The 121,896-nt window shown below is 42.1% G+C and overlaps 3 protein-coding genes across 7 annotated transcripts; 2 read left to right on the top strand and 1 right to left on the bottom strand.

The window, feature by feature from the left end:
• Positions 1-56,070: 56,070 nt before the first annotated feature.
• Positions 56,071-82,279, top strand: CCDC80 (coiled-coil domain containing 80). Its single transcript, XM_076349251.1, has 8 exons — positions 56,071-56,730; positions 57,104-59,010; positions 62,960-63,116; positions 68,019-68,155; positions 68,743-68,891; positions 72,122-72,225; positions 74,840-74,920; positions 77,721-82,279. The coding sequence occupies exons 2-8, from the start codon at positions 57,115-57,117 to the stop codon at positions 78,065-78,067; spliced, it is 2,871 nt and encodes a 956-aa protein (XP_076205366.1). The 5' UTR covers positions 56,071-56,730; positions 57,104-57,114; the 3' UTR covers positions 78,068-82,279.
• A 1,056-nt stretch (positions 82,280-83,335) lies between these two features.
• Positions 83,336-95,306, bottom strand: SLC35A5 (solute carrier family 35 member A5). 4 transcript variants are annotated; one of them, XM_076349266.1, is made up of 7 exons: positions 95,276-95,306; positions 93,628-93,780; positions 92,738-92,836; positions 90,918-91,051; positions 87,689-87,756; positions 85,577-86,372; positions 83,336-84,417 (listed from the first exon to the last, which is right to left on the bottom strand). In XM_076349266.1, exons 1-7 carry the CDS (start codon positions 95,301-95,303, stop codon positions 84,349-84,351), a joined length of 1,347 nt encoding a protein of 448 aa, XP_076205381.1. In that variant the 5' UTR covers positions 95,304-95,306; the 3' UTR covers positions 83,336-84,348. The 4 variants fall into 4 exon arrangements, with proteins under 4 accessions (XP_076205381.1, XP_076205406.1, XP_076205390.1 ...); XM_076349291.1 differs by lacking the exon at positions 95,276-95,306 and adding an exon at positions 95,032-95,071; XM_076349275.1 differs by lacking the exon at positions 95,276-95,306 and adding an exon at positions 94,588-94,786.
• A 306-nt stretch (positions 95,307-95,612) lies between these two features.
• ATG3 (autophagy related 3) lies at positions 95,613-120,976 on the top strand. Of its 2 annotated transcripts, XM_076349303.1 has the most exons (12): positions 95,613-95,754; positions 99,375-99,416; positions 102,723-102,772; positions 104,013-104,083; positions 105,867-105,974; positions 109,097-109,146; positions 111,160-111,241; positions 111,761-111,795; positions 112,569-112,724; positions 113,392-113,519; positions 119,955-120,023; positions 120,698-120,976. In XM_076349303.1, the coding sequence occupies exons 1-12, from the start codon at positions 95,683-95,685 to the stop codon at positions 120,777-120,779; spliced, it is 945 nt and encodes a 314-aa protein (XP_076205418.1). In that variant the 5' UTR covers positions 95,613-95,682; the 3' UTR covers positions 120,780-120,976. The 2 variants fall into 2 exon arrangements, with proteins under 2 accessions (XP_076205418.1, XP_076205428.1); XM_076349313.1 differs by lacking the exons at positions 95,613-95,754; positions 99,375-99,416 and adding an exon at positions 102,335-102,448.
• The last annotated feature ends 920 nt before the right edge of the window (positions 120,977-121,896 follow it).

The following is a 121,896-nucleotide window of genomic DNA, read 5'->3' on the forward strand; positions in this document are numbered from 1 at the left end:
CAAATAGGACCCTGGCTGTGTAGCGGCCCTTGGGTCCCACTCTGCTGGTTTGTTTGGGGGCAGAAGAGGGGAGTCAGTAGAGGAATTTGTGAGTAAAAGCAAGGGGCAGTGGTGGGATGGAGGCAGAGAAGAGGAAGGAACCCACAGCGGGGAATATCAAAATGAGTGCAAGGGAGCTGCAGCAGCTGAAACAAAAGACCAGACAAACAGAGAGCACAAGCTCTCTCCCACCTTCAGGAGAGCTCGAGGGAGCCATGGCCACCGGCTCCTAACTAAGCAGGGGCTGCGCAGAGTCCAGTCCCCCTCGTTGCTCCTCAGGAGCAGCCCCCCTAAGACCTTGCTTGTGCCTCCCCTCACGCAGCTGCTCCCCACGCCCCGCCCAGGGGGTGCCCCTCCCTTCCCAGCTGCGGTGCCGGAATGTTCAATGTCCAACTGCCAGCGGCCAACTGCCAACAACCAACGGCCAACTGCCAACCACCAGCCCCTCACCTCCCTACTGCAGCACCTCTCCACCAGGGCTTTTCCAGCCTTCCCCTACCTCTTCCCCAGGGCAGGCCCTGGCCCCGGCAGGGCAAACAGCAGCCTCCCGGCAGCAGGCTTGCAACACTCAGGCACCTTCTGCAGCCCTCCCAGGAGTAACCCACATGTCCTAAGCTGCGGGCTGAAACCTCGTGCGGCGGCATCATTGCCCTGGGGTAGGGCAGAATGGCCTCTTCTGCAGAATAGGAGGGTCAAGGCAGGGTTTAGTGCAATGTGAAGTGGCGGTTTTGCAACAGAAACTCGAGAGCGCTTGGAAACAGCTCTGTTTTCTTCACTGCCCAGCTCAGTGCAGTGCACTGCCAGCTCCAGCGTCTGGTATATTGCTAGCAACACCACCCTACCCAGACTGACAAAAATAGCCAAGGACAGAGTCATGTTTTTCTTTTTTTAACTGCTTTTTGTCTCAAATAAAATCAGGGTGAAACACCTGGTATTTCAGGGTGTCCTTTGTAGGGCGGAGTAGGGTAAAATTGCTAACCATGAGAGTGAGTTATGGTGGCTTAGTGAGAAGCTTGCTTCACACCCACCAGCGGGCCTATTTCTCTGGGTGGCCTGCAGGGCTGTACTCATGCCCTTGCTCGGCCCCTCCTCCTCCGGTGCATACAACTCACCGCCTTGGGAGGGATCCCTCTTACTGTGCATCCACACATTTTAGGATGAAAAAAAGGCTGAACCAGACTTGATAGAGATTTGGGTTTTCACAGTTTCAAGCTATTTAATGAAAAAGCAAAAACTTGCAAGGTTTCATTTGGGTTTGTTGACCACTTTTTTAGCTTCCTCCCTTTTTTCCTCCTTTTTCCTTTAAAGGACAGGCAAGTATTTTTTAAAACAACAGCTCACTTAGTTGGAAAATAAAGGAAGAGGCAGTGAGAAATTTCGAGTTAAATGGAAAAAATATTTTTGGCAAATTTTAAGGAAAACACTTCCAAATGTTGACCACTCTTTAAAGTGAATTCCTTTAGCTAATTTCCTTAATTCTTTTCCTGAGTTATGAGACAAGCTGCAGAAACAGATGGACTGAGGATTATACTTGACTGTATCTAGCATCTCTCTGTAAATTCTTAACCCTCTGTTCCTGCTCCTCCTTCCTTTCCCTCAGTTAAAACAGTGCTGAAGTGGATGTCAGCCTAAATTCAGGGCTCTGCTGAGAAAGTGGCCACAGCCTATGCAGGAACAGTGTGGCGCATAACCAGCAGCTCTCTTACGCAGTTCTTAGCATAAGTTAGCGAGGCAGGGCAAGACGAAGCAGATCACGGCTGGGAGAGAGATACAGTACAGATGCTAGTCCTCCCAAACTCCAGAGTAGTCCATGAACAGATATGTAACCTTGCTGCAATCTGGAGCAGCCCCTTGGGTATCCGTATATTGAGGGCCACATAAACTTTGAGGTACTTAAGTTGATGATAGAGTAATCATAGTGGCACAAATCCAGCTTTTATTCCTATCTATCAGGCTGTTCCTTCTTTGCAGTTTTCTAGGAGGCACAGCAGAGAGCCAGCCCCGGTATCCCTGTCTTCCGAAGTGACTGTAGAGATATTCCACTACCCCAGTAAGCTCTATCCTCCTTAGCGTCCCAAGAAACAACAAATAAATGCTATGATGGGCTGATGCAGGCTCACTCCAGACATCTTTGTTTAAGAAGGAAATAGGCTGGGTTCTCTTGTATGACTTTCCCTGTCCCCCAGTTGTCTCACCACATGTTTGTTCTTCCTGACAGAAGAAAACCACTGACCTGTCTGTCAATGCCATCTCTGCTTCAGTGAGCTGCTTTACGCGTTTGTTCATGGAGGGCTGAATAATGGACCAGTGCCAAGGTCCTAATCAAGAGAAAAGCTACTAGTAGTTACAGCTCCTCAGCATTATGCATGTTTCTGACTGGGACTGATTAAGACTGTTGTTTGGAACAGGGGAACTGTGTCAGAGGTGCCACATCCCATAAATTAGTTTAAGCTGAGGTAATGTATGTGCCAACATACAGCAATATGTTTGCTAGTTCAACAAATCTGGTAAGCAAATGTCTGGGAGCACCAAGACCCATCAACGTTCTCGGGCATTTAATCCAACTAAGACAGAGTTGCACAACTGAGGGGACCCTTACAGAAGTCCCAGTTTATACACAGTTTAGTAAAACACAAAAAACTTTGCATTTTCTTTATTTATTAAGGGAAAATAATCTGAGAAAAAAATTTGGCATCCAGACTGTTTAGCTAGATAGTTCTCAACGGTCTAGTTCTCAAAGTATGGCATTTGCCAATAGGGACTCCTGAGTTTCAATCCACCCCCTCTGCAACCTCTGTAGCACTCTATAGAAAAGTCATTTAATTCTAGTCCAGACGGTGAACTTGGTATGCTGCTGAGCAGATTAGTCATACAAGTGTGTTCCTTTCTGTGGGACTACTCATGTGAGTAAGTTATCAATGGGGAGGGGGGGAGCAAATCTGGCCCTCTGTATGGAGTCACACAGAGGGAGAAAAAGCTACCACAAATTTTAATTGGTCTGGCCTCCTTTGAGGAAGAATTATCTACAGTGATGCTAGAAGAAACAGTAAGAAAATTAAAAGACCTTCCTGACAGGAAAATCTGTTAATCAGAACAGTAGTCTCTTAAGTAACAGAAGCTTTATTGACTATTTCAAGTACAATTAAATTGGACTAAGGAATCACAAATGCAGGGAATCAAATAGACTCATCTCATCAGGGACACTGCGTAAATGAGTCAGTAGGGCTCTTCTGTTTGTAGCACCCGTCACATTTTACAGCAGGTGACTAAGACACCTGAGAGAAGAGCATGCTTGCTGGCAATGCAACCAGAGAAATGAACCCAACCAAAAGTCACTTAGAAATGTCATTTCTCTTTTTAACCAGAACTGGAGTGTTGTTTTGGACCCTTTTGGAACCTCAACTGGAACTAGACCCTCTCAAAATTTACTTCAGTTAATTAGCAAGGGGAGGTAAATATTTTCTGTGCCTGAAGGTCTGTCCCGCTGGATCTCTTCCAGCAACTGACTGTTGTGAGCCAGTTCCAAGTTACCAACGTGGTTAACAAACCATTAGTGGCCTGAATTGAAACTGAGCAGGAACAATTTCAGTTCCAGATAAACCTGAACTGGAACGGAGGTAAAAAAACAACTTGCTTGACCCCCTGATGTGACACATCCTTGCTGACACTGCAATTACCTAATCACATGGATTTAACTGAGGGGAAATCTGATGTGAAGCAATCTTTCTTTAGAAAACTTTGTTTTATTCACCACATTACCCTTCTGTTACTGTCAGTAGATTATCTGTGTCTTCACTACTTGCCTTTCTCCCACAGGATGCCAAAATACTAATCAAACTTTCCGAGTCCAGGGAGATACTGGTTTCTTCTTCTGTAAGAAAACTAAGATGCCATACAGAGAATGCAAACCAGGGCTGGAAGCAGGATGTGGGAATTCTGGTGCCAATCCAGTTCCCTGCCCTACTCTACCTATGCAGTTCAGTAAGGTGCTGGTGCTCTAAGTACTTGCAAAAGACCTACTTTGCTCTATAAAGAGCACAACAGGCAAGTTCTGAGTAATTCAGCCCTCAAGAGCACCATCTTCAAGAGCACATCTTCCTGAGACGGGCAACAGCTGTATTTTGTGCCAATGGCCATGTCCAAGTAAGGTTCGATTCTTTCTTCTTTTTTTTCCCCCCCAAAATTAGGAATATTAAGTAGATTTTCTGGATTGTGACTTACAGTAGTCTAGACCTGAGCTGGGCTGGAAAAATGTATTTAGACAGGAAAGTGTATGACTGAAACACTGCATGGCTCAGCATCCCAGTGGGACTTACAGCTTGCATGAGACTCTGATACTGTGTGGTATTAGTAGGCCTTGATTACGACACTTGGATGACTCATAACCAGAATATTTTCTAAAAATCTTCTTATCCTCATACAGAGATTGGGGAGAAGAACATGTGAAGGTGAACCCAGTGAATGAATACATTGCCTTGTGCTGCAGAGAATATAGCTTTTAGCTCGCTTGGAATTTACTAAAGTTACAGTATACTGGATGACATGTATCATAGTTTACTCATTCTTTCCATACCAGAGAGGCCTCCCTCTGAGCAGAGCTTAGTCCATTTTCCATCTGGAAATATTCCCCTTTCAGAAGCCCGTGACCTGGGAGGGTGGTTGTTCTCATTTTGGGGGAAAGAAAAGAAAACCTCCATGAATTCCAAGGACTTAGTGTCACTGATCGTGTTGTATTATCCAGAATCAAAGAGCTTAATCACCATTTACACTAAAGCTTTTAGCACTGCTCAGGCAGAAAATTACACTGTCTCCTGCTCTCATATTCCCACCCTTTTACATTGTCAAGAGCTTGAAAGTGCCTTAGAGTTAATAAAGATGAAGCTTGCAGTTTTTACAAGCATGTATATGAAGGATGGCAGAGAAGTCTGCAGCCCAGGTTCAGGCCTTGTCTCTAGAGAGTTATGTTTGCACTGTCCAGATACCAAAACTAGTTCAGAAACAGTTTAGCATGGAAATCCACTTGGGCTAACTGACCTCGCTGAGAAGATGAGACTCCTTCATACACAGGACTGAGGTTGCTTACAGCTGGCTCATGTCTCTCTCCAACATACTACCCTTAAGGCCTGCTTGTACATTATATGGCAGAAATTATATCGCATTATGCAGTCCAAACTCAGATGGGGCATGAGGGAGCTAATACGCTGTAAATACTAAGTCATAGAAAGTTCACACAGTCATCCAGCACATTCAGATACGCAGCATGTAATTAACAAGTTACAGGAGAGTGAGAGCTGTAACTGGAACAGCTGGACAGCCTGAAGAACAGGTCTGTGCTTAACACTCAGAAGTGTTAGGCCTGCGTGGAATTTGTAGAGGAAAACGAATTAAAGAAGAGGGCAACAATTGTATGTTTTGTGCAGCACTTGGCTGCACTGCCAGTGAAAGGAAAAACAGACCCAAGTTCATAAGCACTTCACTGATCCTTCACTTTGTTTTCCCTTACCTCACCCTAACACCTTTCAAATTACCTTATTAACATAAACCACTAGGTGCATTACACAGACGTTTAGTGTTTGCAGCAGTTTTAGGGAGGAGTGATAGTCACACAATGGCATCTGCAGCTGATTTACATTTATTTATCCAACAGTGTTTTCAAGTCTCTTGCACAAAATCAAAACAGCTGCCCTCTCAGGGAAAGCAGTGTCAAACGAATGCACACATGCAAGGCTGTCTGAAATTTTAATTGCAGAAAGGTCAGGAAGTTCAGACTGAAGGTTCCCAGAGCAGCTCTAACCCCTTTCCCCTGTGTGTACCACGTTGTTACAATAGGGTCTTTCATTACATAATCAGGCAGCATGGGCAATTCAGCCTGCTGTTCAACACGTAAAACCATCTCATACGCTGCAAAGGATTCCCACTCCTTTTCTGTCATCTCAAGAGAACTTCTCTACTACCTCTTTGGATCCTTAGGAGTGCTAATCATGTTCTGAAAAACCTTACTGAACTAGTTACAAGGGAGCCTGCATGTCTAAGTAAGGACATAAATTCAACAAGGTGCGAAGTACATTCACATCTTGAAGAACACTGCTGGACTCACTGATTAATGCACTCACTTCGATTTAGGTACATCTTTAAACAGTGCCCAGGTGAGTTACAGAACCCTGAACATAGAGAGGGGATTGATTCCAAGTTCTCCTAATTGTTGCTGTGATATACAGAAGTCGATAAAGTAGGTTGTAGTGAATCACTTTTCATGATGACAAAAACCCCTAAACAACTGTTTTAAGATGGATTTGATGAGTTCATGAACAGTGTTAGAAAAACTAGGGGATAATGACAGCAAAAGACTAGATCTAGAGAGTCTGCAAATCTTACCCAGCCCTGTGGTCTTCTTTTCCTCTGCGCTAATTTGGTTTACACATCAGTGGCTCAGTTCTGTATCAGCAGTTCAGGTGTTACTGCCATCTCCCAGCAATTCTGGATCAGCTGCCAGAGCTGATGCTCTGCTGGAGATTTCAAAAGCTCTCAGAAAAGATGTGAATCATTTTATGTGGGCAACCAACCAAGGCAAGCCTCTGCCTCTAGAGACAGCTTCAGTGGGTCTGACTCCTTCACCTGGCATGTATGGAAGGCACAGGATGGAAGGCCTGGGTGTGAAAAAGATGCTTCCTTTTTCCATATGGTTTATGTATGTACTTATTTGGGAAAGAAGAGAATTAAGAGGTTGTCCTCTGTACCAGCTTAAAATATTCCTAAAAGGCCAGGACACAAAAAAAAACCCCAAACAACAAACCAACAAAAAAACAAACCAAAACCACAAAAAAGAACAGATACTCTCCACATCAGTAAGCCTTTTTAAATGGTGATAATGTACAAAAGTAAAATGTGAAATGTCTTCTTTTCTTATTACAGTTATCAATTCTATTATAGCAGAGCCTGCAAGCTGCAACTAAGCTGTCTTACTGTGCTAAATTCTCTACACAGACAAGGAAAGGGAGAGTCCTCATTAGCGGTTCTAACATTACATTGATAAGACAAATGTCAGAAGTTTTATAGATGGGAAACACGTGAGGAGGGTTAAGTGATTTCTTTCAGGTCATACACAAAGCCTATGGCTGAGCTGGAACTGACACACAGGTTTCCCAAGAGTGTGCCTTCACTGTCAGGTAACTTCCTTCCCAGCCAATCTGGGAATGCCTGTCCATCCGTGCTGCATATAGGTCAGGTTACACCTCATGTTCTTTCAGGAGTGAGTCAAATGGGTCTCTGCAAGAGGAAACCCAGGTACTATTAACAGGATAGTTCCTTCTATGGTCCACTCCAGACAGCAGGTATAGATATAAACTGTAGGTACAAACCACACCAAACCCGAGTCCACCTTTACAGCATGATCTCAACATGCTTTGCACTCTCAGGCATTCTGACAAACCTTCATGCTACATGCACTGCGTGTAATTTATACCACTGAATTCATCTGATGAAAACATCATCGCTGTGAGCCGCAATACAGTCCTTGTTGTTGCAGGCATTTTGAATGGGAAGAAAAGATATTTTAAAGCATTGATTATATCTAGGGCTAAATATGTGAGGTCTAGGGGCGGTGAAACGGTATTCAGTGTGCACATTGCCAGCCTTTTCTAGAGCAGGTTAGCCTTGAGGAGTATGGCTATAAGCCACACTACACCACTTGGTCTGGGAAAGGTGCATTTAGCAATGTAGGTGTATTGACATGACCAAGTGGAAGACTGAAAAAGCAGAAGAAAACCAAATAATTTATTTTCAGTAAATTGATTAGGACTGCATGTTAAAACTAATTTTGAGCCATTGTAGAGACATGAATTGAGAGATAAGCTACCTCACCCAAACGTAGGTAAACCACCAGCTTTGATAAAAGCAAATCTCCACTGATGTTAAGTGTGACTTACAGTTTGGATACAGATTCAGATTTTGAACCTCCTCTTCTACATACAAATGTAATAGTGCTTTGATCAAGCGTGAAGTGTGAATGCAATACAATAGATATCAAAGTCAGATAGGATCTGATTACAAACACCCCCACTTCCTCTCCAAGCTGTGGGGTATTCGGATACTAGCTTTACCTCCTCTTGTTCCCCATCTCTGAATGTTAAAACGTCTTGTCCTCAGAGACATCCCTGCACAAATGGAAATAAGACATGCTGAGTCAGAAGTAGAGTTAGTGTCCTAGGGAGTCATGTGCTAATTCTACAATACACTATAGCTCAAGCACTAAAGCAGGATTAACTTACAATATCTGCTGATTAAAAAAGGGAAAAAGACCAGACCTTACATTACACAAAACAAATGACTGGATACCAGCCAGGTGTTTGAGCAAGTGTCTACCTCCTCCATTAACATGTGCTGCCTCTGACTCTCCAGGAAACCTTCCCTAATGGCACTGCTGTGGCAAAACAAATGCTTGGTTTATTCAGTCTTTCCGACCTAGTCACTGACACCATGCTCCCAAGAACTGTGGGGCACATCCCTTATCTTCAGAATTCCTTGCAACGTTTTCAGCACCTAAGCACTGCTTCATAAAGAATTTGTAGGCAGATCTCAGGAAGATTCAAGATTCATGGTTTGCATGTAACAAGGTGCTTCTGCCCAAAACAGCATGTGCATAATCCCAGCCCAGCAGCTTCATGAGATCTCATTACTAGAAATCAATGCTGAGGCAAATTCAGGTTAAACATAATACGGAAAAAATGAATATGAGGGATATCAACCTTTTGAATAGTGATGTCAACCTTTTGAATAGTGACTGGATGTATAATAAGCTCTCCTTTGCTTGAAGACAGACAGGAAGTCTTTCCTGAAGGTAGGTGCTAGCTGAGAGAGGTACGGATTTGAAGAAGAGATTATTGTGAAATCTTAGGCCATGTAGAATGGAAGACAAGTAATGATCATAGCTTTTTCTCTGCATAACGTCAATTTACTTATATAGCACTGGTTGTGCAGAATCTTAAGAAATGCTGTCTGTAAAGGTCTACACAAATGCAGATTCCCCCACAAAAATACTGTATATAACAGTGAGAGCTATTCATGAAGCAGGGGATTGGGGAAAAAATTGATCAAACATCATCCTTCTGACTACAGTGCTGTGATTAATTTTTATTCATCTAATGATATTTTATTCCCTGTCTCACTTAGGCCAACAGGTCATTTGGGCACTCCAGGAAAGCCATAATATGTGATTAGCACCTGTTATAATAGAAATCAGCTTTCTTCCCGAGAGAAGAGGGAGAAAAAGAGAAATTCAGTGAGTGCTGGTAGAACTGCCTCTTGGTGAATTATTAACATATGATGTAATGCACCTTGGCTCTCCCTTCCAGCTTGAGAGCAGTTCAGACTGCCGTTCCAGCCTGCAAATAGAGCAGGCACCATACAGACATACATGAGCTCATACCCAGGGAGAGGTTGTGGCTGAGGTCAGGGCAATGTTACAGACTCCACTACAGTGTCCCCTTGTTAATCATGGTAAACCGGTGGTGTTGATCAGAGCTGTGGAACAGCAATCAGGTCCAGATTGTAATTCAGATAAAGTGCAACCCCGTCTGCTTCTTCCTGACTTTCCCCTCCCAAACAACTTAATTATATATTAGATATATACCAAAAGTCAAAACTTCAGCTGAAAAACCTGTCTAACAGCCACTTTGCAAGGCAGGGGCCCATATCACCTTGGCCAGGGGCCTTCTGTAACAGGTCCCATGTTTATGCACATGAATCTGCCAGGGGCCTGTGGCTAAATCCAGAAGAATTCGGGGGAGTTTTTCCAGTGTTTACATGAGGACAAGAATTCACACCTGAATAACTAAGCGATCAGTAAATGCATTCCTTTAAAGTTTTGTTTAGCACTAGTTTGACAGCTTGCCATACGCTTCTTCCCCATTATGAAAGCTGTACAGGAGCAGTGTAACTCTATCTCAACGCTACTTTTAAAACTAGCTTTAGGGTTCAGTTGTCCATAGGTCGCACAGTCTGCCCCTTGCTGCAGAATGTGCTGCAGTTGGAGCTGTTAGTGCTTGTTATTATACAGCTGCCTGCTAGAACTGGAGGGAGCACGAAACAACCAAAGAGACTAAGGACTAACCAAGTTTTGTTTATCACAGATTTGAACTACTGACTTGCAGGTGAAAGGCTCCATATGTTAGTACTAATCCCTCTCATCACTCCTCCCCTTTGACAAAATGCTCCAGTAACCTATTTTTTCATGGTGTTTCTGAAAACAGCTGGATGGACCCCATGTGTATCGAATGCAGCGCAGTAAAGGGATTTTGCTGCAGAAAACCTTCATCACCTTGGCCTTTGGCAAAATGAACAGTGCTGAGAAGTCTACTCTGGAGTTAGTCTCTTCAGACAATAAAGATAATATACTGTCAGAAACTAGAAGCTCTGAATGAACAAATAAAAGAGCCACTGAGGCTGGATAACAGACACACTAAAAAGTCCTGATGGGACCAAAGAACAGAATGGATGAACTGCAAATGGAAAAATGGGCTTCTCTTATGCATGACAATTTCTGTGATGGATGACTAGAAGATAGTAAGTGTTGCATTACCTGCTCATTTCCAAAGACTTAAAAAAGATTGCTTATTATGTCAGAATGAGAAATAATGCATTGAACATTATAGAAGCGTTATATGAACCAATGGCACACACTTGCCTGTAATACTCTATTCACCTCCAAAAGAGCCACAGAGGACATTCCAGAGTTAAGTAGTGAATGTGTCTAGGGGAAGAAAGTTTCTGTACAGAGGGAGACTGAGGCTATTGAGGTCAGAATGAAAATGCTTAAGAAAAATCAGGAAATGATCCAAAAACGTTGCACCATTACTGAATATTGGATGACTGCCACAGAGGCTGTGTAAATCTGTAGCATCGGCTTTGCGTACCATGGACCTAATCCTCTTGCTGTCACATACGTGCAATGATTTTGAGGAATGTTAATGTTGGCCCAGGTTAAAATCAAACTGAAAAGGTAAGTACTATTCTGAAGAGGTAAACTCCAGTTCACATCTCGGAGAGAAGAAAAGAAGAAGCCAGGCAGTCACTGAGGCAGTCGCTGAGGCCAGGAATTCGGTGTCATACAGGAAGGAAGTTTCATAAGGGAAAAAAACCACACAGGGGCAGAGGGTGTGACTGACAGAAAATGCTATGAAGCATATTGTGCTGGGCATAACCCATTTCTCACCAATGGAGGGAAAGGTGGAAGGACATAATTTCAATCAATAGCCAGTTACTTAGTATTGACTACTGAGACTGTAGCAGCTTTCCTGAAGCAATTAATAGTGGTAATATATGGTTAATAAATACCAGAATAGGTTTAACTAATCCTGTGTGGCAATTCTTATATTTTAGGAAATAAAAAATAGCTTACAAAAGACCAGATGAAGTATAACAAGTGATGAAAGAAATGCACTTGTCAAGTGGACTGCCTATGATTTCACAGGTTATTCTTCAAGAATTAAAATAAGCTAAAATTTAAGACATTATAATAATTGCTGAAATCAGATAAGTCAAATTCTGTGCTCAGTTAGACCAGTTATTATTTTATTGTTCTCTTCTTGTTGCTTTCTCCTGAGGTACAGGTATCACTGAATAGAAAATAAACCCATCCAGCGAAACTTGCATCTTGTCACACTTCTCAGTAAATGTTTTACAAACTTTACCAGCAAAAGAAAAAGGAAGAGTCACTGCAGGATGCATTTTACGAGGGAAAATAAAGTCGCTTTTGGAACAGTTCACTGACAGCAGTGGAACCAATTCAGCTATAGTTCAAACGGGAATCCTTATTATAAAATAAAAAAGCATTCTACCGCCCAAACGCAGCTGAAAGGAACTGTTATATAGTACATTGCATCATACCAGACAGCCTGTGTAACCCTATCTATAGCAACAGCCCTGAATATTGTGGTCCAAATTCTCTCATTTGTTAGGTGTGTGCAAGGATTTTTAGGGCTTTCAGTTGGGGAGATTTGGCCCAAAATAAGATAAAACTGATGACTCAATCATTTTGCCTCCTTCTGCACAGAACAAATTTGCTCACTGCAAAGCAGCTGCCTTTCAAATGCCTACACAGCTTAGGAGACCATACAGTAGTATAATTCCTCGCCAGTGAAGTCAGGCTGTAACCATGGCAGCTGTGGGTGTAGATCTCCCCTGTATGAAAAGGTCCCGGCAGATAAAGCAGATTGTTGTACAAGTACATATGCGCCTGTGTCTGTGTATACATAAAGTAAGAAAGCGTATGGCTTAGGGTGGGAGTGAGGGAGAGCAGAATAGCCCACTGAAACCTTTTACCAGAGCAACTCTGGGTAAGTTGCCAACTGGATCCCAGCACTGCAGGCGCCCTGAAAGACACTGCTGAGGGTAGGCTGGGAGGGTCACAGGACGAGGAGGCAGACAGCATGGGGAGGGATAATCCGGTAAAGGAACTTCGCCCAGTGCAGGCTGGTTCTGGCATAATACAGTGATGTTGTCCCTCAGGGGGAAAAACACTAATTCCAGCCTGACCTTGGTCTAAACATTACATTTGTTGCACAGAGAAGAGCACAGAAGACAGCTCTTTTGCTCCAGTGACTGGAGTGACTGAGGCCCAGGACCTGGCAGCATACATTTCTATGGAGATGGGGAAGGGGAGAGTCTCCCTTTAATCATCCTAAGTCTGGTATTAGGTCAAGCTTTTCTTCATCCTTTTCCAGGGAAACTGGAGCCTTCATTCCTTCCTTTCATTAAAATAAATGAATGTATGATTGATGATCCTGGAGCCGGATATCTCCCACGTATTCAAAGATTAGCTATAGCAGTGGCTACTGCCAACACAGCGCATGCTGATGTGTCACAACCCTAATCTCCAGGCTCCTTTTTAAGGGCGAGAAGCCCATTTCCATGGCCTAGTCAGCCACTGGCCTCTTAACTGCTGCGAAGGCATAAACACAGTGGTGATTTTGTAAAGAAAGAGGGGTCTTTACCTACTAGGAATCAAGCTGTGGCCCACCTGCTCATCCCAGTGAGGCTGCTGAGTGACTAGGGAGCAGCGATACAGTGATTTACACAATGGCAGGTGCAACCAAGCACAGGCAAAATTGAGGTCAAAATCAACTGAGTAATTAAACCCCTTCCTCTTATCATCCAGGCACACTGGTACACATTGAGAATGGGCAGTTCCTCCTGAGATTAAGTCCATTTTGGAGAGGGTGCTGAACTGAATCCTAACAGAAAACCATTTTGAGCTGACATTTTTTCATCTCAGACCACACAGGAACTGTTATTATGATGATTTTGCTGAAGCTGAGCCAGGATGAGCAAATATTCATTTTTCTGGTTCAGAATAACGGATCAGGATTTGACATCTTCACCAGGGACCTTCCTGCATGGGAACAGCTTGTTTCTAGCAGGGTCTGAACATCACAACTTTAGCCATTCATCAGCTTTCCCAGCTGTCCCAGGACATACGACTTGCCCAAATGTGCACTGTGATGCTGCTTTGCTCTGCAGACCTTTGCAGCAGGCTGTTCACCACAGCAACTTTTTCACCTGCTTAAATTGATGCTCCTTGCCAGAGAAACTTGCCAATTTTTTTATTCCTCTGTGTGATATGTCCCGTGAGACTGCTGACACCCCTCTGTGTCTGCTCCTTCCAACCGAAGCACCTGGATACACCCTAGAGTGCAGCTTAGATCCCGAATGCACATGTCTATGTTCATGCCCTGTACGGGCACAGGTTAATCAGGGAAGGCAAAGAACCCTCTAGTCCTTCACCACTGGTGAGCCTGATTTTCCCTTCCCTGCCAAAATACTGTAACTATCCACTGTTGTGCTGCAGCTTCACTCCAGTTTTTCTGCTCAACAAGGCAGATTTAGGGAGGTAGAGAGAAACAGTCATACAGTAGTGCCAGAAATGTAAGCAGTACTGCAGCCCTAGCAGATAAGCAGATCAACAAATTCTTCCCTATCTTGAGGCTCAGCATGTAAAGCCATTCTCACTGCAACTGCTCACTGAAAGCTCCTGATAACATCAGTGCCAGATGACATCTCTGTGATCATACTATTTTGCCACATACGGCGTCGTCCTCGTCCTGAGGCCCAGAGCTGCCCCAGTGTGGCCACACACCTTCCTGAGCTTGCCTTCGTCCATCCGCATAGACTTAACTTCGAAGGATGAAGAGGACACTGTGAAAACTAGAGGACCACAGTAAAGCGGAGGATCGAATCCGCCTAGTTGCCCCAAACCAGAATTATCTTTATACTGCTTATGCACTCAGACCTGTGCCTTCTGTGTGGCACGAGATGCTGCAGTGACCAGTGGGCCATCACTGTGAGGTCACCAGAAACCCTAGAGTTTTACACTGACATGAACAATAGCTCATAGGATTTGTGAGAGCTGAAAGTTCTGGAAATGAAGCAACATATTAAATCTAAATGACTCAGTCCCAGACGCATCTCCCAGTTAATCACTTCTGGGGTATTTCTTTCCTGTTTCCCTACACACACAGGTTTTCTTTTAAGAAATCCCCTCCTCTTCGGGTCAACTTTATTTTACAATGAGAATGAAACAGGAGCACAAAGCTGGAGACTGTGTGTAACTGGAAAGATCAAACTAGGAGATTTGTTTTAAAAGTTATTTGATATATAATGAATTGCAAATTCAGTAGAGTACCAGCTGGAAACAGCTAAGCCCTTTGCCAGCAAGAGATGGGAAAGAACAATGACGAAATGAGTCAACAAGGCAGATCTCCTGGAGAGAAGGCTTCTGGCACAGCAGGGCAACATAAACAAGCATGCTATATATAGAACTGGTCCTTGGGTGAATACACAGATCTTAAAGGTGACCCCAAACAGAACCCCAGTTCAGATACACAGAGAAATACATAGGATGGCTGTGTGGTTTGAAGCCTGGGCTGGAAGCCAGGAGTTTCCAGTTTCCCTTTTTCCCAGTTCAGTTTGTCTACTTATACCAACAGCCCCCAGCCTTTGTTGACACACAGGCAATGATACTGAGGAAGTTATGATCCGCAGGCAAATCTTGCACAGCTCTTGTTGTCAGCCAGCCATGCCAGAGGCCCTGGGGATCCTTGTCTCAGACTGCGTGCTCTCCACAGCAGTGGCTGTGTCTTGCTTTGGGCACATGCCCCTCAGTGCAATTGGCCTTCCAAAGAGCGCAGCCACGAAACATTACTGCACTCCCCTGTAGTGTGCTCTCCTGCCCTGTACTAAACATTAATGTACTCCCCAACAAGGATGAGTGTCAGAATTCAAGGTATTAACCTTTTGGACTGAAAAGGACATGAGGGGGTTTTAATACCTCAGCTATAGGCCTTTAGTTATGGACCTTTTTCTATGTTTATGGCCTAAAACCTCCCCCTACATTCTGAGGTTCCATTTTGCTGTAAAAATATTAGATGCTTATACCTACACTAGACCATGGAGGATCGAGAGAATATGTAGGAGTGATTTATTTATGCAATGGGTGTTCTAACACTGACCCAAAACATTTGTTTACTTTATTGGTGGGGAAGAAGGACTGAATTCTGTGTTTTAGAAGCAATGAAGTTGCTAATGGAGAAGGATTTAAAATATGCCCCTTGGCAATATGGTTGTTCCATAGAATAGAAATGCTTTTGGATTCAGTTCTGCACTTCATAAATTTATGATTCATTCTGGACAACAATCCTTAAAAATTATGATATGGTGACAAATTATGAATATTGGGCCAAATGCTTAGCTTCTTAAGCAATTTTTCCCACAGTCTTCCTCTAGGCTTCATTAAGAAAAAGTTAAGATGATGGCTCTCAGAATCTGTTATTTCTTAATAAACAATACAGAGGAGTAGCAGACTTCAAAAAGACAGATTTGCTATCATACAATATACTTCAGCTTCAGGAATAATTGAATTTGAGAGAAGACATGCTTGCACTGGTTTATATATTTTTGTTCTCTGGATCCTGGATGTCAAATTATTTGCCATGTCTCCTTGAGAGCTGAAAAAAGTTGGGTCCAATTTACACCTTTAAAGATCCCTTCAAATGTTTTTCATCTGATTTATTCCTTGTTCTTTCCATACATCTAGAAAAAAAGCCAAATTTGAACAAAATTTAGTCTGTCAGTTCTGAGACAGAAGCACATAACTCTTGAGACAAGGACTAGGTAAATGCTGTAGTCTGCCCTTTCTTGGGGGCAGAGGAAGGTGTTAGTATTTTTCCAAAATGGTTTGATTCACTTGGCCCAAAAGCTGTAAAAAAATAATTACTTGGTATAATGACTTTGTAAGACTCTCTTCCCCTGCTTCTCCCCACTTCAGTAAAGCTAATTTCCACTCTATGAAAGGTCGTCTGTGCACACCCCTGCCTAAGAGATAGCATTGCTGATGAAACAAGTAAGAGACTGTTTGCTTTCTGTCTCTCCTTCATAAAGGCTTTACTTTGGACTTTTTTTCTCTTCTCAGCTGCACAAAACTTGTACGAAAGTAATTATCTTTGAGATTTCCATAGGGTTCAAAAGTTTACTAGGTGAAACTGAAAAACAGGGTTAGGAAAGATAGCCTAACTCAGCTGAAAAAAAACCCCAAAACAACCTCCTTTTACTTCATATTAAGAAAACATTATACCAGAGAGAATTTGTCTGAGGAAATTAAAGTGACCGAGGGCAGGTTAGAAGATTAACCACAGCACACAAGTAACAGCCATTTTTTAAGTACAGGGAACAAGATGATGAAGGCCTCCAAGTCCACGCTCCCTGCTGTATTTCTATAATTTCTGACATGGACAGATGTACTGCTGATATTAAGCCCAAAATCAGCACAGACTTGTCTCATTCAGCTAAAGATCTTTTAAAGAGGTTAGCAATTTAGCTCTTAATATTTCACCCAAGGCCGAAATTCACAGTGAAGGTCCCATCCTTGGTGCTGTAATTTCTTCATGATTTCAAAACAAAATTATTTCAATTTATTTCAGTGCAAATAAAGGCAATGAAACCTAAGGATGTGGCGATGTCTTCTCGCATGATTCAAAACTAGCTTCACTTTTTTATTCCAGTTGAAATATTTCAAGCCACTGGAATGTATTGTAGTCTGGTTCTTTTGTGCATTTGGGATTAAAAACAGCCAAGATACTTCATTTTTTAAATAGTCTTCTATAGTGTAGAGCTAATTTTTTCCTCCTAATACAAAGTTAATTAAAGTCTGCTGGATACAGTTGGATTCATTTCATAATGCAGAACAGCACGTGAAGCACAGCTCTACCACAAAAAACTCAGTTCTCTCTGTTCCTTTTTTTTTTTTTCCTTTTGGCTTGGTTTGCAAGGGAAATTTCATCATGTGAAATGTGCAACAGGATAAATTCTGCACTCAGTCCTCCCCACTCTTCCCCATCCAGCCACATTCATTTCAAAGAAGCGTCCCCATTCCACAAGGATGTTCCTTTCAAGCAAGCCAAACCTTCTGCTTTGGCACAATCACACTAGAAAACTGGGTGATGAAGCCTAGAGCTGCACTCTAATCTCATACAATATGTTGCTTTGAGATATTCAAGACAGTTGTCCTATGCTCCCAAAAAACTGACTTGGCAGAGAAGAAGGAGACATTTCGTACCTCTGCCATCTCCCAGGCTGATTCTCTCCTGCTGGCCTGACTCACAGAAAGACTCTCTGTTTAGGGAGGTGCAGCCCAAAGTCCATTGAACCCATGGCTGCTGTCAAAAGATGCCATGAAATATGCTTGACACTATTTGCAACCTGCATGCTCTACCTAAGGGTAGATAGCAACATAGCAACAATTTTCACTGAGTGCACCAACCAAATTCTCCACTAGCATGTGCAAAAGAGCTTTTTTCAGTGTCAAATTCATCACCTAACAGCGCAAAAATTGAGGGACCCCAGTGTAGAGCACAGAGAAATGTGTATGCAAGAGAAAGAAAACGTATGCCTTATTTGACGCCTATCAGCATTACTGTCATAACTGAAGCATCACCATGGCCCAGTGACCAGTCTGTTGAGTACTTACAGTGTGACCTTCATTTTTTCACCCTCAGATCTCAAAGCAACTTACAAAGAGAAGGGGAAGTCTTTTTAAGAGATCAAGATATTTTATAGAGGAGGAAACTGATGCCCACTGAGATAATGCAAACAAGGTGAGCAATTTAGGCAGCAATACACTGGCACAGTTCTGAGCAGCTGGTGAATCTCTGGAAGAGCAGTATTATGTTAGTATAATATAATATGTAGTAGAAGAGCAGTATTATATTAGCCTGTTGGAAAAGGACCTGGGGGTTGCTGGTTGACAGCCGGCTGAACATGAGCCGGCAGTGTGCCCAGGTGGCCAAGAAGGCCAATGGCATCCTGGCCTGTATCAGAAATAGTGTGGCCAGGAGGAGTAGGGAAGTGATCGTGCCCCTGTACTCGGCCCTGGTGAGGCCGCACCTCGAATACTGTGTTCAGTTTTGCGCCCCTCACTACAAGAAGGACGTCGAGGTGCTGGAGCATGTCCAGAGAAGGGCAATGAAGCTGGTGAGGGGTCTGGAGAACAAGTCTTATGAGGAGCGGCTGAGGGAACTGGGGCTGTTTAGCCTGGAGAAGAGGAGGCTGAGGGGAGACCTCATCGCTCTCTACAACTACCTGAAAGGAGGTTGTAGCGAGGTGGGTGTCGGTCTCTTCTCCCAAGTAACAAGCGATAGGACGAGAGGAAATGGCCTCAAGTTGCGCCAGGGGAGGTTTGGATTGGACATTGAGGAAAAATTTCTTTACTGAAAGAGTGGTTAAACATTGGAACAGGCTGCCCAGGGAAGTGGTTGAGTCCCCATCCCTGGAAATATTTAAAAGATGTGTAGATGAGGCGCTTAGGGACATGGTTTAGTGGGCATGGTGGTGTTGGGTCGACGGTTGGACTCGATGATCTTGGAGGTCTTTTCCAACCTTAATGATTCTATGAGTCTATGATTCTATATTCTAATCGTTTTGAAACTAGAAGAAGGAAAACAGAAGAAAGTTCCTTTTTTTTCCTCAGTAAACCTGTCATAGGTCAATCTGTGCTTTCAGTAACAACAAAAAAAGAGAGAAAGATCATCTGGTTCTTCATCAGCTGTGGAGTACATACTCTACTGGTTACTGTCATTTCCTAACTCTTCAAAGGATTTAGTACTTTCTTATTCACCCCATCCAAAACAGAACAATAATGCCTGTAGAGACCAAAATTATTCAACTACATAGTACAGTTTTCTCAATAAAAAACAGCTGGTACTGCACAAAACAACAGCAGAGCCATGGACTAGCATGCTATTTGCAGTCCTGTGCTCTTGGTAGTAAGAACCATATTGCTTTATTTAAGCAGAATGCAAATCAGCATGAGCCATGAGATGAGAAAAATAGATAATTAAGACACAGTCCCCTGCAACCTTCTACATCTCTTTTGCTGAGTTTTAATTCCAGTGTGAACAGTTGCACAGATTTAATTAGAAAATGACAGAGCATTACTGCTAGAGAGAGGCAGCTGACATAAAGCATTTCAAGGTGCCTTGGACAAAGGACAGTCAAAAACTCTGTCTTGCATAAACACCATAAATGCAAGTTTCATCATTTTTATGGAGCCAGACTGACCATTTTATTTAATTGAATCCTGTGATATAGATACCATGTTGTTTGTCCCAGCCTTAAAAATAAGCTACTAACAAGATCTGATCAGAGCCCATTAATGTTATGAACATCTATTGGCAAGCTATCTGACCAAATATGAAAATAAGGGTTGTCCTCTTTCACCACTTTTTTCTAAAAATATCTCATGACAGTTTCATTGTCTGCAAGAACACGTGTGCTTTTCGTCATCTATTTGTTCACATCCTCAAGTATGGTAGATGGATCAGTTGGCTAGGAGACCCTAAACTAAATGACAGTTTGGGTCACCCAACCAATCTTGTTTTTCTTATATATACCTTCTTCACAGAGGCATTTTCACATTTCAGCTTTAAAATAACTGTATATTTACTGGGGGGGGGGGAAGTGGGGGGGGAAGTGGGGGGGGGAGAGAATGTTCCAGGTAGCTGAAGGATTAGCAGAGAGAGAGCTGAAGCATGCTGGCTGGGAAAGGTTATCTAAACCTTGAAGAGAAACTTCATTTTTAATGGAAGATTAATGGAGGCCAAACAAACTCATCTGGAACATGGAGATGAAAAACATAGGACAACTTGAGTAAACAGTGATGTCATCAAGTGGCCAGGTGAGATGTGCCAAGAGTCATTCTGAGGCCACAGGTGGTCATGAGATTAATAAATCCAAATGAAACCTGAAGGTCACTTATCCTTGTCTCTGCAGCAAGAGAATTAATGCAAGGAGAGAACATTACAAGAGTATTTTGTATGTGTAGCCACTCAGACACTAATTATGGATGAGGTTATTGCTTCCAAAAACAGCTAGCTACAGTGCCCTGCTGTGACTGGCAAAGCAAAGAGCTTGTTCTGCAGATGTAATGGTTGCAGCTTGGTAACGTGATGTCAACACTTAGGGTTCCTCTGAGCAGAAAGCCAGCCTTCTGGTCATGAGAGAAACTCCAGTTCTCTTTTCAGACACTACAAGAAATTGCCTCTACTGTTGGGACCAGACTCTGACCTGGATGGCTGCATTCCACCTTCTGTGGGTAGCCTGGCCTCTGGTCCCTATTCATCCAAACCACCACAGTTTGGGACTCAGATAAAAGGTTTCAGTTTATTCTTATCTCTGCTATGAGAGGTAGGTTTAGTTTGGTGTCACAAAACCTCACCAGTTTTGGTTTTGTTCCGTTAGTTCAGACATGGGATGGCTCATACCAGTGTTCCTTTATAACTAAACCTCAGTGGTTGGATGGGCAAGATGATAAAATTCCAATTTTAGATAATTTCTGTTTATAAGACACACATGAAACTGGCAATGGTCTTTTACCTTAAATGATGCTAATTTTGGCTACTGAAGTGGTAGAGCTTGTCAAAAAGAGCTTGAGGATCTCTCATTTCTGATGTTCTGAAATGGGACTATAGTCTCTGCTTTTTACATTAACCTTAACAGGTTTTTCAAACAGCAGAGAGAGTATATAATGATTGGTTTCTCTTCTTTGCTTGTATCAAAAATACTTTAGTGATGTATTCTTTGCAATTTGCTGCCACATAGAAAATCCTGTTGCAGTCTTATCTCTGAGTAAGATCACTCAGAATAAACTCATCAAGATTTAATTATCCATTAAAAAGCAGAAGATTTTATAATAGCAAAGGGAAGAGGCAAGAGTCATTATCCTTCCAAGGCAGAAGTTCGGTGTAGTCAGCAGAATTATGCCACAAAGCTGTCCCCTCTTTAGAAAAGTTGCCTTATTCAGTAAGATGCTTCCCAGCATATCCAGTGGAAAAGTTGTTTTTGATGGTTTTTAATGAGGGGAGAAGTTGTCTTTCTTGTGGCAGGCCCTCAGGACTTTGGTCAGCCTCAGTGTTGCAACCAAAACTATCCTATGGTTAGATGTTATAAATACCAAGTTTTAAAAAAAGAAAAGCAGAGACAAGCTTTAGGAGCCAGGCTTGGCTTTTCTATAAATATTCACCTAAGTACAGTGCAGTTATTTCTAATACACAGAAGACAGATTTCAATAAATATGTCTAGGAACTAGCAAATCATCAGACCAAATGTTTTAAAAAATTGTTCCCTGGCAAAATCTTGTTTTTGTCGTTCCCTCTGGGTATTAAAAAAAAAATCTCCAGCTTCTCAGAGATAATTTCTCTGCCTCCTGACAGGTTCTTTCACAACACTGTTGACTCAGGGTACCACAGAAATGCCTATAAATACTCAGATGCTTTTAGCATGTATAGACAGGTTTTCATCTGTAGGGCTCAACATGCTCAGCAAAGGAAGGAAGGAACAGATTTTCATCATCCAGATGGGGAAGATTCTTATCACACAAAACATTTTTATATCAAGTTAACAGCTTTTACTGCAGCTAGCTCATACCTCCTCTGCTGAGCAGTACCGCTTATGACAGCAGGCCTATTTGTGTAGCAAGGCACTGTTTACCACAGGCAAGGGCACTGCAGTCTAGCCAAGTGCAACTTGTCTAAGCTGACACAAATCTGTAGCAAAACCAAGTAAATGTATTCTTGAGACTGACAGCAAAAATGCCCAGAGTCTAAGAAAGATTTTAAAATGAGAATTTGGTGAATATGCAATTGGCTGTTGAACTAAGAGAGCAGTTAAATAAAAAGAACGGATTAGATTGCAATGTCCAGGGCGGGGAAATGCGATCTCTGTTTCCCACTGTAACGGAGAAATTGAGTAGACTACAGTGAATATGAAAGGCAACAGCTTAAAAACCACTAAAACAAAACTATTTTGTCACATCTTTACTGCTTTTGTCTCTCTGCAGAGCCAGGTTGGTGAATCTTTGGACCTAGTTAGATTCCTGTTGAAGGAGTTAGGAACATAGATAAAGGCATTTTTTAGTACAACTTCTTCACTTACAGAGGTCTCGTTTAACTGGGGAGAGGAATAGTGAAAACTACCAGTACGTTTCTTCCAGTAGAAATATGTTCTTAGTGCCTCGCTTATTCACAAGTACATAGCTCTCTTTTGGTTTTCATCTCTGTTTAACATACCTGTTTATTATACTGTTTCCTCAGCCACAGGAGCACCAGGTTTTTCCCAGCACTGGGAAACTGAATAGGATAAATTCCTTATCTTTAAGTCCACCTTGCTTCAGTGATTGACCTGGCTGAATTACAGCTAAGCTGGTACCAGACAAAACCTTGGGTCATGATACAGAATTGTTCAGCTGGCATACATTGACAAGAAGTGTGCAATCTCTATATATCCCATTGGTTCTAGTTCACAATCTTTTTCACTTTCTTTCTCTCCTATCAGTGACAGCAAGAATTACCACGTTATCTTTCCAGACTTGATATTCTTATCCACCCTCCAGGAAGACACTGTCATCCAAAGTCATCCAAAGAGTAAAAAGAGAACTGCAAGAAATATTTATTAACTTCTACAGAATGCAAAGCATTGAACTGCCTAACATTGCTTTAGCTCACTGATGTTATTTATCACCAGCTGGGGCCAATATTTTTTCGTGGAGTATTTGGAAAGGAGTTGTCATTCATAAGATTAGTCACCGTAAGCTGCAGAGGGACTCTAGACGATAAGCTGTGGTGATGGAATGATACAGGTTTATCTTGTTTTATCCCAACAGGCTGATAAAACAAAGTTCATTAGATAGTCTAGTTCTCAGGCAGTCTGGTGCTTGCTTCCCAGTCAGCAGTCTTCACTTCCAGATTTTCACAAAAGCAGCCTTCTTCAGATGAAGTACAATGTCCCTGATGTTTGAGAGCCACTAGCTTGCTATGGTTAGAAGCTCAAATAGAGAGTGACCACACTGAACTAATGCGTGAGCTGCACAGGGTACTGCTTTAGCAACGCAGAATGGAGGAGTTAGATCAGCTCAGGCTACAGAGCAGGCATATGGCAGATGAGCCTGCTAGAATTAAAATATGTCAGTCTACTATACAGACATGGGTAGGACTCAAGGCAGACCAAATTAATGCTGAAGTGAAGGTGCCACACTAGCAATTGCCCCTTTTCTTCATCCGTAAAATGGATAGGACTAACACATCAGTACTTTACAGTGGGGTTACCAGAATTAATGCATTAATGTTCATAAGTGTTCAGCTGCTGCAGAAATTATGTCTCTTCTGTAGCTAAATAATAGCACACAGTTAAGTGCCCTGTACACTGACCAGCTAGCCAGTGCCAGCTGCTAGAGGGGACAAGGAGGGGGTTTTTTCTTGCATAGTAATTTCTTCAAATCAATCATTTTCTTAGTCATGTCAGGCAAATTTATCCCAGTGATATATTTGGAGTTGAAAGGCTGTGGCTTTTGTCTCCATTGTCTCAGTTTTGGCACATAGGGATAATGAATTTCACTAACCGACAGTACATGTATTCATTGGCATTGTCAGCTGTTGACCATGGGAGTCAACCTCATTTCTTTATCCTCCTTTTTTGGAAACTTTCAAACAGGGATGAGGAAAGTAAGTTGGCTCTCAGTAAGCATTTTAAAAATCATTCCCTCCCCCCACCCACCCCAAATAAACAGCAGAAAAATTATACTTTGCCTAAGTCCTCAAACAGCTTCTATTTTGCTCAGATGTTATGAAGGAACTTCATCATAACAGAAGTAGAATTAGTTTACATTCTTTCCTTTTTTCTAAGGCATTGAAAATATTAACGCTGGCTCTGCCTGAGTTAGCATTTAATTTCAGTATCTCATCATTTGAGCCAAGAGCAATGCTGACTTTAAAAGCAGGCTACAGTCTAAAAAGTGGCTCTGTGAAAGTGATATTGGGGTACTTTATGTTCGCTCTTGTTTATCCCTCACAGAAAAGATAAGGGTAGAGGCAGTTTATTCTCAATTTTTTAGCTGCCAGTGTTCTGGTATTAAAAATATTGGAAATTCTACCAGAAGTAAACTAGGAGAGATCAGTTGACAACCTGATGAAGAAAGCAAACAAGTGCTAACTCATCTTCCTGTAGCAGGAGTGGCTGGATGTCACTAAAAGAAGAACTTCTCAGTAGCTCAGTTTTCTCTTCATCATACCAAAATCTGCCAACACACAAAACAAAACCTCAAATTCTGCCAGTGCCACCTCCCCCAGTTAACTGATGTTTAAAAGGATATCTTTTAATCAGCTTTAGAAGCGCTGCCTTTCACTTTTACTCATCATCCTTTTCTTTTTGACAGAGGAAGTCAGGACAAGCAGCCTTCATTCTGTGTGCTGTTTGTTACTGTATGTAAAGTACCTTCATATCCATGTTAGGGTTTTATTTGACTCCACAGTTTATGGAGAAAAAGAGAACACGCGAGGCTTCAGATGAAAGGATTGCCCACTCACCACTAAACAAACTAAGAAGCAATGAAAAGATACAAGGCCTTTTTTCTTTTTACCACCACCGCACACACCGCTCTGCAGCAGAAAGCACATGAGGCACAAACAGCCTCAGTACAAGAGGGTTCAGGTAGAGGCTTTTATGTCATTAGTTGTGAAGATGAGGGCTACTTGCAAGTATTTGAAGGTGGGCTGATCACCCTCAAAGATCACCGCCATCGCTTCCTTCTGCTGGGTAAAGTAGCAAAGAAAAAGGAAGTTAATCTGGAATGAAAATATTTGGTGGGGATGCTTCCTGAAATAAACTATTTACCTTAAAGAACACTGTTAAATATTTTTAAGCTAGCACCAGCTAATTAAACAATTGAAGGTTGCAGAACTTGCCCTGAATATAGGGTCAGGTGCTGAAAGACTCTTTTGTAAATGAGGTAAACTGCTGTGGCTAGACAGAAAGCAAACTACATGCATGATCACAAGCCCTCAAAAACCAGTCCCACGTAAAGGACTTTTAGAAAAGTGGAAAAAAAAAAAAAAACAGGGAGCCATTCAGTTTTGAAATCAGTCGGAAACAAATTCTCTTGCTTTTGAACACTTTTTCCCTGCCAATAGCAACAAGATGAAAACGAAAGGGCTCTTTAAGACAGTTATTTTAGATTTGCATAGTGCAGACCTACCATCCTAGGTGAGATCAAAAGCATGACTCCACATGATACTTCCTCCTCAAGGTGGCTGGAGAACAGAATGAGAAAACCCATGACCAAGTTACACAACTTGACAAAGACAACTGCAATCTTTTAAAATGACGGTCAGAAACAGCCCATCTTGTCCCTCAGTTTAGATGCAAGAGAGAAGAGAAAGAGAAGCCAGCAACAACCTGAACTCCTAAATGAGTGAGTCCAGTTATCCATGCCTTAGTGCTCTGCTTAAACTGAGGACCTTGGAGGCAGATGACAGGAAATGTTCAACAAATGCAAGTGGTAGGTTGGGATAACTGGCCACTCTGCTGGAAAGAATGGAAAAGCAAAACAAAGCAGCTGTATTGAAAGGACTCACCTATACACATGGGCGACAACTACAGATGCCTCAGCACCCCATGGTAGCAGGAATTAAGACTGTATAGGAAGTGGTTTTCTTGTCCCATTAACAACTTCAGAGTATTTCCAATCTGAATAAACTGTCAAAGGACCAAACACTATTCATGCACCATAATTATTATGAAAACATTTTCTATCTGAATCACCAAAACATTCTGGTACCCTTCAAGTACTTTAATGAGCTCTTGAGAGTGCAGTTTTTAAAAAAATGGTACCTTGCTTACCTTTTCAAAGACAAGTCATTTTGCATATGAAAATCATATTTTTTTAGCTTTGAAAATTGCATTTTGATGCAATGTAATGTGAGTCAGAATCACTTGAAAGTGACTCTTCCCAAGTTCTTACAAGAACTTAGGGGTTTTCCAGCAAACCAAAACATTTAAACCCGGCCTGCTCTGGAGAGGATGCAGTTCCTTCCCACCACAGTCATCCATACCACCCCTTTTAACAAGACCGTCCTCAGAGAAGAGGATATTCTCCTTTCTATTTATGCAAGATCCTACTGAAAGAAAGCATTCTAGTACCAGCTGTTTCTAAAGCAGTACAGCCCTGCCTACCTCTGTTTTGGTTATCTAAGCATGTCCTGTGCTTTCTAGGACCTTAACTAAGCCTCAGCAGGGTAGGCATAGGCCTTCCTTCTGTGCAGCTCACTGAACAGAGTTCTGTCTGCAGAGTCTTTTGTGCTGGACCTTGAAATCCAGTCCGCTCTGCCCAAATGCTAATAATCCCATGGTGTTTGTCAGAGTTATCGGGGTTGTCCTTAAACAAAATCTCACTTCATTTTCCCTTTTTAGGCAGAAAGCCCAGAGCTAATTGGATGCATTCTCTCTCTTCTTCAGTGACTAAATGTAATGCTGATGTGTGCATATAATGTGGGAATCACATTAATCATAGGCACACAGATTTCAAAGCCAAGAGTGCTGGTTGTGATGACCTAGTCTGATCCACAGCGTAACACAAGGCATAGAATTTCTGCCAGTGATTCCTGCCTCAAGCCCATGATTTTGCACCTCAGTTCCCATCTGTATAAACCGAGCTGCAGCTTCCAGACACAGGGTTTGTTATGCCTCTGCTGCATAAACGAGTTCTTTGTTCACAGAAACCTTCTACCACACTAAAGTCTTGTGGGCTCTGACCAAGCCACCTCTTCAGCTTCTCTTTGCAAAAATAAATAGATTAAGCCTCTTATATCTCTACCCCCAAGGCAAGGTTTCCAGGCTTTGAATTATTCTATAAAAAGGCCACATAGACCTATGCTCTCGGTATCTCACAAAAATCTTGTAGATATGAGGCTCCTGCAGTACAGGCTCTTCAAAGGCCACACAGTTAATCATTTAGAAGTTAGTCATTTCAGCCCTCCAGTTGGATCCACAGCCTTTGCTTTGTCCCTGAGCATGTGTGTTATGTTTTTAGTTCTGTCATCACCTGATATTTCTCAGTTTATCCAATAGAATATCCCTGTGCACAAACTAAGTTTTAAATGGATCTTAGCAGCTGCACATAAGCAGGGCTGTGGGTCCATATTCAGAGCAAGGGCTTAGAAACTTCATATACACTCATAACAAACACGGGGCTTAAACCAAAAGCAGTAATCAGTAAGAAAGATTTAAGCAATTAGGTGGGCTATCACATGCAGTCTTGGCTGTTCTTGTTTAGACTTAGACTTTTAGTTTGGTCTGTTATTGCTGACTTGGTCCTTTAAAAAGCAAACTTGGCTGAAAGAGCTGCTCCCAGTACTTCCCGTTATCCTGCTTGACCTGCCATACTTGTATGCACGTCAAATGCCAGCTCACCAAATGTGCTGTTCCTGTAATTACTAGCAAAAATGCATGTAATCCATGTCAAACGAGCCCTAATTTTCATGGCAAGATTCCCAGGTTTTGCAGCGATCTGATGTGACAGAGTGATCTCAAGTAGTTCACAAATATCAAAAAGTACTAACGTTGTCAATGGATTCATCAGGGAATTAATAAATAATGCAGAATCCCCTTTGCTCTAGTATCTTAGTATCTATCTTGGATAGATATATACAGATATATGCACACACAACTCCAGTTTTCAAAATCCTTGCACATAATTGCATTGTGAAAGTCACTGATTTTAAGAGAGCAAGTGAGATTTGGAGAGTTTAACAGAGATGCCTAAGTGCCATGTAAGTCCTTTAAGATGTCTAAGATATTAAGCAATCCGTAAGAGGTGCGTGATATCACCGGGAAACTATCAACAAAACTTTTATCTAAATTGCTCTAATCAAGCTAATAAGAATTGAAAGCTCACTTTAGAGAATAAATTTCAAGTGTTTGCTTCTCAATGTTTTTTCAGGTTTTTTTCGTTTGCCAATTTCAATCACGGTTTCCATATTTTTTTTTAATAAATGAAAAGGTTATTCGTCCAAAACCCCTTTGAAATACGCAGCTGCTTTTACCTGTTTATATTTACCATTTTTGTATTTTTAAAAACTGGGAGCAGGAGGAGGAAGGAGGAGCTTGGCAAATAGAGCAAACAAAACAGTATGAAAATTTTTCACTAAAAATTGTTTTTCAAAAACAACTTTTTCAACAAAATATATTTCTAAAAAATACTGCTCTTTTTTCATTTTATCATTGAAAACCCATCAAGCATAAATACAGCAAGTCATGCATTTTTAAGCTGTTATTCTGGGCTATCTGCAGATTCCGAAAATGTTTTAAGGTTATTTTCACAGACAGTAAGACTAGGCACTTCTCTTTTTCTTTTCTATAAATGCTGGGAGTCTCGAGCCCCATTCAATGGTAATAGATGGTCTAAATTTTTGACATACATTTGGCACTATTAATATTTACTCTAAGTGTAACATTACTTTTTTCTCGCAAAGGTCTGAGACACAAAATCCATTGCCTGACTCCATACTGAGTGTGAGGTAATGCCTCTATCCACTGGTCAAGAAGAAACCTAGGAACCAGAGAGCTGCTTTTTCAGCAGAGTTGAGTCAGTGTTTTCATTTTCAACATGCTTTGCACTAAACATCACTAAAGCCCTTTCACTAATTCTGATCTTGTGATTTCTGCCATTGACAAGTAGAAGCAGAACCCAGCAGAGCAAAGTGATGTAGCATTAGGGCATTGTTTCAAAAGCAACATCTAAATGTGACGGCTGCTCCATTGTCTGGCTCTTTAAACCCAGCCTAGGATTTTCCTTATGGGACAGTGCTCCAGCAAAATAAATAAAAGGGCTGTAGTCTAAACTCCAAAGCCTTCTATAAGATGTTATTGTGTTCCAGGCTCAGCAATAATAGGAGAGACATCACATTACGGCAGACATACACTTCTGCACTTTTGGAAAGATCAAAGTTTGCCTTGTCTACAATAACTTTGGATAGATGCAAGATGGCTTTAGCCAGCATGGTCTAAAACACAGTAGGGGAAAATGTCATCAACATCCTATGGGCTAATTTAAATCCCAATTTCTTCTTACTGCCTCACCGACTGAAAAGCTTGAAAAACTGCATACTTGCATGGCAGCTAGTAAGTATGTCAATGGTGGGGGGAAACAGCAAGTGGAGGAGGAAGAACCATAAAAGGGCTTTTACCTCTAGGGGACTCTGGAAACCAGAGAGAGCAAAGAGGCCATACATTCAGGTTGAAATGCTTTAAAAAGGGCTTAATTACCAGAAGGCATGTTTCCCCACATTTTCTACACATCAGCCTCAAAACCAAACACTCCACCAAATCTTGACCATTGTTCTTACAAAATGGCACAACTCGCGCAGAGGCAGTTCAAGCCAAGTGGAGCAGCCATCAGCAGGTGCCAGATACTCCCTCACAGAAATCTCTGTGTAGGTTACTAGTCCCAGCTCTCCATTACCTCCAAACAATGCCTACATACAGTGAGGTAGGGGGCCTGACATTTCCCTCATCTTCTTTGCATCTTCTGCCACTAGCTCTGACAGAAGTTGAGCGAGATGAAGGCTTATACTAACTTTATCCTATCCTGGGGATGAAGTCCAGGTCGTGCCTGGAGGTCCTTCCCCCCTGCCCCTTGCAGCACGGAGGGCTGTCTGGTGGCCGGCAGGGCCAGGAGCAGAGCTGAGCTGCTGGGTTTGCCCACAGCCTCCCAGGGATGGCACAGCATGGTTGTTACAGGCTGGGCGCACCACCGGAGCATGCACTGGCTCAGTCTCAGTGCCCTTTAAAATGTCACAGTTCAACCTTCAAAAACAACCCTTAACTTCTGAATTGCCTCAGCTTGAAGATATTGGCTTTTAGACATGGAGGTGTTCCAAGAGCTCAGCACACACATCCCCAAGCCAGACATCGCTCCCCTGCAGGAGTAGTTCCAGTGCCTGGCAGGCTACAGCACTCCCACAAGCGCTGCAGCCCCAGAACAGTCAGTGCCTGGGACACTGGGAAGGTCACAGCCCCAGGCTGAGAAGTGGGGGGCTGCCGGAGGGGGGCGTGGGCTGGCTGCAGGCAGGGAGCAAGGAGGTTCCTGAGAGCTGCCAGCTTCCCCACAGGAAACCTTGGCTGCATTTTCTGCTGTGCTACATGATGATGTGTGGGCTGTACATCTGGATGTTAATGCAAGAGCAGTGTGTGCTCCTATACAGACAGATGAGGGACTCAGCCTTTTCTTCCTCATTAGGGACAGTAATGCCTCTGGAAAGTCAAGCACAGGATGATTGTGGCTTGCTCAAAAACACTGAGTAGTTAAGCAGAAAGCATGATATAACCCTTACTTCTGCTCCTTTTGCCTCCAATCCGTTTCATTCAGGGTCAGAGGCTGATCTCACACAGTCTTACAGAGTGCTGGTCCTGCCTCACTGGGCAGCTAACATAGGTTAGCTGACATGAGGTCTGGTTGTATCATGTGTCTTTAGTGGATTCCTTTCAAAACAGACTAGTTACAGTAGTTCAAAGACACAAAAATTAGTATGTAGTACAGTGTATTCTTCCAAAGTATGAGATCCTACTGCTGACCTGCTGCTCTCTGGGGAATATTTATAAAACATCAAATGTATTCCTCATGCAGCATTAGATAATCAGCCATTGCCCCTTCAACTGAAACACACTGTACCTTCCATATTGCAGTCATCCTGCCATAGATTAGAGGTAATACTTCATCCAGAAAGGAACGTGCTATGCTAGATGCCATACAAAACCAGAGCTAAATGCTGAGCTTTGCTCCTCTACAAAAAAACATGTTCAAATTTGATGTAGTACAGTTATAGAAACAAGACCATTTGAGTCTACAACCACCCAATGTTTTGATCTGGCAATACAAAATGGCTCAAGAGAATGATACAGGAAAACACCTAAATGCAGTGAGGGGTGCGGGACGGGGGGGGGGGGGAGGGAGAAAATGAAAAGACAGCTGATTGCAAACAGCTGAAACTAGTCAAGACTAAACACAGAATTTGTATTGGTGGCGATACACAAAAGTGACTGTGCAAATGCAGTGAAATTTTGGGATCCGATTTCTCCAGTTTTCACCTATCCAGCTTTCTCATGAACCTCATAAGAGCAATAATTCTACAAGTCTCTAGACAGCCATTGCTCAACTATCATTATAGCCAGAAAGAGTTCTGGGTTTTTTTTCTTCCTTTCTTAAAGATCTAACACAAGTCTTCTTTGCTGAACTTAGGCCAATTTCTTCTTGCCTTACCCCATCTTGACCTGTAGAATAGATCATTGTCCTATCTGTAGCACTCTTAGAAATTTCTGAGGACTATTATATTTCCCACCTCTCCTGCTGCTATGTTCTCTTTCCTAGACTAAACAAAACTGATTCTCTCAGCCTTTACTCACAGTTCATGTTTTCTAAGCCTCTTATCACTCTTGTTGCTCCAATAGCAATTCTTTCATGTTTGTCTGCATCTTACTGACAGTGCAGTACGTCCAATAGAGACATCTGTCAGGGTGTGGAGTAGGCTTACAAAGGAGGGAGAGCACTTGTACTGTAAGAAATACAATCAAATAAATATCAGCAGTAGATTAGCAGGAGTTATTCCATACTGCCAGAGATTGATTAGGTGAGACCAAATGTATTGTTTCTACTGTAAGAAGAACAGGCAGGGAAGACAACCGGCCTGGCTGAACGGGGAGCTCTTGCTGGGACTCAGGAAAAAAAGGAGAGTTTACCACTTGTGGAAGAAGGGGCAGGCAACTCAAGAAGAGTACAGGGATCTCGTTAGGTCATGCAGAGAGGAAATGAGAAAGGCAAAAGCCCAGCTAGAACGCAATCTGGCTGCTGTCGTTAGAGACAACAAAAAATGTTTTTACAAATATATTAATGACAAGAAGAGAGCCAAGGAGAATCTCCATCCTTTATTGGATGCGGGGGGGAACATTGTCACCGAGGATGAGGAAAAGGCTGAGGTACTTAGTGCCTGCTTTGCCTCAGTCTTTAACAGGCAGACCAGTTATCCTCAGGGTACTCGGCCCCCTGAGCTGGAAGACAGGGACAGGGAGCAAGATAAACCCCCCCATAATCCAAGAGGAAGCAGTTAACGATCTGCTACGCCACCTGGATGCTCACAAGTCTATGGGGCCGGATGGGATCCAGCCGAGAGTGCTGAGGGAGCTGGTGGAGGAGCTTGCCAAGCCACTCTCCATCATTTATCAGCAGTCCTGGTTAACGAGGGAGGTCCCGGACGACTGGAGGCTTGCCAATGTGACGCTCATCTACAGGAAGGGCTGGAAGGAGGATCCGGGGAACTACAGGCCTGTCAGCCTGACCTCAGTGCCGGGGAAGATTATGGAGCGGTTCATCTTGAGGGAGCTCACAAAGCATGAGCGGGACGACCAGGGGATCAGGCCCAGCCAGGCCGGGTTCACGAGAGGCAGGTTCTGCTTGACCAACCTGATCTCCTTCTATGACCAGGTGACCTGCCTAGTGGATGAGGGAAAGGCTGTGGATGTGGTCTACCTGGGCTTCAGTAAGGCCTTTGACACCATCTCCCACAGCATTCTCCTAGAGAAGCTGGCGGCTCACGGCTTAGACAGGTGTACTCTGCGCTGGGTCAAAAACTGGCTGGACGGCTGGGCCCAGAGAGTTGTGGTGAATGGAGTTCAATCCAGTTGGCGGCCGGTCACGAGCGGTGTTCCCCAGGGCTCAGTGTTGGGGCCGGTCTTGTTCAATATCTTTATCAATGATCTGGATGAGGGGATCGAGTGCACCCTCACTAAGTTTGCAGACGACACCAAGTTGGGCAGGAGTGTTGATCTGCTCGAGGGTAGGAAGGCTCTGCAGAGGGACCTGGACAGGCTGGATCGATGGGCCCAGGCCAACTGTATGAGATTCAACAAGGCCAAGTGCCCGGTCCTGCACTTCGGCCACAACAACCCCATGCAGCGCTACAGGCTTGGGGAAGAGTGGCTGGAAAGCTGCCCAGCAGAAAAGGACCTGGGGGTGCTGGTTGACAGCTGGCTGAACATGAGCTGGCAGTGTGCCCAGGTGGCCAAGAAGGCCAATGGCATCCTGGCCTGTATCAGAAATAGTGTGGCCAGGAGGAGTAGGGAAGTGATCGTGCCCCTGTACTCGGCACTGGTGAGGCCGCATCTTGAATACTGTGTTCAGTTTTGGGCCCCTCACTACAAGAAGGATGTTGAGGTGCTGGAGCATGTCCAGAGAAGGGCAATGAAGCTGGTGAAGGGTCTGGAGAACAAGTCTTATGAGGAGCAGCTGAGGGAACTGGGGCTGTTTAGCCTGGAGAAGAGGAGGCTGAGGGGAGACCTCATCGCTCTCTACAACTACCTGAAAGGAGATTGTAGCGAGGCGGGTGTCGGTCTCTTCTCCCAAGTAACTAGCGATAGGACAAGAGGAAATGGCCTCAAGTTGCACCAGGGGAGGTTTAGATTGGACGTGAAGAAAAATTTTTTTACTGAAAGAGTGGTTAAACATTGGAACAGGCTGCCCAGGGAAGTGGTTGAGTCCCCATCCCTGGAAGTATTTAAAAGACGTGTAGATGAGGCGCTGAGGGACATGGTTTAGTGGGCATGGTGATGTTGGGTTGATGGTTGGACTCGATGATCTTAGAGGTCTTTTCCAACCTTAATGATTCTATGATTTTATACCTTTGGTTTCTTCTGGAGTGGAAGTAGATGGAAGAGGCTGCAGTGTTGACTGTTTCACTGACTCATGCTTTCACAAAGAAGTCATTAATAAGACAGCTCTTCCCCATCTCTGCAAAGCAGTCAGTGCCCTATCAGTGGAAAAGCTGGAGTGAAGGATGCTGATGAAGGAGCAGCATGATGATATCGTACCACAGGCACACACACAAGGGTGTAGCAAAAAAGCACATCCATCCTGTGCAAAGGAGCATGGTAGAGAAGCCCTTCAATCTGGTATCCACTGTGCTGGCTCTGGAACAGGAGGCAGTATTGTTGTATCACACAACTTTGTATCAAAAACAAACAAACAAACAAAAAATTCCTCTGTCATTCCATCTTTTAGGTCCACAGAGGATGCTCCTTGTGCAGCTTTTCAGCCTCATCTAGCATAAGCCTGGTTTGGCTTATGTTTATTTGCAGGTGATGGGTTTGGAGGGTAGGGTGAATCAGAAAGGCTTCATATGGAATGGAGCCCCTGTGGCACGTTTATCAGCCAATCCAAAGCCCATCAAAATCCCTTATTTTTTTTCTGGGCTCTGAGCTGAGTTTTTTTTGTTTGGCACAGTCTCATACAGTGGTGGACCCCAGCTGCAGAAGTAGCCTACTCCCCTCCCTCATTTTCCCCTTCCAGGAAAATCACAGGGATGCACCCAGCTCTGTCCCATTCTGCCTGTGGGAGTTCACTGGGTCCCTTGCTGGGGTCATCTATCAGCATCAGCTTTCAGGAGCAAAGCCTGAGAATCTTTCACAGAACAAGCTGGATAAGTGTGAGAAATTGGGGGGGAGAGGGGGAGGAGGGGTGTGCAAGGAGAGAGTGTTTTTCCTCTAAGTCCTAAAGGAAAGTTTGAGCCCACAGTTTGCTTATCATTTCATTTTATTCAAGCTTTACTATGGGAAATAAGGAAGGGGAAAGCTAGGATTGTCTGGAATAGGCTCAGATCCAAACTATGCTGCTGAGAAAAGAAGAAATAGCCACACGCACAAACAGAACAACTAACTCTGCCAATTCTTTACTTGACCACATCACTCCCCACCCTGTACACCTCAATTACTGCTTCACCCAATTCAAACTAGGGATTATGCTGTGCTGCTTCCCCAGTACTACCATGGGCTCACAGCCTGATTCTCTGCTCCCCTGTTTCCTTGATCATTTACACCAATGCCAAGAGTGAGTAGAAAACTATCAGGTCAAGAGCCAGAGCTTCAGCTGGTGGAAATCAGATGACCATCATCCATGTTAGCAAGGGGCTCTCCCCTACTGCACACTTCATGGGATGAGATACAGGGAAGAAAGCCCTGCGATTCTTCTCTAAACCCACCTCAGTTTGTCTAGACACGTACCAGCACTTTCCTGAACATCCCTTCACCATATCTCTCAATCCCCTTTTTCTCACTGACTCCTCTCTGCAGCTCCTGCCATCTCCAGCAGGATTTGTAAGAGGCCTTCTGCCCCCTCAAGTCTTCACCCCACAGAAGACTCCTTCTCAATGTTTCCTCTTCTGTGCGTGTGTGGCAGGGGGAGGAGGGTGTTCTTCAGGTTCTCTTCCTGCTTTGATATCACTCTGTGGGAGAATTTCAGACCTATCATTTGCAGGAGTAAAAAAAAAAAAAAAAAAAAAAAACCACCACACACACCCCCCCCAAAAAAACCCCACACAGCTGTGCAGCAGAAGACTGCATAGTACGCATCCTGTTATGGCCCAGCCTCCGCTGCTAACCTAGATCCCTTGTAAGATATTAAAAAAAAAAAAAAAAAAAAAGGAGGGGGTAGGGGGAATTTAAGTCAGAACTTAAGTAATAATACTATCACAAAATAAAAAAGTCTATTCTTCTGGAATCTTTGGTCTTAAGCATTTACAGATGGAAAATATGGACATCCTTCTGCGTATTATTTTTCCCAGTGCATTTTACTTGGCAGCTCAAAACCATATAGCAGGAAGATGGCTGTAGAATTTCAGGGATCAGTTCAAAGCCTTGTGCTGTAGCAGATCATCTGGTGTTTGACCTACACACAAACTGAAAGTCTTGGGAAGAACACCACCCTGGGATTTTAAGATCCTTTAAAATCAAAATCTGTGTAAGCACTGTGCGCACACACACACATTACATCTAAAACACACACAGGAGTTCAGGTCCTAACAGGATTTAGGACCCCAGTTGATACCATCCACACACAACAGCAGCAACAAGCTGAAGTTCCTACATGCATTCTGCTCACTGACCAAATACAAGTCTAAGTTACAGCTCAGGTTAATGAATTGACATATGTCAGGCTTTTCACTGAGGTTGAATACAGTAATTAACAGGTTAGGCAGTCTGAAGCATACACAGTCCTGGCAGCTCAGATGGCCTGAGATAATCAGGTAAATGGTGATAGCCTCACCACCTGTCTGATCCAGAAGGTGCCTCAGGTCTCATTCCATAGCGATGGATTGTAAGACTATGAACTGAATTTGGTCTCCCTATTCCACCTAGTCCCCACGCTTCTTGCCTAGCCAGGCAACAAGTGTTTCCAAGGGCATTGTTTATGATGTGCACATCAAGAACATCTACATCTGCATTCGTAACCTCTGAGTCAGCTTCAGGCACACACAGCCCAAGCGCGTGCAGCCAGCCCTGCTCTCCAGGGGCCTGGGATCACACATGCAATTCAGTCAGCCAAAACACGTTGTGTTTATCTGCCTACATGAGCCAGCGCTCTGCTCCTGCCAACAGCCATTCTTGTTTATTCTATATCTGTCTGCCTTTCCTGGCACCCCGTGTTGTGGCGTCTAAGAGCCAGCAAGGCGCAAGCAGTTGCATGGATCAACTCATTTTGTTCAGGTGCCCAAGTAGCCAGTGGGTGGGTAATGGTTTTTGGTCAAAAGCCATGCTAAGGCAGTGTTGAAAAGGAAGGCTTGATGACAAACTACAGAGCTTCAAGTGCCCAGTCTCTAATTACAATGAATTTAAACAAACAAAAAAATCTTTAAAAGCAATTTCCTTGGGCACCAGAGAAGTTCAGATCACACTGAGAATTCAGGATTCACATTGTGACTCATCCTAGGTGACACGCTATGCTTTTATTCACTTACTTTCCTCAGAAACAATCACTTGATGTTTTAGGATAAACATCTGTCAGGAAACGGATCATATCCTATAGGAACAGAAGGAGGAAGCTAAGCTTTGTTCATGAAATGCTAAGAATGTATTTTTAATGACAGAGGCCTGGGGCAGTTTCCCATAATTAGTTTACAGGAGTATGTCAGAAAGGCTCTGGCAGTGCTCATAAATCTGCACTATTGTAAAGCGTTCCAGGGTCCCTTCAAAGGGACTGGGCCAGAGGCAAGAATAGCAGGATGCCCTTCATGCGATAATCCCAGCCTCTGCATACCAGGAGGTATCAGGAATCTTAATGAGGAATCCACTCTTTGGAGACTTTTACCTCTAGTCTACACCAAAGAGAAGGGAGGGGAGAATAAATAAATAGAAGTGCTCACATTCTTTGACAGATCCAAAATGGACTTCCAGAGTCTTTAATGTTCCCTCATTGCTGACCAGCCATGACCCTGTAGACAAAAGAAGTCAATATATTCTTCATTAGAAATAAGGCCAAGTTCCCAGGCAAATTTAAATGCACCTCCACTGGTGTCACCTGCCCTTTCTCCAAGACAATCCCTCCAGTGCCAGCATGGTCCCCCAGGCCTGTATCAGGTAATGTGGAAGGCAGGATGTATTTTCTGCCAGGGTGTAGGAGAGAGTCAGAGCTGCTATGTTCAAGATTCAGAAAGAGAGACCTGCTTCAGCAAGGTAGAGTCACCCTCAATCAGGCTCACAGCACTTGGAAACTGTTTGAATAGGAGAGAGCGCAGCAGCTGCCAGTATGCCCAGGAGGGAGAGGCCGGCTTCGCCTCCAGTGAGGCACCTCCAGGAAAGACTGCGGCTGTCCAGTGGCTTTGGTTTGTGGAAATGGTTTCTTCCCATGAAGATGCAAACACCTATATAGCAAATTTAAAAATGACAAGTTTCCATTAATTTCTCTTAGGGCTTGTTTTTGTTTTGTTTTTTGGATTGTTTCCCCCCCTCCAAACCCTGGAGGTGTTCTACAGAGGCCCTGATGAATATCACTGCTCCACTGGTAGGTACCACAGCAGTAATGGAGAAACTTCTTTTTGTTTGTTTAGGGTTTTTTTGCCCCTAGGGAAGAAGGGAGTGCCAGTCATTGTCATTGCTGGCCATCCTTACAGCCCCCCAACACACCTCCTTTGCTTGCCTTCCACAAAGCCATGGAAACATTTCCTTATTCTCTGCTTGTGGTTTCCACAGACTGAAGATAAAATCTGAGCAAATCAAGAATGAGGAAAGAATAAAATTGCAACAATAATACTAAGAGAGAGAGCAGTACTTACAATCTTCAAACCCTCTATCCAAGCATCTTAAGGCATTTCACATAGCCCTGATGCCCTGGTCTTGTGTGGTAAATGCTATTGGCCTTTTCAAAGCAAGGGCCACTAAGCCAGAAAGTGAAATACAGTCTCCTGACACCCATCTGTGTTTTACACCTGATTACATCTGTGTTTGATTACTGTGGGAAAAATTTTGCCATACTCCATTCTGCATGTTAACACTGAGATAATTAAGCATTCCAGAACAGGGACACTTCTATGAGAAATCTCATTTCCAAACTGTTTACAATTATTGTCCTTAAATTAGCTCTTATATATTTCTCAGTGTTAAAAGCATAAAGTGTTTGGGGTTGTTGGGTTTGGGTTTTGTTTTTTTAACTTCCAGGTAGGGTGATGTACTTTATTTTTAAATATGAGTTAAAACACATATTCCATTCATCAGCTGTTATCATTCATCCATTTTGGTCATAAAACCAGATAGTTTTGCTTTCTGGTTCTTGTGAGTTAGCAAAGTCTCTGTGCCTTTTGGGAAGATGGTGTGACACAGGGCAATAACAGTAATTTAAATTTATTCAGTGGAATTCAAGAATGAAAAATCCTTATTCAAACCTTCTCTTGAAATAAAGAGAGCAAAGCTTGCCCTTCAGCAAGCCCTTTTAGAACATATAGGAGAACATGTAACTTTGACCCCATTCTGAAGTTCTTATTCAGAAGTAATACAGCCTGAGCATCAGAGCACATGAAGGAGTGTCAAACTTCCTTTACCTTTCATTCCTATAGAAGTTGTCATAGTTCTGTCAGTGAGAGACCTTGGGACCATCCCATTGATTCAGCAGACTAGAGAAGCTTCACACGAGGATCTACACCGGGTTAGACAACATGATCTGCCTCTTTCTCCCTCCATTTCTGCCTTCCATAAAACGAAAATACTTCCACTTTGTAAAGAGCTTTGAAAGTTACAGAAGAAAAAGCAGACTGAAATGCAGTGAACCATCATCCAGATCACTTACCAGTATATAGACTCAAGGATGCCAAGATCCAATGCCCAAGGCAATGCCTCCTGAAGGGATTTATCTTTCAATCTTATTTGAAGAAATTAATTGTCCAATATTTTGCATTCATACCAGCTAAAGACAACTAAAACCAACACTGAAACCTGAGCAGCCCCAGTGAATCAGTGGCTTTAATTCTCATTATATTCTGAATGGCGGGGCCCAGCTGGGAAAGGCAATCAGCTAACTTCTCACCAGCTGGCAACAATCAAGAACTAAGTGCATGGAGTGAGTGAGTGCTTCACTTCAGACACTTGAATGAAGTAATGTTTTACAGTGCTAATGTAAATACAGTTCAATGGAGAGGATGCTGGCAGGAAGCCACAGTAAGGACATAAACTCATGGTGCTGGAAGACCAGCTTGGCTTGGCCTGCTGAAGTAGTTCACAAAGCAATCCAGCATCTCATATAAATAAACTTTTTACCCAGGTAGTAAACCAAGAGAAAGGCTGGATTTTCTATCAGATGTCATGATTTAACAGATGGTTCTATTTCCTCCACAACTCACCCTTGTCCTGAAAAAGAACAAGTAAAATGAAAGAGGTTCTCAGATATGTCTGAGTTATTTCAGCTACCCAGTTCAGTAGAATGGTGCACAAAGCAAATGAGAAGCTACTCTGTTCTTGCTCATTCTCACTTGCATCACTCAAGATGTTAATTGATACTGTCCCAAACTAGGATATTTGGGCTGTGAATATGTATCTTCAGTGGCTCCTCCAAAGAGGAGAAGCTCTCAAAATGTTCCTCCAAAGAGGAGCCATAGAATCTTCTTGGATTATTATTTATTGGCATTCTGTAGCCTTCCCATTTGCCTCTTGCAAGCTCCTTATAAACACTAAGTCTTATGAATGCTTGGGAATCCCTCTAGCACCTGGTTCGACTGACACAAGAAGAACACTGGAGGTGGATGATGTCTGTAGGCATTTGTTCTCACTGGTATCTGCAAATAGTCTGATGAAGGCAGTCTGAACCCAGTGAAAACACCACAGAAGGGTTTCACTTTTTTGCTCCTGGTAAATCAAGTAGCTTCTTCCATCATCAGTAATGAATTATGCCACCGATTCAGTGTTGACTCAATGAAGGCCCTCACTTTACCTCACTGCTTACAGGCTGCTATTGAACCCTGCCAGTTTCAAGAGGTGTAGGGCTATCCCTTGCAGGCTTTCCTTTTCCTTCTTCAATACCTGGTTCTGTCAGCTTGAACCTGTGCGGTGGCTGCTCACAAGTAGCTACTACATTTTTGCTCCCTCCCCTGAACAGTTCTGCTCATGTTGATATTTTGGGGCATTTTTTTTATGGTTAGCTTTGTTCCCTCACAGTCTTTCAAATAAGCTGGAATCACATGTTCCTCAAACCACCCTGCCTTTAATTAGAGAATCACTATGTCTGAAGAGCTATCTGTGGCCACCAAGGCTGCATATTGTAACATAATGTACCTACAAATTCCTTCTTCCTGTTTTGGTTTTGGGGACAAAACAAAATTCTCTCCTCTCTCAAATCATCTGAGATCACAGAGCTCCATAGACATTGCCAGCACCCACCCCAGTATCTTACATATATCACAGCATCCCCTGGGGGAAAGTGTTCCCTCAGACAGCTGTCTGCGCAATGTTCAGAAACTAAGGAAAACATAACAAGCTGTTGCTGTACAGAGGACACCAGCAATGCAGCATGCCATGCCTGCTCTGCAGGATGACACCTGGGATGTTTGAGCTCCAGAGTAGGGCTTTGGGCACAGGGTCTCTGCTTACATCTGGAATTCACATAGTGCAGTACACAGCCCTTGTCCTCACCACTGACTCTAATCCTTCTCTTGACCTATATAATCTCCATAAGCATCAATGCAGACTCCAAGGTGTGATTCAGTACGGGCGCTTTTACCCCTAATATGATCCTATGTCCCCAGTGTGATTTTTGAGAGTCTGCATTTGACTGAAAAAGCAGGACTGAGTTTTACATAAGGAAGAATATCATGAATTACTAGCAACTTTGGATACCTGATTAGAGATGCCATCACAAGGGGCCTGGCTTTCCAGAAAGTACTAGATTCCCAGTTTTACCAGTCAAACATCTTCGATAATACATTTCGATAATACATTACTGTACATGAGAGTACAGTAAATGAATGAGGCAAACATACCCAAGGCATTTCTGCAGTTTGCAGACCCGGTCCAAACAAATGGGAGTTCTTTCTGAAGTCAATTGCTTAGGCCAGCTCTCCAGCATGCTCCTTCTCCTCTTCCTCATCAGAACTTCTAATCTGCTAACAGCTGGGACTCAAACTCTGGCCTTGAAGGTCAGGCTTCTCACATCTGGGACTGTTGTTGCCATCTCAGACATGTCATGCTGACAGTGGGTGCTGCAGGCGGTGATTTAAGATGTGGCCATTGCAGAAGTGGAACTGAAATGGGCAAGAAAAGTAATTTACTGACTGGTCATGTACAAACACACCCAAAGAAGGCTGTTTACATCCACATCTTCTTAAATAAAGAAGCTACTTACTCTTCTGATTTAAAATGAAGACAGTGGACATTTTATTTTTAAATATCACAAAAGTAGAAGCAGCAGCAGCAAGTTTAAACTCCAGTCTCCCAGCCAGGGGAGGGGGAGAGAGAGAGGGAGAAGGGGGTCATATCCCATGGAAGAAAGGGAGAGCTGCCGACATATTCAGAAACAGTGGCATGTGTGGAGAGTTAGAACACTAGTGCATATAGAGCTACTTTTAAAACCAGAGGAAGAGGAAAACTTTCCCAGCCATGGCCAAGGTAGAAGGGAAGGTGCTGAGGAGGGAAGGTTTAGTGGTGAGCTGCAATTTGTATCCTCCATCCTGCCATCAACTGCCAGTCCATCAGCCAGTGCGTTTATGCTGTGGTAGGCAAGGCCATGCTCTCTCAGGCCACTTTGCCTGGGTGCGCCTAGAAGTTGCCGCCTAGCTTTGAAGCCTGCCTTCTTCTCTCCCTACTGCTTTCCTAGTGTGATCTTGGATCTTCATTCTTTTTTGGTTTTCCTTTTCTATACACAGCTGCCTGCCAGGCTTGCTAAACTCTAAAAACAATCCCTGACATCAGGGCTGCAGGGTCATTGCTGTCCATCCAACATGCTCAGTAAATGGGAGTAGGACACTTTTGGGTTTTTCAACAGGCAAACCCACAGCTAATGCTGTAGCATTCTATGGGATGGAAAAACTGCATGAATGGGAATCCTATCTTTTGTGGCTAAGGACAGGAAAGGCAGAAATACACAGATGAGGTGATGAGAGGCCCACTAGTAGCAGCAACAGAAAAAATACATTTTTAAAAATGAATCATACGTTCAGGGGTTCAAAATATGCAGTGTCCTAAGACTGGCTGCTTTTAACAAGACACTATGGGCATTTATAGGCCATGCATTTTAGAATTAAAATGATAGAACTTGTGTCGTATCCTTAGGAAGCTTTTCAAGGTAATACACAAGAATGCAGGATCATCCAAATGTTTGTTCATGTACTTTTCCCCCCTTCTGCATAGTCCATTGTTTCATTGACTAGAAGAGCTGATAAGAGATAAACCCACTTTCAAGAACAGCAGGTCTGAGCCCATGTCCTTTGCAGACAGAAAGGGAAGGGGAGCTGACGTTGTTGAAGTCTATTCCCAATAGAAGGAGTAACAGATCAAGCCACTGAAATTTCCTACACCTTTGTTTCTGTGGCTAACATAAAAGGCTGTCATGAGGCATAGGCTGTATTTCAAAAGTGCCTTGCAGAGGCTTGGATATTGCTAAATGACAGCCTTCAGTTCTAGGATCTCAAACAGGAAATAATAGATATAGACAACATTATCCTCTAAGATAGGCCACAATGTGTGAAACGGGAAAACAAATAGCATTGCCATAACAGCTCCTTTGTGAATGGCGCGACAGGGACTGGGGCTTGTATTTATATGAGTCTGTACAGATCCACATATAAACACTGGCCTGAGATGGGTCAGTGAATGTACTAAATGAAGGCACCATGGCATTGTTCTGCATTATCCCACTTGATTCTAATAAAAACACTTAGCAATGCCTAGCCACATGTATTTCTGACCTGCTAGATAGCGTGTTATTACACTTGCTTCCTGGAATAACAGAAAGGAAACTTACCTTCTACAGAAATGGATCTGTGGCCAGAGATTTTATGACTAAAATAGGCTTATCGCACAAATAGGGCTTCTAGTTATCGCTGCATCGCACCCTCATAGCTTCTGTTCCTTCTAGACGGCACCCAATATTTAGCACAGGTGATGGAGAATTCCCCTCGTCTGAATGTGTTCATTTTTTCCCCACATACACATGGAGTGAAAAGTTTTTAAGTACCATTTTTCCCTCTATGAGTGAGTTTGGCCTGTGCTGAGTGCTGCTGAGAGAAGAGCGTATCCCTTAATCACACAGTCCTTCGGCTGTAGAGTCAGCTAGAGAGGGGGATGAGGGAAGAGACGTCTGTTTCAGATTAAGGGATTGTTCCAAAACTTTGTTAGATGCAAAAAACACAACACCAAATGTTTGCGCTGTGAAATGGCCAGAACCCTTCAAAAGGGACGGGATGGGAATAATACAGTAGATGCAAAGTAACTTCTTGTTATGACCTGTCCAAGGATGGCAAATGGAGAACCAGAGTAAGAATGGTCATTAGAAAGGGTGGGAATTAAGTTACAAGCTTGCTGCCGGATAATAAGGGCTTCACCATTCCTCAGAATTATTACATTTTACAAACATAAGGTTTTCATTAATCTTTTTTTTTTTAAGTAGAGAAAAAAAGTATCAGTTTCAAAGTAAAAAAATCCAGCAATAATTCAACACTTTCCAAAATATTAAAGTTTGAAAAAGAATGGGGAAAAAATGATTTGTGGCTTTCTAGACAGCTAAAGATTATAGAAGGAGGTTATTGGCTTTTCTGTGACTCTGTATCACTCTTTTTCCCTCTCATTCCTCACGGATTTATAAATCTTGGAAGCTTACTATGTAGCAGGCTCATCAAATGGGGAACTCATCAGTAACTTCTCAGCAAGGCTTCCAGTTTAATAGGCCTCTGATTAAGGGAAGGCTATTTTAATTCACTCTAAAAGAAGAGCACCACTATAATTTACATACTATGTTTATTTGGGGGTTATTTTTCCATGAAACATAAATGGAAGTGGTTTTTTATTTATATTAAAAACAGAGGGAAATTTGAATACCATGAGGCCTCACACTGAGAACTGAAACTGGGGTAGGACTGTGAGTGACAACCCAACTTCAATACTGCCTGGGAACAGGTTATTGCTTCAGTGGACAATTTTATTTTTCATTTAGAATAATGTAACAGCTCAGGTCCTATGGATCAAATGCTCCTCTCATATCTGTTGGCCTAATTGTCACTGCTGTTAAATGTAAACATTTATTTTCCTTGCAAAACCATTGGCTGTTCAATTCAGTGCAATAAAATCAGACAAAAGCAAGTTTGTATGGGTTTGAGGCATCCATATGTGTCACTAGATGGCGTTGCAAAACAGTTATGGTATAGTTTAGTGGCAAATCACAAGGTTGTGTAATAGGCTGCTGTGTTATCATGTAATGCCCTGGAGAACCTGTTTATGTATACATGGTCACTAAAACAGGCTTGCGTACCAGTTCCATCTCTTTTAAGCTTGTTTAACTCACATGTGAATAGACTGAAAGAATCAACACATAGAAATCATCAGTTTTCTTTCTCTACAACAGCCCCTACACGCTGCTCCTGCCAGTGTAGCGACACAGTCATTCATACCAAGCTAATCCACTGAAATCAGGGACAGTGGCAAAGTCAGGGCTGTTTCCATACTGAATACGGCCCTGACTTGGAAAACTTGTCAAGCACATTTCTAACATCAAGAAGATGACTCGTTCACTGCCTTCCCTTAAAGCCTGTGGTGTAGCTGATTTTCTAAAAATGATACGGGGAGGTGCTATGTCTATTATTATTTAAGATCAGCTCATCAAACCTTAACAGTTTAAAAAGTAAAAGCTAGAAGTTAGCTTGTCACACTGCTGGCAGCTCTGGGAATCAAGCTGGTACCCCGTCTCCCACTTTACCTGGACCAGGGCTGTCAGCTGAATTTAGCTCCAAATTACATTGCATTGCCACTTGCCTTCCAGGCCGGCTTTCAGTTACGGCTGCGTAGCTGCACTGGCGGCATTAGAATTGGCAGATATGAGAGGGGAGGACAATTCAGCCGTGCCTCTACAGTTTAGCTAACGAGTTTGCTGATGATGTGTGAACGCAGCAGAGCCTAGCTCCCGCAGGGAGAGCTGCACCTGTTCTGCAGGGCCAGCAGGCTTATGTTTAGACAGGGTCAAGTCACACCTGAAGCTCGGGTGGGCACTTCCTGTTTTCCTTCTTTCTGCATGGGACACGTGTGCGTATCCAATACTCTCCAGAACTGGAATGCCAGAATGAGATGGAGCAGATGCAAAAGGCCAATACAGTCGTCTAGGACTTATTCCCCCGCCAACAAGATACCCTCCAGTGCTCTGCCCAGTCCAGATTTAAGTGACTCAGGCACCATGAGCTCTTGCCATCTCCCTTGGGAAGTTACTTGCAAAGTTTTAATACATCTCCTCCTAAGCCTCAAAAGCCTCACCCTAGACTTGCCTTTGTCCAGTAATCCCATTGCCCTAACCTTCCCAGTAAAAAATCTCCTGCTCTCTGATTCTTCATATCACAGCCTGGTGGCTTGTCGTTTGCCCAAGCTAAATGTATCTACTTCTTTCACTATCTCCTCATAAGTCAGTCTCTCCGTCTTTCAATCACTTGTGGTGTTCTTCTCAAAGAGAATTAAATCTCTCCCTCTATAAATAGTTCTGGTTGGTGTTCCAGTCTGTTGCTAATCTTTCCATTACCAAAACTTCTTGACATTTTATAGCCCACCGTCTGCTGTGCATGATGGCATGCAGATGTTAGTCATACAGATGTCAGACATTTTTGGCTACCAGTACAGCAATAAATAAATATTTCTCTAACACAAAAACTTGAGAACTTGCCTTAAATGAACTAAGTAATGAAAAGTTAGTTCTGTACTGAGTTCCCTTTGCTTCTTGCTGTTGATGAATAAAATCTCATTTTGCCACTCACGTTCGGGAAAAAAATTCTCACTCTCCTTCATATTGTTCCTTAAAAAATCCCTAAAACCTCCCCTTTGCTAAGATGCCCCCACACCACTGCCAATGAGTTAATTGACATAAATTTGGCCACTGGTGGGCTACCACAATGGTCTGGCACTCCTGCCTCCATTCTCTCATTGTCCCTTGAGCTCTCGCATCCATCTGTCCACCTATTGTCTTCAACAGAGATTATCATCTCCCTGGAGAAGAGATTTTCTTGATGTTCCAGATTTTTGATTGCAGGTACAATAGCATCCTGGCCATAGCCAAGCTACTAATAGCCACCATGGATGAGATCATAAAACCTTACTCCTTTAATGAATTTTTAGCAGTTAACAAGAATAAGTTTGTATCAGATGTAATAGTGTATTTCCAAGGGTGAGATTAAGGGCAAATAGTCTTGGAGTGTTGGTCACAGTTTTAGCATCAGACAACTATTAGCAATAGATATTTGCAGACAGCTTTCAAGGGGGGGGGGGGGGACACACATTAGTGGTGGTGTGAAACCAGTACATTTCAGTAGGTAGTTTTTGATAAATTGCAATGTTGTTAGTCCATAATAGGATTGGGTTGCTTTCTCTGTTGGGGTTTTTTTTTTTCCCTCTGGGAGGGGTAGCAACTGTAATACTAGTAACACAAATGAAAATCAGAGAATAGAGTGTGTGGAAAAGGAACAAAATGGATTTGGTATCTGGTCATCTGCTTTGTATCCTGCAGAGATGTGATAGATCCCAAATGGTTTTGGAGAGCACGGATATGTGGCCTCATGCTTCTGGCGATTAGCAAATCTCCAGATTTTCACTATGGGAGGTGAAGCGAGTTGGCTACTTTATAAGCATCTGCATCATGTGACCATTTAATATTAGCCATCTCTGTAGAAAGGACACTGAAGAGAACTAGAGGTCCAAATACAGTGGCATTTCCAACAGCAGTAGATGTGTATCAGTGTAAATTAGACTTCCTTACTCCAACAATGGGACTTTCTAAGATATCTGCAAGTAAGGTATCTAAATCATGTTTTACCCATGCCTACATCACTGTACGTTACTTGATACTTAAGACAATCTCTTCTTGGTAGATAGCGGTTTTCCGTTCCTTGCTCTCCATTGTGAGTGCATGGACACACATATACACTCACAAAATTTTGTATTTGACTAAACGATGTCTGCTATATCTTGATTCTCCCAGTGCTGACGCACACGTGTAAAGCAGCTTTAACAGTTCTGGTCATTTTTGTGTTAAATTTCCATTGCTACTGGAAGAATCCCAGGTCACCTCCCATCAGTGGAAGCAGGAGCTTGCTATAGTAATTATGGAAAAAATAACAACATCCAGACATGAAAACTTGGACCAATTATTTCACCTGGGACCTCTTTCACAACATATTTGCTTTCTCATTTCTTTCTCTCTCCTCTTTAATTTTTGGAAGGCTGTGATCTCCCCTAAGTTTTCAGCTTAATTGTATCCTATAAATATGAGCAAAATCCAGGAGTCTTCAGTGAAGACAGGAACTTTGCCATTGAATTCAAGGCAGCTGGGTTCATATATCAGGAATGCATGTGCGTTTACATACAAGGCTGCCTTTAACATAAAGATAAGAAAGCAAAACCAGCAATGGAAATATCAGTCCTTACTGTTTATTTCTCTGAAGAAACCTGTTATACAGATTTCCCACTCTTTTGTTTTGTTCTTTTTGGAGATCATGAATTGTCAGGTAGATTTTATCATTAATATAACTCTCTAAGGTGAGGTGGCAGGGAAATAAACGCACTTCTTTTGGTCTTCCAGGTCTGCTCAGCACAGGCCTCCTGCCACTGTTTCTCCTGTGACGCAGCCCATTCATTGGAAGGAAATGTTGACAACATTGGACTGCTTTATCCCATGTATTTAGACGGAAGCTGCCTGGACTGGGAAGTCATTCTTTAGTCATACAGTATGTACAGAGGTACCAAACTCAATGGTAAGAACTTACCGCTCTATAGTAATACTAGTGCTTCTAGTACACGGGCACTAAAGTGCTCCATAAACAGCCTGCAACAATGATCTATCAGAGCAGAGCAGTGAGTTTGTCTCTGAATGCTTAAAAATAGCAATATATATGGTCTCTGTATATTGTAAGGGGATCAGATCCAAAAAATAAACCTTGAAATGCTATCTAATGTATAGCCTATCAGATGTGTCATTTCAGATGTGAGCCTCTACAGGGGTATAATCCAAGAACAGCAGCAATATATTAATAAAACATGCTTCAACCACATTTTTTCTGGCAGATAGTACTTTTGCACTGTAGCCCAAAATATATAATGAAATCCAGATCTCACTAGTTGCTGGAATGTCCTTTGTCAATAACTGTGAAAAATGTCTTTCGCCCTCCAGTGCAAAATGTGGAATTTATGTGCATAAGTTCTTCTACCCTTAAAAAGTATTTTTTATCCTGAATGAAAATACTGACACTGATTGTGCATGGCAGAGACCACTCCCTACCTCTGCTGTATATCCTAATCCCTTCTGCACCAATTTTGTTTATGTGAATTTATTGTCTGTGAAGTAGACTACCTCAGCAACCTCAAAACCCCAGATTTTCTATTATTGTTGGATTAAAAATTAATACCAGTATTAGCGAACAGGAAAGAAGTGCATATGTACATCTCCTCAATGTGAGACACTGTATCAGGGACCAGGATCCTTTTTTATTCTTTGCTTTTTCTGCTAGTGAAACTGTTAGAATTCAATCACATTGCTAGTTTTTGGCCTGGTGGAAACCTATCCACATGGCACCAGTTTGGGTTTTGTTCTGACCTGACCTGAGATTGGGTCACAGACCTTAAAAAAACCAAACAACAAAACCCCTCATTCCCAAATCCTTTGGACCAATGTCATGGCTCAAGACTTCTCACACCATTTTGCACCCTCTTCATATGTTTTTAGTTGAAAGCACCAGAATATTCAGCATTGTTCTATTGCCAGCTGCTGACCACTCACCATCATCTCATGAATTATGGTTTGAGAACGAGCTGCCTACATCATTCTGCGCCTATTTCTGCTTCCAGAAGTAGCACAGGAAGGTCACTGGATTCATGTCCCTGTAGCCTGGTGGAATGATGAGACTAACCAAATTAGCCATTTGCCCCCTCTCCCAGGTGAGTAGGTTCTGCCTACTGAAGGGAAACAAAATTCTGCAAGGAAACAGGAAGAACTGTATTCACCAGCCAAACAGTGTATTCAGGAGGCTGGCATGGGCCTTCCCAAAGCAAATGAAACCCCTTAAAGGAGGCTGTGGGATCTTCATCCCGCTCTAAATGATTCCACAGCTTTTGATTCGATTTTCTAAATACTCGAGTTTAAGCAGATACTTGCCTATTTCTCCTCTGTCTCCCCAGTGTGCTTCTCCAAGGTTTGGGTAGTAGACACCGGTGCTGAAAACTAGTTCAAGGCAAGAACTTAAAAGCCCTGGGCTTCCAACTACTTGTACTCCTTTTCCCCATTTTATGACCCCACTTACAGGCCCCTGGCCTGTGAAGCACTTGACAGTCAGAGCACTGACCGCAATGGGTGCCCCCCTCTGCCACCCGCCAAGGAAAGATTCCAAAAGTGTCTGGCAGAGAAGATCTAGTTCAGCCCAAAGGAGACGAGGGAGAGCCACAGGCTACCACTGAGCGAGACACAGGAGTGCCTATTCACACGAAGGAAAGAGAAAAGAGTGACTCCACTGAAGATTAAAGACTGCAATGCCCCTGATAGCATATAAATAAAGACAAGGGCCATGAATGCCTGCAAGTGAGCATAAACAGCCTGACAAGAAGAGTGGTACATTATCTGCACATGATAATATTTCCAGCTGTCACTTTCAGGCTTGAACTGTCTTCAGTCTGACCTGAAGCAAAGGGACATAAACATTAAATTCTTATTCTACTCCAGTCTTTCACCTTGCCTTGCCTGGCCTTCCCTCCATAGAGCCATGCGAGCACCAAAGTGAGGTGAAACTTCAGTACATGCTTAAGTGCTTTTCTGACTTAGAACCATCAGAGGATTTGAATCTTCTCCATTGACTAGTAATGAATGTTAGGACAAGAATGTGTGCAGACGTGTAACTAGTAATTTTTTATATTCATCCCCAAAGCATTCTGACACGTAATCACTGCGAGTAATCACTGAGCACAGCCCTGTTTTGGAAGGCTCTTTTATTGCTGAACTGTAGCACACCCTGGTTTTTAAACATGATCTTCCTCCACTCCTACCCCTTCAATTTTATAATCAAAACAAGTCTTTAAAAAAAAAAATTTAAAAAAAACAAACAATTTTTTTATTTAAATTACAGGGTGCAAAAAAAAAATTTGTAAGCCAGAATATTTTAGGACAGATAATAAGGCCCACAAACATGTAAGGAACAACCGCCTCTGAATCAGTGGGCTCTGTTTTCTGGCAGAATCTCATTGAAGTTCCTCTACCAGTGCAGAGGAGAGCTGAGTCTTCCCTGGTAAGTGAATGAGCTGATTGTATTGCAGGACAATTTCTACTTGATCTTCTTCCAAGTGTGCAAAGCCATAAGTGATTCCATTTGGACAAAACAGTTGTCAAAGAGATCAGACCTGGGAGCTCTGCATTAAGAATCCAAGTCCTAGTATTTGTGCAAAGAGAGAAGTTGCATAACCACCAGCTTCCATCCTGCTTAAATCTGCTTTGTACTACAAAGTGGGGCTGCGAGAGCCAGGAGAGAATTCCCCCTCTGTTCAGAAGGGCTTGACATCAACCAGCAGTTCCCCAGACAAAGGAAGGGAGAAGGACAAAGAAAGCACGTCAGAGAAAGGAGGTGGCATGGATCAGTGTTCAGACCTATGCTAGCATAAAGTCCTCTTGTGCAGAGGTGCAAAAGTGAGATGAGAATTCAGGCCCTTGCAGCTGGTGAGTGCATTGCCGTGGCCAAATTCATTTAGCCGTGAAGGCATGTGATTTGGGAAAGGTAACCAATGGCACTTCATGGGACAATCTTGAACAGCAGCATCATGAGATGCCAGTAGTACAGCTTCCCTGTGAGGTTATACCGCAGTAAGAGACGGATGTTGGCCCCACTCATTGATGATTGGAGCTAATGAAGTCTTCTTTTCCTAATAATTTGAAGCACTATTTCTGTGACTGACTGTCTGTAACTATCCCAGGACTATTTCTGTGGTTTTCTGAATGCTACACCTCAGCAGCTGTGTTATCGAGAAACCACTTGCAGCACACTGCAATGGCTTTATCACTTCCATCAGCTTGTGACTAGGTAACACTGTTTGCAAGGCTGGCAGATGGCAATCTTTGTATTCATTTGCTCTCATGCATAACACTTTCATCTTCATGTACATAACACCAGTTGCATCAGTCAGTTTGGGGTAGAACTTGTGTCAGTCCTGGCCAGAAGATGTTTTGTTCTCCCTGGCTGACGTTTCCATCCCAGATGTCAACCAGATGTAGAACAAGAAATGGGTCTATGTGAGAGCCTTCCTCTCACCAGGAAGCTCTGTAAAGCGGGCAAGGAGAGGTGCTAAACTCAAGCTCAGCTCGAGCACAGGCAAATAATAACACCCAGACATCAGAATTTCACTGCGTCTCAAATATAGCCTGAACCTTTGGGGCTGCAACCCTGTCAGGGTTGCCTCCTAACCTAGGAGGCTTAGCCTCAGTTTAAGACATTTAATCTTTAAGTTTGTAATATTTATTTTTAAAGCCTGAAGTGTCACATTGCCTCACCAGTTTCTAAGCAACGTTCCTGGGGACTCCACAGAAAAATGTATATTTAAAAAGTGAAGACTCAAATGAGGCCAACCTATTTATCAAAAGCGCCTTTCTATTTTAGGAGCTTGATCTGACTAACCAGGCACTGCTCTTTTTATTATGGGTCACTGCTTTTGCAAGCCTCCCTGTACTGACTCCTTTTCCTGCTTACATACAGGGGGCTGCAGCACAGTTCCCCTGTTTACACTATTAGTTGTTACTTCCCCAGCTGCTGGCTGGGTTATGACCCCAGTCAGATCACTAATAATAGCCTCCTCCCCTCTCAGGAAAGCAAGGAGCCAGCGGGGTTCAAGAAACCTGTCCCTTCTTAAAGCATCAACAATGTCTGGCTTCACAGGATTCAGGCTCTGGTGCTCTCTACTCTAATAACCCCCCACCAGCATCAGCAGGGGAACCTACACCTGCTTATCTGGCTCCCAGCTCCCCAGCACTGTACAAAGCAGCTGATGCCAGTTTTTCCAGCCCCTTGCCTCCTTTCACCTTCCTTGTAATCAGTTTCGCCCCCATTCTCTGGAGGATTGCCTGGAAGCCTATTGAAAAAGAAAGCTCTTCCCACTTGCACCTCTGGCTGTCTCCTTCTTGCTGCCACCTTATTCCTCCAGATTTTGAAGGACTGAGAAAGAACCCTAGTTCAGGAGGTAGCTGACTTTCCGTTTAATTCCTTAGCGGCTGAAATAATGTAGTTGTGCACACATCCCTTGACACACTCGATATATGTATTTTTAAGTCTGATACCTAAAGCAGAGTATAAAAAGACTCACAGTACTGTTACCCTTAAACAGATATGTATTTTCCCTTTGTGGACATAGCATTAACTTTCAGTTCCTTATTAAAGCCACTCTGAGGGCTACAGGGTTTGTACATTGCATTTCACCTTTCTCAGATTGCTCATGTCAATTCTGTGGGCTACAGAATTCATTTCCATAAGCCTCCAGGGAGCTGCACTCTTCAGGGGTGGGTGCCGTTTTGATCTCAAATTTCCCATATAGATGTGTCCATAGGATCTCATTCCATCCTTCTGCCATGACTTCCAGTCCAGCCAAGAAGGTCTCTTATAGGCTTGATTTGAAGACTAAGCAGCAGAAAACCACCACATTCTCGGGGAAATTAACCCAGCGGTTAACTGAGATCATTATTAAAAAATTGCAAGTAATTGCAATTACTTCAAGTCTGCATTTGTCAGGATTTAATTCCTAATCATTGGATATCCTTCTGCCTTCCTCTGCTGGATTAAAAAGCAATTTACTTTCAGAAGTCTCTTTCCTGTGTATGCATGAGATCATGACCAAGGTGTGGCTGTGCCTTCCACATAGTAATGATCCCACCACCATTTCAATGGGATCATATCCAAACATGAGGTCATTCTTTGAACCTTTTGCAATCCTTTTGAAAAGCTTGATGTGCATGGCAGTAACCACCTTATTGCTACTACATATGACTTGCTAACTTCTCATTGACATGCTGGCAGACTTTCTCCTTGCTGCAATATCACACCAAAAGCTTATTTCCAGTGGCTTCTATACTGTGACCTTTAAGTCCCTTACAGAATAGCTGCCTTCTAGGATATTGTTCTTTATCTTATGCATGTTTCACGCATTTTTTTTTTGCTTCTTGCTGTATGACCTTGCATTGGCCCTTTAAAATATAAGTTCACTTTACCAGAAGTCCCATGTTGGCCTGTATAAATTACTTACTTTCTAAGAAATTCTGACACCAAATATTTCCAGCAGTTGTTTCAGGTTTATTCCTCACCTCAGATAAAGATACTAAGAAGCATCAGCCTTGGAAATAATCCCTGTGGCTCCATGTCTTGTTATGTGCTAGTCTCTCCCTACAGCTGCCTTACAATCTATCGTCTTCACTGATCTGCCACCCTTTGATACATTTAAGACAGATTCTGTAGCATGCTACTTTTTTAATCAGGTTGGGAGAGCAAAGCAAAGTTCTCACAGAAATTCTTTAGTGTATCTATAATTGGATAGAATAGACAGCAGAGATAATAAGGCAACCTGTTTCTTTCCTTTGTTGTCACGTACTGAGTGTGTTTTTCTTGGCTTCATTAGACCTATGCAGATAAATGATGTTTTGCTTCTGTGTGGTTTCAAACTATCACCAACAAGAAAATTAAGGCAATTTAGTTTTTTTTTTTAAAAGTAATTTACCACAAATTAAATACTTGGCTTCAGCTTTGTAGGGTCACTTCTTTTTTTAATCTGTGTAATAAAACTAGAGGAAACATTTAAATGAAAACATCATTTTGAATTATATTTTCTTTAAAAGGTCACACTGAGAAGTGTAATGTTTAGAGACTTTTTTTTTTCTTGTCAAGATTAATAAACCAGCAGACCTGCCACTAGTTTAAGTGGAAAATGTTACCTACCCTTGCTCCGCAGAGCTCCAGTTTTGTGGTCCTTGTGAGAGGTACGATCCTCTTACTTCCCAGCTGATGTAGGATATGATATTCTGGGAGGGGCTGTGCATTTTTGCACTCATGTTAATGTGAGCACAGGCATTCAGCATCCTCCTCTACCTCCAGGGCAAACCACTGGCCACAGAATGCAAACTGTGGACACATATTAGCAAAACCACTACTAATGTTTATCAGTGCACTGGACAACAAAGTAAAAATGAAGCAAATAAGGAAAGAGAGAAAGAAAAGAAAGCTTTTTATCCTTGAAACATTAATTTCAAGAGAAGTAGAAGATACACCTTCTCTCCCCCCCCCCCAATAACTGAGATCAAATCCAGTATGTTATCACGGAAATGTAACAGCATCTCTGTAAATAAGTGAAATTGTAGAAAACAGTAAAAGTAGTATTAAGGTCTTGGATGTTTTTAGGTGTTACCCATCGACTACAATTAAGTGGTGTTTTACACTGAAGGTGCATGACACACTGAAGCCAGTGTGAATTGGCTAAAGACCAGGTGCTGGCAGCATAGCTGTGCCAGTTTACGTCAGCTCAATAGAATGGTGTCGTTTACACCATGAAGGGAGAGCAAAGGACGTGACCCTGTCTTTACCCATGTCTCTTTAGGTGGTTTTGCACCTTTTCTCTTTTTTTTTTTTTACTGCTAGTGCACGTTCATGGGAAATACATACGGCTCTAAATTTAATACAACAATAAAGTAAACATCCTGATCTCTTTAAAAACTACAAATTAACAAACAGCCATGCCCATATGATGTTTGCAGAAAAGACTATACCAATATACATGAGGACTTGAAAGAGAAATTGGTTGTGAAGTGAAGAGAAATTGGATTTCACTGGAGAACTCCCAGAAAGCAAACAAACAAGGAAAAGGGGAACAGGAGGCAGAAATAATGGGGCTGAAAAACAGTAACTCTTAAACACCAGAGCTGTTATTGACACCGATGGGGAAACGCACTTCTCACAGGATTATTTTTTATCCAGACAGTGTCCGTTTAATGGAAGGAAAGAGAAAGCCGAGGTTGGGGAGCGCCAGGGAGCTGGGACGTGTGAAGGAAAGAGTTAAGGCTGGAGTCACCCCCTCTGAAGTGCTCTGTGATGCTGTGCAGTGTTTCGGCCCCCAGAGCCTTCCTCCTCCTCCTCCCTCCCTGTGTCGGAGTGGGGAGGAGGCGGGTTCTGCTGAGCTGTTAAATCCTGAGTGAAGGTTCCCCCATTTCCAGTGGCCACCGTTGTCTGAGGCTGGTTTGGAGCAGAGCTGGGGTTACCCTGACATTTCTGGGACTGCAGCCAGCCAAGAAGGGAAAGAGAAGAAAAGACGAGTCTTTTACAATTTGCTTTTGTCGAAGTGTGGAGAAAGGGGAAAGGGAAACGTCCTTTTTTTTTCAGCATCACATTCCTGTGTTTTTCTTCAGCCTGGAAAACATATTAATGCTGGTGCTTTCCTCTCTGGAAACAAAGGAGCTAAACGGGACTGAGGAAGCAAGAAGTGGGAAGGAGGCTTGGGAAGTTTAAAAGAGAGAGACTCAGAGCAGCTGGGATTTCCCTTTTCTTAAATGAAATCCCTGCCTGTGCGGGTAACCGGTAGAGCAAAAAGCCAGATCTGCAGGTAAATGGAGAAGCAGAGATCCCAAAGGAAATTTCCGCTAACCTCATCCCGCTTGTCAAGAAGGTGAAGAAGAAAGAAAGTTAAAAGATACACGGGGAGACAGACAGGCTCTGGGACCCGTTGGGCTGCGTAAAGATAAATCACTGGGCAGCAGCAAAGCTGTATGGCATCGGTCTCCTTTTAAAGGAAAAAATCGTGAAACCTTGTCGCTGGAAGGGGAACTTCCCTGAGAGTGTAAGTCTCAAGTCAAATTCTTGGCTTTCTGGTCTACGTACCAGACCCTTTCTCTGTGCGTGTTTGCATGTGTGTATGTGAGAGCGTGAGAGAGAGAGACAGAGAGAGAGAGAGAAGGATGCAGATCACAGTGTCCTTTTGGATAGAGTCATGTTACAGACGGATGATCTCATTTTTGCATAAAATGATCATTTTGTGCTTTTCCAAAAATAACCGTAAACTGTACAAAGCCACCAGAGCAGGACTGAGGTGTAATCAGCACTTTTAAATCACAAAAACTAGCCAGTCTGTGCTCTGCTTTTTTTATCACTTGTTCAAGATAGCATCATACTGCTAACATCTAACTTCTTCCCTTTCTCCTTCTCCCTGCAAGTGGATTGCACAATGAACTGGAGGCCATCTCTCAGCTTAGCCCTGCTGTGGGCAGCGTGGCTAGTGTGCAGCTCTGAGAAGACGGGGAGGCAAGCGGAGAGAGGGAGCCATGGAGTTAGGAAACTGCCCCTGGCTTACAGGGATTCAAGCAGCCTCCTGAGAAGGTCTGGAGCACCCCTGAGAAATTCAAGCCTGAACCCCCAACACCCCATCACCAAGAAGGATTCTTTAGCACCTCCAAAGGCACCTGCCAATCTCCTGCAAGGAGAAGTGCGCTCCCAGGCCAGGGGCATGGGAACCAGAACGAGACGGGTACAGAGACTCACAGCTGCAGCCAAATACTCCAAGTCTGAGATGATTAAGGATGAAGGAATATCCTCTGCCTCACAGTCACGAGTGGTACGTTTCCCTTCGGGGTCAAGTTCTCCCAATGTCCTGGCCAGCTTTGCTGGGAAAAATCGGGTGTGGGTAATTTCTGCTCCCCATGCCTCCGAGGGCTACTACCGGCTCATGATGAGCCTGCTGAAAAACGATGTTTACTGCGAACTGGCCGAGAGGCACATCCAGCAGATTGTGTTGTTCCATGAAGAAGGGGAAGAAGGGGGAAAAGTCAGAAGGATAACCAACGAAGGAAAAATCCTGGAGCAGCCACTGGATCCTGCCCTCATACCTAAGCTCATGAGCTTTCTGAAACTGGAGAAGGGGAAATTTGGCATGGTGCTGTTGAAGAAAACTCTGCAGGTGGAGGAAAGGTATCCTTATCCAGTCAGGCTAGAGGCCATGTACGAAGTTATTGATCAGAGCCCCATCAGAAAAATTGAGAAGATGAGGCAGAAGGGCTTCATCCAGACTTGCAAAGCAGCTGGGGTGGAGGGACAAGTGGTTGAGGAAGGCAATAATGGGGGCAGCACCCAGCCTACCCTTGGTGGTGGACATGTCCAGGTGTCAGCAAGGAAGGAGGAGCCAAGGAGGAACAATAACCAGCCGACAAGGACCAAAACAGTGAGGAAACCAATGACAACCACGGTGGCCACTCCTCTGCCTACAGTAAGGACCACTACCCTCCCTCCCACCACCACAACTACCCGTGCCACCACCCGCGCAGTGACAACAGCAAGCCGGTCTACGACAACGACTACACCCCTCCCCACCACGCAGAGGACCTGGACCACAAAGTCACATTCCACCACAGAGTACCACAGGCTGCCAGTAGCCCTCGATGCCACCACGCCACGAGTCACAGCCTCTGAGGATTTCTACTCTCCTGTGTGGAAGGCAAACCGCAGGGACCGGCAGCGTGGCCACCCAGAGAAACACCTGGCAGCCACACGGAAACCAAGCAAAGCTGCCCGATATGACAGTTTCACAGAAGTCCCAACAGCTCCCTCAGTGCACTATACAAAGGCAAATGTGGGTAGATTTAAAGATAACCGAACAGACAGGAAGGACTATAACCATAGGGACCTGAATGTCACACCAGGGCAACACAAACCAACTAAGACTAAACCACCAAAAAAGAAGACCCAAGAAAAGATACTGAGCAATGAATATGAAGATAAATATGACCCGAGCAAGCCTGCTAGTTCCCATTTAGAGGAAGAGATTGCAGCAGGAAGTATTCCCCCAAAGAAAGGAAGAGAATCAAAGAAGCATGAAAGAATGGATAAACCTGAGAAGAAGAAGAAGAAGGACAGACCTGACAAGCTGCAGAAGAGTGAGAAGCAGTCCAAGAAGGACAAAGCTGAGAAAAAGAACAAGCAGGACAAAGACCGTAGCAAGAAGAACAAGAAGGGGAGCAGGACTGAGAATGAGGACTTCCCCAAGCCCAACAAGAAGCCTTTCCTACAGCCTCCCAGGAAATCGGTGACCGACCTTCTGGAATATTTTGAAGGCAAAAGGCGACTCATTGTAAGTAACTCATTCATCTGAATCTTATTACATAAACGAAGTCATATCTCCCTCCTAGTAGGAATATGCAGAACAGAAAGTTTATGGTGGTTTTGTATTATTCTTTTTTGGTGCTTTTGTTTAAGAGGTAAAATTTCTAGACCCAAACGCTCATTTCCAACAGGGAAGGTTTCGCAGCCTCATGTTGGAAATCTTACATGCAGTATGAACACCAGTCAGCCAGGAATTAGGCTAAAACCTCTTCCCAGTCGCTTCCATGAGCCACCATATAGCCATCAGATTATTTTGTTTCCAGTGGATACGTAGGTGTCAGGATCAGTATAGTTATGACTGATAAAATGAAGTTCCAGTGTGGATTACATCCCTTCATCGCTTTGGGGTACTTGCCAATGTTACCACATTTTGATGCTCAGCATGTCCTGCCAGCTGGCACACCTGTTTTATACTGGTGCTGGTGTCCTAGAACTGGAGCAAGCCAGGTGGCTTGGCAGTACTAGCGCATGTCTGACTGAGGATATGCACAAAGGCGTATGATCAGATGCCCTGAAGTAGGATTGTTGCATTTGCTATTCTTTCTGATGGGAATTTGGCATTCATATCTCCCAGACATCTTCAGAGATCCCATGCAAATTTTATTTTGTTTTGTTTTTTTCCCCTGCTGTTATTAAACTATAACACTATTGTAAGTTTTCAAGTCTGAGAAACTCAGCATGGTCTGGAGTTACTTGTCCCAGGGTTTAATAGTGTTGTATGTTTTTCCAACTACTTATCTAAAAAAACACTTCACCTGGGACAGGAAACAGTTTTAGCTGTAGTACAAATGTTTTTTCTGGCAGATGGCACATACCCTGAAAGGTACACTTTGAAAAACAGTTCTTTAAAAATATTATTGTGGGAGCTGGTTTCTTGCAATTATTCCACTGCAAGCTGGCCTGTTTCACAGTTATTGTCCAATAGTCAGTGTCACAAACATAGCTTTGACTTTCATGCCCCATATTCCAATACAATAGCTAAGATGCCAAACTAAGATTTCAACCATTGGAATTTAATTAATTGTTCTGCTGATGATTCAGACTTGAGCAGAAGCCAACTTTCTTCTCCCCCTCCCCATTCTTCCAGCTGTAGGGGCTGTGCAGAGCTAGCAGACTTGCATTCCCCAACATGATGGAAATGGAAAAGAGCCATATAGTTGAAAATTTTGAACTTGATTGAATTTTGCAAATAATGCCTATTAGTTACTTGTTAACCAAGTCAAAAGCTCAGAGAGAGAAACTGCACAGAAGTTTGGGACCTTTGAAGCTTGGTCATATATCTCAATGTTGTGGCTTCCAAAATATGTGCAGCATCAGGACAAATAAAACAAATTTGAAAACAGAGCCAAAAGCAGAGCTCACAGATGTCAGGCTGCTAACTCATTACACCAACACAGTCCTGGCAACTTAAAGGCTGGTCTGAAATTTGAACCTTCTGATACTAGGCCACCTCTCAGCTGGATCTCCAAGAAAGCAGTTGCACAATCTCAGGTTGTCAGGCCAAAACTCACTGAAGACAAATGATTATGCCACGCTGCACTTCACTTTTCCAGTATCTAATACCATCCTCAGCCTGCTTGCTCTGAAGTTTCTTGGAGAATAGGTTTGATTTGGTCATCAGTAAAAGCAGTGGCTGAACTCTACTATCTCTTTGCCACGCATGGCACATGCAGAAAACAAAGAACTTCTCAAGCTTCTTTGAATCCACACACTTGCCTATTTGCATCCCTTCCTATCAAACTCTTCAGCTCCCTTAGGGTCGGTCCTTATAGCTAGATGAACTCCGCCTTGAAGACGTGAGTCTTCAAACATGCTCCCTAGAGAATTTGTCCACACTGCTGCAGAAGTGGCTCTACCTGAGTTATTCCCCATTGCTTTGCTATACTTTAATCTTTCAGCCACGTTAATAGACTGACTCCCAAGGACATTGTTTCAGTCCTCTCCCAAAAGTCTTTTGAGAGAGATGTGGGTTTTTAAGTCCTACACATCATTAAGGATCTCAGACAGCAGATTTCAGTGTGACTTTAAAACATCCAGAATTTTGAAGGCTATTCTTGGTTAAGTTCAGTTAATGACAAATTTAGGACCCAGCTGTGGAAACTGAAAAAAATGTATGGGTTTTGAGTCCTGCAGCTCCACCTCTCTATAGTGGGGCTTTTATTGCAGTCTTACTAACGTTGAGAAGGCTCAGCGAGTTTGGCTTTTTTATTTCTCTGTGGCGATGAAATGCAGACTGATAGTTTATATATAATGCTACATTTATACCCACACGTGCATAGATGCACATGCACATACACACATGTGCATGCAAATGCAGATAGATACAGTGCATATACTGTCTGGGTTAAAACAGTCCTAGCACAAAGCTCTGATTTGAAGTTTGCTTTGCCTTTTAAATGTTCCCTGCTTTGTTCTACAAGGTTTGATGAAGTAGATAGATAGAATTCAGACTTGACTGTGTGTTCCTGCTTACGTCCTCTGAAATTAGGAGGACAATACAAACCAATGGTCTGGTTTTGATCTCAGTCCTCAAATCCTTTTCATGATCCTTTTTTCATTTGAAGCATTTCTATGCAGTTTAAAAGCGTGTTACATGTTATGGCCCAGAAATCAAATCCTCTTTGCGTCTGACTCTCATTCACCTTCATGTCCCAATGCTGTAGTCATGCCAGGGGGCCTTTGCATAAATGAGAGTCAGATCTTATAAGCCCAAGAAATGCCTCTTACATTTCAGTGCATTGATGAACTGGATTTATAAGGAGTATATCATAAAAGTTAGCCTCCAGGCCCTACAAACTTAAGAAGGCAGCTAGAAGATGATTGCACCTGTTACAGACTAAAGCATAAGTTTGCAATTGAAGGATTCTGGTGATTATCTATGACCTTAAACCATAAAATTTAGATCCAGATTCCAACTTGCTTTCTGTTTGGGGGATTGGTGGCAGGTGCTTGACTGCAGTTCACTGCTGCCAGTTAGAATGATTACATTGCTAGAGCTGCAGCATTCCTCTCCACCTTCTGCTGGAAACTGCTGCTCAGGACCACTGCATGTTGTTAGGACCACTGCATGTTGTTACACACACATCTTCCCTGGAATATTTGCATCTCAGTCACTGATGAAGGATTTAAGTTGTGTGCTTTAAACTTTTTAAAAGTTAAATCTTTGCAATTGTTAAGAGGCTTTGAAATAAGTATTATAAACTGTAGAGGTTTTTATATTTTTGTTGTTGTAATTGTTCCTCCTCCTGCTCTTCCCCCATAGCCATGCCTTCTCAGCAAATATAAGTCCCGTAAGACATCAAAGTGGCTTAGAACAAACAAAAGCTAAATCAGCAATTTTCAGATGAGGTCACAGTGGCCGTAGCAAGTCTTCAGGGTCTTCTTATAGGGCCACCAGTTACATCAGTATTCATGTAGCCCTAGTTGTACTCACCCCTTGACAGTCAAAACAGCCACCAGGAGCCCTGCCTGGACCATGGGATGAGGCCAGAGCAGCTGCCATGTTCCCAGTGCTCCCACTGTGAGTGAGTAGGGGGAATCCTAGATTCAGGGCACCACTGAAGGCTGTGTGGGAGACCTGGTGGGACTGGCAGGGCAAGGGATAACAGGAGAGTATATGGTTTCCTGTAAAATCCAGTGCCATTTCTTCTGTCAGCACTGTGGAGAGGCAGCGGAGGAGCTGGTGCCACCAGTTGGCCATGCTTCCTAAGGTTTTCCTGCGGCTGGTTGAACACCTTTGGGTCAGGCCTGGCTTAAAGGTTTTTATTTACTTTAACCACAAGCAAATACAGAGCTGTCAACAGCTCTATGGAAAAGAAAGTCCAGTTTGCAGACAGTGACTAGTTCTCCTTCAGTAAAATACTCATCTGCTTCATTCCTTATACTAAACAAGCTCTTTTATCTCTGCCACCAACCAGCTGATCACGACCCCCAAGGCGGACAACACCATGTATGTACAGCAGCGAGACGAATATCTGGAAAGCTTCTGCAAGATGGCAACGAGGAAGATCTCAGTCATTACAATTTTTGGCACCATGAACAACAGCAGCATGAAAATTGACCACTTCCAGCTAGGTTCTTTTTTTTTTTATAATTTCTTTCCATCTCGTGGGCACAATACAGACAGCAAAGGGAGAAATCTCCCCAGCTTGGGTCAAGATCTAAGCAAGATCATTTGTTGTGGTCCAGTTGCACTTTCAAACCCATTCCTCCTCCTTCCATGCCAACTACACCCCTTTTGTATTTACATAAGTGTCTCTGGTATTTTCCATGTTTAGGCTTCCAGTGCTGTAACTTGAGCACCTTCAGCTTTCTTTGTGGGGATTCTTAAAGCCAGTAAAGCAGTGAAACAGTGAAAAGGCAGAAAAATGTGATGAGGGCATGGGACAGAAAGAGGAAATTAGGCTCAGCTCTACCAATATCTTGAATACCAACCTCACTGTCTAACCGAACGGCTGTCCTAATACAATGCCCCCCTGCCCTTGGTTTTTGCAGGACATCAGCCATGGGTGGCTACATACTGGCTAGCACAATTTAAACACTGCTTAAAGAAACTGGCTGTTGTCATGAAGGAGAGGAGATTGGGGACATGAAATGCTGAAGGGAACTGTTTGACATTATATTCAAAACTTGTCCTAAGTTAATCCTATTTTGAAGTTCAACATCATTATCTCCCCACTCTGCCACATAACATTTTCTCATGCCTTTGCACTCCTCACAAGGTCATGGAAAAAGCTTCATTTTTCAGGGGCATGCACTGGCTAAACCCAGGACAGAGAGAAGCGTGCTAGTTAGACACCTTGCTGTGAGTTCCCTTCCTTCCCAGGATCAGCTTTCCTAGGCTTAAGAGCTGATTTTGATATGTTCACAAAGTGAGTATTCTCCACAGTAAGGGGAGGTCCAGAAGCATTTTCCCCTCTGTACTAGTAGGCATTAATTTAGAAGATTTCAACCATAGCCTCTAGGTATGGTTCCAAACCTTACAAATTTGCACCAGCATACCTGATATTAAAAGGTTCACCATTTGAAGTCCTATCACCTCTCTTTACCCATAAAGCAAGATACCCATCAGTGTGACTGCTTATTGCTGGCTATTGTAAAGAGGTTCATCTCACTGAAACGGGAGGTTTTGGAGGCACTATGAATCAGACTATGAAGGGCTTGAAGAGTAGCTCATTCAGCCATATTTAGTACCACCTTCTTTACATACAGAGTTCCCATATAGACGGGTGACACTGGGCATCCATCTCTCTTAGGCAGCTTTGAAACAACTCACATCAGTGTTCAGGTCCTGGGGAAGCACCCACCAAAGCCAGTGAGAATCTTTCCTTTCATCACAGTAGGGTTTGGACAAAGATTTCAGGTCCCAATCCAGCAAAGCACTTAAGCTTAGGTGTCTCCTGAATCATGTAAACAATCTCATTGCTGTCTGCATCTAAAGGTTAACACCACCATGAAAGCTTCACTGGACAAAGGCAAAGAAATAGTATAAAAGCTGCTAGTTTTGCTTATAGGTCCACCGCATCTTTCCTCTGGAAGTTCATCTGGTTTTACCAGACCTTGGGAAGAGATGTGTGATGGAACAGAAAGCTCAGGACCACACCAGCTCCAGGGTATTTCAGGTCTGGCATACAACAGGCCAGAAGATCACAGATTTATGTCTGGCTTCCAGCCATGCCTCTACTACTCTCAGGGGGAGAGGACCCAGTGGGGGACCAGGAGCCTTGTGTCCCTGAATGACAGTGAGTCACAAATCCCACCAGACTGTCCATTTGTGCACCTCCTTGACAAATCTGGAGAGTACAGGATTTTCCACATCAGGCCTAGGTTACTCAAGGTCACTTTTTGTGTACCTAGACCCATCTGCCTGTCAGTGGCCTGTTCAGGGTTGTGTTTAGCTCCAGTCTGGCTAATAAACAGACATTCACTCTGACATAGACCATACTCTTTCAGCCTGTTCCAAACTTAACGTACACCCAAACTTTCCCCAAACCACACAAGTATATATAACAGCTGAATTCTCACAGGAGGAATTAACTTGTTGATGAAAAGCAGGAGACTTAGAAGGGTGTAAGTTAAACCTCACATGTTCACCTTACATTTTTTCCCAAAACACCAAATCCTGAGCCTTTTTAAAAGTTTAAATAATACAAATGTCTTTCTGTTCTACCTCCCCTTCTCCTCTACCCTTCCTGCTTGCATGAACTCTTCATGGCTCACTCTCTGTCAGCACCAAAGGCAGCAAAAGCTCCTAAGAAACATTTTGTTCACAGTACTTATGGTGTAGTGAGAAGCCTTAGCACCCAGCATGATGAGGTCTAATTGTAGTGATGCATCTTGGGACTGAGATACAAATGACAACAACAGAAAAGTCCACAGAAAAGACTTTTCACTTGAAATTTCAAACACATTTCGTAGTAGTGAATGAAAGAGAGCTCGTTAACACTGATTGGCCAAGATCAGCTCATACTGAAACCAAAGAGCGTTTCCCAGCTTCCCACTGGAATGACACAAAAACTGAGTGTCACTGCAGAGGTCTTCTCTTCACCCTGAGTTAGCCTTGTGGTCTCTTTTCCCCAGCTCATGGGAACAGGACTTTAGTCAACTAAACACCAGCCCCAGGCTATCTACCTTACAATCAAAGCCAATACCTAATCTATTAGGCCACTGTACTGCTACAACAAACTGCTGAACTTCTTTGCAACCTCATTTGAACTATTTGTAAACAGCAACTCATCTTCCCAGCCTGTCTAGCTGCTAAAGATGTATGGAGAAAAGTTTCCACACTCTTTCAGTGACCATTCTAGAAAGAACAAAGAGAGCGAGGACTTTGCAGGCAGCAGCAGACAGTCTCAACTCCCATTGTTCTTCATGCTGATCCCAGATGTCCTTTATGAGGTGGAGGTCAGGGACAAGTAGTGAATTGGAAAGAGGCGATTAGATTAGCTTCTTTTTTTTCTCCCTAGAAATCACTTCTAAGTTTGAAAGGCAGGCCAGCCTTTGTGGCATTATTTTTTTCCCCTGAAACATTTTTCTGTATTACTCTTGTCATTTATTTTTCTTCTTTACATTGTAAGTTTTGAAAGAAAATCTCCTAACAATGAAACTCTAAAGCGCTATCTTCATGTTGGTATCTACAGTCTTTAAAGCAGAAGAGTGCCATGGGTCAGCTGGTGTAAGGTACTGCACCATACAGCTGTTTCCCATCACATTTCACACTAACATCTTTTGCATTATTCTACCTCCATATAGGCCAATGAGATAGTCTTTGCTTTTGTAGGGAATTGTTTGCAGGCATAAGTATGAATTTTTGGTCTATGTTTTAATGGTCATGCTTGTCATTAGTGACACGTAAAACTCACTTATAAAGCACTGATGCATGACACATATGTTTTACAAAGTGAATAACCAATTAGCACATACAGCAACCCATCCAATGGGGAATTTATAACATTGCCTATAATTCTTTACTAAACTTTCAACTGAGATACATATAACCATGTAAACCCATATAAATTATGTCTATAGCTTGATTTTAACATTTGCCAGTTTGGGGTTTTTTTCTGTAAGAAGTGGGTCCAAGGTGCGAAACCTAAAGGTCAGGTTCTGATTCAGACATTTTCCCAAAGTTTTAATTCAGAAGTTTTGTTCAGTCTATTACACAGATTGGACCCACTGCAAAATTTGCATCAGATCAGTATGTTCCTTAAAGGCTACGGATGTTTAGAAAATTATTTAAAATGCCTTATTGTATAATGAATCAATTTTTTTCTGTTGCTGTGTGCTCAAGTCCCCCTGTGGAGCAGGGGACTCGAAAGTTGTACCTCTGGATTCTAGCTCTTGGTCGGCTGTCGCATCTCTCTTTGACTTCGGGCAGGTCACTTAAACTGTGGCTGGGATTTCTAAGTGAGGATATGAATATTTATATTCATAGTGGTGTCATAGGGCATAAGCAAGTCATGTCTGCAGAGAGCTCATTGGTGCCCAGGTGACATTTCACTTCATGTGTGATTTAGCCTGTCTTTAGCTTTCCAGGCCCACAGTTGCGTACGGAGACCTGTTCCAGCGTTGTCGCAGTTGTATAGCACTGCGCTGGATGCTACAGCTGAGACTGAGCTGATGACACGGAGGCTTTCAGGACTTGGCCCTAATACAGCCTGGTTCCAGGGGAAGTAAGGAACCTCAGTACCTCCACAGGCTTGTCTTGTGCATGCTTCAAATCTCTGTCTTCAGAGGTCTTTTTCTCCTCAAGCGTTTCTGAATGTTTTCTTAGGGTAGACCAGTGAGTAGGTACAAATCACTCTCAAAATTAAGTTTTTTCCTGTCAAGGTACTAGAATAGGAAATGAACATCAGCAAGCAGATGGAGAAGGAGTGCCACAGCAGGGTATATAGAGCGAGCTGAAGAGCTAGGACTGCAGTATTGAAGACGTATTAAACAGTTTCTGGTTTCTTGTAGTCACTAAACCTCCCATGTAACTTTTTAAGACTGGAAAGGTTAACTCTAGTGTCCTGGCCAACCTCAAGCTGTTCTAGCTACATTTTACTGACCCAAATTCTCTATGCTGTTTCATTTGGATATGGTGCTTTCCAGCTCCTGTCCTAAACTGTTGAACAGTTTCTATTTTCTATTCCAGAAGTGGCTGCATTTCAGGAGCTGGTGAAATGATTAGTACATGCATATACATGTATAAGCATATTGAAAAAATCTAAAAGATCTTTCCAGGAAAGAGCAGGCAACCAAGATTTTTTAAAAGCAAGTGGCAATGTTGAATACTGAAGTGCACGTGCCCTAGGATAGACTGCTTTTGAAAAAATACTGGGATTGAAAACTGGACAGTTAAAAGCCATAGTGCCATACTGATGTTGTTTAATATCTTGCCTATGCAGCAGGAAGAGGGCTTCTTTCAAGGTGAAATTAAAGGCAGAGTGCTATGATTCCATGACTATTTTTATTTCTCCTTTGTCTCACATGAAGATAATGAAAAGCCCATGAAAGTGATAGAGGATGAAGATCTTGTGGACCAGCAGCTCATCAGTGAGTTGAGGAAAGAGTATGGGATGACCTACAATGACTTCTTCATGGTGCTAACAGACACTGACATGAAGGTCAAGGTGAGGGTTTCAACTCTTTGAAAGAAAAGGAATTGGAAAAATTTTAGGAAATTATACTGCATGTGAGGCACATAAGAGACTGATGCAGGACTTGGTCATTGCTGGAGGAGAAGTAAAAGGACAGTTAGAGAAATTTTCAGGAATTAAGTAGCTATCTTCATTTTCTGCAGCTAGGGGATTTCAGGAATTGGGGGTTTCTGCTGGGGTGGTGAGCTGACACCATAGGAACAGGACCCCCGCTGGCAGGGATTTTAATGTAGTACCTGGCATTCTAAAACACAGTATGGCGGCTCAACGGGATGACAGCACATTGCATATGGACAATGCTCTAGTTGAATGGCCTTACAAAAGAATATAATGACAATTTGTTGCCTGCAATGGCCTGGCCTTATCACAAAAACTTCCAAAGAGCAGTCTGATTGCAAAACCAATAATATTTTCCATGGTTTCTAATCTGTTTCAGGCCTTGTTACCCATGTGTAAATAGGAATACTTGAATCTCTATATATCCTACAGTGCTGTGATACATGCAGAAAGACTGCTAATATGTGCATCCTTTTATCCATCGGTTCTTTTTTTCTTAACAGCAATACTATGAAGTACCCATAGCAATGAAGTCCGTGTTTGATTTGATCGACACCTTCCAGTCACGAATTAAAGACATGGAAAGACAGAAAAAAGAGGGCATTGTCTGCAAAGAAGATAAGAAGCAATCCCTTGAGAGCTTCTTATCCAGGTATTACCTTCTGTTCTTATCTACCTCTAGTTCTAATAATTATTGTCTTATTGGAAAAACACCCATCCAACTATTTCTGTGATTTTTTAATATAGATTTCTCAGTGTTTACAGTGTTAAGCAAATACAGAGATGTAGCCTTAGCTGCATGCAGTCTTGTACAGAGCACTGGAAGTCAGGATGCATGTTGTGTTTCCTGACTGACTGCACATTCTTTGGACACTAACTTTCTGTACCTCAGTACCCCCATCATGACATGGAGATAACAACACTGATTTGCATTAGAAGAGCAAATAAGGATTAATTCACAGATGTTAGCTCAGTGTTTTGAATGTATGAAGCACAGTGTTTATGTGTTTCAATCATCAACCATCACAATCTCATTAATCCCATTCTAATCCCTTCCATGCAGCTCAAATCAGTAATTAATTCTCTGTAACTCCCTTCTTATCCTGCTTGAGATAACAGTTGGTCTTTGCCAGTATTACTCATGCATATTATTAAAGGTCTTGCAGATGTCTCTTGCAAAATGTTTGAGACACCTTCTGCAGAAAGAGTTTTGTTTATGCAATCTCTATATGCCATGTTACTGCTCTACCTGCGAGACCTAAATTCCAGGCAATAAACATGTCTGGACTGTGGGAATTCAGATCCACAGAAGAGCTGTGCAGCTATAGCCCTCTCTGTTACAGGATAATTTACATGAAATTAGGGCTACCCCATCACTTTAGGCTTTACCTGTCACTACTGCATCCTCCTCACCTACTATCATAAATCGATGGGAATACACTGTTAATGCCAGATGACTACAAAAATAACTGAGGCGGCGTGATGGATTATGACTTGAGGGGGAAAGGAGCAACAGGTAAATGAGTAGGTTGTTATTCATAAACATTTTAAAATTCGATGGCCACTTCAACAGAAAGAGAGCCTTTAACAAGATCCACCTCACCCACCTCACCACCTCCTGTTTAGGTCTCAGTGATTCATCCTCAAGACCACCAAGAAGAACCACAGCTGACCAACACAAGAAAGAGCTTGTATGCTGGAAAGTGACAGGCCCCAAATCCTGCTTTGCTTGCAAACAGCCCTAGTAATAAACACACATTAGAAAAACAGGCAGGAAAAATGCAGAATGTTGCATCTGTAAACAGAACTGCCACTGCACAGAATGCATTTGTTGTCTGTGAAACAAGCATCAGGCTTTAAATATCGGGTGGACTTCACTAGCCACATTAACTGGTCAGATTCCCAGCAAGATTCATTCCAGCTTTGTCCAAGATTATCTTCCCAGAAGAACAAGAGTCCTGGCATCATCTCCCTGGTGTTGCTTATTGGGAAGGTCAGTTATAATAACACAAATATTGTTCTTAACAAGCCTGGCTGGCATGAAAGAAGACCATGAGAGCCAGAGCTGGCTTGAGTAATGCTTGAAAGCCACATGTATCAGAAGAAGGTCCTTGAGTTTGTTGGGGGGGAGTCCTCCTGTGACACCAAGACACTGGCTGTCCTGCTCTCCGGGCTCAGAAACAAGAATGGGATGCAAAATAGGTAGAAGAGGAAGAAAGGATGCACACAGGAAGGGTCTGGCAGATTTGTCAGGACAGGAATATTGGCCCGTGGCTTCTGATGTCAGAAATAAGGCATAAATCTGTACATTGGTGATGTGAAGGACCAACTCAATTAATTTCTCGGTAAGATGTAGCCCCAGACAAGCACACCAGGTACAGGGATTGCCTGGGGCAGGGGGATAAACAGCTTGAGTGGCTTTCAACCCTTTTCAGCTTTGTGCAACTCCAAAGGAGATACTCAGAAAAACCACAAAGGAATTAGAGTATCTTAAAGCAGCTCATGGGTAAGATTCCATCCTGATTTATGCCCTAGACAAAATATGATCCAATGTTTACATTCTCAGCCATTGTTTATAGGTAGCCAGGTGCTTTTGCTATACAAAATTCACAAAGATTATTTTTTCCCCATTTTCAGAATAACAGCACAAAATCTCCCCCCTTTCCTTCACGTCACATATGTGATTCTTAATGCTTCTCATTCCTATTCACATACCTGTATACACACGCCCATGTCTCTTTGCTGTTCCTCCTGGGCAAGATTAAAATTGGGGAGCTTTGCTTTTCAAGGATTTACTTTTTTAATTCTAAAAATACATGCAGTATCAGTCAGTCAACAAGGCAAAGACACCATCATCCCCTACTCTTCCAGCAACTTCTTCTGTGACTTTGAGCAAGTCCCACCATATTTTCTGCATCTCTCAAGTGGAACAGAATTGACCTATTGCATTAGCCTTTATTTTGAGATCTTCACATGGTGCTGCAGAAAGGCAGGCTATCATTATAACAAAGTAACATCTGCATCCATTTAAAAGATCATTTCCTGCTTTAAAAATATCCCTGCAGCTTTGCAAATTCCTTTAAATCTGATTTATTTAGGTTTAATGGAGAAGTACCTTTATTCAAAAAAGGGGGTGTTTGGAGAGTATTAAAACCCCCTATAGTTCGAATTTTTAAAGGTTTCAAGTGTCCTTATGGCATTGCCTTTCTTTGAGAGGACAACGGAAGGTGCTCCGTGTGCAAAAGTTTGGTTAGATGGGGCATCTCATATTAAAGAAAAATCAAAGATTTATCTTATTGCCCCATGCATGCCTTATATAGCCACAGGCTCACACAGCCACACACATACAAACAAGCTCAGATTTAAAGCCATGTGAAAGATATTTTGAGCAAGTGTGGTATAGAAGAAAAAGGTCAGTGAGTATTTACACAGAAGTATGAGTTATGTCTGAAATGAAGATACACCCTCATTCTCAGACAGCCCTTGGACTGCAAAATAACTGTGCAGTTCCAGAAGTGGTGAATGACGTAAAAGCTAAATGTCTAGTGAGGAATTCTACAGGAATCTTTCTTTCCCTTGAATATACACTTCTCAGCATTGTTATAACTACTGAAGGGGGCTTTGAGCAAAGATCGTAAGCTTTGCAGTGTTTGGTGAAGCAGCGAACCTGCAGATGTTTCTTTGAGAGTTTTAGAGCTGGGAAATTCAAAACAGGCTTTATCCTCTCCCAGTGATGGATAGAACTGGGAAGATCTCCCACACAGCTGTTACTTAGAAGTTGTGAGAGGTATGACATATCTCAGTCTACAGAGAACAAAAATGGTGAGACGACTCGAGTCACGTGTCACGACCGTGCCCTGTCGCACTCTCTTCTCTTTCCAGGTTCCGATGGAGAAGGCGGCTGGTGGTGATCTCTGCTCCCAGTGACGAGGACTGGGCTTATTCCCAGCAGCTTGCTGCTCTCAGTGGACAAGCCTGCAATTTTGGTGAGTCAAAAGAAATTATACTCTTGCTCCCCAAAACCACATCCTTCCTGGTGATGTGATGTGATGGATTCCTTTGCTCAAGTCTGAACCTAGACAGTCAGAGGAGTCTGACAACTGAAGAGTTTGCTGTAGCTACTCCAAATACAAACGGAAAATATTGTGCTAAGCAGGTAGTACAGCACACCCTGACAGCTAAGACAGCTAAACAAAGTGTTGGAATCATTTGTGTGAGGCAGAAAAGGCTAGCACGCCAAAGCTTCTCTTCGGGCTTGTACTTCAGGAGATCAATAGTATTTTCTTTTTCTTACTGCACAAATTAACGACATAAGTACAATGCTTTGGGAAGGGCAGATCCTCTTACACCCAGCTCAGAACTGGGCCAGGTATCAGGGAAATGTATGGACATCAGGTTTTTTTCTTTTCCTTCCTGCTTCATTGCCAAAACCTGTAAAAATATTAATGGAAGATGCTTTAACCCAATTAAGGACCCTCCCAGGCCTCTAACTAGGTACTTAAGATCCAACTACATAGTCAGCAGAGATGGGCTCATCCAGGAGGCAATTAAGAGCAAGACCGAGAAACACTCTTGTCTTTCCATTATGAAGCCCTGAGAGACTTAACTCTTTAACTTAGGTTCCTAGCAATACAAGTACCATACAGGGCCCAGACTGTATTCAGAGTCATCCTACAACAGAATGAAACAGGTCCCATTCAAAAGCCACTATTTCAATACATTTCAATTACGCCGGGAGATATGCACAGTATCACTGCTACACTGTCTGTTTATTCATAGAATCACAGAATCATTAAGGTTGGAAGAGACCTCTAAGATCATCGAGTCCAACTGTCAACCCAGCATCACCATGCCCACTAAACCATGTCCCTAAGCGCCTCATCTACACGTCTTTTAAATACCTCCAGGGATGGTGACTCAACCACTTCCCTGGGCAGCCTGTTCCAATGTTTAACCACTCTTTCCGTAAAGAAATTTTTCCTCATGTCCAATCTAAACCTCCCCTGGCGCAACTTGAGGCCATTTCCTCTCGTCCTATCGTTAGTTACTTGGGAGAAGAGACCGACACCTGCCTCGCTACAACCTCCTTTCAGGTAGTTGTAGAGAGTGATGAGGTCTCCCCTCAGCCTCCTCTTCTCCAGGCTAAACAGCCCCAGTTCCCTCAGCCGCTCCTCATAAGACTTGTTCTCCAGACCCCTCACCGGCCTCGTTGCCCTTCTCTGGACACGCTCCAGCACCTCAATGTCCTTCTTGAAGTGAGGGGCCCAAAACTGAACACAGTATTCGAGGCGCGGCCTCACCAGTGCCGAGTACAGGGGCACGATCACTTCCCTACTCCTGCTGGCCACACTGTTTCTGATACAGGCCAGGATGCCATTGGCCTTCTTGGCCGCCTGGGCACACTGCCGGCTCATGTTCAGCCGGCTGTCAACCAGCACCCCCAGGTCCTTTTCCTCCAGGCAGCTTTCCAGCCACTCTTCCCCAAGCCTGTAGCGCTGCATGGGGTTGTTGTGGCCGAAGTGCAGGACCCGGCACTTGGCCTTGTTGAATCTCATACAGTTGGCCTGGGCCCATCGATCCAGCCTGTCCAGGTCCCTCTGCAGAGCCTTCCTACCCTCGAGCAGATCAACACTCCCGCCCAACTTGGTGTCGTCTGCAAACTTACTGAGGGTGCGCTCAATCCCCTCATCCAGATCATTGATAAAGATATTGAACAAGACCAGCCCCAACACTGAGCCCTGGGGAACACAATTCATAATCATCCGGCTTTCATTCAGAGCGTCAGCATCATCTCATTTGATAACTACCAAAGTAAACTGTGACATGGACTGCTGTAAAATGCTTTCTGAAGAATGGGATGTAACCAAAACAGTTAATTCTCCCCACCCTTTGTTAGGGACAGCTTGAAGGAGATCCAGTGAGTTCCTAAAGCATTTGTCCTCAATGGTTGTTTTAACTAAAAGTGATACATTTCCAAGTATCTTACCTCCAAGTTGTAAAAACAGTTACATCAAAGATTTTGTAGATTGTACAGGCTCATGTTACCCAAACAGCTTCTACAGCCCCTAAGGTCTTTCTTCAAAACAGAGGCAACAGCCCAAGCCTCTGCAGAACAAATGAAAGGAGTGAATGCCTGTCCTAAGCCATTCCCCACAGTCATTTGGAGTTTAACTGCAATAGGTTATATTGCCTCTAAATACTTTGTTGCTGTGTGTATGACAAGTAAGAGCTTTACTAGGGAACAAAACAGTGCAGAAACATTCTGAATTTGGGGAATGGCCTCTGTAATTTACTGTTGTGCTTAATGCTTGTATCCCTATGCTACAGAACCACACCAAATGCTGTTGTCCTTGGGACACTAGCAATAGCTTTTATGCAACTGATACCACATTTATTCAACACACTAGTTTATCCCCACGTTTGGGACAGGTGATGTGACTGGCAGAGACTCCAGAGAAATCAGTAACTCTTCGTCCTGGAGGGCTGCTGAAACTGGCCCCTAATTTAGCATGCACAGACCTGGCTGATTAAACTGAAATCTGCCCAAGAACGAGCAGAAAGAACTGGTCTGACCCAAAACCTCCTTCATTTCCTCCACAGGTCTGCGCCATATAACTATCCTCAAATTGCTAGGACTTGGAGAAGATATTGGTGGTGTCTTAGAGTTGTATCCAATTAATGGTAAGTGACTGTTTCCAGTTTCTTCAGTACTACCCATGAAGGGCATTACATAGTGCTGAGTGTTTCTTTGCTGTAATTTCTTTAGAGGGATGTAATTTCTTTAGAGGGATGACTGTGTTTTTCTGTTTTGTTTTGTTTCTTTTAAGAAACAAGAAGACACAAAAGCAAACCACAAGTTTTCTTGGTGTTCCTGTGCTAAACATTATATAGCTTCTTCAGGACAGAAAAGCCCAAATATCATCTGGAAGTCATCTCACATCTCTATCTCCCACCTAAACATACGCTCCCAAGTACACTCCTCTGCCTGCCTTGCTGTCAAAGACAAAGGGATGTCTGTGCCTTTTACATGCTCAAGAGTTTGCAGGGCTAATAGAACATAGACCCAGGAGCTTCTCTTACATGGGTTCATCTTCATAGAATGGTTTGGGCTGGAAAGGACCTTTGAAAGATCATCTGGTCCAACCCCCCTGCCGTGCGCAGGGACATCTTTCACTAGATCAGGTTGCTCAGAGCCCCATCCAACCTGACCTTAAACATTTCCAGTGATGGGGCATCCACAACTTCTCTGTGCAACCTGTTCAGTCTCATCACCCTCATCCTAAAAAAACTCTTCCTTGTATCCAATCTAAATCTACTCTCTTCCAGTTTAAAACCATTACTCTTTGTCCTGTCTCTATGGGCCCTGATAAAAAGTCTTTCTCCATCTTTCTTGTAAGCCCCCTTTAAGCATTCCACTTGCATCCCAGCAGGCTACTTCAGGTAGCTATTCTTAGGAGATCTCACTGTCAGGGTACATTTCAAATGCTACAGGTTCCTCTACTACCTAATCCAAATGACTGCCACCATCAGTGGAGGGACAAAGACAGGAAGGAGCTTATTTATCCCATTGCCATTCCTACAGCTCTGTACATGAAAGCATCTTAGTCCTTCTACCGCATATAGACGTAAGTCCATGCCTAAGAAAGAATATGAACAGAGGAAGCAGATGTCATACTTCTTCCATCAACACTCTTGCAGCTTTCACTTACTTTTCCTTGAAGGACTTCATGACCTTGGTTATAGTTCCTATTTGTTAAGATCAACAGATCTCTTTTCAATTTACTTGTCTAATCTCCCTTTGAATTCACATTAACTTCTAGCATGTGTCCTCCTGTGAGAACCTCTACAGATCTGCAAGGCACTTTTTATTTGTCCTGAACATGGCCCCTGTAGCTTTGTTTGATACCCCTTATCTCTTGCGTGGGGACAAAAGGTAAACATTTAATGCCTATCCATCCTTGCAGTGACACTCACAATCCTGTAGACCTCCCCCAACCCATTTATTTTACAGACTGCAGTCTTTACTTACTTCATCATTTCTCATACAAAGTTTATTCCAAACCTATGATCAACCCTGTTGCCTTTCTGACTTTTTTCCCCAGTTCTACCATATTTTTTTGAGGCGAGAGAACCAGAATTGCATGCAGTGTTCAAGACGCACACAAACAATAGGTTTCCATAGTGGCATAATAATACTCCGTTTTGGTTTTTATTATTTTCCTCATGGTTTATAACATCTGTTTTAGCTTTTGACCATTAGTGAGCACTGAACTAGCCTTTCATGAAACTCTCCTTCATAGCCCTAAGGTCTCATTGCCAAGTGGTAATGGTCAGACTTCACCACTTCTTATGTGGAGTTAGCAAAATTTTCACCGTGTACATCATTTTACTTCAATTTGAATAGAATTTCGTCCATCATTTTATTGACCAGGCACACAGCCTTACAAGGGTCTTCTGCAATGCTTCACAATCATCCCCTGCCCTTACAACTCTGAGTATCTCCACGTCCTCAGTACAATTCCTCACCTCCATGCTCATACCTTATGTGTGTCATTTACAAATACATTGAACAGCACCAGCCCCAGCACAACCAACCGCAGGACTTCACTGGTGACCTCCCTCCACTCTAGGAACTGATCATTTGCTCCCACCTTGTTTCTGCCTTTCAACCAAGCTATCAAAGTTCCTTTTGAAGTCTTCTGGAAATCCACATAGCCTGTATCAGCCAGACCACCCTTAGTCACCTGCTTGCTGACCTCCTTCAGAGAACCTCAACAAGTTTGTAAGGCAGGGTGCCACTTTGTAAGAGTCCTGTTACCAAGCCAACTATGCATATGTCTATGTGGTGTGTATATATATAACACATATATATATATGTGTCCACTGATCCTAGTTGTCTTGTACTTTCTACTCATTTACCCAGCACAGACTTCACACTTAAAAGCCTGCAGTTCACCAGATTTGTGCTAGAACATAGATTTTAAAGTGGACGTGACATCTACCACATCCCATATCTCCCATATCATGACAGTTCAAGAGTGAGGCTCTATACCGCTATTAATGACCGAGCAAATTCATCCTGCAATTCTTCACACTATCACACTTCAATTCCAGTGATTTCTTTCACTGTGACAGTATTTTACATATGCCTTCTGCATTATGTGAACCACTGACACAAGCTGCATAGAAGCCAAAGAAGCGCATGTGTGTTGGGTGACAAAAAAGTGTGCCACACTCCAGTAGTTTCAGCCTAGAGAATAAAGTTTACTAAACCTAACAAAACTGTGAAAAATATAGCTTTAGTTCACAGTGGAGCAGTTTCATTTCGGAACCAGGAAATCCTGAACTTGTAAATGACAAGAATCTTACATTGCTAGTTATTGGGCTGTATCCTATCTCATGTTGCTAACTCGCTTACCTACAAACCACCATCATTGCCTAAACAAAATATCAATGCTGTTTTTATGTGATCACTTTCTAGGAAGCTCTACTGTAGACCGAGAAGATATCCCAGCTAATTTGGTGAAAGACATTCGAAATTATTTCCAAATTAGCCCAGAATATTTCTCCATGCTTCTTGTTGGGAAAGATGGAAACGTCAAATCCTGGTACCCTTCCCCAATGTGGTCTATGGCAATTGTGTATGATCTGATTGATTCCATGCAGCTTCGGCGACAGGAAATGACAATTCAGCAATCGCTCGGCATGCAGTGCCCAGATGATGAGTATGGTGGGTATGGTTACCATAGCTATCACCAGGGATACCAGGAAGGTTACCAAGATGACTACCGTCACCACGGAAGTTACCACCATGGATATCCATACTGAAAAGAGCAACTTAGCCTTCGACTGCCCCGTGCCTGTCTTCTAATAGCTACCCAAGCAATAGGTGGCCAGTTGCAGAAAGTCTTCCCAGGCCACCTAGATATCCATGCCTCGTTCTTCCACTGTTCAATCAAGGGACTTTGGTCATTTGCCTTCTCAAAAACACAGAAGCCTTTACAGTGAAGCAATTCAAACCAGTAGTATTGAAGCTTTAAACAATAAAGACTCCTTTATATTTTTAAACCTTTATAAACAAAGGGCATCAGCAGGTGCTGTTCGTATTAAAACCAAACAAAAAAAACGCCATGGCCCCAGTGCATGGACAGTACCGTAGGGCAGGACACAAACTGTCCAACAAATATTGCAGTGCTCTTTTTAGTATTTTTTTCTAAGGAGAAAAAAAAATAAGTATATTTATTGGAAAGTGAGATTGCATTGTGCTCATGAAGCAAAGAATCACACTTCAGGACTTTCCCAGAACAGGAAAATTTAAGAAAGAAGCATGGGGCAGGGTCTTTAATAATAATAATAATAATAATAATAAAATCCTTTGAAGTACCTTGTCTAAAAAGACAGCATCCCTTCTACAGTGCATTAACATTGTAATTAGCTGACTTTATCAATGAAAATAAGAATTTATGGCTATGGCAGGATTTGTTCCAATACAATGTAAAGTTCTTAACTACAAAGCTTGCTGCATGGCCATTTATTCTTTTAATTGGGGTCCCTGTTCCCTTAGGTCCTGCCCACCTGACAGTTAAATCCAAGTTAATGAGAGCTAAGTGGAAACACCAACCATAGTTAGCACTGTCTGAAATACAGAAAACTGAAAAGCATTTTTTTCATCAGAAAAAAAAGGAAAAAATTCTCATTCACGTATACTTTAAATGAGTTGTAACTAGCTCTCTATAATAATGTTTTTAATTAAACTATTGCTCTAAATTTCAAATTTCCTTCTACCTCTTCTCATGCCCTCCCCCATGAAAAAAAAAATCTAGGCTAAATGTTTATAAAACTATTTGGGGATAATTTGATCTGCTACTAAACCAGCTCTATTTCTGCCACACTTTCTGAAATGGTTTTCTTCTCCTTTCTCATTGGTGTCTTTAGGCATTGGATCTGTTGCACCACCCTACTCCTACTGAAATCAGTGGCAGGAGCTGCATGCATAGCCATGCTTTCAACACCATTTGGGTTAGATTTCTAAACATTAAAGACCCAGCAAAAAGATTCAGGAATATCCTGAAGTGAAGGTATCATGCAATCCTTCATAGTGGCACAGTGGTCACTTCTAACGTTGAAGGCATGCCTGACCAGTCACATTTCTTTTTATAATCCGTGACGTGGATCTATACATGCCATGTATAGATACATGCACTCTTACTAGGTTTTGCTATCACAGCGGTAGCACAGGCATAGGGAGAAGCTACAGCTCTAAGCTGGCCAGAACATGCCCCACAGTTTGAGTTTGAGCATTTTCCTAATCCTTTTTTTTTTTTTTGGCCCAGATGAAAACAGAACTGGGTAAAGCAACAAGTTCACTCAAAACCAGATGCTTTCTTTACAAACTTAGTCACAAAAGGTCAGACCTTGCTTGCCCTTCTGAATGTCAGAAAGGCAGACAGATATGGAGAGGTGGCAGGGCCTGGCTGATTCTTCCTTAGCTTTACAAACCTGGTCACCCTCTGGGGCAGGCTGCCCTCCGTACCGCAAGGTCTAGCCAGCCCAGGGTACAGCTCCCAACTTACCTCTCCCAGGTGACTGGAGCTAAGTGGGGGAAGGTAGGCATTTGACAGAACTGTTTTGAGAGGACTGCTCCCTGCAGAGAGCTTCCAAGCTCTCATTAACTACAGCACTTCCACAGCTGAAAGAAGTGGACAGAGAAATTTAAAAAACCAAAGAGGAGCTATAAACAAGAATCACAGAACTGAAAGGTTTCTAGAAGAAAATGGGAGGTCCCATAGCTCAGTTTTAGAAAACAAGTGCTTATTGCATCAGTGCATTAAGGTCAGTGGCCTAACTTTCTTTGCCTAAAGCAAAAGCAGAGGAAAGTATACCAGATGTCTAACAGTCACATCCTGTAGATGTAAAGAGAAACACCTTTGGGATGTTTTCTTTCAGGTGGTCATTTCAACTTTTCTGTAATCTTGATTTTTATGTAAAGTCTTTAAATGAAAGCCCTTTTAACTCACATTACAAATCATGGAAACTAAATGTCCTGTGCTTAGCAGGAGGAGGAGACAGTTAACTTCCAAAAGAGAGTGCAACACCTGATCCAAATTGCTTTTTTTTTTCCCTTCCCCCCCCCCCCCCCCCCCCCCGAATTCAAAGTTAAGTTGTGCAAGTAACCAAACCCAGCCTAGGCATTCTGTGGGAGTTGCATTAAAAAGACAACTCCAAACAAGTTATCCACTTATAAGGGAGGTTGAGATGGGCTCTTAACCAAACTACACATTCAAATATTCATAGAATTTGAGGAAGACAGTATTATTCTACATTCTGGTGCCGATTCCTGCCTTCGCTACAAACTGGCTCAAAATTACCAGAAACTTTTAGCAATGATTTAAAATCCTGATTTTGCAACCTACCTCTCCCTGTGGAAAACTAAAAGCAAAGCCTGAAGGAACACCAAGCCAAAAAAATCCTTTCAACAACAATGTATAGTTATCTTGAAGACTATAAGCATTCAGGAGCTACAATACTCCAAATTAAGACTTCATTTTGCAAAACGCAAATCAAATCCAAAGCACTGGATCTGTCCCTGCAGCACCACTCTGAGGACAGACTTACTGAGATTAAGGTCCTATTTCTACAGCCCTTAGTGGAAAGATTCCACATCATAAAGAAAAACTTTTTTCTCATACATATTTATGGGATTTGATTCAGCTCCGAGATGGCTGTTTTCATCCACAGGCTGCCTTTCAAGCACCATGGCTCAGTTGCTACGTTCACAAAGTAGCTGAAATTAACCAAAATATATATTGCTTTAATTGGCTTGTTATAAACAAGAGAAACATGAACACATCTCTTTTCCTGGGAGGTTTTGTGAACTATTTCCTCCAGCCTGGAAGGACGAACATAACATCCTCAGCAGCAATTAAGTTCAAACATTTGGGAATCTGGGCTCTAAATCGCAGCTTAGGAAGAGCTCTCTGCCCAATGTATTCATTAAACACTACGTGCCAAACTATTGCTGCTCTCCAAAAATCTCCTCAAATTTCCCTATTGTCATTTGAGGAGAAAAATAGTAAGCTTTCCAACATGGAGTAGGTCAACAACAATACAGTGGAAATACTTAACCAAGTTGGATTCACATGATCTATTTGAACTGTAACTCTATAGAATAGCTCCCCCTTGCTAACCAGGGCTGCTCTCCAGCGGACGATCGTTCATAGTCACCTCCTTTAACAAATCTCGTGTACACGCTAAATTCGACTATTGCCATGGGTAGTACAGCTGCACAGAATTGCATAGTTATACTTTCGGATTACTCTACACACTTTTTTATTGCTAAGTTAATGCAATGTCTAATCCATTTATAGACAGCAGTTAACATTCCTGTTGCTGCAAAGAGGATATACAGTCCTCCTCCATTATTAAAAGAAACCTGCCTGGCCAACCCAACAGAATCTTTCTGAGACCACCACCCTGAAGACAACAGAAAGATTTCTACGTGTTAGACAGGACCAACTCTACAGCACAAATAAATGCTTGGATCAACAGTTATATACCTGATATCTTTGTGCAATCTAAGACTTTGGCAAATAAGCCACGCATGATAGCATCGGTGAAATTTCTAGAGGGAAAAATCATTAAGCAGGACAAGAGTTGAAAGCAAGAACTAGGCGCACTTTATAAAATCTGCAGATCAGTCATTTCCATATCTCATTTCTCTTAAGGCAGATATTTCAGGCAGGAAGGTCAAACATACGGTTTTTAAGACATTCATCTTTGGTTTGATGCTCTGTCGCTAGAGGTATGAGGCCGATTTCTATGTTCTGACTTAACACAAGGCAAAGCTCTCTGGAAAAGTTCATGTAAAAAGCTACTGCTCATGTAAATGCAAAGCAATCTAAAGCTAACAGTACTTTCACTCTTCTCGGAAAAACCTGCTAAAGTTGGTAGCTATGATTGAAAAAGACAATGAACTCAGGCAGGTATATATTGCAAAGCTGTATGTAATGGAAAAAAATGAAAATGTCTTATTGCAACTAAGCCTTTAACAGTTTGAGCATATTTTTTTTTTTGCGTTGGTTTCATTTCCCAAAACAGGACATCATAAACCAATGAAAACCATGTTTCTGGAATTTACATTGGAAGATGCTTTCTTATTCATTCTATACAGATGCAAACAACTAGGATGCCTTTTGTTGAAACGGCCTACTATAGATGCACAATGAGATCAGCTGTAAAAAATTTTTCAACCACAACAGTAATTTCACTTTGTACAGTTATTCTTAATATATGCTAGAAAAAGTTAATACTCCCAGAAAAAAAGTAAGAAATGAGAATAATAATTTTAGTTTCATAGTTTATAACTTGACAGTCATTGGCCACGTATGGAAACAGGCTGCCCCTCTTGATGGATCAATGACAGGAGGTATGTTAATTAATACAGCAATAAGCCATCAATACAGTATGTGTAAGTAGGCTGTTCTACACCGAGCCTGGAAACAGGATGGCAGAGGGGAACAAAGGCAGGACTGTCTTCAGTCCACAGAGAACTGCATCGCTAACTGATTACTATACACTATGGTATGAGGCTTTGACACTGAGCTCACTGCTTATCTTAAGAATTCTTTTGACAGTATCTTTCAACTATGAAAGACGCATTTTTGAAGGGAAGAAATTATAAACCAACATCTTTTCCACTGTTCTGAGAGGAGAGGCTTTAGGAACATACCAAGAATCTCTTATCTGCATCCCTATTCCCTCCCCCCTTTTAAAATTCTCTGAATTATTTGGAACCTATTTTTCATCTCCCTCAAAATACGATCCAGCAGACATCTCAACAGGGATTCTGAGATCACTACGCCTGGCACTCTGCAGAATGACTTCTCTCTCTACAAAACAAATGCAAGACCTTATCAGTCTGACAGGGTGGAGCAACACCAAATGATACTACCACCTGCACCCTCTTGCTCAGTGGTCCAGATGCTGAAGGGCATCACTGCAGCTGCATAACATTTGTTTTCAGATAGTGGCCTCAGTGCAAACTAAGCCTCTACACATAGCCTTTCTAAACGCAAAAAAGACTCTATGATGCATTCATACTGTATAACACACTTTTGTTTTATTCAAGCTCTTTCAAAGTTAGGCCACGTAAGTTGCATGTAAAATTCACTATCTGCTACAAAGGCATTCCAGATTTCCATTTCCCCAGACGCTGGGAGACAGGCACACAACAGTCTCACACTGAAAATGTAAGAACTAGTGGCTGAAGTCAGTGAAATCTATTCTGCTCAGTCACATCACAGAAAATCAGAAAGAAAGGACTCCACAGGAGTCAGTACAGAGTTACACATGTAAAAACAGGAATGAAGACAGAATTAAGACCATTCAAACTCAAATCACACTCTAGAGATCTGACTGTTTGAAGGATCAACATATCCTTAACCCAAATTATTTGATTTATTATACATTCTCAAGTGAAAGTTTGATGAGGTTGGTTCAGAGCGACTCTATTACTCAGCTAGGGATAAGTCAATCCGAATTGCCAAAATACAATAAAACAGTCAATATGCCCCATTACTTATGAGGTTATTAGTAACATCTTAAGTCCTGAAAAGAAAACTTTTACTGGAGCATTTGTACATTGGAAGATGCAGCAAAAACATTAATCAACGCTCATATCACTTCTGCAAGGTGGAGAACAGTTTTCTCTCTGCTTTGCTAATGAATGAATTCATACAGGAACTTGCAGTGACTCGGGACAGTCAACCAAAGCGGTGAAAGACATACGGTTGGAGTCCAGGACTCCCTTCCACAATGCAGCACATGTCACCCAGACCACTGAGTCCAGGGTCCAAGCCTCTTCTTGTTTGCATCAGTTACAAATTTTGTTTCTTTCAGCAGATTTTGTACTCCTGATTTACATGGATAGGAAGAGGCAATACAACTCTCCATATATATGGCTTGAACGTTTTCCTTATCCACCTTGGACATCTAGCCCCAAAATAGTCTCAATTGCTCTGCAAGTGGGGAAAAATGACCCTTCTCTATGTTAATAAAACATTAACATCCTCTCACTATGAGTAATAGTGCTCCTCTGAACCAGCCTCATGCTAGAGGGAATCTTCATCTGTATCGATATCACTGCTTGGTTTATTCAGTCTCTCAAATTCTTCTCCATCCTACAGGAACCAGAAGCAAAAGAGAACAATGTGAGCAAAAGTTATCTTGTTATTAATACCAAAAAAAAAAGTAAAGTTTATTTTGAAGGCATCACTTACATAAAAATCAAGACCCTTTAATTTAAATCTCTTACCAGTGTGTTATAATCTTGTTCTAGGATATACATGCTCATAAAAAACATCCCCTGTATCTTTAACACTTTTTAGTGACTCCCTCCCTAAAACAGCTTGTAGCCCATTCCTTCATCAGGAAGCCTGCTCACATAGTGCTATTTGTTTTTACCACAGCTGCTCAACTGTAAGTGCTAAAATAGATAATGCCTGGTATACCAAAAATATACGACTTTGTGTTATTTACTGCTTGTTAAACAACAACCTAAAAAGGCACCATGTGGAATTTCTGGAAAACATCTCTCCCAAGTTTAATGTTTCTTAGAATTATATGGAGACAGCACTCTCTGCTGGTTGCAACATGTATTACAGAACACATCTGTAGACACAGACTCAAAGTACACAGACATTAACACTTCCCCCTTAACGACTGACTGCTCAGGTCAATTGAATGACGTATCTAAGAGCAAGCCCTCCCTGCCATGTTCTATTTAACTAGATTACTATTCAAATTAGGGCAAAAAACACAAACGGGCCTGGGGGAAATGTTTCATAAGAAAAAAACATGTTAAAACTCTGTATTTATACATTACCTTTTTGTCTTCAGGTGTTAAGGTAGAAAGAATCTTAGCATCAAATACAGTAACTTCTTCATGATGTGGGCTCAGCTACACAGATTTGTCAGTTCTACTTAAGTAGAATTATTTCCCAGGCATCAATTCCAATTTCTGGATGCCCAGGGCCAGTAAAATATTTTGGTTAGAAAGGTTTCAAGAGAGGATTTTTACAAAGCTAAAGTTGCTCACAGGACTGTCTATTGTCACAGCAGGAAAGCAATGCTTACCTAGACTTCATGAATTGAAAAAGTGGAATATGCAAAGCAATACCCAATCAATTTAAAAGATTTTAAGAAATACTGAGAAGTTTTAGTGTTTGAGTTGAGGGATGAGTCCCGTCACGAGCAAAATGAATCTTCCAAACACTCCATAGCATAAATGGAGGTGAAACAAAAAAGAAACCAGAGGAGACAAGTACTGAAAAGCCTTACCCCACTTGACCTCTCCCATGCATCTCCTTTGACAAGTTTGCTCCTTTCCCGCAGAATGGCATATTCCAGGCCTCTTGGTTTACTGGCATTATAGATGAATATGGAGAGAAGCACTACAGGAGCTTCTAAAAAGAATTCTAGAGAAGGCCTGAAGTCAAAGATGACGAAAGAGACGGTGGTGATGATGACAGTGGTGATCTGAGCAGTCATAACATGGAACATATTGTCTCTGAACTTCAAGATGAAGGCTACAGACAGCCCCAGGAAAGCTGTGACAAATATGAGAGCCACCGAGAAGATGTTGTGCCCATAAAAGAAGCCACAATTCCCTATCTGCCTCCGGTCCTTAGCCTGCAGCCCCAGCATAAGCCCATTGAACAGCACCCCAAAGGCATAGAGTTTGCTGTTCTGCGTGAAGATGCTTTCAGCAAGCTGATCCCCATCTTTCAAGATCTTTTCATTGTAGATGTTAGCCAAGGCAGAAATGAAACACTGCACTAGAATAAGCAGATGGCCCAGGCTGAGGCGGAGAGGTTTCAATGCTCCTGCCATGGTACTGGTGACATTCCACTGGAAGCTGGGAAGGAAACTTGGTGCTTCGCAGTTGCCCTTTTCCAGGCATGCTTCCTCAGGTCCAGCATAGAGAAGGCAGTGGTTAGATGGACTAAAAAACATATTGTGATGGAATCCGTGTGCAGCCAAGCTTTGCTGATGGCCTCCAGTTCCTAGAGTCAGGGCAACGATGGACAGGAATAAAATCACCAGAGACGCCCATTGTACCCAAGAGAGTTTTCGCCTAGGAGTAGACAAAAAAAAGCCACCAACTTTAGAAACACAGTGGCACAAATTAAATGACAGGAGAACAAGCTCTATAAAACACATAAAAGACATCATGCCACAGATAAGGAGACAGATGCAAAGAAAAATCTTGGCTTTTCAGAATTGACAGTAAAATGCCAAAACGCGGCAAGCTTTTCTATGGCAAGGGGGGCCCAGCCTGGTGACCACAGAAATACAAAATGGAGTATTCTGTAGAGATAATTTAAGGAAAGTCTTTCAAGATCATGTTAGTTCTAGATACCGACTGTCTGACAACTTAAAAGCAACTGTTGTCTCCATGGGAACACAGGTCTGATGGATAAAAAGAAATCACAGACATTCAAATAGTTACCCTCTTTCTTTGGTAAACTTTCACTACATTTCATTTTTCCCCCCATGATTTTGTGCCCTTTTCTAGTATTTTATGATGGTAAATCATATAAATCTATGAACGTAATTTATAAGACTGTTAGAACTATTTATACTATTTTTTCATTCAAGCAAAGCCTGTTTATCTTGGGGAAAATCAGAAATCTGGAAGATTAAGTAAACTGTGACATCACAAGAGACATAAAACTAAACAACTGAGAAAAAGCATTTCAAGCCAGACTGTCAGATACTCTTTTGTGACATTAACACCTGAGAAAAGGCATCTTTGCTCCACATTCAACACAAATGACTTTGAGTAGAGTGTGAAGTTAATATCCATTTCCCTGTCAGTCTTTTCTGAATCTAAATCACACCATAAAGAGCACAAATCAGGCGAAGTGGAACACATAGGTCAGAGAGCTTGGCTTTGTCACATGAATAATGAAGAAGGGACATATAATTACTTTTTAAAACATAGTACGCAGCTGACCAGAAACACATCAGGGCTGGCACAATATTACTGAAGACACCTCTATCTTTCACTCTTACATATCTCATCCCCTCCTGTTAGATTACATTTACGTTCAATTAAGAATTACAACAGACTGGAAAGAAGTACTGCTAATCATGAAATATGAGATTTAATGTACAAATGAAAGTACCCAAAACTTAATTCTGACCATCCAACAGCTATATAATCATGATTTCAGTTGACCAAATGCGTAAAGATATGTAGGTACTCCTAAGAAGCTATTATTTCCTACACCTTCAGATGTAGAAAACAAAGCCATCTCTCCAAGTTGGTATAGCCACAAGAAAACAGAATTACTGTTCCCATCCAAAAAAGAGAAAGAATGTAGCTTAACTTCTTCATCAAGGCTAGGAAGATATAAAATTTCATTTACTTTAGTAAATACTACTTACTTTAGCACTATCCTGAAGAGAAGAGCTGTTGTTATAATGACAAAATTTGAGAAGAGTACAGCCATTGCCTAGAAAGAGAAGAAGGGGAACAAAGTTATACTCCAGACATAGTGCAGACATCAAAAGCCCACCGACTTCAAGTGTTCACCTTTCTGCAAGGTGCCAGAGTGAAAAGCATCATCCTGGTACTGAACTTTCTTCCTCACCCAAGTGGTTGAATAACACGCCCCTAAAATGACATTCAAGTCCCATTTCAAAATCTCAAGCAAACCACAGAGCTTAAGTTCCACTGTAGTGGGCACAGCTGTACAGAAAAAGATGTGAGGAAACCAATCCAGTGGAAAACTTACTTAACAAAAAAAACGGTTTAGTTTTCTGTCAGATCAGCTCCCCAGCCAGGCTGACCAGTCAGCTGCAAAAACAGTTCTCAGCACAAAGGAAGAAGTTGCTCCAAAATGAAAGTAAGAAAAGAACAGGGGAAGGCGAGGCTGCTTCTGGCTGCAGTGCCAGCTTGTAGCGTTCATGAAATCCCAGACTTGGACAAGGCACTTGCAGAAAATAAACTTCTTGCACATCAAGTGCGTTCGTTGTATCATTTATCAAAGGTAAGGAGGTGCTCGGCTTGAATTTTCAAGACTGCAACTGTACTAAAAAAATTCGCCTATTTCAAAGTACAACTGAAGACAACTCTAAAGCTCCTGTCTAATTTGGGAATAGCTGTATAATAATGGCAGTACCCGAATCCACGGCCATGATCCCAAGCTGCAAACTCCTTGTGGCGAGGACTGTCTTTTTGGTCTCTGTATTACACACTCTATACTGGGACACTGGACCAAGAGGAGGCTCTTTTAGGCACTGCAGTTACCATTAAAGATCAGAATTTGCCAGCACCAGTGGTGAAAAAAGGTTCTTTTTGGGGGGTGGGGGTGTTTCTCAAATTGTGTTTTATTCAGGACTGCCCTGTGTTGTCAGTAAACGTACAAAAATCTAGGCATCTGAACTCTTTCCTCCAAATCAGCCTTAGAGTGAGATCATTTTTAGACAATTTTACACAAAAACATATATGGATTCAGAAGTGCATAACACAGACTTTATCTTGAACTTTCTCATCTGCATTTCCACATTCCCAATTCTGCAACAGCAGAGCCTTTTTCATTTACCAGAGGAAAAGCACAGGCCCTTTTCCCATTACCTTAGTTCTACTCTATTCCAACACACTATCTGCTGAATAATAAATCTCATGGAACAGCACAACACAGGGTCTCAAGTAAGCTGAAGACTGACACGAGACATCCACTTAAGAAACCACAGCTTAATTTTCTGCTTTGCAAGATTACAACTCAATAAATATTCACGTTAGGTGAACTCTGTGGAAGGAGAAAAATATTGAATAAAAATGAACACGTGAATCTGGAACTAGCAGAAACCACTTTGGAAAAAAGAGGCTTCATGCAAAATGTACAAATGTTCCATGTATACTCTGATTTTGTTTCACAGCCAAAGCCCCCCCCATCCAACATCTCTGGTAACATAATATGATCAAAATCTATAGCAGGATAGTTACAAGGAATTAATTTTGTGTTGCTTTGTTCTCTGAGGCCTCAAGGGACCTCTGTCCTAGATGAGGAGGAATAAGAAAAAAATTTACCAAAGATGACCATGCCACTAACTTACATGTCACAAACAAAATCTCTAAAAAATAAGCCTTATCACTAGGAAACGTTAGCCACTAAAGAGTATCCGTAGTTACAGCTGAAGCTTCAAGCAAAAAAATCTCACCAAAGCAAATCTATACTTCAAGCAACTGCTCATCCAGGTACTACTTAGTCCCAAACCTACTTAGTTTTTAAAGTCACATGAAACCAAGTTCAATCAGGTATGGCCGCCTTCTTTCAAGCATCTTGCCTCTACCTTTTCACTTTCATGGTCTTGTACACTGTCAAGGTATTCTATCTTACAGGTATTTAGTTATCTTTTTAATACTTGTTTACCATGGTAATGTTACAATTTCAGCTAAGCCTCATAAAATATATCCGGTTAAAAGGTGTAAGACACTAAGAGTTCTAAAAAAGAGGAATCTTAGAGCACATGTTCTGAGGGGAGAGAGACAAGGGGGGTGTGTGTGTGTAAAATATAAAAGCTGTGCATTTTACAAAAGATGACCTTAACTGAGCCAAATCAAATTGCTTAAGAAAGCAATAGTGTTTATGTAACCTTCTAAACATCAGGCTTTGCTATTGCAAACTTTATAGCTGAATTTCCTTCCTAACGTAAAAAAAAAAACAAAAAAAACCCAGAAAAACCCACACAACAAACACAGAACCAAACACCTGTGCATATTATTTTGAGATATCCAACTGAATTTAATTAGATTCTTCCAGCCAGGTCCTATTCTAGACTCTGGTCTGTCCCTGACAGAAATGTACACCTAAAAGGACAATATTTTGAAGAGAAATTCTGAAAGGAACAGAAACATTTATACTTTTTTTTTTAATGTCAAATGGGCAGCCACAGTGTTTTATAGCAAACACTAACCATCTGTTTCCTTCTAACTTCAAACATAGATTCTGAACCAAAAGTATCCTAGCACGAAAATAAAAGAAAGCACAAAAACTGTACTATTTCCTGAGCATATGTAGATTCATCCAAAAGGCTGAATGTAGCTAGAAGAAAGTACCAATTAAATTTTGTGCTTAAACATAACTAATAAACAAACGCAAAAATTAAAGAGTAAAACAGTTTTCTTCCTCCCCTCCTCAGTTCCTACTACACTTACTCCCTTTGTGGGATTACATTTACTCGCTTTTCTTTGGAGTCAGTGAGGAAAGAAAAGAAGTCATCCTGTGACGTCACATACATAAAGCGGCAGAAGCTACACAGAAAAGTGCAGCTCAAATACTAGCAAGATGAGCAAATGCATTGAAAGAGAAACACAGAGTTGAAGAAACCAAAGGAGGGAAAGCACCGAAAACCTGCTAGTACTTAAGCAATTCAGCCTACTTCTAAATCACTTCAGATGGAGGAAATACAGAGAGACTCCCCTCTACTGAGAGCTGTACAACACTGACCAGTGGGCAAGAGAATGGGAAGGTCTGGCTGGTCAGGTAACCGATCATTCTTTTACCTGCAAATCTTGCCTTGCCAGTGTTACAACTGTAGAGAGCCTAAGGGCAATGTTACCTGTCACTAAGACATTGGAAGATACTTTATTCAGTATATGTATACTTACTGGCTGGAGGTAGGACAGTACGTAGAAGACAATCAAGTTATCCAAAAAGTAAAGAAAGGCAGGAATTGACCATTTCATGGAATTACAAAAATTCTTCCAGGAAAGACATTCAAAGGGACGATCCAAACAACCCTCTGAAAGGAAAAGATATCAGTAAGGACATCTTTCTTATTATCAAAAGCCCATTCCCTCATAACAGAATAGGTACCACTATTCTGTTTTCAGGCACACCGTTGGACTGAAAAAACTAAGGTACCACAGCCCTTTGGCAACATAGAAGACAGATTCAGGGCAGAACACACAGCTAAAGCAGCAATCCTGCGTCTATGGGCATCCATCTCCTTGCTTCAGCAGAGAAAACATCAAGGAACTTTTTACCCCCATCAGAGTATTTGTCCACCAGGAGTAAAAATTCAATTATCAACCATTCTTTGAGGGCCAAAAAGCACCCCAAAGTCCCCACACAATAGCGACATCATTACTGGGCATGATTTTCTTATGATTATCGATCAAATCTAGAAATGAAACAATGACACATAGAGTGGATCTGTTCATATAGCACCCAAAGGGCAGCCAGTAATATCAGAAATACAAAATAAACCAGAACTCAGTATCTGTAGCACACAGCACATGATCTAGGTAAAAAGAAAACATACAGGAAGAAGGAAGAAAGAAAGGACAAGGCACAAAGAATGACATTTACTTAGGTATTCAGGACACACACTTTAGGAGGAAGACTGTGATAAACCTTAGACTACTCTAGAGTTGGTGACAGAAGCACTCTGTTAGCACAGATTTAAGACTACACAATGTTATCTAATCCTCTTCTGAGCCACCGACAGATTGAGTTCAGCAAAACTCAGACATCTGAAAGAAAAAGGAAAAAAAAAAGGAAAAAAAGAAGAAAGAAAACCAAAAAACGTGTAATCAGCAGTAGCCAAAGATGGCAAACACTGACTGCATATATTTACTGTCTTAGGTGTATCTGTACTAAATGGTGGAAGTAAAAATTTCATCAGCTTGCCAGAGCCATGACTGTTAGATGGAGAAGTGGAGAAAAACAGCAGTTCAATTTCACATGAGTCTCCAGTGTCTAACACGCTCTTCCAATTTAAATGGCTGTTCTCTACCATTCTGAAATGCTATGAAGTTAACCTCCCATCCTTTTTACATCAGGACAGAAAAGCCAAGAAAGAAAAAATAGCCTCCAATACAAAACCAGCAGCTAGTGAAGCCTGACACCGCTTTTTCTGAACAGCAGCTCCAAGAGTTGTCTTCACAACAAAGCTACCTTGAATTATAACACTGATACGTTGCTTCTGACTCAAATACCACTACACACACAAAAGCCTCTTCAGTGGAAGGTGGTGGTGCTTTCATTTAAAAGTGGTCAGAACAACAGAACATAAAGGTCAATCCTTGAGTTAGTGCAATTTATAAGCTGCTGTTCAGTCATGACTTCACAGCGAGGTGACTCCTATTATCCTAGCACAATGCTGCGTTAAAATTCTGAAAATGTTAGACTGTGTGTTCATTACACTTTCTAATTCAACTTACCTGTCCCCATTTCAGCTACCATACACACAACTCAAGAACACCTGAATTGACAGCATGAAGTAGAGTTATAAAAGTAAAGTTCAGTTATAAATCTGCACGGAAGACACAATTCCAGTGAACCTTACTAGCAGAACCTACTCCGTACTACTACATGTGAATCTATCATTCAAAAAAAAAACCAACAACAACAAAAAAAGAGATTTGAAGTACAGCAAATCGTAGAAAGTCAACACATTTTAGTTATTTTAAACATAGGTACTTACCTTTTTTCTTAACCCATAGCGCCAATACCACACACAGGACCAGTTTTACTACTTCAGAACATATGTTCACTGTTGTAGGAAGGTAATCATATTTGTTCTCTGTGGGATTCAGCAAATCACAGAGAGTACACAATCAGATTCTGTCTCCTGCGTTCATAATTAGAGCAAGAAACTATTTTAACCACTCCAGTCGGAATTTTAGCTACTTTCCATAAATGCAGAAGGTTATGTCAGCACTTTCATTATAAATATTCCAATTTTTATGATATACAACCTCCTGAACAGTCTACTTTCTGGGCTGAAATCTTTCCTCATTTGGTCCCAGTTTACAGCAGAACTTTTTGGAAGAACTCAAGAACATCACTGTTTTAAAAAAAATGTAAAACTGGGAATGTTTTCCCCTCACAAAAAACAGCTTCCAGGACAACACAACCTTCTTCTAGAACTGTATCTTTCCTTTATTAGCATATTTTGCTAATACTTGGCGAAAGGAGAAGCAGTAATACTAGCCAGTTACAGCATGCCCACTATGATACCACTTTTCTCCTAAGCCTGTCATGAGACAAATATTTCAGTCAAGACATGTACCATTGATAATGCTTAGACAACACTTTAGTCTTTGACAATTAGCTATAAAATAATTCACTGCCTCATCTTTGAAGGGTGAATCTCCACATGGATCATACACCTTGCAACCAAGTTATCACTTTAGGTTAGATCAGTGACTATATAGAAATTTTCCAGTACGGAAGTACATGTCACTATTTATATCATAGAATGTTTGTGCTAAGAACTCCGCAGGTGGAGAACTAGGATTTTGGCTATCCATTTTAACCCAAACATCCACTCTTTCTTATTTGAGGTACATTATGTTTGTTGCCCAACAGCACCTTCATTGGCAGAATACTTCATCAGGAGGATTCGACTTGAGCCCAACACAATAAACACTCCTCCAAGCAGAAAGGTATAGATGGTTGTCTTGGAGCAAAACACAGATCGACTACAGCACTTGGTCTTCATTCTGCTGTCTTGCTGTCGATGCCCTTTGGACAAAAAGATGAAAATACACTATAAATAGTACTTCCAGAAACTGGTTAGACAAGGTGAAATGTGTGTATTTTACCACTTTGTGTTATCTTATGCAAATATGCTTATATCATAAGCCATCATCTCATTCTATAGTTATCTTTTTCTTTTTTATTTAAAAAAAAATAAAATTAAGAGGAGAAGGACATGCTATGAGGACCAGCAAACAGGGATGAACAATGTATACACAGTCACTCAGAAGGTGGCACAAAGAGGCCAGTTTGTCCTAACAGTGGATCTATGGAATACCGATTAACTAAAAGGATTACATAAATTACGTGCTTATTTTTCTTTAATATTTTCTTAAAGTGTTCTTGTACCTAATTCCAGCACGGAAAAGTTTTACAGCTGTGGAGCGAGAGCAACATCGCAGAGACAACCTGCGGCTTACTCAGCACCGGCTTGTGCCCAGGAGGCAGGGGAGGAACGCGGACTGCCGGAGGCAGAGCCCCACCTGTACCCGTGTTCTCCCTCTCCAGCGCTACCGTTACTCGGCCGACCCGTTAACGGGCCCCCAGGTCTGAAAAACCGGCTAGCAGTCGGCCAGCACCGGCCCCTGTGCCGGGGGAGGAGGGGGAGCCCCTTCGGGCCGGCTGCAAGCGGGACCTCCGTTAACGGCCGCCGCGGCCCGCGCCGTTCCACCCCCGGCGGGGCCGGCCGGAGCGCGGCATCCCGAACGGGCCCAGGGCGGCAGGGAGAGCGGCTTCAAACCAGTCCCCGAGTGCCGGCTCCGCGGGCCCGGGAAACTCGGGGCGAGCACCCACCTCGCAGCGGTGGCGAGAGCGCGGCCAGTACGCGCCGCCCGGCGCTCCCCCGCGCTGAAGGAACACCCGCCTGGCTTTGCTGACCGCCGTCTGCCACGTCGCTGCCTCAGGTCGACGCGCGGCTGCAGCCAGGAGCAGGGCCGCGGCCGCGCGGGTTGAGCCGGGCTCCGAGGCGGCAGCGGCCGGTGCTCAGCCGCCGCGGCCAAGCGCTCCGGGCACACGGGCTCCCGTGAGGCCGCAGCACCGCGCTCCCCCTCACCGCCGCTGCACGCCCCCAGCGCCCATCACCAGGCTCCCCAGCCCCCCGCCAGGCCCGTGGGAGCACGGCCAGTCCATCAGCGCCCCGCACAAGGCTCCCCGCTCCCCCGCCGCGCGGCAACCGGGGGTGCTGTCCGCCGCCGCCTCCCGCTCTGCTCCACCGCGCTCCACCGCACCCCACCGCACCCCACCGGCACCACCTGGCGGGGCGGTGCCCTCCCGCCTGGCAGCGCGCGCCCCCTGGCTGCCCTCTCCGCGACACCGCCCTGCGCGGGCGCGCGCACCCTCATTCTCTTTGACAACCGGCCCCGCCCCTCCCGGCCGCTCCAGCCACGTGACCGCGGTGAACCGAGCTCCACCCCAGCTCTCGCCCGCGGTCGTCCCCTCAGCCACGTGAGGGGACGTCCGCGGTCGCCCCCTCAGCCCCCACCTTTTCCCATGGACGGCGGGGCGCGCATGCGCGCGAGGAGTCATCGGCTTCCCGCCCCGCCCCTCTCCTCCCTTCTCCTTCCCGCCTTGCGCGCGCACACGCCGAGGGGCGGGGCAGCTGCCGCGCCGGCGGGCGTTGGGCTGCCGCTGGCCCGGGCCCGCCCCCGCGCAGGCGCATCGCCGCTGGGCCGGGCGTGACGCGCCGTTGAGCGCCGGTGTGTCGTCACGTGTGTGCGACATGGGGTGGGCGGGGGGGGGGAAGAGCTCAGGGAAGGGCGGGGGTGTGTGTCATGTGACCGGCGGGGGGGGGGGGGGGGGGGCGGTGCTGCCGGGGCGCCCGCCGCCGCGGAGATCGTTGGCCGAGGGGCGGGGGAGGCGGTTGTCCTCCTCGCGGGGTCCGCCGGCAGCATGCAGAACGTCATCAACACGGTGAAGGGGAAGGCCCTGGAGGTGGCCGAGTACCTCACCCCCGTGCTCAAGGTGCCGGTCCGCGCGGGAGCCTGGCGGGGGGGCGGGGCGAAGTGAGGGGAGGCGCGCGCTCCCTGAGGAGCTGGAGCCGTTAAGGTGGGGGGGGGGACGCGCCCTCCCTCTTGCCGCGGGGCGGCCGCGGACCCGTGAGCCGCCGGGGTCGTGGGTGGCGATGCGAGCGGCCCCGGCCTCCCCCGCGGAGTGTCTCCCGCAGTGCGGCCGCTGCCGCCTGCGCGGACGTTTCCCTGCTGCCCCAGTGGGGTGTGAGAGGCGCTCGACCGCCCCGAGAGTCGCTCCGCCTTCCCGGAAGCCGCCCGGCGGCTGCGGCTTCGCTCGTCGTCCGGGCCCGAGGAACTCTGCCGTTGCGGCGGCTTTACGCAACCGGCGGAGGGTCTCCGAGGGCGCGGTGCTCCCTCACGCCTCGGGGACGTTGCGCTGGGGCAGCCTTGTGGTGGCAAAGCCATGGGCCCTCTTCCTGCATCGGGGGCGTAGGGGATGGAGGGAGGCTGAGTTGGAGCTCACATCCCCTTAGGGGTGGGAGCATTCACCTGGGAGGTGCAGGCCTTCGAAGACCAGGTGTTGCTGGTCCTAATGCTCGAGGAATAACTTATTTGTTGCTGTTTTCTATTAAAGTGGCTAAACTTTAGAATTATAGAATCATTGAGGTCGGAAAAGACCTCTAAGATCATCGAGTCCAACCATCAACCCAACACAGCCACCCACTAAACCATGTCCCTCAGCGCCTCATCTACACATCTTTTAAATACTTCCAGGGATGGGGACTCAACCACTTCCCTGGGCAGCCTGTTCCAATGTTTAACCACTCTTTCAGTAAAGAAATTTTTCTTCAATGTCCAATCCAAACCTCCCCTGGCGCAACTTGAGGCCATTTCCTCTCATCCTATCACTAGTTACTTGGGAGAAGAGACCAACACCCACCTCGCCACAACCTCCTTTCAGGTAGTTGTAGAGAGCGATGAGGTCTCCCCTCAGCCTCCTCTTCTCCAGGCTAAACAACCCTAGTTCCCTCAGCCGCTCCTCATAAGACTTGTTCTCCAGACCCTTCACCAGCCTCGTTGCCCTTCTCTGGACACGCTCCAGCACCTCAATGTCCTTCTTGTAGTGAGGGGCCCAAAACTGAACACAGTATTCGAGATGCAGCCTCACCAGTGCCACATGGTTGTCTGACTGGTTGTCTGACCAGGAATGGAAATCCAAAGGTACTCGTGTACTGATAGGCTTAAGCCTGGTTTCAGGAATGCGTTGCAATTGTTATTTTGGGTAAGAGTGCAACTTCAGCTGTCATAAAAAAACCCTAGTCACATCTTCATTATGTGAGCAGGTATAAAGTTATGTAGCGTAGCTTATTTCTGTATCAGCATTGCTATACTAATACATGCCTCTGTGTGCTAAAGTAACTGCGAATAGTAGAAATGGGCTGTTTGGTTCTTGAGAGTGAATTGTAACAGTCTGCTTGTAAAGGCGGGCAGCACATCTGTTATAATTCCTATTAATGCTTATTTAGGTAGAAACAAATTTTAAGTGTTTTTCTGCAGTTGTTAGACTATGTCCCATCTTCTGCCTTCTATTTACAAATTTTTTTTTATGTAAAACCCAACTTTGTGTGTGAATGCTTAACTTGTCAGCAGTTCTTTCGCTACTGTTTTTCACATTTTTCCATGTTTTTGAAAAAATACTTTTACTGTAATTGTTTATGACAGCAACCTCTCTGCCTGTGGTTTTATGGTGTGACCTTCTATATGCCTTGTACTCTGCAGCTTAGATCTTTGGGCAGAAGACAGTGATACTCAATTATTAATTGAACTTGTCCCTCTGTGGTGTATATACTATGCTCTTTCCTGGATAGTCAACCTTTCTAGAGTTGCCCACCAATGTGACATATATGGGCTGCAGTGAAGTTGTGGTGTGGAAAGGTGAAGTGATTTGTTTACCATAGTACAGGTGCTGTTGCACAGCTGGTGTAATAGTGGAGGAATTCTTGTGTCCAGATGTACTATTGGGAGGAGGCAGGAGTAGAATATCCCACAAATGGGAGGTGATAATATTATGTGTATATGTTCCCTTTACAAGGGGTTGCAATAAATACACCAACTTGGTAACTTTGGGAAGAAACTAGACCTGTGTCTCTCACTAGCTTACATACCACAGAATGTACAGAGATGAAAAAGTGAACTATTTACCCTCAGGGAACAGAGGATGGATGTTTTACATATTTTCTTTATGTAATTCCAGAAACACAAGTTTGTGCATGTTGCCTGCTGCTGTTTATTTTGAGGTTAAATAGTGAGTTGTCTCCAGTGTGGTGTTGCATAATGTGTTATCGAGAATTCTCAGTTTTACAGCAATCCAGATTGCTAAATTAAGGTTGTTTGAGTTTCTTTGATTTCTGTTAACTAGCATATGGTGATGTTACGGTGTTTGTACAACTGCTGTTTTGCTTAATCTTGTTCTTAAATGTCTCTAGAAATGAGGGAGAAGGGCAGTAATCAGTATTGTATGAAACAGGTGTGCTCGTTTCCTTGTACGTAGCACAGGTGATAGCATGCACCAGGGTGAAGCATCGAGAATAACCAAGTTGAGCAGTGGCTGGCTTTCTTTAATAATTTCCTAATGATTGAATAAGGTGAAGCTGTAGCCAAAAGTGAGGTACTTTTCAATTGCTGCTTTTGGTCTTGATAGAAAAAAAATCATGAGTTCCTTAGGGGAGGAAGTTATTTGGTAATTGATGATGCAAAAACTTGAAAAGTGAGCTATGCCATGGTTGAAATTGTATTATTTTTCAAAAGCCATTCTCAGGTATCTCTAATGCTGGGGAACAGTAGGTTTCCTTGGTGCTTGAGGCTTTTCTGAAGAAAAAAACAGAAACAGAAGTCTGAAACAAAATACACTTTAGGTTTGAATATGCTAAAAATGTGCTATCCTTAAACTTCATAGATGTCATCTTTAATGCAAAAGTACTTAATTTCTCCATGCAGAACTAAATCACGTTGCTGCTTGCCATCTCTTCTCTCCTCCATAAAAAAAGTGTCAATATGAGAAAGTCAAAACCATTTCCATGGGGTGCATAATGAAGGCACAGAAATGGGTGCAAAAAAAAGTTAATAACTAAGTCTTTCTACATAACTTTTCCTACCACAAAGAAAAGTTGGTTTGGTCATTCATTTCATGACCTTTCTCAATTGTAAAGCCTCATACTGATGTATTGCACTGCTGTTCAGTGCCTAGAACAGTCCGAAAGCCCTGACTGTGAGAATAAATTATTCCAACTGGTTTTCTGTCTCTTACTGGCAAATGTAATCCTGAGTGCTGGGGATCTTTTCTTTATTATTGATATAATTGGCTGTAGCAAAAAAAATTACTTTGTGTATGTGGTCCTTTTTCATAATACCCCACATTCTGTCACAAGTAATTTTGTTGGGCCTTACATTACAGGATATGGAAGTAAGCTGCATATCAGCCCTGGCAGAGGTTGCTTCCATGCTGATTCACAGATCTCTGCGGACAGAGCTAGTTCCAAGACACAAGTAGAGCAGATACTTTTCTTTACCAGTAAAGTGGGGTACTTAGCTTTGTCAGCAGAGCTCAAAATTTCTAAACTTTCTTTATTGCAGGAGTCCAAGTTTAAAGAAACTGGAGTAATTACGCCTGAAGAAGTAAGTATTTAGAAACATCGAAATATATTTTGAAAGTAATGCTACATTTTACTCAAAATGACTATGTTCATCTCAAACAGTTCATGTCTTTCCAACTAATTATTGCTTCTTGAAACAGTTTTCACAAAGTGGAAGTTCTAAATGGCCTTTTGACTCTACAGATGAAGTAGAACAACAGCAGAATTCCTCTAGATGCTTGACATCTGAATGGGGGATGCTTTTTTTCCTGTATTATGTCGTGAAAAACTTGTAAGGAAGCTCATGCTGGGTCGACAGCTCTGTTTGTCATGGGAGTTAAGGACCGGAACAGGAATATACTGATTTCAATAGTCTTTCCCATAAGCAACTCAAAGGGGAACTTGTATCTTGGGAACAGTCCTTGCTTTCCTCAGTTGTGGTTCCTTCCAAGGCTCTGGCTAAATCATTACATATGCTTGTCCACACCAAGTATCCAATGATTTTATTTCCCCCCCTTCCCTTCACTATGGGCTGCTCCAGGCTGGTTTTATCTTGGATTGCTGCCAAGCAGTTGTAGTTTTTTAAGGAGTCTGCTGCAAAGAGAAACAAACAGGATTTTTTCTAGAATAGTAAAAACACTGGTTGTGCAGTGCTACTTTGACTTTCCCTTCTGCTTTTTCTCATATTAAAGTGTTGCTGTTCTGAAAATACATTGTCTTTACAGAGGTATAAGAAAACAATGTTAAGACTGTTAGGTAGAATGAAAGGAAAATGAGACAGAATGCACAAATGCGAAGATGAGGTGGAAAAAGATGGAACAAATTATGACTGATGCAGGTAGATAACGTGGAAGGAAGTATTTTTCCTGACATTGGTACCTAGCATTTTTCTGCTATGTTGCATAGCAAGCAAGCACTTGTGCTTTCTATTAGAGATTCTATTCTATTCTATTCTATTGAGATTACCGCTCAGAAAAACAGGCTTAGCAACATGGTGTTCTGCTGTTCTGATAACCATACATATATATGTGTGTATATAAATGTTTATATATTATATAATAATATATTTATAATCTATCTTATGTAAAATAAATATAACTGTTTACAGAGAAAGTCTAGACAAATGTTCTACAAATGCTTAAACTCTTCTTGACCTATGGGAGAAAACTTTGCAGTAGTACTGAAAGAAAAGGTACCTTTTATAGAACGTAGCAAGAACCACACTATGTTACGTTAAACAGTTCGCAGCATTTAAACACCAGTAAGAGAATGCGAATAGTATGTATTCTCTGTATAAAGTTAGATGCTGATAGGATGAATAAATCGGATCCTTCAAAGCAGTAGTCAAGCGAAGCAGTTATACAGCAAGATTAATTTTTTGTTAAATTTAGATAAGACTGCAGCATGGATCTGCTGATTGTCCCTTTGACAGTCTTTCCTTTTCCCTGATGATTTTGGTCTTTATATAGTAATGATTGCTAAAGAAGAATTGAAGTCATCTGTAGTGATGCTAGGATGTTATCTTTGAATGAGTTTGGATTTCTTGGGTAATGAATCTCAATTTAACTGTATTTTAGTCTGAGACGCTGACTATTTTATAGACTTTGTGGGGTTCCTGTGGCTTGCCCCTGAAGAGGAGTCAATTAGCCGTAAGGCTAAAGATGACTCATTAATCAAACTCAATACCTACTCCCTCTTTTCATATACCTGGGTACTTGACTTAATTTCAACAAATTCTTGTCTGTCATGAGTTCTTACTAGTTAATACTTCAAAGAGAATGCCTGTTTTAATTTTATATGTAAGTACAGGCAAATCTTAAAAATCATTCTTTCCAGGAGTAGAAATAAGATTTTGTCCTAAAATTGATCTCTTGCCACTTTTGCCATATTGATTCAGGTATGAGATAGCATTAGTGCTTGAGAAATAGAAAGTGAAACCAGCTAGATAATTTTGCTGCCTAAGCTGAAGAAAATGCAAATGAAATTTCAAGTATTGTTTTAGGTTTTTGCATCTGTTAGACCCACAAAGAACACTTTACATTTTTTTTCATCTTTAATAATACATTTTAACATTGGTGCCACAAACAATGTTCCAGTTCCTTGAACAGAGAATTTGAAATAATTCTGGAGTTTCATGTGTCATTTATTATTATGTAAAGGCTAATGAGTTTAAAAACTTTCATGTGTATTGGGAGGGATTACTGTTTTCTTTAAAGTGAAGATTTTATTTTTGCTAGAGACTTTTATTGGAAAATGGGTGAAAGAAAGCACTTTTGCAGAGATTAAATCTGTTAATCCATATGCAGTGCATGTTGTGTTTCCCACTACGCTGATATGCCTCACTTTGGAGGACGTGGAGAAAAAATGGCTGACACACTGCAAGCCTGTTGTGTCACTCTACAACAGCTTCTGGTCAACTAGGAATTATGTTGTTATAAACTGGCATTTTAAGACAAGAAAGCAACTGTAGCAATAGGTGTGCACCTCATTTTCAAAAGTAACTGGTGCAAAGACCACACAAATCACTGTTCTTAAATGCAAGCTTGCCTTCCTCAATTTATATGTACAAAAAATAAGCCCAGTGGGTTGGACTTTGCTGGGTGAATTTTGAGTTCGTACACAAGTCTAGCATGGGTTTTCCAATATCGTTTTGAAATGATGTGATTTTATAAAAACCTTTATTTCTGATACTAAGAACAAGCAGAATGAAGATTTTTTTAAAAAGCTGTTTCTTCAGAACAAAGTTATACATAAGGTTTTTTTAATGTACTAAGTACTTGGTTATTCGTATTTGGTTAACATCAGTGGTGAACTATCATAGCGATGGTCATAACTTAAAATGTATACTGTTTATTCCTTTGTTGCAGTTCTCTCACTGGTTCAATGAACTGATGTCAGTCTCACTTCTTGCTGCAAAATTGTTTTGAACATCGGAAGAGAATTAACTTTTTTTTTTTTACATTAAGCTCTTCATTGTCCTTGTAAGACTTTGAAGAGTGGCAAATAAAAAGTTTCTTCATCACAAAGTAAACAATGTTACTGGGTCTAGGAAACTTTTTTGCTGTTACAAGACTGGTAGGTAATACCACAGCTTTTGAAACTTTATCTGAATTTGCTATTGTGCTGAGTATGCATTTCCTTCAGGTGAAGTCAATTTAGTCTTTGAGTTTTCATGGTTAGCTGAGAAATGGAGTTAAAAGAAAGTATCAAACTGAATATAAACAGTCATTAATTAAATAGTTAATCTATCAAAGGAATGTGCAACTGAAATATTAATGTTGAGAAAAATCTGGGATTGTTTTCATATGCTATATTTAACAGGACTTCAACTTTTTTCCTGTCTTAACAGTTTGTCGCAGCTGGAGATCACTTAGTTCACCACTGCCCTACTTGGCAATGGTAAGTAAAATCAAAAGAATTATAGAAAGCTAGCATTCCTATCTGTGCTTTGATGTGTTTCCGTTAGATGCAACTATACAGTTGTCTCATTTCAGAATAGTACATGGACTCTTGCAGTAGAACTTCTGCTGTTTTTATGATGAAGCTCTCTTTAAGTCAGGCGGGACTTATTTATTGCTCTGTGTAGCAGTAATTGAGATGAGGATTTGTTTTGGGATTATTTTGTTTTCCTAAGGCTGTAGAGGAAATAAGCTGGTACATACTGTGAATGCTTTCAGTGCTTAGCTGCAGTAGCAGTTTGTCTCCCTGAGCTTGTCTTAGTATTGGTGATTGAAAAGGCAGAGGCCATGTCCAATTGGAATTGCTAAGAACTAGTTGTAATCAGGGCATTTTAGACAAGCATTTGTTAATTACATTTGTTCAAGTTGGCCCACAACAGATCACTCTGTGCAGTGCTTGCCCTTGGAAATCCCTTCTTTCATGTACAATAAGGCCGCAAATAATGTGCTCCCTCATGTTTTCCTGGTGTCTAGCATTATAAAACTAATCAGTTAGTGCCTAGATGGGCAATTTCTGTGCAGTTGGTATCATCGAGATTCTTGGCTCTATACTGGGCCATGAAGAGCTGAAGGAGGAATTAGTATGCTTGAATCATTGTTTTCTTGCCTTTTTACTGTCTCCTTCAGAGAAAACAAGATGTTGAGCCTGGCCTGTGTGCCAGCAGTTTGGAACAGGCTATTTAGAAAGTTAGATTCTTATTCCAAACCAAAAACCACTGAACGTGAAAGCAAATGTTTGAGTAACGTGAGCTTGGGAAAGATTACTTGAGCTCTGGTGACTATGGGCAGTGTTTATATTTCTAGAGGTCTATTTCTTGCTTTTTCTGAAGTTGCTTTCTGGAAACATTTGGGACTGCGTTGCTGCCAATCCTAGAAAATTTCATGTAGACTAGATTGTTCTGTCAACCCATCTTTGCTTGGCCATCTCAAAGTGAAAGTAGTTTTTGAAGCAGAAAATAGTTTTTATCCAAGACTCCATAGTTTAGGGGTGGCCAACGTTTTTGACCCCATACCTATATCAAAGTCTTTGTATAGGCAAAAGTAAAGTCATAGGAAACAGATTCTGAGAATAGGTCAAGAGGAGTATATAAAATGTTCCTGATATAAATTGAAAATAGAAGGGTTCTTTTGTTTGCAGATCATCAAATTCTCAACCTTTTATGGTGCACTTCATTTTACAGGGCTTCAGGAGAAGAACTAAAAGTCAAGGCTTATCTGCCAACAGACAAACAGTTTTTGGTAACTAAAAATGGTAAGGCTGAAGTTTAAATATAAGTGTTCTTAGGACTGATAGCATGGTTGACTGTGTTATCAACTCTACTGATTGTCTGTATTGACAGGGGAAGCAAATATCTTGCACTTTGGATGCTTTGGCTTTGCAATATTAAAGTTTTTCCTGCACATCTAAAATCTTTTCCTTAGACCAGTTGTTAGTAGGGCTTTATACTAGTAATGCAGCTTGCCTTGCTGAAGTAGAAATGAAGCTTAAACATTATAAACCTCCTTTTCTGCCTTTCCTTTCCCCTGTCCTTCAGCTCATATTCAGTGTCTAAAGGAAAATATGTTTATTTTCCTCTTTCTTTTGGAAAACTTGGGCTATTGAAGTGTTCCCAAAATGTCTTTCATGGTGACACTGATACTTCTAGTTCACATATGTGACTAATGTCACTATCCCTTTCAATAACTATAATATACAATACAATTTTATATCAAATTTTGATCAGGTTCACAGTTGTGTGTATATAATACGTGTGGTGACTAGCTTTTTAATGGACAAGAAAGCTAACATCTTGGAACAACCATGGGGAAATAATTTTCTCAAGAGATCTTGTATGAAAATGTGTCAAACATAATGTTATTAGATAAACCTTCAGTACTAAGAACAGCCCAAAGAGATTTTTACCTGCAGTGGGTTATATTTTTATACTCTGATTTTACTTGCTGGCTTTTGGAGTCTTGCAGTGCGCTATCATGGAAAAATGTTTATAGTAGTGTTGGACAGACTTTCCTAAGATGGTCTTGATGGCTGGATGGCCAAGTGATCTACTTTGTTTCTCTTTTCCCCCCACTTCCAGGATCCCACATTGCTCTGACCCTTCTAGATCACATTTCAAAATAATGTTTCCTGCTGATGGTGACACATTGGCCTACCGCCTAAGTAAAAGTTGGGGGCTATGGGTGAGGCTGGGAGCCATCCTACAGACCTCATTTTGGAAGTCTTTGGAGAACTTCTCTTCACTGTGACTTTCATGCCCCTCTTTTTTCCCTTTCTGAAAGGTCTAAGAGCAATTTACAAATTTTGCACTTCATACAGCAGTTGTTTTCTCCACATTAGTAGAAAAGGACCATTTTTTACGTTGTCCTTGTTTATGATATTGGAAAATGTCTGTTTTGCCTTAATCAGATCCGCATTCTTTCTTTGACTGTTTTCTGAAAACTGTATAAATCTGTACTTGAATGGCTCTGTAATGCATATGACTGAAGTTATTCTAAATAACACATTAATTCTAACCTCTTCTAAACTTCTAGATGTTAATTTATAATTAAACATATCTAATATATTGCATAAATAGCTGATGCAAACTTTTAGCAGAATTCTAAAGACAAATAAGTTCAGTAAACTGATGCTAATCCAGGCAAAGTTGTACTTAGACTAAAAGTTGTTTAGCATTGTGAAGGAAACTAATAGGTTTTCTCCAGTTGTTAGCAAATGGATAGGCACTCGGAGACATGAGAAGTTAATTCTTTTCTAATCCTTATGGGTTTGTGTGAAAATGCTCTAATGGCTAACAGAAGAATGAACTTTTAAGGCCACTGCAAGTGTTGTACTGTACATGAAATAAAATATCTGGTACAGCACATCAACATATTTTTTAAGTTCATGCTTTTGCATTTGAAATATAGCTCTATGATTCCTTAAATAAGGATATATGAGAGACTACCACATTTCAGAAGGCCTTGTAGGATAATTTCTTGCTCCAATCTGGTTTTGTATAGGAATGGCTGCATTCATTTTGTTTTGCAATTTTTTGCAGTGCCGTGCTACAAAAGATGTAAACAGATGGAGTACTCGGATGAGCAGGAAGCGATTATAGAAGAAGATGATGGTGATGGGGGATGGGTAGACACCTTTCACAATGCAGGTATTCAAAGCCTTGCTTCAGACTTTGCTTTTGGTAATCTAAAAGATTTTCAGTTTGAACTCCTAGAAAGTAAAATCTTTCTTATATATAGATGGCTATGTACTAGTATCTAATCTGGAAGAAATACATTACATTGCCAGCTAACCACTTGATTGGTATATGACTGCTCAGGTGTTTAACTGCATGCCTGTATATGCCTGGAACAGGTGGCTACTTAGAGGTGTTAACAATAAATTATTTCAGTATTCTCTTATTAAAGTTCTAGGAAGTTATTTAAAAAAAATGAGCTGTGTAGTGACTTATTCCTTCATAAGGAGATCTTGTGAAGAGAATGCTGGTTTAAATTATTTGTTTGAAGAATACACAAATTTCTTTTTTTTTTTTTTTTTAGTAAGATTGCATGTGAAGCACCTTGAGATCTTTATCTTAATGATGACCTCGACTAACTTAATTATTTCAGTGTTTCCCATTCTGTTGGTTTGAGCTAAAAGAGGGAATCATTAGAAAATAGCTATTATCTGAGGTCACTGGGGGAAGCCGGGGGAACACTAAAAGGAAAGAAAATATTGTTAAATACAGAGATGAGTGTGGGAGATGATCCTTTTTTACACCAAGTCCTTAGATGAGCTTGTGTTTATAAAGAAGTCTAAAAATTACTGCTTACATGGATCTATCTCATTAGCTTTTCTAGCATAACCTCTTATAAATCCTTTTGTTCTTTTCTAAGAATTGGCAATTTTATTAGTTTTAGTCTGTTTCTTCATGTTCTATCATGAGTTAATAAAATTCTGTCTTTCAATGATGTTTTCTCCACCATTTCCAAACCTAGAAGGTACTCCACTCAGTTTTTACTTTCTTTGGTGTAAATTTTTTGCTGTAATCCTGAAGAAGTACTCTAAATAGTTCAGCCAGGCTGGGGAGAAAAAAGGTGGGGGAAGATGCCTTTTGTTTCTGTAGATGTACATTTTTCATCACTGGCAATTCTTAAATGTGTTGCAGTTCATAATTGAACACCCCACACCAAAGAAATAATTTGACATAGCTTTGTCATGACCTTGAATTAAGGATGCATTCTCCATCCCTGTTGTGGATAGACTCCTCTGCCAAGTTTTTCTTTTTAGGGTTGACTGGTTTGGGCAGCATGCTGTGGTAGCACAACTGTAAGACTCTGTTTGGAGACCTGGCCAAGTCTAATCACTGTCAAAGGAGACAAAAAAATCTGTTTCCACCCATCTGTATAGATGTCCTTTATAATGCAACTTTTTCTGGTAGGAAAAAAAATGAAAATGATCACACAGCCACGAGAAATGCATTGTTTCCAAGCAGCATTCAACTGGCATTCCTTTTCTTTAAACAGTTATTTCTTCTGAGCAGTTACTTGATTCCAGGTTCATTCTCCATAATGATGTATGGCGGCTCACGGCTTAGACAGGTGTACTCTTTGCTGGGTAAAAAACTGGCTGGACGGCTGGGCCCAGAGAGTTGTGGTGAATGGAGTTAAGTCCAGTTGGCGGCCAGTCACAAGTGGTGTTCCCCAGGGCTCAGTGTTGGGGCCGGTCTTGTTCAATATCTTTATCGATGATCTGGATGAGGGGATTGAGCACACCCTCAGTAAGTTTGCAGACGACACCAAGTTGGGCGGGAGTGTTGATCTGCTCGAGGGTAGGAAGGCTCTGCAGAGGGACCTGGACAGGCTGGATCGATGGGCCGAGGCCAACTGTATGAGGTTCAACAAGGCCAAGTGCCGGGTCCTGCACTTCGGCCACAACAACCCCATGCAGCGCTACAGGCTTGGGGAAGAGTGGCTGGAAAGCTGCCTGGCGGAAAAGGACCTGGGGGTGCTGGTTGACAGCCGGCTGAGCATGAGCCGGCAGTGTGCCCAGGTGGCCAAGAAGGCCAATGGCATCCCGGCCTGTATCAGAAACAGTGTGGCCAGCAGGAGTAGGGAAGTGATCGTGCCCCTGTACTCAGCACTGGTGAGGCCGCGCCTCGAATACTGTGTTCAGTTTTGGGCCCCTCACTACAAGAAGGACATTGAGGTGCTGGAGCGTGTCCAGAGAAGGGCAACGAGGCCGGTGAGGGGTCTGGAGAACAAGTCTTATGAGGAGCGGCTGAGGGAACTGGGGTTGTTTAGCCTGGAGAAAAGGAGGCTGAGGGGAGACCTCATCGCTCTCTACAACTACCTGAAAGGAGGTTGTAGTGAGGTGGGTGTCGGTCTCTTCTCCCAAGTAACTAGTGATAGGACGAGAGGAAATGGCCTCAAGTTGCGCCAGGGGAGGTTTAGATTGGACGTGAGGAAAAATTTCTTTACTGAAAGAGTGGTGAAACATTGGAACAGGCTGCCCAGGGAAGTGGTGGAGTCCCCATCCCTGGAAGTATTTAAAAGACGAGTAGATGAGGCGCTGAGGGACATGGTTTAGTGGGCATGGTGGTGTTGGGTTGATGGTTGGACTCGATGATCTTAGAGGTCTTTTCCAACCTTAACAATTCTATGATTCTATGTAACTTATTTTCAGCTGAAGAGTTAATTAAATAAATGTACTGTGTCAAAGCAGAATCTTGTCACGTATCCCAAAGAGTACTGGGTGAGAGCTGCAGTAAAACTAGGAAGCTAATGGGGAGGAACTCAAGAGTTGATAGTACTGTGATTTGGGATGTTTTTTACCCCTGCTTCCTCTCAGCTAAAAGCATGGAGTGTTCTGCTACATTATTGCTTTGGCATGAACACCTTGCTTTCAAGATGCTCAGAAATATTCATAAATGCATGCCTTGCTCATGAAGTTCAGTTCCGTTATTGTGATGTGAATGCCTGAACTCACTTCTATGCAAAAATTCGTTAAAATAAAAATCCAAATTACTTTGCAGTGTTCCATCAACAAAATTTGTATGATGTGCAAGAGCTGTGCTGTTGTGCTCCATGTTACTGGTATGGTTTCTTTATAGATGTCCAGCACCAAGCATGCTACCAATACCAAATAAACAGCCCTGCAAATATCGAAATTGTTGAGATGTGACTTGGAAAGATCATATGCTGCTTTCTGAAATCTTTGCAACCTCTTTCTATACTATTCTGCAACAAATAAACAAGCTTTTTTAATGCAAACTTCTTCTTCAATTAACAGGTATAGTGGGTGCAACAGAAGCAGTTAAGGAGATCACACTAGACAGTAAGGTACTTGTTTCTAAATTTTCCCCTTGCTTTATTACAGGACCTAAAGGTAATAGAAGTCTTACCTGCAGCAATCTAGTATTGCCTGTGAAAGATAAAAATATACTTTGTCACTAGGTGTGTTGCAGATATACATTGACCTTCAGAGCCCATGATACTAGTTTAAGCATGTGCATCTCCTTATTACTGTGCGTTTACTGAGGCAGTGTGCTTTTTGGAATGTCTTTAGCCAGTATGCTCTTGTGCCAGGCTTCTACAAACTGAAAATGAAATTCTGTTTACAGTGATACCGCATCTTTGTGTCTCAAGAAACTAATGGTTGGAGATCCAGTGTAAAGAAATTTTTATATGGAAAAATAATGTAGGGATGTAAACTATTTCTTCATAATCTTTAACTACTGCAAGCAGAGTTTTAACACATTTGGTCCTGTTTGAGGCTTGTGCCCTCAAGTTTAGAAGTACTAAAACTGTTTAAATGTATACATCTTACAAAGTCATCAGTTTCTGCACCTGTTTCCAAAAAGCCCTGCAGCAGGAGCTAAATCTGAAACTTGAAGTCCTCAGGAAACTGAGAACAGTTGGAAGTACTTGAAGTGGAAATGTGTTAGCTAGCATGTTTAAGAAACATGGAGAAAGTCACAGAGACACAAAATGCTTTTAAAGATGAGTTGGTTGTTAAAGCAGAGTTCTGTCTGTGTGCTATGCGAATCCAACCACAAAGCTTTGGATTCTAAAAATTAGGGGGAAAGAGAATGGGCTGCTGCCTGCTACCACACAATTGTAAACAGCTCAAAATGCTATTGATGTGATGAACTGTGAAATACATGTATTTCAAGTGAGACTGTATTTCAAGTGAACATAGTAAAAATATTGCTTTTTCACAAGCCAGTAACATAAGGGTAGAAGAAACACTCTAAGGAATACCTAGAGGTGATCACTATTTCTGTGAAACACAATACTTGCAGAATGTTATTGTGATTCATAACTGCTGTTGTGTGTTATGAATTGGATTTCACTTCTAATATATTGTATGTAGAAAAACTTGCTTGTTGTACAGTACTTCGTTTCTTGGACCACAGGTCCAATCCAGAAGGACAGTTCTTTTTCTGCTACTGTTCTGTTTGCCAAAGCACTTCACAACTTAGTTTCTTACTGGTTTTGATGTTTTGGATTTTTAATGAGGAAACCAGCCACCTGATGCTTAAAATTAGAGCAGCTTCTAATTGTAATCATTATTTGGAGTATTCTCCTAAAGTCTTCATGAAACCTGTGTAAATCAAGACCTCCCCCTTCTGAATTTCACTGGGGTTGTCTGTTGGGTTCAAATGCTATGCGTAGGCCCACAATGCCCAAAAGAAAAAGTTGGCTGAGGGCCTGTGCCATATTCATTTCTGTTGGACTCTGCTTCCTCAGACAATGATATCAAAATGTGAGATCTTTAAGGACTCTCTTGTGTTTTAAAAAGAATTATGGAACTGGAGGATGCCCTTAGTTTATGGAACTGGACAACGCTCTTAGTCATATGATTTAGTTTTAGGTAGTCCTGCGAGGAGCAGGGAGTTGGACTCCATCATCCTTATGGGTCCCTTCCAGCTTGAGATATTCTATGATTTTATGATAACTGCTGCACAGTTGGCTGTGGGTTAGGACATACAAAATCTTAACCTACATGTTTAGTCATAGCCTTTCATTTGAGATAAGTGGGGTTTTTGAAAAGAAATTATGGGCTGTTTAACACCGTGTTTATTCTTCTTTGCTTAGGAATTAAATCATTCCAGATTACAAAGTCAAAGGAGAACTTTTTAGTGGATTTTTAATGTCATACTAGAACTTTGAAACTACGTTTGGTTAATAAGCAAATATTTGAGTTCAGTATCGTCCTTCTTAATATTGCAGAAATTATTTTTCTGGTTTGCTGTATGTATTGACTGGACTTACGCCTTAAATTTGCCGGGGCTGTTAGGCTGTGTAGATGTAACAATCTTTAAAGCAGCGTTTTCAATTTAACTTCTAAAGGATAATATAAAAATACCGGAACGTTCAGCATCTTGTGAAGATGATGATGAAGAAGATGAAGGAGAAGCTGCAGACATGGAAGGTATTTCCTTAAATTGGGTGGGACGTGCTTTATTTCAGGCCTTTAACTAAAGCAGTACACTCTAAGAAAACACTACTCTCTTCTTGGAATGTGTGCTGAAAAATTCAGCAGGCATATGCTCTTTATCATCTTTTGTATGGTCTTATTGGTGCATGTTTACTCTAACTTGTGTGCCAAAACCTGTATGAATGTTATGTGACTGGGAAATTAATTTGAGTAGCAGAACAGATCCAAGCAAGTATAAATTAGGGATTTAGCATAGCTTCCTTCCTGCTTCATACCTACACTTAAACTCAATCTGCCTACTTAAAACCACTTAAGGATTGCTTATCATGTACTTACTGTAGTCTTCATCAAATTTGTATTAAAAAAGGTATAGTCTGGTTTGGGGATTGGGAAGTCTGCCTGAATAAAACATCTTTAGATACATGTAGATTGTTTTAAAGGAGTTGATTATGAATGAGAAATATGATGACTAGCTACAAGCTGAACACAGAATTTTATGGGTCTTCTTTTCAGAGTATGAAGAAAGTGGGCTATTGGAGACAGATGATGTGAGTGAACAGTTCTCTATCTTGTCTGTTATAATGCTTATCACCAGTATGAGCACAAGCAAAGTAAAAATAATGATAACAAATGGCTGACATAACAAGATTGTTATTGAGCACTGGGATTACTGAGCCTGGTTTCCTATGGATTTGTCTCCTGCCAACCTACTGAAGTAACCTTAACTCTTAGGTCCTCAAAGATTTTGATGACAGTAATTTTGCTTTTTTTGCTGATCCTTTTCACTCTGCTTACACACAGTGCTGTATTTGCAAGAGGTAAAAAATGCAGTGGTTGTTCTTGAGGCTTACATGTGGAGGATGAGTGGCTTATAAGTTCAGTAGATTGCACTGATGCACCAGACTGTCATGAGAGAAAACAGAGGGCATTGTTATTTGTGGTACTCTGCTAAGGTCTTAATGAACCTGCATAAACTGAGACCTCTGCCTTCTGAATTTCATTGGAATTGTCTGTTGGGTTCAAAAGTTATTGGTGAAAGAAGGGAGGGGGATGTGTCAACGTAGTTGCATGCTTCCTTAAGAAATTGGACCTTTTTTAAAAACCAAAAAACCCCACCAAAAATAAAACCAAAAACTACTTGGTGGGAGAGAAAGTGGTACTCCTAATTTAAAGATAAAACCCAAAAGCCTATGTTTTTTTTTTTTAATGCTTGCTTAAGAACATTAGTTTCAGTTTTACAGCTTTATGTAACTACTTAGGATGGGAAATGAGGGCACCCAAACAAGACTATACTAATGTTGTCATTTTTACCTTGAACCAGGCAACGCTTGACACAAGACAGATTGTAGAAGCTAACAAAGCTAAAGTTGATGTTGGAGGGGAAGATGCTATTCTACAGACTAGAACTTATGACCTCTACATCACTTATGACAAATATTACCAAACTCCAAGGCTCTGGTTATTTGGATATGATGAGGTATAGATATGTTGGTTTTTTCCCCACTTCTGTGAAATTAGACTCACCATGTCAAATAGCAAGGCTATTTTGTTGCTTATTCACAGTAGAAATTTAAAGGAAAAAATGGTGAGCTAACCATTCTACAGTCAGGGTTGCAGGCAGGACTTACGGTACTTGCAGGAAGAAGTAGGAACAATTTCACTGAAAATTGTACTTGGTAACCGAGCACTTTTGGAAGGAAGGAAATCATGCTCTGTCATTTGAGTTTCTGTTAGCTCTGTAGAGCTAGTAATAAGCCCAGTAAACTTAGTCATGTAAGCAGGTATGTGTTTTTATGATCTTCAGAGGGAGAGGATTAGATAAATCACTCTTCCCTTTAATGACTAAGTTTCTTGAGTTAAAGTTGGTTAGGGCTTACAGCTCAAATACCTAGATGGGAACCTAGGTGGTTCTTCACTTTACCGTTCACCTGGTATATTAAAAACAAAAACTTGTGCAGTACTATTTCTACACGATGTGGATTTTAACACTATCGCTTCTTTCAGTGTACCTTCAGAACTGTTGTATGTTAGATGCTTATAATTTATGGTGTTTCATCCGCTAATGATGTTAGAATTGCTGAGGAGGAGCACAAGATTCTTTGTTAGTAATGCTTTTGTTCTCATGTTCCTTTTTCCCCATATAGCAACGGCAGCCTTTAACAGTAGAGCATATGTACGAAGATATTAGTCAAGATCACGTCAAGAAAACAGTGACCATTGAAAACCATCCTCATCTTCCTCCACCTCCCATGTGCTCAGTTCATCCATGCAGGTAAGTTTTTGTTTCTGGTCTGATTCAGCATGCAGATACAAGACACTTCACTGGTCTTGTTAAGGATTTGGTTCAGATTTTCTGGACATATTCCTACAGTTGGCTGCCATAGTGGTCTGTTAGCTTCTGAGGCAGTGTGAAAGGAAGATACCAGCGATTCTCTGAAGTCATTCCGGTGCTCGCTGGCGCAAGTGTATTCTGCAGTTAGAGCTGTCTTCTCTCTGCTCAACTTGCTTTTCGTCCACTTTCCTACAGACTCCAGAAGATGGCAGACTACTAGAACTCTATAAAAGAAAGTTCTCCTTATACTTTAATTTGCTGCTTTTTTGGGAGAGTAAAAGTATAATGTATACTTTGGGAGCAGAAAAAGCTATTTGAACAGGAAATAACTCTTTCTTATTTTGTAATAACTACCTTCTGCTCCCCCAGAAATCCTTGAAATTTTACACTGATAAATAGAGGTCCTTTAATCACCACACTGAAATATTTGTTGAACACAAGTGCAAAACACACTTGTGTTTTTTAGGGTCTTTTCTGTTGTGTTTTCCATATTTCTCACCCAAGACATAGAGAGTCTGTAGTTCGACTAGCTGCACAGATTTTTTTTTTCCTAGGTCTTTGAAAGGTGCCTTTTGTCTTAGATGTAGGCCCTAACATCCTTTTAGGTGTCTTAGTGATACAGAGCCAATATCTTAAACAGTGTAACTCCTCAGCTTCTTGATAGTATGAAGTTCTTGGGGATAGTTTAGGCTTTTATCTCATTTTAAAAAGAGACACTCTTTGTAGTCTTGCATATGTTTAAAAAAAAAGAGTCCAGATTGCCCCTTTAAGTCTTGTAATTTCTTTTGACTTAAAGAAACACTTCTGGGATCTATGTCACTAGCTGAGGTGTCAAATAATCAGCTTGTTGTTGACAAGCTTGTAGTTTTTGCAGACTCAAAACATTCTTGTTTCTGGTTTAGGAATTATTTGATCATAAGATTAGTCTTGGGAAGGGTATACCATTCTTTAGAGAGAGAGAGAGAAAGGGAGCTTTGCACCAAGTAGTTTATGGCTACTTTTGATCTTATTATGAGGATGTATATTCATGGGCTTTGTAAATCTGTATCTCGTGTTTCTTCCAGTTCATAGTTCTTTAACTACTGCTTTACAACAGTCTTTGCTTTCACCAAGCAGTCAGGCTTATATCTGGACAATATTGAGTAGTGAAGCCATTGTACAACTGGGAAATAGCTTTTTTTTTCCCCAGTTTAGCTGTCTTGTAGAAAAATTTGAAGTGGTGAAGTTTATTGTTCGTCTTTAAATCCTCAGGTTTAAGTCTACACTAACACAATAAACCTGTGAAAATATCAGTCTCAGTGCTCAAAAGTAGTAGAGGAAGCAGAACTTGGAAAACTGTTAGAAAAAGAACGGAAGACAGCATAAGGCCTCTTAATCTGTGGGACCGCCCACATGTTGAATATTGCAGTACAGCTCTGGTCATCTGTTCTGTAGTCTGTGAGATGAAGGAAGACTAAAACTGGAAAAGATACAGAGGGGTTGTCCGGAATAACTGAGGTTATGAAGCTCTTTGCCATAAGAAATGATTGAATAACCTGGGAGCCTTCAGCTTTGGAAAAGGCAGCTGGGGGGGGGGGGGCAGTTATGATTTTGGTGACCTTCATCATGAATGGCACAGAAGGTGAAGTAATAGGTGTTCAGTTTTTTTCTAATAGTAAAACTGGTGGCATTGAATGCTGCTCATTGCTGGCATGTTCAAAGCCAGAAAAAGGATTGAACTCTGCACACAGCACCTAATTAAACTAAATATTTATTTAAGCAATATGATGTTAATGAAAGAAAAATTTGTCAAGAGTTGTTGAAAGTGAAGTTATCAGAATGCTCCAGAATTAGAAAGTCCCTGGCTTGCATACTGCTGGAAACTAGTACTTTGGGGGAAGCATTACTAGGTTCCTGCTCTGGCCTCTTTCTTGAGCATGTAGTATAAGATAATAAGCAGGACGAGGTAGACCTTTGGTTTGATCCAATAAGGTATTCTTGTACCTTATATGAACGTATCAGTCTTAATGTGTCAACCTGTTAGTGACTTTGACTGTCTTATTGTTTGCTGTCTGCAGGGTTTTGGACAAAAAAATGGATGCAGCTTTTTGTGCAACTAGTGTTTTTGAAGAGGTGTCAGGTGGGATGAATATAGGAAGGCTTAACAGGCTGACTAGGAAGATGATTAATAGAAGAAAAGGAGGAAAAAAAAAAAAGCCTGAAGCCAAGGCTTAATTTAGTGATTGCTGGAAGCCCTGCTAATAGATTGGTTGGGAAGAAGGTCCTGTTGATGGATGTAGGCTGGAATGGCACTCTCGGAAGAAACAAAGATGACCAGATATTTGGGCATGACAGCCCTCACCGACTAGGTAGACCTGTGGGTTTTATACTAGGCTGTGGCTGCAATGTAATCTGCTTCATTTTGCAAACACCTTTGCAGAGTAAGAACCAATTTTATGCTAGTCTGTGAATTTGGATTGAGAGTCTTCATGGATGAGAGCTCTGTGTGCATGTTTTCACTTCTTCCTCTGAAGCCAGTGAAGTGCCAGTGCCTTTGTTATGTAATCCACACCTACACTCGAAGAAATGGTTTGCATCATGGCACTTGTTCCAATTAGTCTTTTAAGCATGAAAGAGATGATTGATACCACAGTGAGACAGATTTGTTGGTAGTCTTGAATGTGGAGGAAACTGTCTAGTCCTTCTGAAAAAGCAATCTAGTTGACTGGCAACTGCTTAATGTCGGAAAGGTTTGAAAAGATCATCTTGAGGCTGTGAAGAAAGAGGCTAACAGCGTGTCTAAAATGGAGGTTTTAAGTATGTTCTTTTACTCTCCGAGGTGAGCTATTCTGTTTTCTTAAATTGGTAAGGCTAACAGCTAACGAGGTCTGGGCTTCTGAGGTGAAAAATAATAGCTGAAAATGTTGTTTTGTTCTTAATTTGGCTAGGAAGTACCAGTGTTTAGCTAGCTCTGCTGCTGTTACTTCCCTGCACGTTACAAGAATTGTATAACGTAGGGTATTTACATAGTCCTAAACTTACTTGTCTGTTTCTTGTGACGTGTATATCCCTATGTCAAGCGTCAGAGTAAGGAAAGAAATGGCAGTTGGGTGCTGCTGTCAGCTGCTTGAGAGTGCTTCCATTTTGAGTAATTAGTTGAAACTGTTCATTTTGCAGCTCTGCTGTAAGTTGTATTTCTTGTCAGCATTTTTATGGTACTGGGAGGAACATAGTCAACTTCCTTATTAATTGCTGCAAACTGGTTTAATCACAATTTTAAACTTTTTTATGTGGGTGTTATGAAGGGACTATCAGACTAGTTAACTACTAAACACATTTACAATTAAATCTGAATTACTTGCACTAATTCCAAGGGCTTATTTTTCTCTATTTCAGAATAAATGGTGACAGGCTTCTGAACTCTTTTTCCTTATGTACTCTAAACATTTGCAGGGAAGTGACTAGAGGCAACTGCGAGGATCAGTGAATTGTAGATCTTAAGGTTAACTGACTCTTGCAGATTCTGAATGTTTCTCCTAATGATGATGTTTGTGGGTTTTTCCACACCTGTCTAATTGTGTGTGAGCAGTTACAGACACTGAATCAAATTCATAAGTAATTTTTTTCTTGAAAGTACGCTGTCCTAAAGAGTCTTGCATTTTACCTTCTGTAATGGAAGTTTATAGTTGTTGCCCACTACACAGAAAGCCTCGTGGAAGGTCTTTTATCTCTATGAACTGCTAGGGGCAGGGGGGGAATGAATAATTTCTGGTGTCGGGTTTTTTCCCCCCATATGTCAGGAAGGCTTTTTTTTTTTTTTTTTTTAACTTTCTGATGGTATATATTTCCCTTCCAGCTGGTACTCAGACAATGTCAGTATGTCAGCTGTGCTGAATTCCAATATGAAGTTAGTAACAAATATTTTGACTGACAGCTTTGGTCAATTGCAAAGCAGGAGAGGGGTTCTTCAGCTGGAAAGCGAACATTCCTGATGAGAGCATAAAGGGTCATCTAATCAGTCTAAGAAATCAGCTTCTTTCGACTTATTTTTAACCCCTTAATGTACGGTCTTAACTCTGTCTATCTCAATTTATTTTCAATAGGAGCAGCAGTATTTCTGACTTGGAACATGAATAGTAACTCATTTATATTACTTGAACCACCTCAAGAGTTGATTGATATAGGGGAAAGTAAATTAGGTGATTTTAGTAGATGTTTTAAATGTCTGATCTATTTGATGGCTCAGGTGATCTACAAACAGGTCCTGGAACAAGCACTGGTGAGCATGTAGTGTATTTAGTTCAGAGTTACTTCTGGGGGACTTTTATTCAGAAGTAAAAAAAAAAAAGAAACCTGAGATTTCTAGATAGAAGGATATTTTAGATGACATCTCTCCCAAAGTTATCTTATTTCTTTCCATTGAAGGGTATACATACTTCATATTAATTCCTCAAAATTTTCTTATAGAAGGAAACTGAAAACAGGAAACAAACTTTTGATAGTTTATAAACCACCTGCAAAGCTTTTCATGAGTAACTGTATGACAGTAAGAATGACCATTACTGTGGCCATTATGGAATTCTAGATATCTAACTAGACCTTAGGAAACAGAAAAGAACAGATGTCATTAAGATGCATGAAGCTGAGCCAGTATCCTGTTAAGGACTTCTAATAGCTGGAGGGTGACCTGAGTTCTGTGCCAGTACAAAAAATAGTCTACCGTTATGGATGAGGTCAAAGCTTAAGTTTTGACAGTGGCCAGGTTCCTATATAGAAGCGACTGGCCTTGACACCTGATACAGAATGTGTTCTGCAGGGGCATCATGAGGATCCAGAATTGGAATCAACTGTGAGGGTTAGCTGATTTGCAATGACCAACAGCACAGCAAATGACAAATGCTGACCTTTAGCATTTCCCCAGACTTGCATGTTCCTGTTTGCAATGTGTCTTGGTAACTGCTACAGCTTCCTTCCTTGTGTTTGCAGTCGCTGGCAGCATGATTAACCTTGGAGGTAACTACTAAATGCCAGTTACTGGTCAGCTATTAAGATTTGCATAATGGTATCAAAGCATGGTCAGAAAGTTATGCAAACTCTGCTTACCACTATTCCTTGTTCTCAGTAGGCACATAGGTCGTTTCAGGACAGGTATTTTAAGCTACTACTGTTAATTAGCTTGCAGTGTTGTGTAGATGGATGTCCATAGCCCTGTGTGACCTCACTGATAAAGATTGCCTACAGAATCATGAATTTAAAACAAAGTTGAAGTGTAGATAAAAGTAAGAGGAGTTATACAACCTGGGAGTTTGTGTTAAAAAATATAAATAAAACATACAGTAGTTCTCCCCTCTGATTTCTTATGTTCTTCATCCCCTGGTTTATGGGGTATAAGAACTATCCTGAACACAAGACCATTACTTCTGAATTGTAATTGGTCATGAAAAGACTTGAAGTCTTCATCATTGGACATATTCAAAACCAGACCAGGCAAGGTCCTGAGCAATCTGTTCTGGTTTACTGCTCATTGAGCAAGGAGGGTTGGACTAGATGATGACCAGTCTCTTCCAACCTTAGCTATTCTGTGATTCCATGTTATGTTCCCAGGATCAGCTTTGTACACAAATGTTTGTGTGGTTCATAGTAGGTCTGGTATGTCACCGATGGCTTAATGTCAAAACACAGTGACCTGAGGAAATGTTTGTCCTCCCCTGTAGTGCTTTACAATAACGGGTCATGAGAGAGAAGCAGCTAGCTTAGAAATTGTTGATCTGAGCTTAGAAATTGTTGATCTGCCACAGAACCCAAGTTAACTGCTGTAGCCAGATAAAGTTTCCATACCCTAAGTCAGTCGGAGAGCTGAATTTCTGCAGGGTTGGTTTAGCCTGCCTTTCCTAGGAAATTATGATTGTGTAAGTGTTTGATATTGCGTAAGTTCTACAAATTTAAGAGTGCAGCAGAGGCAGCTAAAAAAGTTGCAGCAATTTCTAGGCATCTTTTTCAGGGGTCACCTGGGAACTTCTGGTGGCTTGCTGCTGGTGAGGATTACCTTCCGGGGACTTACCTGGTGGCTTCTGTGGCATTTAGCAATTAACAATTACACTAGTGACAAGCAATATGTATTGATTCTCATTATAGCACTCAGTCTACACTGTAGCATAGAACATCTTTCTCTTTCCTTGTGAATGTAAGGAGCTGGCAAATAATGTTACATTCATCACTTTAATACTAACTTTCTGTTAGTGTTGAGGTTTTTTTTCTTAGTAAACTGAAAGCTTTCTCTTGCTGCTTCTGAAGCTAACAGTCCAAAACTCTTTGATTTGCACAAGATATTATTGAGATGAAGAGGGAGTTACTTTTTCCTTAAAATATTTTCACTCTTTCTGATCTGTTTTTCAGGCATGCAGAAGTGATGAAGAAAATAATCGAGACTGTTGCAGAAGGTGGGGGAGAACTTGGAGTTCACATGTATCCTTTTTTGTTACTATACGGTATTCTTAGATTTCTTGCAGTGTAAGGAGCATTACCTCAAGATTCTTAAACTGGAATGCAATTGTGTGTGAAAGCAGTAAACAACTGCTTGTGGTAGCGCTTACTAGAGTTCTGGGATGAGCTCCTTTGTGCAAACAAACTGTTCATCAGTTGTTGGGGGGGGCAGGGAGGGTGGCAGGAGCAATGGGGAAAGTAGGTAGGATTGAAGGGACAGGATTGAGCCCTTGTTTGTAGGTGTGTGAAGGAGATAGCTGTGAGTATGAAACCGAGATCCCAGTGTAGGGGGATGAGGCTGGAGGTTCATAGACTCTGGCCAGAGTGTAATCACTCCTCTTGGTACAGTAGCTTCTGTATTAGATTTGAATCCGAGATTCATTTCTGAAAGGTGTAGAGGTCCCATTATTCTCTACTCTGCATATGAGCAATATCTTGGTAAAACAGCTGACAAAAAAGCAATGAAAAATTAGTGAAACTGTTCTGAACATCAATATCAAATGCCTCACAATTAAAATTTTCTTAATAACTGTATAATTGCTAGGTGTTATTTTCCTATTAGCAAGAAATGCTGTTGAACAGACCATTGAATGTGACTTCTGCTTTGTTTTACAGGATTTCTAGCTATTGCACATTTTCCTTAACAAGAAACTTAGGTACCTTCTTATTTTCTTGAAATTTGTACAGGCGGTCATTCCAACGATAGAATATGACTACACGAGGCACTTTACGATGTAACTAGAATAAGAGATGTCCTGCTCTAATTATCAAATCTTTTTTAAAATAACCCATCCATGTGACTTATACAACATTATACACAATTTCTGTAACTAACCTTTTATCAAGTTGATGCATTGAAATAAAATGTTCCATTACCAGCCTTTTTAATAAAAATCTTTGTGTGTAATATAAATAAATCACTTTCATTCCTATACAGACACTGCACTAAGAGGTGGGATTTTTTTCTCCATAATTCCTTCAATTTCTGTTCAACAGAAGACTATTTTTGTCTATATTGGAAGCTAAAATCTACTTTCTTAGTAGAAGCCTAATGCTTTTGGCTTCATTGCTGATTCCTGAAAACGTGAATTTTTTTTTTTCCTCCCATTTAAATTCACTTGAAAGCTGTGTGGTTTTTTCCTAGTTATGAATGGTTATGTTTCCTCTAGCTGGAGGAGGATTTTGAAAGCTGAAAGAAAATAAGTGATCATCTTGTTACAAGAGTTTGACTACATCTTAAACTAAAAGCTGTAACTAACCAGTCTTTGAAAGGTCATTTAGATGTACACTTGGGCAAGACTAGTGTTTTGAGATGAAATTTTTTGGGAGACAAAGGAGGAATATTAGTATGTACTCTGTTCATCTTGTAATAAAGGCAAGAACAGTCTTACTGACAAAATTACAGCTTGGGGGTAAAGGGAGAAGATTGCTATGGTAGAGGAAGGTTCAATCTTGATTACTTGTCTGCCTCAACTACACTAACTGGTAGTCTAATAGCATGGTTTCCTTTTTGGGGTAAATATACATGGGGTTCTTTATGAATTCCAATATTGCAGATGCATCCAGGCTTTAGCAGCCACTTTCTGCCCTGGAAAATGTAAGGTTTTCATTAATGAAAATGGGAGGAAAGGACCATCATATAATGTATATATATTTATTAGGTTCACTTAAACTCTGTTTAGCTTTCGGGACAGCATCGTTGTCTCCCAAACATCCAACTTGCATTCTGCAAGGTAATCTGAAGTCGGGTGTCTGCAACTGGCTGAATTTACTGTTGGGTAGGAAGGTTGGTCCCTGCCTTGGCACAACTGGTCCCCGTCTTGGCTGTCCTCTGTACCATGCTGTTACTTACATG

The sequence above is a fragment of the Aptenodytes patagonicus genome, chromosome 1 (assembly GCF_965638725.1).
Source record: "Aptenodytes patagonicus chromosome 1, bAptPat1.pri.cur, whole genome shotgun sequence".
Taxonomy (NCBI): Eukaryota; Metazoa; Chordata; class Aves; order Sphenisciformes; family Spheniscidae; genus Aptenodytes; species Aptenodytes patagonicus.

What these genes read in the sequence shown, in the direction of transcription:
- CCDC80 (XM_076349251.1), top strand. Translation starts at nt 57,115, where the DNA reads ATGAACTGGAGGCCATCTCTCAGCTTAGCCCTGCTGTGGGCAGCGTGG. An exon ending in ACACTGACATGAAGGTCAAG is followed by an intron (nt 68,156 to 68,742) that starts GTGAGGGTTTCA and finishes TTTTCTTAACAG; the next exon opens with CAATACTATGAAGTACCCAT. An exon ending in CTTGAGAGCTTCTTATCCAG is followed by an intron (nt 68,892 to 72,121) that starts GTATTACCTTCT and finishes TTCTCTTTCCAG; the next exon opens with GTTCCGATGGAGAAGGCGGC.
- SLC35A5 (XM_076349266.1), bottom strand. Translation starts at nt 95,303, where the DNA reads ATGCGCGCCCCGCCGTCCATGGGAAAAG. An exon ending in CCCGCCGTCCATGGGAAAAG is followed by an intron (nt 93,781 to 95,275) that starts GTGGGGGCTGAG and finishes TTTTGTCCAAAG; the next exon opens with GGCATCGACAGCAAGACAGC. An exon ending in TACTGTCCTACCTCCAGCCA is followed by an intron (nt 87,757 to 90,917) that starts GTAAGTATACAT and finishes TTCTCTTTCTAG; the next exon opens with GCAATGGCTGTACTCTTCTC.
- ATG3 (XM_076349303.1), top strand. Translation starts at nt 95,683, where the DNA reads ATGCAGAACGTCATCAACACGGTGAAGGGGAAGGCCCTGGAGGTGGCC. An exon ending in GAGTAATTACGCCTGAAGAA is followed by an intron (nt 99,417 to 102,722) that starts GTAAGTATTTAG and finishes CTGTCTTAACAG; the next exon opens with TTTGTCGCAGCTGGAGATCA. An exon ending in GGCTATTGGAGACAGATGAT is followed by an intron (nt 111,796 to 112,568) that starts GTGAGTGAACAG and finishes ACCTTGAACCAG; the next exon opens with GCAACGCTTGACACAAGACA.